Raw genomic sequence first — 144179 nt, forward strand, 5'->3', positions numbered from 1 at the left:
AAATGTACAGGCACAGTTCACTCTTCACATTCTTAGCCATACCCAACTACAGTCTCTGATAGTGTTTACCCACAAGTCTGAGTTCAGAAATTACTAAAACAATTATAACCAGGACACGAAGTACAAAAAGAATCTCCTTGATGCTTGTAAATTTAGTTTGATGCTAAAGGTATGGTGTTTGGCAAACCAGTGGACCCTCCAAGTAGCATATACTCTCCAAATCCCTACTGGGTTAGCTAGTCCAAGCTACAAGATGTGCCTCAATTTCTCACTCAGTACTCTACTCTGTTATTAGGGCTGTTTTGTTTCATAAGGATTGTGATCCTGGTTAATTATTTGAAACTGCTCATTTATGGAGACATTGAGCCCTGTCCCCTGTAGTCTCAGCTGCAATCTGGAATCTGATTTGGAATAATGTGATGATCTGGAGAATTTGTTATGATGCCTCCCTAGCTTTGCATGTCAGCATTGCCTAAATTCTCTTACTTCTATCTACCATCTTCCAGACTGGGCCACCATCGGGCCAAAGTTGACTCTGGGCATTATTGCTGATTATCCAACTTGAAGGCAAACCTTAGAGAAAAGGTTCCTATCACTATGTCCACAGAACTCTGGATAACACATGGATGAGTTTCTGACAATCCATGAACCCTCAACATTAATTTTATTACAGATAGTTTTTGATATATGCAAATGAATTTTCTTCCAAGTTTCAAAGGATCCATAGCCCAGAAGAAGCTTAAGATCCACCATCCAGAAGAGAGGTCCATTCTTCCTCTTCTGGTCCCTCATAGTTTTAGTTTCTTCCTTCTCCCTACCAATAAGCACCACTGAAATCCTGAAAAGTACAATGAATGAGCCAGACAGAATTATAACTACTTCAGAGCAGGTTTTACAGTTCAACTACGGCATTCCAAAATGTCCTCTTTACTCCAATTTTTTATTCACATTTCCCAGTTGTGATTAAGAAAAATTAGCAACTTCTATTACTTAAAGATACAATATTCTAAGACAGCTCCTTAATGGATATTTAACTGATTTTCATCCAATTAAAACATTCATTCAAATTGCACAGGATGCCAGTGGAGGGTATCAGTTTCCAAGAATATTCTCTGCCACAAGTTTTATGTTTCTTTTCCTTCGCTTTACTGTTCCTACTGTTTTGATTAAGCTATCATAGTTTAAAGGGGTAAAAATCCAAACTTAATCACAGCTGACACTGAAGAACTTAAACGCATGCTAATTAGCTTCTTTATTTGAATAGCCATTCTCATACTGAGTTTGTGATCTTCTGAAATAAAAGCTCTCCTATCAAATCACAATTCATGGCTTGTCTCATTTTTTACTGATCTCTTTTTTTTTTCTGCCACGTTTTTTATTACAGTAAAATACACATAACAAAAATTTACTATCTTGACCATTTTTCAGTTCTTACTGGTTTCTATAGGATATCATTCACAGGTACAAAAAAAACACACTATTTTCCATTAGATTTCATTTTCACCTCAAACAGTAAAGCTGTTGATTTATTTTTATCTGACATTTTTCTTCAGTCTGTGTCCAGCTCTCCCCAGTCCTCCCTGGAGATGAAGTTAACACAGCTCCCTGCTTTGTTGATTCTGCAGGGAAATTACCAAGGAAGAAGAAAAATTCTTCTTTTTAACCCCTTCTAAGTTTTTTTTTCTTTCAGTTTTTGATTCTTTATAGCCAGAGAGTCAAACTATCCACAGAATCTACCAGTAAAATCCAGCAGCAAAAAGAAAATAGACTGCATTGCTAGTAATGAGGCTGAGGTTTGAAATTCCTTACAATAATACTTTTCTGTTTCATCAAAAATTATAGGCAATGCATTAAGGTAAGACATATGTATTTGAAATCCTAATTAATAAATATTGCCTTTTCATTTAAATTAAATTTAAAACTACAACTTTCAACAAATGAATTTCTTCTCAATTGAGCAATTTTTGCTGGAGAAAAAAAATACAAAGGTCAGGGGTATGTGGTTGCATGTATCAGAATTTTGCTCTATTTTGTTATTATTGATTTTTCAAAAGAATAATAAATATATACACATACATTTATACTCCTGTAGGGAACTGTTCAGCATTTTGGCATGAACACTGTCAGTACAGAGCAAAATGGAGGCTTCTGAGGTAAACAGTGGTGGGGAATGCCAGTCTCTGGAGCTAGCTTTAGAAATGAAGCTTTAAAAAAATTAAAAACAAAACAAATAAAACACAGCGCTTCAGAGCAACCCCCTCCCCCTCTCCCCAAGATCTGGCCGTAAAAGACCTCACCCTACATAAGTCCTGGGAAGAAGTAAGAACATACCTCCCCATACTCCATTTCCAGCTATGGAATTGTAATGAGGATCATAAATGTCTTCAAGATTGGGCAACTACGTAAGTAACTGAAGCTGTTGTGTATTTAGTAACAGGGAGTGGTGGAAACAGTGGCACACTAAAGACTCCACACCTGAAAGCCTTCAAATTTAAAGAAAAAAAGTGAAACACCATGTTGGCCAATGAAAATACATCAACAGAGTAAACTCAGCTGTGGTTCCATCAGTTGGCTCCCTAAGGTTTCTCTTCACACTCCCAAATCCCAGTTTCTGATGCAGTTATCATGGCCTGGGGAGGGGCTCCAACAGAATATAGCCTGATGGGGATTTGGGGAACTGGAGTCAGGGGTTCCTGGGAGTGAGGATAAATAAGGCCACCATCTTGGCCAATGCCCAGTGAACAAAGAGTATCACCTGCCATATCAGTAAACAAAGGATGCTGCGGCCATCAAGCCATTAGTCATTGCAGCCACCCTGCCTGTGCATGCACCCTGAGGGGATTCAGGATGGAGAAAAGCAGGATACTGGCCCTAGATATCAAAGGGTACATATCAAAGGAATGAATTCAATGAGCCCAGACTCTTGCATCTTCCCATATATAGACAGAAAAGCACTAAATTCATTAACTTGAGAGGTCTCTTTTCCTTTAATTAACAGTCATCTTTTGACTTCCAACTAACTGGGTTTTTTTGCAAAAACTCCTATATATGGCTCCTCCCTTACATCTTCAGAGCAGTCCCCCAGAACTATCTGAGAGGCACAGGGCCTAAGTCCTCAGCAAGTCTCAAATGAAACATAATTCTCAACTTTTAGGTTGTGCTTTTTTTTTTTTTTTTTCCCCAGTCAACAGCCCTGTCACCACCTTCCTTACCTCCTAAAAGCCTCAAGAATCAGCCAAGCTACTTCTATTTTAGTACCACATCTTTTGTGTGTGTCTAGGGCCCTTCTCTGGACAAATGAGAAACATAGTGATCTTACAGCATTTACCCTATTCTCTTGGCCTTAAGCAAGTATGGACCTATTTTTGTGGTTTTTCTCACAGTTCTACTTTTAAAGTTAACGACAAAATGTTATTTAAAGATAAAATGTGACTTTCACAATGTATATGTATATCAAATCACCCTGAGGTACACTTTAAATGTCTTACAATTTTATCATTTATACATCAATAAAACTGAAAAAAAAAGAATGAATAAAAATGTGACTTAGAAGATTGATTACTATGTATCTAGTTTTTAAATTCATCCTTCTGCTTCAATTCTGGTAGAAAAGATAGGTACCACCTCTCACGGGTCAGAATGGCCATCATTAAAAAGTCTACAAATAACAAATGCTGGAGAGGGTGTGGCGAAAAAGGGAACCCTCCTACACTGTTGGTGGGAATGTAAATTGGTGCAGCCACTACAGAAAACAGTATGGAGGTTCCTGAAAAAACTAAAAATAGAGTTGCCACATGATCCAGCAATCCCACTCCTGGGCATATATCCAGACAAAACTCTAATTTGAAAAGATACATGCACCCCGATGTTCACTGCAGCACTATTTACAATAGCCAAGACATGGAAGCAACCTAGATGTCCCTCGACAGATGAATGGATAAAGAAGATGTGCCATATATATATGTGTGTGTATATATATTATATATATAATGGAATACTACTCAGCCATAAAAAAGAATGAAATAGTGCCATTTGCGGCAACATGGATGGACCTAGAGTTAGAGATTATCATACTAAATGAAGTAAGTCAGAAAGAGAAAGAAAATACCATATGTCACTTATATGTGGAATCAAAAATATGACACAAATGAGCTTATCTACAAAACAGAAACATATTCACAGACATAGAGAACGGACTTGTTGTTGCCAAGGGGTGGGAGGTAGGGGATGGACTGGGAGTTTAGGACTAGCAGATGCAAACTATTATATATAGAATGGATAAACAAGATCCTACTATATAGCACAGGGAACTATATTCAGTATCCTGTGATAAACCATAATGGAAAAGAATATGAAAAAGAATGTGTGTGTGTGTGTGTGTGTGTGTGTGTGTGTGTGTGTGTATCTGAATCACATTGCTGTACAGTAAAAATTAACACAACATTGTAAAGCAACTATACTTCAATAAAATACATTTTAAAAAGAAAAGATAAAGATGACATAAGTGATAGGGCAGGTTTATGTAGTAAAATTTGCCTTGTGTTCAGAAGAATCCTGAAGCATTTCATAAGAGTACATGGGGCACAGTCTCTTAGTAGGAAGCTGAACAGGGAAAGGGGTATATTGGGGGAAATTGTGGAAAATATTCAAACAATCTGAGATTAGCCCTGAGGCTGAGAGAGGAGAAGGGTAGAAAGGAGAACAGCAGCTGCTCCGTGGCTTATAGCCTTATTCTCCCCACCTCTCTTCAACCTTTACCCTCCTGTTTCTGTAGAATCTATATTAAAAGATAGTGAGAGAATGAGCAGTGGATGAGATGGTTTTGAGGAAGCAAGAGGAAAGGAAACACACAAGGGTGAGAAGATCCTAGGCTGAAGTAGATAGAAGGAAGGGTGCAGCCTGAGGCCGGGGGACCATGTCTGTGTGGCCATTCTGATGAATGGGAGATCCATCATCTGTTTGGGCCAAATGTCAGCCAAGCAAGTCTTTCATGGTCTCTCACCTGTATTCATGGTGGGTGCTCTGTAAACATCATAGCAGTGATGTGAACTAAGCATTTCCAAAGAAATATCCACGGTTAGCCACTATTTTACCGGCAGTTTCATCCTACTTCCTGCCTTAATAGCATAATTTCAGTGTCATATAATACTAAACTCAAACAACTGAGAAAAATATTTTAAATATTCACTTAGTTTCAAATACAAGGCTGTGTGTGTGTGTGATTTCTGGCTGGTTTATGTTACTGAAGTCAAGAAGAAAACTTTTCTGTATTCTTTAAAACAAAAACAATTAAATAATGAAATTAACTGAAAGGCAAAAATTCTGTTAACCAATGAACAAATGAATCCAGAAAAAAGAAGAGAAAGGGAGGGCAGAAGTTGGTCTCTAGTATTCATTTTTGTAAAACTAACCAAAACATATTAACTGGAATCTGTGACCTTCACTATTTCAATGGGGAAAAAAGAAGTCAACATCTCAAATTGACAATTTTGTTTGGAAGCCTCTCTTAGCAACTTTTAACTTGGTTGGTACAAATATTTTGTGCCGATTAAAACTGTGCAATACCCTCACAGATTAAAATATTCTCAGCAATTATATCTTCTTGGAAAAAAAATTTTTTTTTCTGTTGGGAAATGCTCCCAAGATTTCTTTCTTTTTACCTGAATCAGACTAACTTCATAAATTATGGTGGGGAAATTCCCTTAGCCACAAGTTTTTAAGAGAATAAATAAAGCATAAAATAATAAACTGTTAAGTAGTAGCCATGGTGTAGTGGAAAGAGAACTAGACCAGTCAGGAAGGTTGAACTCTGCCATTTTGAGACCTCAGGCAAGTCTCTTAACCTGGCTGAGACTCAATTTTCTCATATATAACATAATACTACTATGATTTGCTGAAATCATAATATGGGGGAAATATATCACCCCCAAATGGCTGTTTCAACTTCTGAAACAACTTTCTCCTCTCAGTTTCTATGGCAATAGAGATATGGCCTTGCAGAGGCCTCCCTTGATGTCTTCTAAGTCTAAGAAGGGGAAGACCTTCTCTGGATCAGGGCTAAAACCAGATCCTCCAGTATTCAATATTGTCATCATTGTGAGGAAGGGCTGGGAGAGAAGAGACGGTTGAGAGAGGGAAAAGGGTACGATTTTTAAAGGGGATCAAAGTTCTTTCTCTCCATTTGATCTTTACAAGGAGAAACAAAGGGATTACAAATCAAGCCAGAGAAATCAGGTCTCTCTTTACTCCTCCTGAAAGAACAAAATCAAGAGAGACAATGGGAAGCTTGGGAGTGGGAGATGGAGGAAAGCTCAGGCCTAAATCCATCCTTCACCTTAATCTACCATAAAAATAAGCCCTCAGATCTTGGATATGGGGAAACAGGAATGAAATATGAGGAGGTGCAGGGGTTGAAGATTTGCCACGACTTGTTCTTGATGTTCTAAGCATGGTCCTAAGTGATTCAAAGGGCATTTGAGATTTTTAAGTTGAAGATTTGGCTCTAATTTGCTCAGTAAAAAGGTTCAAGCTTTGAAGTCATGCAAGATCTGGAATTGGCTCCCTTCTCTCTTCCTTCCTCACTTCTTCTTCCAAAACATACACACACATAATACTATATTTCCACATATACTTCCTGTGATAATCTTGAACTCCTTCAGTCTTAATGTAAGTTAGGACTTCGGGGGCAATGCCCAGGAGCCTGGTCTTTCATTCCTTGGGGCCTCTAGATTTGGGACAACCTGATCTAACAAGAGTTTGGGACTTTAGGAACAGAGCTCTAAGGATTATTTTTACCTCCATGATGAATACCACCTCTTTGGTGCACTCAGAGTCCCCAAAAGGATACTCCCTTCTAGAACTGTTGCTTCAGTTGGGGCACTAAAAGTGTTTATAAAAAATTATTAAGTTTCTAAAGGCTTATTTCTCAAACCAAGGAGTCCTGTGAGCAACTTAAAGTGAGGGTTCCATAGAATCTCTGCATTCCCAAGCAGTGATTCTGAATAACTCTTGGAATGGTATGGGAGGTACAGGGAGTGCTCATTTGGATCATTAAAAGTGATAAATGCCCACCATTACTTGCTGTAATGGGTTGATGTAATCTGAGAAAGTAATCCCAAAATAATAAATGGTGTTATTTAAAAATTAATTAGCTAATACATAACATTTTGAAAGTTTTCTTTGGCACCCTCCAAATATCATTTACTCTGCACTCTGTCTCTTTATGAAGCCCCCTCAGCACTCAAATTCCCCTTAGTGTCTCCCGGTGGGCTGGGTACTCCCACATAGTATCCTCCTCTGACTGGCCCATCCCAAGCAGGACCTCATTAACTAGGTCCTTACTTCATACTAGCTTCTAATCAAAACTTAACTTGTCGGGCTTCCCTGGTGGCGCAGTGGTTCAGAGTCCGATGCAGGGGACACGGGTTCGTGCCCCGGTCCGGGAAGATCCCACATGCGCTAGGCCCATGAGCCATGGCCGCTGAGCCTGCGCGTCTGGAGCCTGTGCTCCGCAACGGGAGAGGCCACAGCAGTGAGAGGCCCGCGTACCGCAAAAAAAATAAAAATAAAAAAAATAAAACTTAACTTGTCATATAGTCTACTCTTACTGTATTCTCTTCCTTTTTTAGCTTTAAAAACTGTTTATTACCAAGAAGTTAAAGTCCGTTAAGCATTATTAGTCATTGCTTCTATTTACATTATTAAATGTTAATATATTAAGAATAAATTCATAAGATCCACAGTAATTTTTCCACAAAACCTTTTGCCAGAATTAGTGATGAAGCAATCTTCAGCAATATCCCCACTTCGAATGCCTCAAAGCTTCTGGCTTCATGGCACAATACCTTGGTAAGGGCACACAGTAAGGCCACCATGGAATGATGCCTTGAATTCACCCTTTTTTCCCAGTATAAGCAGATGGAACATTTTATGGATAGAATTAAATGATCACAGAAATATAATTACATTCTACATTTTTTTCTTCTCTTTCCAAAAACTTCTGGTGATCCAGACTTTTGTTTCAGGCTACCTCTGACTATGGTTATCTAAGGGGACCAGAGTTCTACTCTAAAGACAGAGAAGACTAATCTGGATGCCCAGACTTGGGTCTTGTAGTAATTTTAAAGGATTCTTATAAAAGAGATATCTATATCTAATTCATCTGGGGAGAAAAGTGGGAAAAAATTCAGGATGGAAGCCTTGCCTAGGAATAAAGGGTTCATTCAACCAGGATTGTTTTCATTATTGTATCTCTTGAGAATCTAATTACAGCAAAAGTGACTAGAAGGTATGTGGGTTTGATGGAAGCAAAAAAGGTTTTTGAGTGAAGTATCCTGTTTTCTTTTCCCCCTAACTATAAATTACATTGTTCTGTAACTGTTTCTTTCTCCTTTCTTATTTTGTTGCTTCCACACACAATACCTAAGCAAGAAATCAGTCTCTCTTTTTACCCCAGTTCACAAATTGAATTTCTCCTTGTTTTAGTTTTAGATAAGCTAAAAAAAAACCTTTCTACTTCTCTTCTTTTTGCAACCAGAATTCTGCCCCCAAACCTGTTTGACCACGGGAAATAAGATCACTGGAAATCCAGAGGTTCCAGTACCAAATAATCTTCACAAAATAAATATATAACTGTTGAAACATCCAGACCTTGTCAGTGGAGACCTTTCAGCTTGTGCCATTTCACATAATGGTAAAAGACTAGACCCGTCCCGCTAAGATCAGGAATTAGACAAAAATGGCCTCTTTCAGTACATTTGAGATTGTAGTAGAGGTTCAAACCTGGACAATTAGGCAAGAAAAGGAAATAAAAGACATCCAGATTGAAAAGGAAGAAGTAAAACTATCTCTATTCACAGATGGCTTGATACTGTATACAGGAAATCCTAAGGAATCCACTAAAAAACTATTAGAACTGAAGAATAAATTCAGCAAGATTGCAGGATACAAGGTCAATATATTAAAATCAATTGTATTTCTATACACTAGCAACAAATAGTCTGAAAATAAAAATAAGAAAACTACTCCACTCACAATAGCATTAAAAAGAATAAAATACTTAGGAATAAATTTAATAAAAGAAGTGCAAAACTTACATATTTGAAACCTACAAAACATTATTGAAAGAAATTAAAGAAGATCTAAATAAATGGAAAAAAATCCATGATCATGGATTGGAAGATTTAATATTGTTAAGAGGCAATACTCCCCAAATTGATCTACAGATTCAACACAATGCCTATAAGAATCTCAACTGACTTTATTGTGGAAATTGACAGACTGATTCTAATATTTATATGGAATTGCATGGGGCCCAGAACAGACAAAACAATCTTGAAAAAAAAAGCAAAGTAAGAGGACTTATACTTCCCTATTTTGAAACTTACTACAAAGCAGAAGTAATCAAGATTGTGTGGTACTGGCAAAAAGATAGATATGAAGGTGAAGGGAATAGCGTTGACAGCCAAGAAATAAAATCACATGTTTATGGCTAACTGCTTTTGCATAAGGGTGCCAAGATCATTTAATGGGGAGTCTTTCAACAGATGGTGCTGAAATTACTGGGTAGACAAATGCAAAAGATAGAGGCTGAACTCTTTCCTTTCTCCACACCATATTAAAAAATTAACTCAAAATAAATCAAAGGCATAATTATAAGAGCTAAAACTATAAAACTCTTAGAAGAAACCAAAGGGTAAGTCTCATGACCTTGGATTTGATAAAAAAATTCTCAGATATGATAATAAAAGCACAAGCAGCAAAAGGAAAAATAGATAAACTGAAATTCAACAGAATCAGAAACATTTGTGCTTCAAAGGATACCACTGAGAAAATAAAAAGACAAGCTACAAAATGGGGGAAAATATTTGCAAATCATATATCTGATAAGGGAATTGTATCCCAAATACAAAAAGAACTTTTACAACTCAATAATAAAAAGGAAAGTACCCAATTTTTTTAAATAGGCAAAAGATTTGAATAAATATTTCTCAAAGGAAGATATACAAATGTCCAATAAACACATAAAAAGATGCTCAACACCATTAGTCATCAGAGAAATGTAAATTAAAACCACAATGAGATACCACTTCATACCTACTAAGAGGTTAAAATCAAAAGTCAGATAATAACAAGTGTTGACAGGGATGTGGAGAAATTAGAACCCTCATACACTTCTGGTAAGGATGCAAAATGGTGCAGCCACTTTGCAAAAGAGTCTAGCAGTTCCTCAAACATTTAAGCACAGAGTTACCATATGACCCAGCAATTCCACTCCTTGTATATACCCAAAAGAATTGAAAATAGGATTCAAATAAATAGTTATACACAAATATTTAAGTAACAATGTTCACAATAGGCAAAAGGCAGAAATAATCCACATGGCCATCAATGGATGAATACAGAAAGACAAAGTTTGATATATCCATACAGTTGATGTATTTATTCAACCACAACAAATGATAAACTGCAGATACATGCTACAATATGGATGACCTTGAATACATTATGCTGAGTAACATCTAGCACTCCAACTTTTAAAACTCCCAGCTGAGGGACAAGCCCCTAAAACACCTAGCTCTGAAAGCCACTAAGGCTAGCATCCATAAGACCCACAAGACTATAGCAAACAAAGAAGCAGTTCGTAACTGGCTGTTCCCCAGGGATCAGCAGAGAGGAAGCAGGCAAAAAATGCCCGTCTCCCATTCTTTCCCTGGAAGGGGTTTATCTGCATACTTTAAAAAGCTGTTGCCTGACAGCCAGGCTTCTAATTTATCATGAATCTAGGGGCTGGCTGTGATCATCTCCAGAGACTGGGAAAGCTGGCAGATAGCTCTCCCACCTTCTCTCTCCAGTCTGCTCCAAGTCACCAGTATCTCCCTGGAAGAAGCTTGTACATATGTCTGCATTCCAGCTTTTACAGATGCCACTTGAGGGATGGGTTCCCAGATCACCTGGCACTCATAGCCAATGGGGCTTCCATTCACAAGTTCCATAGAACTGTAGCAAACAAAGAAGTTTTTAACTAGCTATCCCCCTAGAGCTCATCTAATCTCCCAGTTTTTCCCTGAAAGGGATTTACATACCTAATTTAAAAGCAGTTGCCTGAGGGTCAGGTTTCTAACTTTAGTATAGATCTTAGGCCTGGCTGATCTTAGGCCTTCCCTCAAAGACTGGGGAAGCTGGCAGACATCTCCTGCCTTCTCCCTACATCCTGCTCCAACAATAAAACCAAGTTGCTAGTATCTCCCTGGAAAGAGCTTATACACACATATGGCACCCAAGCTTTTTTATCTGCTGCCGGGAGATGGGCCTCCAGATTGTTTGGCTCTGATAGCCAATGGGGTTTGCATTCACTAGTCCCACAGTAGCAAACAAAGAAATAGTTCTTAATGGGCAGAGGACCACCCCGTCTCCTTGACTATACAACCAGGCCCAGCACAGATAGAGCAGACAAAAACACCTATTTCCCAGTTTCTCCCTGGAAGGGACATAAGTACGTACTTTCCCAGCTGCTGCCTGAAGGTCCATGTTCTAATCAGCCTACATCTAGGTGCCAACTGTGATCCTCCCCTTTGGGACATTGATGGGTCTTGGCACATTTTCAACTACGGTGAGGCAACAAGAATAAAGAAGGCAGCTTGGATAATCAAAATGGTGTGAGAGAAAAACAAGAGCTTGGCTGGACTGATTAAGGTTGATCTCCTATACAAGGCCACTACATCAAGACTGGAAGAAAAAGCTATTTTATCTAGTGTACAGAAACCAACATAGAGAGTCAAGGAAAATGAAGAAACAGAGGAATATGTTCCAAACAAAAGAACATGATAAAACTCCAGAAACAGATCTTAATAAAATGGAGATAAGTGATTAACCAGATAAAGAGTTCAAAACACTGGTCATAAAGCTGCTCCCTAAGGTCAGAAGAACAATTCAGTGAGAATTCAGTAAGTAGATTAAAAAATATAATAGAGTACCAATAAGAAATCACAGAGCTGAAGAATATAATAATTGAATTGAAAATTTCAATAGAGAAGTTCAGTGGCAGACTAGATGAAGCAGAAGAAAGGATCAGCAAAGTCAAAGACAGGGCAGTGGAATTCATCCAATTAGAGGAGCAAACAGATAAAAGAATGTAAAAAATTGACAATAGCTTAAGGGACTTACGCGACACCATCAAGTGGACCAATATTCACGTTATAGTGGTCACAGAAGGAGAAGAGGGAGAGATAAAGGGGCAGAAAGCTTATTTAAGGAAATAATGGCCAAAAACTTCCCTAATCTGGGGAAAGAAATAGACATTCAGATCCAGGAAGCTCAGAGAGTTCAAAATAAGAAGAATCCAAAGAGATCCACACTGAGACACATTAGAATTAAAATGTCAAAAGTTAAACAGAAGGAGAGAATCTTAAAAGCAGCAAGAGAAAAGTAAATTGTTACGTACAGGGGACTCCCCCCGTCCCGCACCATAAGACAATCAGCAGATTTTTCAGCAGAAACTTTGCAGGTCAGAACAGAGTGAGATGATATATTCAAAGTATTGGAAAAGAAAAAAAACTGTCAACCAAGAATACTCTACCTGGCAAAGTTGTCCTGTAGAATTGAAGGAGAGATAATGAGTTCCCCAGACTAACAAAAGGTGACAGAGTTTATCACCACTAGACCAGCCTTATAAGAAATGCTAAAGTGACTTCCTCAAGCTGAAACAAACAGATGCTAATTAGTTACACAAAAACATGAAAGATTAAACTCAATGGTAAGGATACTATTTAGTTATTACAATATTCTAATATTGTAATAGGTAGGTAAATCATTTATAACTCTAGTATGAAGGTTACAGGACAAAAGTATTTAAAAATGACTGCAACTACAATAATTTGTTAATGGATACAGAATATAAAAAGATCAAAAACATAAAATGGGTGGGTGTAAAAATGTAGAGCTTTCATATGCATTCGAAGCTAAATTGTTATCAGCTTAAAATAGACTGCTAAAAATATAATATTTTAAGGTAAGCCTTATGGTAACTACAAAGCAAAAGTCATAGTAAATACACAAAAGAGAAAGAAATCAAAGCATACCATTAGAGAAAATCATCAATCCACAAAGGAATAGAGTAAGAGAGGAAGAAAAAAAACAAAGGATTTACAAAACAACCAGAAAACAACAACAGGGCAATAGTAAGCCCATACCTGTCAACAATTACTTTAAATAAAAATGGACTAACATTCTCCAAGAAAAATATATAGAGTGGCTGAATGAACTGGAAAAAAATAAAATAAGATCCAACTATACGCTGTCTACAAGAGATTCACTTCAGGTTTAAGGACATTCAGAGCCCGAAACTGAAAGGATGGAAAAAGATATTTCAAAAGAAAGCAGGGGTAGCTATTCTCATATCAGACAAACTAGACTTTAAGCCAAAGACTGCAACAAGAGACAAAGAAGGTCATCATATACAGATAAAGGGGTCAATTCATTAGTAAGTATTTATGTACCCAACATAGAAGCATCTAAATATATTAAGCATATATTAACAGATATTAAGGGAGAAATAGACAGTAATAAAATAATAGCAAGGGACATCAATACTCCACTTTCTAAAATGGACAGATCATCCAAACAAAAAATCAACAAGCAAACATTAGAGTTAAACTACACATTAGATCAGATGAACCTAACACACATACACAGAACATTCCAACCACTAACAGTACAATATACCTTCTCTCAAGCACATTTGGAATATTACCCAGGATGGATCATAGGTTAGGCCTATCTAAAAGGTAGACTTACCAAGAAAAAAAGAAAGAGGATTCAAATACATACAATTAGAAATGAAAGAGGACAAATCACAATCAACAACCACAGAAATACAAAGTATCAGAGGAGTATCAGAAGAGACTACTATGAAAAATTATACACCAACAAATTAGACAACACATTGGAAATGGATTAACTCCAGAATTTACAACCTACCAAGACTGAATCATGAAGAAATAGAAAATCTGAATAAACTGATTACCAGGAAAAAGATTGGATCAGTAATCAAAAATCTCCCAACAAAGACAAATCCAGCACCAGGTGGCTTCACTGGGTGAATTCTACCACATATTTAAAGAACAGCAACGAAGACCCAACACAGCCAAAAATGAATGAATGAATGAATGAATGAATGAATAAATAAATAAATAAATAAATATATATATATATATATATATATATAAAGGAAACAAAAGAGACATGACAACTGAAAGCAATGTGTGATCTAGGATTTCCTTTTGCCACTGAGGACTCATAAATTGGCAAAATTTGCCTAAGGTCTGTAGATTAGGTCATAGTATTCTGTCAGTGTTAATTTCCTGATTTTAACTGTGCTGTGGTTATATAAGAGAATGTCTTTGCTTTTAGAAAATAAATGTTAAAGTATTTAAAGGTAAGGAGACATTTTTACAGCTTCCTTACAATCTCGTATGTGTGTATATGTGTGTGTTATATATATATATATAATATATATATATATATACACACACTCATGTATGAGAGTGGATATGTGGGGGGAGATTGAGGGGGAGGAAGAGAGACAGAGACAGAGAAAGCGAGAGAAAGAGAATGACAAAGCAGATGTGGTAAAATGTTAAATTCAGGAAATCTTGCTTAAGGGTATAAGAATTCATTGTGTATTCTTATAATTTTCCTGTAAGCCTGAAAGTATATTTACTTAAAATTAAAGTAAAATAAAATTTCAGAATCCATAAATAGCAGCAATAATGAAGATGTTTCTATTAAAATATTCAATTTGCTTAAAATGCATATGTCATTTTTTGGCTACTGCTTCAAGGTTTAATTATTATTTTTGGAATGCATGATTTGATATCTTATAAATATGTGCATGTAAGAAGAACATCAACTATTTAAAATACAAATGCTCTTTTTTTTCCTCAGGAAGCCAGAAAAACAGATACATAGACACAGTCCTAGAGTGTGAAAAGTGAAAATTTTGTGCTTAATTCATGAAATCTGAGGTTTTTAAAAATTCCACCCATACTTCCAGAAAATCAACTGAAAGCTTTTTAGAGATAATGTTGACAATTTTAAGAAACCAATCCATTAAAAAAAAAATTCAAATTTCCTAGGACCTAGGGCCCTGCAAATGTGCAAGAGTCTCACCCAGAGCATATTTCCTGGAGGAAATAGAAAGTATAGGGGGGAAAAAACCCAAAAAACTTGACACATCATTTCACATTCAGGAGAGAACAATCTCTTTTGTTGAAGAGAAAAAAGGAACATTTGTTTAGTAATTTTCCTGATACAGTGTCCTAATTTTGTAACTAGTTGGCCATTTTTAGTTAGCACTGGAATGGAATAGTGCCAGCTACTGTTTTAGGTGGTTGTAGTGAACACTGTTGATAACTTGACCATATCCCCTAGTCTCTGCAGAGGTTACCTGCAGTTTGATGGACACTTCCCCTAATGGCTCTCTAGCATAAGGATTCTTTGCCTGAAAACTTTCTCTGGCTGCAGGAACAAGCTTGGCTGGAATGCCAGGCTGGCCAGAAGAAGTCAACTTCCCCAGGAGCAGCTCCCAGTCAACGAAGGACCACTGTCCTGTTAGGGGCAATTCCTAGGTATGCTCTCCATGCTGTCCAATATGGCTACTAGCAAATGTAACTATTGAGCACCTGAAAGTACCTGGTCCAAACAGATACGCATCTTAAGTGAAAAATACACATTGCACATCAAAAACATAGTATGAAAAAAAGGATAAACTATCTCATTAATATTTTTATTGATTATATATTGAAATTATAATATTTTAGACATTTTGTTAAGTAAAATATAACATCAAAATTAATTTTACTTAATTTTACTTATTAGAAAGTTTAAAATTACATATGTGGCTTGCATTACATTTCTGTGGGACAACATTGTATATAGTTTATTAAAGGATCTCCAGCAGAAATGAGCTGCAATTGCCCCCAGGAACAGCCTGATCATTTTGATTCAATATTTTCCTCACTTTCCTCCATCCTAAAAACATTAATTTAGGAATTGTGAGAGAGATTCTAAAGAGGATTTTTTGGATAGAATTTGGTGAAGGTAAAATCAGATTGAAATTTGTGCCTGTTGTTCTAGGGGTGGCAGAAAATTTATATTTGGGAAAAGGCAGGTCTTTGGTAAAATACATTTTTATGGACCTTTGTGTTGTACAAAGCAAAGGAGAAAGTGGAAACGGAGATACTTGAAACAACGAGAAAGGAAGTGCTCTGTTTTCTTTGTGGGCATGTTGTTTTCTCTGCAGAGATTATGATGTGTTGGCTGGTTTTTGCTTTCTCTTGAGAAAGTTAGAGATAGAGTGGGTGTAGGCCCTGGACCCTGAGAAGAAGGGCAAGATTGAGGGGATATCCACCTGGAGAAAATGAGTCAAGCCCCAGATCATGGTAGCAAGGCAGAGTAAAGGACAGCTTGCCAAGGAGCCCCTTTGGAAGGGCATGACTAACAGATTCCAGGAGAAATGGCACTCAATGCTTTGTCTTAGGCTTTCCTTTTCTAATTGTATTATCTACCCATATATGCGTCAGTGAAGTTTTACAAAATGCCACAGCTGTGCTTTGAACAATTAAGGATTAGGAGCCATGTCTGTCTTTGGGGCATAACTAGAATGGGAAGAAAACAGCAACTAGATGAAGTGCTTATAAGATGGCAATAGCCAGTGAGCAGAAAAGCCTGAAGCAGTCATTTCATGGAGAAAAGTGAACAACCACCACCTAGTAAGAACATGCTCATGTTTATTGAGCCAGACACACTTGGACTAACACGTTCTAAGTATTTTCACAGATTATCTCATTTTGTTCTCACGATAACCATATGACATGAGTCACATTATTACTGCTTCATAGGTAGGAAAACTGAGGTACAGAGATGCTTAAGTAACTTGATTGAGATCCAACAGCTACCAAGTGGCAGAGGCAAGGTACAAATTCTGGCAGTCACCTTTGCTTCAGGGCCAGTCACCTTAACCACTATGATATCCTGTCCCTTGTGACACGTTTATGGAACAAGGACCTATTCTCTGGGGATTTCCGAAAGTCAGATGGGAAACCTGATAAAAGACACTGTATGTCAGGCCTTTTGCAGAGGTTCTCAACTAGCTTTTAAAAACTCAGCTTTGACAAAAGCTCTCAACGAGATAGAAAATTTGAAAGTAGAGAAAATATTTCACAAACTTCATATTTCTCACAGTACCTCTTACTGTAACCTGTGCTTGGTAATAATTCCTATTTATTGATCAAACATACCAGTATGAGAAATGTCCTTTATTTCTTTTTATCCCTAAATGTCTCAATATGTTGAACACTGACTTTTCAACCATCCAGTCAGCAATTTCCTTAGCACAGGTTTGATTGTATGATAGAATACTTATAGTATTCAAAAATAGTGTTAACTAATTTGCTGACTACAGATATGCAACTTTTAAAATACTGCCAAGTGGTATTAAATACTAACGCAGTCTAAACCTAAACTCCAGGCAGTGAAATCCCCATTATTGCTTTTTCAGGGTACTGTCATTTTATTTAATCCAAGGATTACAGAACACATGCTGCAGGATTCAATAAGATTGTAGAGACCTTCCCTCTGCCTAATATAGTCTGGTCATTTTCCTTCACTGAATTGCTTATTCAAATGTCCATAATTTTCACCAGATTGCTTATTCAAAGAATTAGAAAACAAAGACCTTTCCATCGATAACATGTGATGCCTGATTGAAGAAAGAGAAAGCTCAGCACTCGCTCCACTCTTCCTTCCCGGGACCTGCTCTTTCCCTAATGATTTTCCCAGTTATTTGGTCTCCATCCCAAACTTTCTGTTTCCATCAGGTTCTAGGCTTTTGGAAACCAAACTGGGAAGACCAGCAGGCCTCAGCGTCCCATGTGGCTGTATCTCCCTCTGGAGGAATGAGCAAAGGAAACCAATTACTTGCATAGGAGAAAGGAAAAGGAAATCCCTAGGAGGAAAGATGGTCACTATTTCAAAAGTAAGTGTGTAAGGCACCACATTTGGCATTTTACATACATTATCTTAGTCCATTCTCAAATAATGTAGGCCAAATATATGTTCTTTATTGTATCGTTTAATGTTGTAAATGCTATTATTCATCCTCATTTTAGAGTGAAGGAAACTGAAGGTAGGTTGGGTTACTTAGCAGTATGATAAACCAGCCTCTCAGATGACCTCCTGGTCTTCATGTCCTTGGGTCATCCCCTCCCCCTGAGTGTGGAATGATCCTAGTGACTTGATTCTAACAAAAGGAATAGACAAAATGATGAGATGTCACTTTCAAGATTAGACTGTGCCCTCTCTGATGCCTTCTCACTTGTTTGCTCTGATGGAAGCCAGGTGCCATATTGTGAGCTGCCCTATGGAGAGGTCCACATCAGTGGCAAGGAACTGACGTCTCCGGCCAATGGACAGCAAGGACATGAGGCCACCAACAGCTATGTGAGTGAGCATGGAAGTGGATCCTCTCCCAGTTGGCCTCTGAGATGACTGAAGCCCTGACCAGCACCTTGACTGAAACCTTGTGAGGGACCCTGAACCCCAGGACTAGGCTAAGCTGCCCTTGATTCCTAACTCCCAGAAAATGTGAGATAATAAGTGTACTTTTTAAGCACTAAGCTTTAGAGTAATTTGTTATGTGACAATAAATAATACATCTGGTAAATTTAAACTTGGCCGATCTGGCTCTGGACATCATATTTTAGCCAGTATGCTCTGCTGCTCCCTGGTACTTGGGATTGGTTCTCTCAGCATCCCTCTCAGAGGCCAGCATTTGCAGCCAGGCTCAGTGTGCTCCTTCCTGCTGCCCAATGGCCCCCAGGTAGTGCTGAGATTCCAGCACAAAGCACAGGCCATAATCAACTCCTTCTCTTACACTAAAGAAGAGTCTGTATCCTCTCGCTTGCACCACAAAGTCATTATTGATCAGTCCTGTTGGATTATGACTCAGAAATACCCACTCTTATTAAAGCCATTTCATGAATTTCTCTGCGTTTCTCCACTTTCTCTTTTTTCACTGCTTCTATGCTACTTTTTGTTCTTCTTTACTCTTAGAACCAATTTTCCTCTGCATCTCCACTTTCTCCTATAAACAGTTTTCTCCTGCCTCTGCTTTCACTTACAGAAAAAGGCACAATTTGCCTTCTGGAAACTTTAACATTTGTCTAAAAACGACAGCTTTCTGGAAACATCATCAGAAAGAAAAACACAGGTGGGGGGGGTGTGGGCAAGGGAACCCTCTTCTTTAGTGGATTTTTGTTCCCACCCACTTCCCATATCAAAACAACCCCTGTGGCAGTTAAAAGCTGTTGGTCACCCCAATTAAAGTGTTTTTGTAGAAACTGTCAGAAATAGTTCCAAGAGCACTTTTAAGTTATTACATGTGGGTTACATAAACACAAGAGGCTTATTAAAACTTTCAGAATATGATATGAATTGAGTCACACAACAGTGGTTCAAAGCTTCGGCTTTTTAGTGTGACTAACATGATCATCTGAGAATGAGGCACTCTGGACAAAAACATATCTTAAAGAAAATCAGTTAAAGAATATCTTTTGTTCCTTCCACGAATCTATACTCCCACCTTTTAAAAATATGCCTATAATTACTTTGCATTTGGATTAACTCTGTTTTAAGTAGAGCTGTAACAGGACCAATCATGTTACAAATATGGGAAGGAAAAGTAATTCTTTATTTGCTTCAAACTAATCCTACCTTCCTCAAGAGCTCTCCCCACTGGATTGTGTGCACAAACCAAACCAAACTGTTAAGCCACTCCTCTAAACCCAAACGGATAGTATGATTTAACCTCCCCCTCTCTGTGTTTCTCATGATAACTCAAGTGGTATGCTGGGGAGACAGTTCTTCCTAGAGTTCTGCAAACATTTAGCACCCCTGCCCCTCTTCATCCCTACTTTCTTCTTCTACAAAATGCCAAAGCAGCCTCTCCTGGCACGACGACAAACTTCACCACCCTTACACATTTCCAAACAGCCCCTTGCAGGTAAGTATGGCCCACGTCCCTAACAAAAAAAAAAAAAGAAAGAAAAAAAAAAAAGAAACCTAAGTAATGCTCGTGTATTTAGGTAAATCTTTTAGCATGCCAGATCCATCCCTCCCCCACCTCCTCTCCAAGGTGGCATCTGGTCTTTATAGGAAAAAGGATTAGTGAGGATCCTTAGATTAGTGCAATGTTCCCAGGTTCTCTGGTCTCCAAGACAATGGTCATTACTCAGCTGGCTGGCCTTCACAGCTAAAGTCAACAGCTGGTGCCATTCATGAGCTGATCTTGACATATAAAGTTAACCCTGGTTGATACACAATTAAATGAGACTTATTCTCAAATGTGACACTTCAGGTGTGACTTTTGCACCACTGATTTGTCCAATTACACCCTGGTAAAAAGGAGAAAATATTCTTATTGAAAAAAAGTTATGAAAGTAAGGAGCCTCAGTGAAAATATCTGTTTCTCAATGTTTATGTATCAGTAAGAATCAAATCCCAAAGGCAGAGTTTATTAAATTGAAGATTTGAAATAGCTTCAGAAGAAAAGGAAAAGGCTTTTTCATATATCTACAAAAAATAGAACATTAAAATAATACCAAAAATATTCTGAATAAACTACCACATTAAAATTTCCCTTAATAGTTTCTTAAGTCCACTGAAATTAATTCGTATTTCATTGGGCCTTGGATCAAGTAGTTAGTTTTGTTGAAGTATGTCTGCTTTTGGACAGAAAAGAGTCCTGGGAATCCTGACTTGGTACACTGTACAGTCTAAAAGTTTCCTAAGCAATTTTACCTTGGAAGATTGTACCCAAGACTCTGTTCTTTGAATAACCATAGTTCAGAGTACCTAGTGCAATCTTGAGGGCTCTGAGACAGTTTTTTTTGTTAATGACACAATCACTAGCCTGTTGCCTAAACTAGAGTCTCAGGCAAGCTTCAGAGAGAAGCAGAAACCTGTTTAATAATGAGACTGAATTGCTGTGGTCAATTTAGTACAGTACCAATAATATCAAAATGAAGGAAAGTAAAATTCTCTATTAGCTATTTTGTAAGGATTTAATCAATGTTTCCCATGAACTAAGAACCTACTATGGACAGTGAGGGCAAATTTCCAGGTCTTTCCCTTAAAACCTACAATCTCTGAAATGCTTACATGAACTTAACTCAGGGAAGGCTGAGATCTCTTCTGATTTGTCAGTTCCTCCAATGCAATTCTTATAATAGCAGTGAGCTAATTAAGAAATACAGAACATGCCAAACAAACCTAATTATTTCTAGTGCTAGTACCTATTGTGGCAGATACAGAAATACAACCTTCATATGTTCAGATCCTTCTTCAAGAAAGGACTTGTGGCCTCCAGCTATTAACTCCTTCAGGTCCAATTGGCCTCAGCTTCTGAGTCCAGGTCATGCTCTTCTTGAGGTGGCCTCAGCCAAAGACCAAGCAAGATGTGCTACACGGTCTAGACTTTCATCCAATGCAAGACTCTTCTAAGAGCTAATCCTCACTCTGGGCCTCTCTGTTGGGCTTTCAGGTACTTTGTCAGATCTGCATTATGGTCTGTTGACTCTTTCTGCTCAATCTTTTTTCCTGCTCTTTCCTTTCACAGGTGTTACTCCCCAACAAACCTTTATTCTCCTGTCTCCATCTCAAAGGCCACTTCTCAGAGGACCCAACTGACACAGTGGTTCCAGGAAAGACCCAAAAAAGCAAGTGATAAGTTGGGAGCTTGAAACTGGATCCCTCCCTTCTTGACTGGCAAAGAAAAGCCCATCTCAGGTGGTACATGGGGAACAATTAGTACGTGGCACAATATGGGAGTGTGATTGCTAAAACTTTTCACTGATAGACAGCACTGGCATATAATACTAGATAGGTAGAGTTTACTGACTTTGGGGCACTCTCTTGGAATATAGAATTAAACACTCTGGAAAGAATCTGAGTGGGCAGAGCGAATGTGCTGGTAGGGTGATTCCCAGACATCTGGAGAAAGTAATGGCTCATGGCGAGAGAAATGAAATGCCTGAATTGCCATAGCTGACCCTGGAGAAAAGACACAAAAAGCTCAGGAAAGTGGACATGCTGGAGTAAATATATTATGTGAGGCCAGAAAACCTACCACAAATTTATTTTGCACAGGAGGACCAGAGGACATATCATTCCTCAAGGCCAAGAGGAATGTGCTAGTAAGAGGGGCACCAGCATCACAAAGAAAGACATCCAATGCTGACTCCTCAAGGGGTGACTACAGGAGAGCCTGCCATGGAGCTTGGTTTATTAGTAGCAGTGAGGATAATGGGGCCCTGAAGCAATAGAGGATGAGCAACACTTAACCCCCAGAAGCTAGGAGGTCATAATTATAGTGACCAGAATACAGGGAGGGAGTTGTGAAGATGGCTGACAGAACAGGGTGTCACTAGGGGCAAAATATATGGGCAGCCAATGAGACTGTTGCTCACTGTACATGATTAAAAGAAGAAGGAATGGATGAGCAGGAGGCTGAAGGTGGTTGCCCCAATAAAAAGTCACCATCTCTTGCCCAGTGCCTGAACCTGTACCAGTTTTCAAACCATTGGCTGAAGACTTAGCTGGGTCTCAGGAAGAAGCACCCTGAAACACCATATCAAGTATATATTGTAGAGATTCTCCTGACCCTTTCCCAAAGGGACCCACTTGTACTTAGTTGAATGACTGTACACAGGGAAAGGGGAGTATCCACATATTTGAGCACTATTAGATGCAAGTCAGAGTTGACATTGATACCTGAAGATCTGAAGCAACATCATGGCTCTGCTATCGGAACAGGGGTATATGGAGGCCAGGTAATAAATGGAGTTATGGCCAGAGTCTGGCCCACAATGGTCTCCTGGATTCACAGATTAACTTGGTAGTCCTTTACCTAGTCTCAAGTGTATAATTGGGATTGACAGACTTCACAGTTGGAGCCATTTCCATATATTGTCCTTGTCCTGTGGAGTGAGAGGTATCATAGTGGGGGAAAGTCAAGCAGAAGTCTTTGAACCTGTCTCTCCCAGACAAGAGAGCAAATCTAAAGCATTAAATCACAATGCCTGGGGTATGGTGGAGACAAAGGATACAGGAGTAATAGTTCCCAGCATATCTCCATTTAATTTGACAGTCTGGCGCCTGCAGAAACCAGATGAATTAGCAGAATGACTGTAGACTACTGCAAGTTCAACCAAGAAGCAGCCCCAGTTGCAGCTGCCATGCCAAGCATAGTATCATGGCTAAAGCAGGATAATAGGACCTCAGGTACATGGTACGTAGCCATTGATTTGGAGTAAGCATTCTTTTCTATCCCAGTCAAGAAAGACAATTAGAAATAGTTAATGTCCACATGAAATAAACTGACAACAACATGCACTGACACTCTAGCCCCAGGGCTATGTTAACTCTCCTCTTTAATAATACAGTCCAGAGAGATCTAGATCATCAGGAAATTTTGTCGAAGGTCATATAGATCCATTATAACAATGACATCATGCTGATAAAACAGGTTGAGCAAGAGGTGGATAGCATGCTGGAGGAAATGAACCCTATGAAAGATCAGGGACCTGTCCCCTCGTTAAAGGTTTTAGAGTGCAGTGTTCTGGGAAGTGATAGAACATCCTCTTCAAAGTAAAAGACAAATTGCTGCCTCTTGCATCCCCTACAAGAAGGAAGAAAGCACAGGGCCAAGAGGATGCTTTGGGTTCTGTAAACAACGTACTCCAGACCTAGGAATATATTTCTGGCCTATAATACCAGGTGCAACCTGGCACAAGAAAGGGCTCTGCGCCAGGTATGAGCTATAGTGCAAGCAGCCTTGATACTTGGGCTAAAGGATCTGGCAGATCCTATGGTGTTAGAGTTGTCAGTTTTGGGAAAAGATGCAGTGTGGAGTTTATGGAAATCTTAGTAGGAGAATCACAGTTCAGGTTCATAGAGTTCTGGATCAAGGTTGTACAACTTTTGAAAAATAGCTCTCGGCATGCTACTGCTAAAAAGGGAATGATTGATCACGAGACACTTAGTGGTACAAAATGAAACGTGTCTTACTGAACCCACCATGTCATAAATTCTGGGGGCCCAGTCACAAGATGAAAGCATTATATTTGGGATAAAGCATGAAGAAGACCAGACATAGTGCAGACCTTGACATCACCCATCACAGTTTTATCGATACTCTTCTCTCAGCTCATATTGATGGCCATGTGGGGTAGGAGGTGGGGTCTTGAACAACAAGCTGAAGGAAGAAAAAAGGGCCAAACGTAGTTCACAGGTGGGTTGGCTAAGTATGTGGATGAAGGCTTAAACTGGACAACAGCTACATTAAAGCCTTAGTCAGGAAGAGCCCTGAAGACAGAGGAGAGGGAAAATCTTCCTAACGGGCAGAGCTTTGGGTGGTACACATGGTATGGAGGGAAAAGTGGCCTGGCTTTCGAATATTATCTAATAGGCAATGGCAAATAGCCTGGCTGGCTGGTCAGAGGTCTGAAAAGAAAGAGATTTAGAAGGTTGCAGACAAGGAGGTCTTAGAGGCTTAGAGATATGTGGACATAAATACTGGTGTGGGCAAAAAGTGTGAAGATCTTTTTGTTGCATGTCAATGTCCACCAGAAAGTATACATTATAGAAGAAGAACTAAACAGCCAAGTAGACAAAATTACTCAGCTAGTTGATGTTAGCCTGTCTTTGTTAGCGGCCACCCCAGTGCTGGCATAATGGACACATGAATGAAATGGCCACGGTGACAAGAATGGAGTCTACGAAATGGGCCTATCAGCATGGAGCCCACTTACCAGAGCTGAGCTGCCTACTGCCTCATCTGAAAATTCAACCTGCCAGCAGGAGAGACCAATGCTGAGCTCCTAATATGTCATCACTCCTACTCAAGTAGCCCTTGGCAGCAAGTTGACTACATTGAGGTCATTCCATCCTGGAAGGTGCAGCCCACCAACCTTCACCGAGCACAACCATCTGGGGACTTACACAATGCCTGATCCACAGGGACGGAATACAATACAATATAGCATCCAAACAGGGAAATCAGTTTACAGGAACTGATTTACAGTTTTCAGGTGCAGGAAGGTGCCTGTGGCCATGGGTTCCACTGGTTGCACCACATGCTGCACGTCCCAGAATCTGGTGGCCTAGTATAGCACTGGAATGGTCTGTTCAGGGTGAAGTTCAAGTACTTTCTAAAAGACAATACTCTGCAAGAATGAGGTACTGTTCCCCAGGATGCAGTAGACCTCGATATGACTCAGGATCCCAGATAGAAACAATAAGTGGGGCCATAAACAATGGCTTCAAACAGGAATAGCCCCATTTACCATCATTCCCAATGACCCACTAAGGGACATAGTACTTCCCATTCCTGCAACTCTGAACTTTGTGAATTAGAGGTTCTAGTCCCCAAAGGTCGTATATTCTTGCTAGGGGACACAGGAAGGGTCCCACTGAACTAAGCTTCATCTGCTGCCTAGGAACTTTGGAATTCTTGAGTTCAGAGACAAGTAGGCAAGGAGTCAACACCCTGTCAGGGAAGCTAACTCATCACCAGGAGGAGGCAGGCTTGATGTTATTCGACGGAGGCAAGTAGGAATACACTTGGTACTCAGGTGATCCACTTGTACACCTCTACCTTCTCCAGTAGTGACTGTAAATGGACAAGTGCAGCAACACCTGCCTGAGAAGGGGATTGTTACCAGGGGCTCAAATTTCTCAGGAATCAGGGTTTTCACACCACAAGTTTAATTATTGAGACCAGCAGAAGTGGTAGCTGAGAGAGAGAGGAAAATTTAGGATGAACAGTGGAGGAGAGAGTCAATGAGTTCAGTTGTGGCTCAAGACCAACTGCAAAGATGGGGACTGTAGTTTGTCCCACTAACTTCTGTCTTTGAAGTTTCTCTTCAGGAAGACAACAGTTCCCTGAATGTGTAGGGAGAGTGAATCTACATGGTGCAATGGGTGGACTGTGACAGACACAGAGATGTGCTGCTCAGATACCTCTTCAATAAATGGCTTTTTGCCTGGTTACAAGGAGTGTGGTTAGGTGACAGCCTTTAACTGTTACCACTTTCAAGTTCACCTCAGGTTTTGAGTTGAGGCCACACGCTTCTCGGGGAGGCTCTGGCCAATGACCAAGCAAGACAGTGTTGTAAAGGTCTCACCATTGTATCCCAGGGAGGGACTTCATCTTTGCTCTGGAGCTACCCCTACCCCATCTAGTTTTCTCCCTTTTCTTTTCATCTTTTTTACATTCTTAATTTTATCACTGTTTACTTCCTTGAGGACCCAAAAGACAAACCTAGTCTCTCCCAGTTCCACCCAGCCCCGCTAGGTTCAACTCCAACTTTCCTATTTCTGTTGACAATTGTAGAGGTGGTATTGTGCTTTTTTCAGGTGTGGATACAAATGCTTACCAGATTCATCTCCTATTATTACAACTAAAATCTATCCACTTAAATATTTTAAGACACCAAAATGCACCTTAAGCTACGGCCAAATATTTAACATATGAAAAAGGATAGATAATACTATCATATGGTAGGAATTATCACAAATGCATCAAGCGTATCAAAACTAATTCAGTCTTAAAACTATTCTGTGGGGTGGGTACTATTATCAGTCCTATCTAACGAATCAGGAAATGGGCACACAGTGTGAAGTAACCTGCCTAAGGTCAATCGTCCATGAATATATCAATAGATTCATGATTTAAACATAAGTTGTGCTCCAGTGTCTTTATCCGTAATCACTTTACTCTTCTGACTCTAGGAAGGGTTTAGCAGTACCCTAACATTGTAATAAATCAGTGTTTGAAGAAACCAGGACTGGTTTATACACTTGTTTTGAGGAACATAAAGATACAGTTGTTTTAGGAAAAGAGTTTCCAAAACAGTAACAAGCAGTTAACTTTTAGGTTTTGTTACTGTTGAAAAGTAATGTTTAAGAAAATACTTCGACGGATTACCTCTGATTTGCGTACAGATTGCTGTTTCCAAGTCGGTCAGGCAATCTCCTTCTCCTCAGCATATCTCGCCAGCTGGTACCTTAACCTAAAATAGAGGCACCATCTTCTCTACAGAATTAGTTTCTCCTCATTACTTCACTCTGTGGTCCAATATTCTCCCATTCACTTGGGCTGGAAATCTTGGAATTTAGTAGGCACTTAACATTTGGTAACATTTTTGCTTTTTTTGGTTCCTGGTTTAACTATTGTAAAAAGTCTGAAGAAGGTGTCTGCTCTCCTTAAGATTTTCACGGAAAAGTGACTACACTAAGGTCTACTTTCTTGCCGACTGCTGAGAAATAATTACAGATTAAAGTAAATTTTAAAAACTCTTAAACACGACCAGGTTTGTCGCGAGCCTCCAGCACGCTCTCTCTGGCGCTTATCCGGAAGAACCACAATTCCCGTCGTGCTTTGCTGCCTTCTCAGCCTACAATTGAGCACGTAATTTCCGTCCTCATTGGCGGTGGGTTCTGGATTTTGTAGTTTGTGTCAACTTCTCTTTTTTCGGCGTCTTGGGAAGGGAAAAATGTGGCCGGATGGACGGCTCTGTATCTGGTATTACAAGATGGTACTTTAAATAAATTAATAGGATAAGGTATCAAAGTCAGTTTAGCGTCAGGTTTTTATGTATTTCACGTTCCGCCTTCCTCTTACCGCCGGGCCGGGAAGGGGAAGTGACGTGCGTCCGGTGTAATGGCGGCGCGGTGGAGCGCCAGGTAATTACCGAACTCCGTAGACTAGCTACAGGCAGCGAACTGAAGTGGGGGTGGTGGGTTGCCAGACCGGGTGGGAAGTGAAGGGGAACCAGGAGTGGGTGCGGACTCGCTGGTACGGCCGTGGGCGACTCTGGGGTGCGCTTGGGTCTCCCGCCGCGCGCTGGCCCATGAGGTTGGGCTGTGAGTGTCGGTCGGGCCGAGGAGTCCCAGCGGGTGGGGTGGGGAGGGGGCAGCGATGAACTCCCGCCCCGCCTGCGCGGACAGAGTAGCTTCCTCGAGAGGTTCCTGGGCCTGTCTCTCCGCAGTGGTTTTATTGTGGAATCCAGCGCCAGTGCTGGTACTCTCGCCTTTCGTGTGCGTGTGTTTTGGGCGCGGATCGCTTAGAGCCTCCCGAGTCGTTTGGGCTTCCCAAGGCCCTTTTCTTAGTGCCCCGGCGTCGGGCCACGGTTGTGGGATCCATGAATGGTAGTTAATTAAAAAACAGTGGAAGTTTCACTCTCATTCCTCTTTGCGGCGTAATGTGACTGATTTTTTAAAATTTCATTAGTCGTTTCTTTTTCATTCATTTGCCGCGTAATTTTTGACGCTTACTAGTATTTATTACTGGAGACTGTGCGTTCCTCATTACATGTGTTCTTTCTCTGTCATCCTTTATCCTTCCATAACCTGAACTACCACCAATAAGGTGATAACTCCCAAACTTGGGTCTCCAGTCTCCACATCTCTATCGAGCTCCAATCCTATAGTACGTACATTTGCACGTAACGGTAATATAATATCATAGTTAATTTTACTGACTCCAACTGCAATGATCAGTTTACCGATTTTCGCTTAATTCTTAAAACAATTCTTTGAGATAAATGGAGAACGAAAAAAATGGGGAAAGCCTATTCCAGATGCAAGAATTAAGTGATTGAAAGTGTGGTAAGAGTTTGCTTTTTTAGGTTTCCACAGACTAGGAATAGCAGATAGAGAAACAAGCAAACTTGGGCTTCAGAAAACCAGTTAACTGGCCTCCTCCTTATCTGTATTTGAACTTGTTTTAGGATTGCCAGTTCACCTCAGTTAACATCCTACTGTGGAAAAGTGGATTTAGAATTGGCATTAAAAGTGTGATCTTGATTATAAGAAGCGTCTAGTATCTGTAGGAGGAGGAGGCCTACTTGAATTGGTACTGGATGAAAGACTAGTAAACCAAAGATTCCAGTCTTGTTTCAGAACTTATTAGATCTGTCACTTGGGGCAGATTACCTAACATATCTAGTCTCAGCTTCCTTGTCTAAAAATTACAGGTTGTTTTGAAGTTGAAGAAAAATAATGCATGTAAGGCACTGAGACTTCAGAGGCCAAGAACCTTTAATATCCTGCCTGACCGAGTGGTTCTGAAAATGTGTCCTGAATCAGGAGAATTAGTAGCGTCAGTATCTCCATGGAACTTGTTAGAAATGTAAATTACTGAGCTTCACCCCAATCCTGTTGAATCAGAAGCTGGGGAATGAGGGACCCTTCACTGTCTTTTTTGCCAGAGCATTCCCGAGATTCTCATGCCAGTTAGTTTGAGAGCCACTGTTCTAGCCCATCTCCTAGGTATCGGCTGTGGTTCACCCCTACTCCCAGAATCAGGTTTGCTGCCTTCTTTGCTCCAAAGTGTTTGATCTGTGGCCAGCCAGTATTTTCCTTATTATGCCACCACATCCTTCCTCATGTTGCATAGCTTAGTTCCAATCACTTCTGGAGTTCTGACACTTCCTAGATTGCTCAACTGTCTTTCCTAAACCAGTCTTCTTAGCTCTGTCCTTTTTCCCAGCTGCTGCATTGTTAGAGGTTAGGTCTCCTCCCTGATGATTGTGCATTGCCAAGAGTTCTGCAGTGGCTCCTTGTATCTGAGACCACCTAAGAGTGTACAGAGTGATGCATTGTGTATTTATAATGCCCATGCCTTAACTTGAACATTATTTTCTGTTTATGGTTCACTTGTATTTGGACTGAATCTTGTACTACCTGGTATATCCTTAACTTGATATAAGTCATGACTGGCCTAGAGCTAGTTCAAGAAAGAAGTGGCTATTGGTAATATAGCTGATCCCACTAATGACTTGGAGGGCTTCCTTGCTGCAGTTCTCTATTTCTCTGTTTAAATCTGAGAATCCTAGCGTGGGAGGATAATGGAACAAAAAGGGCTCTGGCGTATTAGCTTTAGCAAACTTCCAGACGTAATAAACCTGTAGCCTGAATATTTTATCTCAGTATATACATTTCCCAAGTGGACATTGGAAGAGACATTTCAAGGCCTACAACAGAGTACAAACTTTCAAAGCATTTTCTTCAGAAATAATATATCTGGAGAGGAAGCAATGATTAAAGCAAGCCTTTGCTATTTGTAACTAAGTTAATAAATCTTTCCCAGTGAACAGATACCAAAAAGATGGTGTGGGCTGCCTTGGCCTGAGGACATAAGGGCTCCTGGAATTATCGAATAGTTTGGCTAATGGGAGGGAGAGACCCAGTGGAGGTTCATGTTTAACTTGACTTTGATCCTAACTCATAAATGGATCAGACTAGAATTCAGTACTTCCATCTCAAAAGCTACTCTCTGAGTCCTTTCCTGAATTAGTTTACCAGGACAGCTTTCTTCTAAACCTGGGGACAGGAGCCTCTGGAGTAGAATGTAGTGCTGTGTGTCTAGGGGATAGTTCATAAACTTCTCTGTGGAGGACACGGCATCCAAGTTTTCTTTAAAACTTAGAATGTGATTTACTAAATGGCGCTTTCATTAACTCTTCAGCAAGCCCACTTATAAAGCTGTGCAGTGAGAGTTGGTGAACATATCCGGCCCATATACTTAGTTAGGCAAGCTGATGAACAGATTTGGGGTGAGGGGAGACAAAGTGGTATGAATGTTTGAAAGCATGCAGCATCCTCAATAATTAGACTTGTTTTGGTAAGTTGAAGTAACTGCACCTCCAGGATCAGATTTCCTCTTGCAGTGCCTTCAAAGGAACTGGGTTTTTTTGTTTTGTTTTTTTTTTGTTGTTCTTTTTTCTTTTTTTCATGGCAATAGGGAGGTATATTCAAGCTGCTCTCCAGGTTAATGTGGGATGAAGACAGATAAGGAATGGCACCTGATAGGACTGTCATGATGCAATTGATGACATATAGCTTGGCTGTTCCTAGAAATAGGAGTTGATATGTGGGACAAGGCTGCTGTGGTATTCCTTGGTAAAGAAGTTGTCAAAATATCATTATAGGGAGTTAAGAAATAGGAGCAATAATCAAAAGTCCACACACCTCTTTTTATATTTGATATTAGAATTGGAACCTATTAAGTAGCAGGCACTGTCCTAAGTTCTGGATATATAACAGTGACCAAGAACTTCAAGGATCCAGTGTTCTTCTACAAGGTCTTTCATCTCTGAGTCCTTACTGATGCTGTCTCATTGCTGGAATGACCTTTTCTCCCTTTCCTACTTGTCCTTCAAAATTCAGCTTCTAAACCCATTTCTTTCTATATGCCCCAGACCCACCTAGTTGCACTTCCTTTTTTCCAGTAGTATTGAGTTTATAACCTTGCTATAGCACTTCTCTGCTCTGTCTGATGATAGGAACTCTCATCTCTCAGACCTCAGTGCCTCCTGTGCAGCTTAACATATATCTCCCCTCACTATACAACAGACAATGCCTTTAACCCTCTATTCTTAATTTGTTTCCGAAGAATAGGGGGTAAGGTAAGAAAGTAGAAAAAGACCATCTGGCTTTTTCTCTTAACCTTATACTTCCTCATTTTCTCAGCAAGTGCTTTTCTGAACCACTTTTTTTTTTTTAGGAGTTTGTAAGCTTTTTGTCTTTTTTAACTTTTATTGGAGTATAGTTGATTTACAGTGTTGTGTTAGTTTCTGCTGTACAACAAAGTGAATCAGTTATACATATATCCACTCTTTTTAGATTCTGTTCCCATATAGGTCATTACAGAGTGAACCACTTTTTAATATAATTATCAATTATGGCACCAGCCTCATTATTATTATTTTTTTAGTTCTGTTTTCTCATCTGTACAAAATTTTTCAGTTTTTATGACCTCACAAAGGAGACTCCCCTGCGCAAATACAAACTTTAAGACAAAATGAGAAAGGAGCTATTCAGTGGGTGATTAGAAGCACTAGAGCTACTTCTTTGCCATAAGATATATATTAAGTAAAGTGGTGAGGGTTGTGATATAGGTTTGAAATGTAAGGTTTTGTCTCTTTCTTATCTTGAAAATGGGTATAAATTGAGCTTAATCACAGACCAGTAAAACCCATAATGGTAATATTTGTCCAGTGAATGAGGTGCTGGGGTTAATGAGGAAAGTTAAATTCTTTTGCCAGCCAGTTGAGCTGTGAACCAAGTGAAGTGTGGGGAAACTGAGGCGAGACGAGGTGGGCTTGTGGGAGGTGGGGTCAAGTACAAGTGATTGAGGGTACAGTAGCAGTAACGATGTCCCTTAGGGTTTATTTTATTCAGCAATTAGAGGGACTGCTACCCCAAGAACTCTTTTCTGTCAAAGATTAATATAAGGATATAGATTGTTGATACACTGAGACAGAATTTTCATTTTTGAAATTTAGAAGGAAATTTAGAAAGTGTGGAATGATTGAATATATCATAGTGAGATTTTTTTTTAACATTTTTTTTTTTTTTTTTTTTTTTTTTGTGGTACGCAGGCCTCTCACTGTTGTGGCCTCTCCCGTTGTGGAGCACAGGCTCCGGACGCGCAGGCTCAGCGGCCATGGCTCACAGGCCTAGCCGCTCCGCGGCATGTGGAATCTTCCCGGACCGGGGCACGAACCCGTGTCCCCTACATTGGCAGGCGGACTCTCAACCACTGCACCACTGAAGCCCTTTTTTTAACATCTTGATTAGAGTATAATTGCTTTAAAGTGTTGTGTTAGTTTCTGCTGTATAACAAAGTGAATCAGCTATATGCATACGTATATCGCCATATCCCCTCCCTCTTGCGTCTCCCTCCCACCCTCCCTATGCCACCCCGCTAGGTGGTCAAAAAGCACCAAACTGATCTCCCTGTGCTATGCAGCTGCTTCGCACTAGCTATCTATTTGACCTTTGGTAGTGTATATATGTCAGTGCTACTCTCTAACTTCATCCCAGCTTACCCTTCCCCGTCCCTGTGTCCTCAAGTCCATTCTCTACGTCTGTGTCTTTATTCCTGTCCTGCCCCAGGTTCATCAGACGCTTTTTTTTTTTTTAGATTCCATATATATGTGTTACCCTACAGTATTTGTTTTTCTCTTTCTGACTTACTTCACTCTGTATGAGAGACTCTGGGTCCATCCACCTCACTACAAATAACTCAATTTCGTTTCTTTGATGGCTGAGTAATATTCCATTGTCTGTATGTGCCACATCTTCTTTATCCATTCATCTGTTGATGGAAACTTAGGTTGCTTCCATGTCCTGGCTGTTGTAAAGAGAGCTGCAGTGAACATTGTGATACATGACTCTTTTTGCATTATGGTTTTCTTAGGGTATATGCCCAGTAGTGGGATTGCTGGGTCGTATGGTAGTTCTATTTTTAGTTTTTTAAGGACCCTCCATACTGTTCTCCATAATGGCTGTATCAATTTACATTCCCACCAACAGGGCAAGAGGGTTCCCTTTTCTCCACACCCTCTCCAGCGTTTATTGTTTGTAGATTTTTTTTGATGATGGCCATTCTGACCAGTGTGAGGTGATACCTCATTGTAGTTTTGATTTATATTTCTCTAGTGATTGGTGATGTTGAGCATCTTTTCATGTGTTTGTTGGCAATCTGTATATCTTTTTTGGAGAAATATCTATTTAGGTCTTCTGCCCATTTTTGGATTGGGTAGTTTGTTTTTCTGATATTGAGCTGTATGAGCTGCTTGTATATTTTGGAGATTAATCCCTTGTCCATTGCTTCGTTTGCAAATATTTTCTCCCAATCTGAGGGTTGTCCTTTCAACTTGTTTATGGTTTCCTTTGCTGTGCAAAAACTTTTAAGTTTCATTAGGCCCCATTTGTTTATTTTTGTTTTTACTTCCATTTCTCTAGGAGGTGGGTCAAAAAGGATCTTGCTGTGATTTATGTCATAGAGTGTTCTGCCTCTGTTTTCTTCTAAGAGTTTTATAGTGTCTGGCCTTACATTTAGGTCTTTAATCCATTTTGAGTTTATTTTTGTGTATTATGTTAGAGAGTGTTCTAATTTCATTCTTTTACATGTAGCTGTCCAGTTTTCCCAGCACCACTTTTTGAAGAGGCTGTCTTTTCTCCATTGTATACTTTTGCCTCCTTTATCAAAGATAAGGTGACCATATGTGCGTGGGTTTATCTCTGGGCTTTCTGTCCTGTTCCATTGATCTATATTTCTGTTTTTGTGCCAGTACCATACTGTCTTGATTACTGTAGCTTTGTAGTATAGTCTGACGCCTGGGAGCCTGATTCCTACAGTTCTGGTTTTCTTTCTCAAGATTGCTTTGACTATTTGGGATTTTTTTGTGTTTCCATACAAATTGTGCAATTTTTTTGTTCTAGTTCTGTGAAAAATGCCGTTGGTAGTTTGATAGGGATTGCACTGAATCTGTAGATTGCTTTGGGTAGTATAGTCATTTTCACAGTGTTGATTCTTCCAGTCCAAGAACATAGTATATCTCTCCATCTGTTTGTATCATCTTTAATTTCTTTCATCAGTGTCTTATGAGTTTCTGCATACAGGTCTTTTGTTCCCTTAGGTAGGTTTATTCCTAGGTATTTTATTCTTTTTGTTGCAGTGGTCAATGGGAGTGTTTCCTTAATTTCTCTGTCGGATTTTTCATCATTAGAGTATAGGAATGCAAGAGATTTCTGTGCATTAATTTTGTATCCTGCTACTTTACCAAATTCATTGATTAGCTCTAGTAGTTTTCTGGTAGCATCTTTAGGATTCTTTATGTATGGTATCATGTCATCTGCAAACAGTGACAGTTTTACTTCTTCTTTTCCGATTTGGATTCCTTTTATTTCTTTTTCTTCTCTGATTGCCATGGCTAAAACTTACAAAACTATGTTGAATAATAGTGGTGAGAGTGGGCAACCTTGTTCATGATCTGAGGGGAAATGGTTTCAGTTTTTCACCATTGAGAATGATGTTGGCTGTGGGTTTTTCATATTATGTTGAGGTAGGTTCCCTCTATGCCAACTTTCTGAGAGAGTTTTTATCATAAATGGGTGTTGAAGTTTGTCAAAAGCTTTTTCTGCATCTGTTGAGATTATCATATGGTTTTTCTCCTTCAGTTTGTTAACACGGTGTATCACATTGATTGATTTGCGTATATTGAAGAATCCTTGCATTCCTGGGATAAACCCCACTTCGTCATGGTGTATGATCCTTTTAATGTGCTGTTGGATTCTGTTTACTAGTATTTTGTTGAGGATTTTTGCATCTATGTTTATCAGAGATATTGGCCTATAGTTTTCTTTTTTTGTGACATCTTTGTTTCGTTTCGGTATCGAGGTGATGGTGGCCTTGTAGAATGAGTTAGGGAGTGTTCCTCCTTCTGCTATATTTTGGAAGAGTTTGAGAAGGATAGGTGTTAGCTCTTCTCTAAATGTTTGATAGTCTTTGTCTGTGAAGCCATCTGGTCCTGGGCTTTTGTTTGCTGGAAGAATTTTAATCACAGTTTCAATTTCAGTGCTTGTGATTGGTCTATTTATATTTTCTGTTTCTTCCTGGTTCAGTCTGGGAAGATTGTGCTTTTCTAAGAATTTGTCCATTTCTTCCAGGTTGTCCATTTTGTTGGCATATAGGTGCTTGTAGTAATCTCTCATGATCCTTTGTATTTCTGCAGTGTCAGTTGTTACTTCACCTTTTTCATTTCTAATTCTGTTGATTTGAGTCTTCTCCCTTTTTTTCTTGATGAGTCTGACTAATGATTTATCAATTTTGTTTATCTTCTCAAAATACCAGCTTTTAGTTTTATTGATCTTGCTATTGTTTCTTTCATATCTTTTTCTATTTCTGATCTGATCTTTATGATTTCTTTCCTTCTGCTAACTTTGGGGTCTTTTTGTTCTTCTTTCTCTAATTGCTTTAGGTGTAAGGTTAGGTTGTTTATTTGAGATGTTTCTTGTTTCTTGATGTAGGATTGTATTGCTATAAACTTACCTCTTAGAACTGCTTTTGCTACATCCCATAGGTTTTATGTTATCATATTTTCATTGTCATTTGTTTGTAGGTATTTTTTGATTTCCTCTTTGATTTCTTCAGTAAGCTCTTGGTTATTTAGTAGTGTATTGTTTAGCCCTCATGTGTTTGTATTTTTTACAGTTTTTATCATAGTGAGATGTACTTTTAATTTAAGGCCTGATTTCTCTGTGGATAGCTTTGCAGATATTTAAATGATCTTTTTACCCTGCATGGGTAGAATGCAGTGGAACCCTACAGGTCAGTAGTATGCATATATTTTTTAGAGGCAAGTTGGGCAAGTTCTTATAGCCAAGAGATGAAGACCTTGTGAGAAATCTTGTTAGGTCAAAACCGACTTGCCTTCTTCTAAAATGAAATGAGGATTATCTTATTATGGGATCTTCCCTAAATGGAGCCTTCCCCCTACTTTCTCTTGTATACAGTGGCAGAGAGAATGGGGAGATTTGATTTTATCTCCTATTAACTGAGAAAGCAAAATCAGTGGGATTTGATGACTGACTGGGAGTGAGGAAAAGGAAACTGTCACTTGGCTAGCTTTACAGGTAATATCTTAGAGGAAGTGCTGGTTTGAGGAGAGGAGGAAATGAGTTCCAGTTGGGACTCCCCTAGTTCAGAGGGCCTTTGGGACATCCACATGGAGGTTTCTATAGGCATTTGGCGATAAAGATTTGGAACACTGTAGAAAAGATTGAGCTGGAATAAAGTCATTCTTATGAATATGAGTTGAAGATGTGAGGGTGGAGATGGTCTTCCAGAAAGAATATGGAGAAAGAAAAGATAAGCACTATTCATCTGTTCATTTAACAAATATTGAGACTTCTATTTTGGGATTACAGCAATGAACAAAACAGATAAAAATCCATGAGCAAAGATTAAACTCTATGGGATAGTAAAATGTTAGAGGGGTGGACAGAAGAAGAGACAAGAGCAACACCAGATGAACTTGGCACCCCCGTAAGTTGAGAAGTGAGAACTTCAAGAAGGGGGTTAGCAGTACCAAGTGCTAGAAACAACATCATAAAATAAGGAAGTGGCCCCTTGATTTAGCAACAAGGAGGTCATTATGTAACCTTGACAAGTACTATGTAATAGTGGGAGTGGAAAACCAGATTGTGGTGCGTAAGAGGGCTTAATGGGAGATTAAGAATTAGAGGCAGCCAGTGTGGACTCATCTACCAAAAAAACCTGGTTGTGTAGAGAAAGAGACTGGAAGTAGAAAGGGGGTAGGATCCAGGGCATTTGCCCCATAAATGACATAATTTATATTTAAATGAATCAGTAAAGAACTTCAACATATAGAATTTTTCTTTAAAACCAATTCATGTGGAAATCAATACTATAAATCAAGAAATAGCTGATAGAAATTTGGAAACACAAAAATTGACAACTTCCCTGCTGTCATAGAGCCTGCATTCTGGTGAAGAGCAGCACATTACAGGATGGATCTTCCTATGTACCAACAAAAGAATGCTACTTAAAAAGTGTTTAAGTAGCATATCCAAATGATCATATCACTTTAATGTCTTTGGTAACTTAAACACAGACTAATTTGGACTGGTTTCATCGTGTAGGAAATGAATGGGGGGGTAATACCTCCTCCCAGTTTATAATGAGTAATTTTCAATATGAATATTGGTATTACTGATTCCTTAAAATGATAAGAACTTTTAGATTTTTGTCATTTTTTTAACTCATCTGAGTCTCACTGTCTTAAGATGTCCCCAAGTTGGTCCTGTCTCCCCTACATAGGGTCAGAGACCAGTCAAGGGTTTTTATATTGTTTATTCCTCATCACTTAAAAACCCAAACAATATCCAATACTATCTGCACAGTTTTTAACCCTGTACTTCAACATGGTAACCTTCAGTTATTCAAATGGTTATGCATCAGAGTGCATACCTGATGTACAATGGTGTACCAGGAAGCAAACAGGGAGGACAGGTCTGCAGTTCTTTATTTGTAATTCTGATTTGATGTTCAGAATTCTGTTCAGATTATAGGGAAGAAATACAGTGCAGATATATTTATTAAGTAGTTCCCCTTTGGGGATCCAGGGCAACATCCTGTAATCAAATACATGTAATATTTCCACAGTGCATCAAGTGAAGAATCACATTAAGTCTCAAGTTAGTGCATGTCAAATTTTGCTGCCAAATGAGTTTGGCACAAGCTAAAGAAAAATCTGAATTTCAAGGCTTTTCAGATTTCAGAATTGCAGATAAGGGATTGTCACCCTGGTGACTTTTCCTAAAAAGTTTTGGCCCTTTTATTTTCTTGAAATTGTGAACCTGTGCTGAATTCAAATTACAGTATCATTTTTTTCTTATATGGCATATCATGGGGCAAATTTCTCACTAATATGTATATATCCAAAAATACAGCAAGAAAAACTAAGGAATCACTTTTTTTAAACAATGGAGTTTTCCTTCAGTACAAATAGGGAAAAGCCATATCAATTTTGTCATTAATGCTTAAGAACTGTGGCCAGGGAACTCCCTGGTGGTCCAGTGGTTAGGACTCTGCACTTTCACTGTGGAGGGCGTGGGTTCAATCCCTGGTCGGGAAACTAATATCCCACAAGCCATGCTGTGCGGCCAAAAAAAAAAAAAAAAAACAAAGAACTGTGACCCATCTGTTACTCCTATCTGTTCCCTGAACAGGAAAATCACCATTTGGAAGGGTCAGGAGCTTGGGTCCTATTAGTAGATTTTCCCGAGGATACCATCGCCTTTTTTTATTAAGAACAGATTTAAACTAGCTTTTATTTTGAATACTATTTAATATTCTATTTTCTCCACTGGGCAACTAAAGTTTGTTTTTAACTCTGTTATAATGTTTGGAGTTTGCCACACCTGCTGTTACTATTTAGAATGCAAAAGAGCAAACTAAAGGAAATCCACTTCTTTGACTTTTTTTTTTAATTTAATTTATTTTTGGCTGCAGTAGGTCTTCCTTACTGCGCACAGGCTTTCTCTAGTTGTGGCGAGTGGGGGCTACTCTTTGTTGTGGTACATGGGCTTCTCATTGCAGTGGCTTCTCTTGTTGTGGGACACGGGCTCTAGGTGCACAGGCTTCAGTAGTTGTGGCTCACGGGCTCTAGAACGCAGGCTCAGTAGTTGTGGCACACGGGCTTAGTTGCTACGAGGCATGTGGGATCTTCCTGGACCAGGGCTCAAACCCGTGTCCCCTGCACTGGCAGGCAGATTCTTAACCACTGCACCACCAGGGAAGTCCTTCTTTGACTTCTTTTAACAATTTTAGGACAGTATGCTTCCACAAGTTCCTCCAACATAGGTTGAGGACACCTAAGGGACAATGATAGATGTGTTATACTGAAATGATTGAGAAAGCATTACATTTCAGCCATTACTTGAATATTTTCTCATTTTCTGAATATTTGAGATAACTGTGGAATTTATAATTTCAGAGTTTCCAGTTAGCAGTCTAAAGCATTTCTTACAAATCTTATTGAATATTTTGCTCTCTGATGCTTGCTGAAGCTACATCTTATTATAAAATATCCTTCTTGCTCAGGAGAGCAGGTGTGGTTTTGCTGAGTTGCTTACTTGTGGCAAGGAGAGAGAAATTTAATAATTCATCATAAAATCCACACAGTGATGCTAAGAAGAGCAGTGAGAGCTATAAATTCTAGATAAATTGCTCTCATTGCAGGAATTTCCAATTAGTCTAAGTATCAAGCATGCACATGTTGAACTCTCATTATTTCCCTACAGGCATATTCTATATAAATGTGGATGATGATAGTACTTCATGCATTTTTTGTTAGAACTGGGTAGCAGTCTGCAGTATTGTCAATTTCACACTTACCTTTTGGGAGGTAGAAATGTAACAGGTTGTACTTGATTGCCAGAAAAATGTTTGATGATGATGGTTAAACGGAAGAAAGGTGAAAGATGACACTGATCAGAAAAGTCATTAAATTTAAATGGATGAGGTAATTTGAAATAAAAGGCATTAAAAATTGCCCTGTGTCTGTGTGTAGGTAGGTTGAGAAGAGAAACCAGGTTTAAGACCCAAGAGGGATAGTCAAGGAAAATACTAGGTCTTGCACAATAGAGTCAAGTGATTTATTTTTTCATATTGTACCTACCTGGTCACAGTGAATTCTAGGTATGCAAATTAAACAAGGGAATCCTTAAAATTATTCATGTTTAAAAAGAAGTAGTGCCTCATTATATTAACATCAAAACCTTTACTATCTGGAACTTTAGAAGAATGGATCAGTTTAGAAAAGAAAAATTTTCTGGATAATAGAGATCATATCTGTTTACATTTTATAATTTACCAATTTGGCATCAATTTATTAATGTTGGCATTTTCATTGGGATGCAATATCAGATGGTTTTAGCATCAGATAAACTTTTTTGAATTTTAATGCTGTTTACTAGCTGTGATTTACTGTACACATTGCTTCAACTCTGTACCTCAATTCTCTCACTGAAAAATAAGACTTAAAAAATCACGAAAGCAGGGTAATCGTGAAGGTTGAATTAAGAATATATAAATGAAGTGCCTGGCATAGTGTCTTTGTGGCTATAATAATGTATTATTATTTGTTATTGTTGTTATTGTTATCTTACTCTAAATTACATGTTTCTGACTTCTAACACGGGAAATGTAATTAGTTCATCTCTGGATATCTCAGAAACATCATTGTAATGTGCTATAGAATCTGTTAGTGTGGATGGCAAATTAGTTTGTTGGGGGCTACTGTATACATTGGCATTTCTTCCATTGGCTGGTTTTGAACGGTGTTGGGCCGCCTGCGTACACCATTGCACTATTTCTATCAGCTTTGGGACACTGATCATCTTATTATTTTAAATATTTATTTATTTATTTATTTGGCTGCACCGGGTCTTAGTTGCAGCACGCGGGATCTTCATTGCGACATGCGAGATCTTTTTTCAATTGCGGCATGCGGGCTCTTAGTTGTGGCATGTGGGATCTAGTTCCCCAACCAGGGATTGAACCCAGGCCCTCTGCATTGGGAACATGGAGTCTTAACCGCTGGACCACCAGGGCAGTCCCATCATCGTATTATTTTAAAATGACTTGTCTCATTGGAGAACTGTAATATAGTTGAGGAAAATGCTATTTTAAAGTTTGTATATTATTGGCACTAAAGCTTAAACTATCTCCTTTATTATCAATTTGGGCACACTATATAGGTAACAGCTGATTTTGAAATGAGTCTTATTTCGGGTACATGCTAAGATAAGTTCTCTTGGGTAGAAAATATGTATCTAAGGATTTAAGTAATTCTGAGAGTCCAGATCCCACCCTTTTCTCATTCTTCTACCCAGAAAACCATGATGTGAATATAAAAATTGTCAGCAAGTTCACAGTCTTAGTGGACTAGAAAGTGTTTTCTTCCATTATTTTGTCTCCCATAAAGAGAAAAGACCTTCAGTCCATCTCCTTTTTTAGAAGAAAGGCTCCATAGAGGAGTTAGTGCTGAATTCAAGTTAGCATGAGTCCTGCTATATTATATAAAGAAATCCCATTTTAGAGTAGGGCAAATTGTTCAACTTCGGATCTAAGCAAGGTCTACATATTACATATGTTAAGTCTGTTAGGCCTCTTTTATTCTTTAACAGCTGTGCCATTCGTTTCTTTTTTTGTCCCCCATGCTATTGAATTGTTGGAGAAAGTGCTTCAGTTGTCTTGTATGTTAAAGCCCATCAATGAAAAATCCCCAGTAACGTACCTAGTAGTCATCAGATGGTCTTGGCAGGAATTTGTAGACTAGAGAAAATTTGTGAACTAAAGAGTTGCTGGAACAGTAAGTGGTCGTATCTTTAGAACGCGCGAGTCCATGCGGACACCATTTTGTGTGCGTTAGATGGGTCTGGACTAACTAGAAATAAGAATTTGACCCTAAATAATCCATGTTGTATATCATGACTTAGATTGGTTTAATTTTTCTCTTTTGCAAATGAGTGGAAATCCATTTTACAAATTGTGGTTTCTGTTGTCAATTGTCAGTTGTCAATTCTTGGCTGTCATCAAGGCAGTTTTTTTGTTTTGTTTTTTTCATTTTATTAATACCCCTTCTGGTTACTCAATCTAAGCTGAAGGATAGACTATTATCTTCTGGAGATGTAATCAATCCCTATCTGCACTGTTACTCAGTGGGTCATGATTGTATATCAAGTTTGTGATGGTAGTAGTATCTCTAGTGCCAGGTTTTTCTTGTTGTTTATGTAAAATGATCATTTGGCATCATAGTAGCTGCAGAGCAGCATTTAAGACTCTGGAGATCACACATTGATAAACAACATAGATAAACTCTAAGATGAGCATTATTATATTATCCCTTATTTTCCATAATCCCTTATTTTCCATAATCTGAATCTGCCATGGAAAATAACCAAACAACTCTTCCCGTTAATTTGGATATGAGGTTTTTTTTTTAACTTTGCCAGTATCTGAAGAATTAATTAGTATCCTATCTGGAGATTGTCAAAAAACAAGGATCTTGGGAGTACCATGACTGAAAGGCCCCAGTGTCTGCTAATCATTTAGAATTGTGTTGTTCAGTATGGTAACCAGTAGCCACATGTGGCTATTCATGTTTAAATATAAACTTAATTAAAATTAAATAAAATTAATTTTCTCAGTCCCACTAGGTACATTTGAAGTGCTCAGTAGCCACACGTGACTATTGTATTGGTATGGTGGCTACTGACAGGGCAGAATATGAACCTTTCCATCAGTGCAGAAAGTTCTGTTATACAGTGCTGATTTAGAAGTGTTAGCCAGCAGAGAGGGAAAAAAATAACCAAGAGGATCAAGGACAAAAATATGCAAAGAAGTGCATGACAGTCACTGCTGTCTAGCATCAGGGGAAGGAAGCCCTTGTTCTGTCTTCAGTGTTTTCTCCTTCAGGATCAGAAAAGTCCTGGAAATCAGTCACAGGTGATGATGGCAGCAGTATCCATCAGCATATTCCCTGAAAAAAGTAAAGAGTACTAGGTAGAGGCTTTTACTTGGATTCTTTTGAGGTTCCTTCTGGACGATTCAATTCCTGAGGCTCATTCATAGAGGAGTGAATGTAAGGAATGAGCAAAAACTATTAATTTATATAACAACATTATTAGAGGAGAGTGGAATCCTTTATTAAGGTATAATACAGTATCATCCTGGGAGTAAGAACAAATTATGGATAGTAAGGACATTGAGAGTTCTCTAGACTTTTAATTTTTACATAAAGTATGTTCCAGATCTCACCAATTAATAAGCATATTTAAGCCTACAGGCAAAATAAAATTTATAGAATTTATTTCAGTCTATGTATATGAATTTTTAACTTGAGAAGTTCATTGAAACATTTATTGTTATCAGATACATATCTCGTATATATAGGAAGACTGAACTCAATGCAGGTTTTTTTCCTCTTCTTTTCCTCTCTCAATTTTTCATGTTTTGTTTTCATTTTAAGGATAATAAAAGTGTTTTATGAACATATTTAATCACCTGGATGACTGCATTTCATTGCTTAAATTTGTGTTTGTGATTTGTGATCATGTTATAGTAGATAGTGTTACTTTAATTATCATGGCTGATTTTTTTTTTTTTTTTTTTTTTTTTTTAGGGCTGCATTAGGTCTTCGTTGCTGCGCGCCGGCTTTCTCTAGTTGTGGCGAAGCTTTCTCTAGTTGTGGCGAGCGGGGGCTACTCTTTGTTGTGGTGCACAGGCTTCTCATTGCAGTGGCTTCTCTTGTTGCGGAGCACAGGCTCTAGGCATGCAGGCTCAGTAGTTGCAGCACGTGGGCTCAGTAGTTGTGGCACACGGGCTTAGTTGCTCTGAGGCATATGGTATCTTCCCAGACCAGGGATCTAACGCATGTTCCCTGCCTTGGCAGGCAGATTCTTAACCACTGCGCCACCAGGGAAGTCCCATGACTGATATCTTAAGCTCCAGAAAACCTGCGCTGTGGTCGTCAGTGCATTATGAGTGAGAATTTTCTCCCTATAAATTGTGCCCAGAATTTCTCAGATTTAAAAAGCACTGATACTGATTTTTTTTTTACATGCATGTATGTGCTTCTTACCAGTGAGTTAAGGATTAATATTTGGAATTTATGTTTCCCTTTCCAAATGATTTATGACTAAGTTCTTCATTATAAAGTAGGTAAGCTGTGGAGTCTCTGTATTTTACCTTAAGTGGCTCATGGTTTAAGACAAATTGAGAACCAGTTTCTCATCCAGAATTGGAAAGCTGAGCAGTCTTGAGGAGGAGTTGAATGTTGGAATTACCTTGGGGATGCTTTCATAAAACCAGCGTACCTAGGTATTCCCCCCACCCCCACATACGTATCTTCTGCTATGGTAAGTCAGGTGGGCCCCAGTAGATGTACACGTAATTTTCTGATCATGCAAGTTTTCTTACTTCAAATTATTTTTAACATAGTGACTTAGGGATCTGGTTTTACAATATTAAGTAATGATCTGAAACTGGTGTGTGTGAAAAAAGCCCAACCAGCCACTTTGCTTTATTAGTAGCTTAGTGCTTTGCTTATCATTATAGATTTACTTTTTATAAGCAGAACATAAGCTCCATGTGGGCAGGGGATTTTGTTATGGTTGTTCATTGCTGTCTACCCAGTTCCTAGAAAAATGCCTGACAAAATAATACAAGTGTAATAAATATTTGTTGTTGTTGAGCAAGTATATGTATAAATAATACTAGGTGATAAGGATATGCTAGACTATAACAATTGTGCTAGTAGAAGTAAAAAACAAAAATACCATTGCCTTTGAGCAAAAGTTAGTTGAGTAAAATTTTGAGTTTTATAGCTGTATACATTTATAGCCATAAAAACAGGATCTTTGAAAAGAATCATGTGATTTGTGTATGGCACATACACATTGTGTAAGTCATCTTGAGGCAACTGGGACATAAAATCCATCCAAGACAAGGTGCCTTCAGGGTTGTATCACCTGAGGTGAGGGAGGAGTAGCTTCTGTTTTTTAATTAAAAATGTTTGTGCATTAATATTTGATATAATTAATAGAGTTAGATTTAGGTTTGCCATCTTATTTTATTTCATTTTGTGCCCTTTGTTTTTTGTTCTTCTGTTCCTTCTCTCCTGCCTTTATAAGTTAAATATTTTTTTAATTCCATTTTAATTTGTCTGTAGAGTTTTTAGCTATATTTATTTATGTTATTTTTTTGGTCATTGCTCTAGAGAACACACTATATAGCCTTAACTTTTCACAGGCCTCTTAGAGTTCATATTGTTCTGCTTCAGAAAAAAATGCAGAAACCTTGCCTCATGTAGGTCCATTTTAGTCCGTATATATCCCATCTGCATACACTATGCCCTCTCAAGACATTGTAGTTTTTGCTTTAAAACAAACCTGTGTATTTTAGATAAAGGAAAAAGTTGTCATTTATATTTCTTGAGAAAGTTACCATTTCCAGTGTTATTCATTCCTTTTTGAAAATCCAGACTTCCATCTCCTATCATTTCCAATAAGCCTGAGGAGCTTCCTTTAGCATTTCTTATAGTGCAGGTCTGCTGGTGATACATTCTCTTGGTTTCTCTTCGTTGTTTTTGTTTGCTTTGTTCAATCGGTAAGTGTTTTTATTTCATCTTCATTCTTAAGATTATTTTTGCTGGAATTCTAGGTTAATTCAGTTTCTTACTCTTTCAGCACTTTAAAAATTATTCTGCTGTCTTCTGGTCGCCTTAGTTCCTGATAAGAAGTCATCAGTAATTTGAATTATTTCCTTTTACATAATGTGTTGTTTTTTTCCTCTTGCTGCTTTCAGGATTTTCTCTTTATCTTTGATTTTCAGCAACATTGTTTCACACATATATCAAACAGGCCAAAAATAAATAAATAACAACTTCCTAGATGGGGAAAAAAGGAAAAAAAAGAAACCTTTTATCTTTGGCCTTTTTAACCGTCTCATACAAACCAACTTCTTACAGTACAGCTAAGTACATACACAAAAAGATTACTGGAATGCTCGGAATAAGATTTTTTGTTGTGGTGGTTTTTGTTTTTTTTACAAGGTTTTTTTTCTCCTTTGAGATTATAATGAACATGATCACACCACAAGTAAAGTAAGAAGTAGGACAGAGAATGCTCTGAAGGCTGGTTTGGTCATCTGAGATCATTAAAAATGGCTGACCCCCTAACAATATGTACAAAAATATAAAATGTAAATAAAAACTACAAATTTTCCTTTTTAAGTACTTTAAGAAAAAAGTCAGGGCCTTGGAAGTTTTGGTTCTTTTTTCTCCCCTGTTGCAAATTTGCATTGTGGTTAACTACTGACTACTATATATGACTATGTGTATAAGTGTGGTTTTCTTTATGTGTATCCTGCCGGGGATTCTCCAAGCTTTGTGAATCTGTAAATTTGTGCCTTTCACCAAATTTGGAGAAATTTTGGCTGTAATTTCCTGAAATATTTTTTCTATCCCATTCTTTCTCTCTTTCCTTCTTGGACTTTAACTACACATGCACTAGGCCTTTTGATAATTGTCCCACATGTCCCTGATACTGTTCATTAAATTTCTTTGTTCTTTAGATTGGATAATTTCTAATGATCTTACATCAAGCTTACTGGCTTTCCTTTGTCTCCATTTTGAATTTTTTGCTTCATATATTTTTTAGTTCTAGGATTTCAGTTTGGTTCATTTTTTGTTTTGGGTTTTTGGGTTTTTTTTTTTCTTCCTGAAATTTTCTATATTTTTATTCCTTGCAAGCATGTTTTCCTTTGCACTTTTGAGTATGCTTTAAAAACCTCGTATACTAGTTTCAGCATTTGGGTTGGTGTCTCAGTGTTGGTTTCCTTTGATTGTCTTTTTTCTTTAGATTGGGCCACAGTTTTCTGATAAGTTGAGTTATTTTTTAATTGTATCCTGGGCATTTTACTATTATGTTAAGGCTTTCGATTCTGGTGCATTCCTCTGAGGAATAGTGACCCTTCAGGCAATTAATTTGATTAGGCTTAAATTGCAAATTCTGTCTCTTACGCAGTTGTTCACATCTCAGTTCAGTCCTATGATCCTGAGTAGGACACTATTTAGTACATGTATTGGTTCAGCGGTGGTCAGAGATTTGGGAGAGTATATCTAGCCTGTGGGGCTTCCTTTCTTTGGCTCTCTCCACTTTGGGAGCCGCTGAGCAATGATGTGCTTTAGATTGCAGTTATATTTTATAGATTGACAAATTAATCTGGTGTATATTATTTTTACTAACCTAGATAGCATGCTAACCCTTGTAATGGAAATTTTTCTTGACTTAGTGATTTGTGTACATCCCCATCTGCATTAAATGATAGCAACTCTGTATCACTTTATAGTATCTAGATTATTTGTGTTTGTGGTCCAGTGAAAAGAATACTTAATTGGGTGTCCTTAAGCTAGGTTTCTAGTCCACCACTAGCTTGTTTTATAGCTTAGGACATTATTATAGCTTAGGACATTGAAATGATTTATCTGACCGTCAGTGTTCTTATCCTTAAAAAGAAGGAATTGGACCAGATAATCTGTAACATCCTTTCTCACATTCAAATTAGAAATTTTCTTAATTGTATTCGGTTATTTTGGTACTGAGCACCGTTTTTTCTCTATATTCTCTACTTCTTTTAATTTTTAAATTTTTTTATGTTTCATTTTACTTTTCTGATTTAGTTACCTTATACCATACCATAAACTATAAACTATTTAGATATGCAATTCCAGTAAAATACTTGAATGGCAGTTGTGTGCGAACATAACTATCAGTTCAGCATTTTTCAGAATTACTAAATTTTACTTAATAGATGGCTACTGAAAGACATTTTATTTAGCATCTAACATTGATGACTAGGTTTACTGTGACCAAATATTAGTTCTCATATGTGCACGTATCTGAGGCCCTGTGCCTTTAATAGATCATTATTAAGACTTGATTATTCTGGTTTAGCACCTTATATTTCCATGTGGTGTATATTTCTGAATGATCATTACTACAAGAACACTGGCTATTTCATTCTTAGTTTAAATCGAAACATTGGATGTTTTGTATTAGAATACTTTACGGTGTTTAATAAGCCTTTGTTATTATTGCTCTTTTGTTCTGAGTCTTTTCTACTAATACATGTTTTTTATACATTGTTACATGGAACTATTTAAAGAGTTTTTGAACTTACATTTAATTATTGATTATATCTTTGCATATTAAGAAAAATAAGGTAGTCAAATGTCCGTTGTGTGGAAATAATATGTTGTTATTTTACACACATTTTATAAGTGTTAACAAAGGTTTCTTTGGCATATTTTATAGGTGTCATTTGCAGACAGTAAAACTAAACTGTCAAGGAATTCATACCGTTCGGTACTTGTTATTTGGACCAGCTTAAGGAGTCTTTGACATATCAGATCAACTGGCAACAGAAAATGAAAAGTAGCGTGGCACAAATAAAGGTTAGTGTTTGAAACTTATAATAAAGAACATAAACTTGTAGTCAATTATCTACCCTTAAACCAAAATGCATTTATATAATTAGGGCATTAGAACCAGACAGTAGAATTGCATCATACGCACATTTAACTTAACACAATTTCAAATGTAGATACTTGGCCAGATGTGCAGGTGGGCAGTTGAGAGAACATACGGGGTGTGTGTGTGTGTGTTAATCAAGAAAGTGCATGTGAGTGAACACATGCAAAAGAAAAATAAACAGCGAGAAATTCCACCATTCTTCTCAAAGGCTCAGATCCTCTCTTGATATTCTGAGACCTCATCTCTAAGGTTCAGGAGGCTTTAGCTGAGGATCCCTTATTTTTCTATTGAGCCTTCCTGTAGCTTCCTTTGCCAGCTGGAAGCAAGCTCCCTAACTCTTCCAGCCCCTCCTCCCTCTGGCTCTTGAAGACTTGTTCCCTGAGCCTAATGGATGCTCAGAGCCGCTGAACATAGGCTGTCTGCTCCACTCACCTGCATGAGCATGAAATGGAAGATGAGTATCTTCTTCCTTAGTTGGTCACAGTTCCTACATGTCTGTCTACAAGTGAACCTCTTGTTGCATATTGCATATGCATAAATGAGCTCCTTATTCTGTGTTGTACTTTAGACATTAATACATTCATTTATTCAGCAGATATTCACTGAATTCTTACTATGTCCCAGTACTTTGGGTAAAATGGTGAATAAAACAAGAATCCTTGGTCTTGCGGAGTTTGCATTCTAGTGGGGGAGAAAGAAAAATCATAAACTTAATACGTAAGTGAATTATATAGTATATTAGGGTGTTAAATGCTAGACTTGCGCTATGGAGAAAAGAAGTAGGGTAAGGTTGATGAGTAGCATTGGAATGATGTAATTTTTCATAGGGAGGGCCCAGTGAAAATGGGCCTTTTTGAGCACACACTTGAAGGAGATGAGGGAGTGAGCCACATAGATGTCTGGGAGAAGAGTGTGCCAAGCAGAGGGAACAACAGAGGCAAAGGTGAAGAGTCTAGTGTGGCTGGAGCAGGTTCTGAGAAAAGTAGAATAGTAGAGGAGGTCAGAGCAGTCACAGGAACCAGTAACTCCATCTGCTTCAGAACTGTTCCTCTGCCTGTGAGCGGACTTGGCAGGAGAGCAAGCCACTCTACTTCCTTTTCTTTTCAGCTGCACAGATCTGCTAGCCAATCTGTGTAGTCCACAGATCTGTTGATACAAGCAGGCACATCACTTCCTGGGTCTTGGAGTCAGTAAAGGGAAAGGTGGATTTTTATTTGATTGTAAAGACCGGCACTTGTCCCTTGCCCTCCTCCACCACCTCTGCACCCCTAAACCTACTTTAAAGAGTGTGAGTAGATGGGAGCTCCTTAACAGCAGGCACCAGGTACCAGGCCTGGGATGTGGTAAATGCTTAATAAACTGAATTGATATGCTTACAGGCCAAGGCAGACTCTGCTGCCATCTCTTTGAACTTCTTTTGAGTGTGAGAAGACACTCTCCAGCCTCCCTCCTAGGTAGACATGCAGGCTGTGCTTGCATCGCTCCTTTGGCAGGGGGTTCACTGTCCCTGAAGCTGGCCCCATCTGTCAGTAGATACTTTCATATAGTGTTCTGAAATTTGCCTCTTTGGGACTTGTACTGATTGGTCCAATGACAGTTAATTAAACAATTAATTGTGGGCCGAGTAGGTGGCAGACTCTGTGTTAGGAGCTGGGGACATAAGGAGAAAGGAGACCTTGTGGGGAACTGGCTCTTGACTGAGCCGTGTTAGGTAAGAGCACAGAGATTTAGACTCTGTACCATTTACACAAAAGGAGAAGTGTTTGGTCTTTCTCAGAATTCTTGTCCTGCTTCTCTTAGACTGTGCTTCTCCACGTTTCCCTCTTGTGGTCCTCTGGGGCATTCCCCCAGCTTAGGAAGGGATGTCCTCAATCAGCAAGCCCTTCACACTTAGTGGCTCAGCCCTCCAGCCAGTTCTCAGTTTAGTTTGTCTCCTTCTCTCCATCTTGTTGGCTATAAGCAGGTCCACTAGCTGGTTTGGGCCCAATCTTACCTCAGGTGAAGCTCAGATCCTCTCTTGATATTCTGAGACCTCATCTCTAAGGTTCAGGAGGCTTTAGCTGAGGATCCCTTATTTTTCTATTGAGCCTTCCCGTAGCTTCCTTTGCCAGCTGGAAGCAAGCTCCCTAAGTCTTCCAGCCCCTCCTCCCTCTGGCTCTTGAAGACTTGTTCCCTGAGCCTAATGGATGCTCAGAGCCTCTGAACACAGGCTGTCTGCTCCACTCACCTCCCCATATTGCTCTCTACATCGTCAGAGACTACAGGTGACTGCACTGTGTACCATATTTGCTTCGCTGAATGAACAATTTAGAGAATTTTTAAAGGTAATTTAAACAATATGTTACTTTCAACTACTGCTCTTAGAATCTAAACTCTATGATAAGGGAAATAGGGAAATTAGGTTATTATTATTTGGATCACACTTCGAAATTGTTTTGCACTTAGTAAAACCTACCGAAGCCCAGTTCAGGTTCCCCTTTACTCACTGTCACCCTCAGTGCTCTGTACCACAGTGCTTATTCCTACCCAAGATCTCCTGTTAGCACTGACTAGTGTGCCAGTCATTTGTTAACTTGATCATATTTACAAAATCCTGATTCACGATCTCGGTATTTTTGGTTTCTCCCTCTTACCCACAACAGATATTGTGTAGACGTGTTAAAAATCATTAGCACAGAATTGAGGCCTGCTCCCTAATGTAGTCAAAATAATTGTCATACCTTGTAAAAGAAAAAGTAGACAGTGCAACTTTATTGTTCTTTCTCTCCCCTCCCTTCCCTCCTTCCCCTTCTCCCCCTTCTCTGTCTCTCTCATATATACTCTGATGTGTTTAATTGTAGAAATCTTTATAACCATCTCTCTCCCATAAGATCTCAAGTTCCTTGAAGGTTTTTCCTATCTTTTGTATCCCCCAGAGTGTCTAGACAGGAAGGGCTGTGTCTTATAATAAATAAGTAAATATAGTGTTTAGCGTTACCATGAATTGAATGAATCTTGTGCTCTATATTTGGTTTAGAATCTAGATGTCAAGTGTTATGAAAACCTATATCATATATATTGAACAGTTCTATTTAATTTAATGTTGCCCAGTGAAATAATTTTTAAAAGTTATACACATTGGAAACAGGATTTTAAGATGTTTGCATTCAGTGTGAAATACAGCCAGACTGGCTTCTTTAAATTATAAATTTGATCACATGTTTATTCACCAACATGCATTAGTCTAATTAGTGTATGCTATTCAAAAAATTCAATACTTAAGAAGATTGTATTGGCAATTTACTTGTGATAATGTTATACTCACACTGCTGGTAATTAGATAGTCATAACATAAGAGGAAGTTGGAGCTTGTTTACGTTTCTTTGCAGTATAATTTTCAATTTTTAAATGTATTTTTTGCCATTAAGTAAGTATGTGGAACAAGTTAGTCATTATTTGAATTATTTTTTCTTAGATTTCAAGATAAAGATACTTTGAAAACATACTGTTTTTCCTTTCTTACAGTTCAGTTAATTAAAATTACTTTAATTCTTAAAAATAAGCTTGTCAATATGAATGTTTTTATACCAGTGATTTAAAAATTTTACCTATTTATAGAGATAAATATGTTGGCTTCTTAACTATATTTGGACTTTTAAATTAGGATATGTTCTTAAACTGGATGGTTCATATCTCTGTCTCAGTGTGACATATCTTCAATCTCATGTTACATTGAAGTTACTTATTTGTATGTCTGTTATTTTTCAAAGGATTTGGCTTAGGAGCTATATTTTACAAGTCATATTTTTTAAATCCTTACAGCCTACCATACATGCCATATCAGACACTCAAATATTGTTTGCTGAAAACAAAAATGAATTTTCATAAATACATTGGAGTCAGTTTCTTCTAGCTATTTATTTTATCCAGAGTTAGTAACCTGGACTAATGTTGTGGTTTCTGTAAGCTAATGGAGATAAGAAAGTAAGTTCAGTGTTATAAAAGACTTGGGCATAACTACAGAAGTGAGCTCTTGCTAGAAAATCTCTGGCCCTTGGTCATGTTTTTCACCAAAGGAAAGCTTTGGTCTTGGTTTTCACCAGGAAAAGCCTTTATAAAAATGATGTTCTAGGGGCTTCCCTGGTGGCGCAGTGGTTAAGAATCCACCTGCCAATGCAGGGGACACGGGTTCAAGCCCTGGTCCACAAAGATCCCACATGCCATGGAGCAACTAAGCCCGTGTGCCACAACTACTGAGCCTGCATTCTAGAGCCTGTGAGCCACAGCTACTGAAGCCCGCGCACCTAGAGCCTGTGCTCCGCAACAAGAGAAGCCACCACAGTGAGAAGCCTGCGCACCGCAACAGAGTAGCCCCCTCTCGCCGCAACTAGAGAAAAGCCCCATGCATAGCAACGCAGACCCAACGCAGCCAAAAATAAATAAAATAAATTAATAAAAAAAAAATTATGTTCTGTAAATTTATATATTATTACATAGGAATAAAATATTAACTAAGTGGCATCAAAAATTAGAGAATTTTCTTCTACCTTGAGTTTTTTTGTTAAAAACAGTATTTGATCTATAGTGAAAACCACAAACATTTACCTTGGATGACCTGAAAATTTTGTTTTATCTTCTATACTATTTAGGTAATACAAATTATTCTTATGGTTAAAAAAATATTTTGAAATAATTTTTTAAAGCACTTCCAACTTTCCAAGACACATTTGTCATTGTCTATATGTTTTTTAACAGAATTTTTAAATGCCCCCTTCCCCTCTTTTGTTCCTTTGAAAGCATTCTTCTAGTCATGACAGAAGGGAAAACTATAATTCATATCAGAGGACCTCCTCTCCAGAAGACAGGTAAACAGTTTTATGTGTTCCAAATACCATTTAAATTTTTTATAATGAGTTTAAGAAATTATCTAGCTCTTAGATTTATAATTTTAGGGTAAGCAACTTCTTTTTGATGGTTTTACAGGCAATATTATTGAGTGAGCTTGAGAACAGATCATCCTTGAATGGCTGTTCTAGGAATTTCTAGTAAATAATTCTAGATTTTATGAAATTTTTTAGGTGACAGGGAATAATTTTAATATCTCAGATACTAAATAGAATGAAAGTTTATAAAATGGAAAGGTGAGTTGAAATCACATTATTTTGAAGTGCTTTTACTGTTAATACTATCCTTTATATTTACATAGCTCTTTATATAAGTTTTCAAAATGTTTTTATATATATCTTACCATAATTATGTTAAGATCAAAGATCCAGAAATATTACCATTAATGTTCATCATGCATTCATAGTAGGACTTTAGTTATTTCACTTAGTAAGCTATAACCATTAAAAATAACTTGTGAAAGGAAAAGCATCCTCTAACCTTTGTTTCATTTGTCTAATTTCTTATTGCCTATGTACTTTGTTCATATTCCACTCTGCTGTCTCTAAAAACCTTTGCTTTATGGGCATCACGTTAATCACTGTGGTATGCATCTACGATCACCTCCTCCCTATATATATATATTTTTAAATCTCTCTACAGACATACACACATGTACATGTGTGTGTATAAACTAATTGTAGATATGTATATAAAACATGGATTATGTTACTGTGTCTATTTATCGTGTGTGTATGTATTTAACTTCTCTTAAGGTTCTCTGATTTTATTACTTCTAAGATTCAAATAGCAGATTTATACTGTCTATCCCTGTTTGCTAATAATTTCAGTCCATTCTCACAGATATCTAATAATATAATTTCAAGAATAGCAGCTGATAAAAATAGTGTTTTGGAGTAGAGTTAAACTGGTCTTTATGGAGGCCAACCAATGACACTAATGTCATTTGTTCAGTACTTTGGTAAAATGAGCCGACTCAGCAAAAGGAATTATTTGGAGGATAGCCTTTTTCATGTTAAACTATATATGATATGCAGATATATATCTTTTACTAAGGACAGTACGAATCAGGGTGTCAAGTTTGGTTAAGTGAATTCCAGGAGTTGTTTTGTTGCACACCAGCTGAAAGCTTTTATAATCATGACTAAATGAATAGGTGTCATCAAAATAAGCTGTTTGTTAAAATCCATTGATAAGACTTTGTTCAGTCATAGAGTTATGTTGCCATTACCAATATATGACTTTCCTAAGTATAACATCATTATTTTCAACTTAAAACTTTGGTTTTCTTCTTTTATGTGTTAGATACACGGAACAAGAAAGATCCCCTCGGGATAGAGATTACTTTGATTACAGCAGGTCAGACTACGAGCATTCAAGAAGAGGACGTTCTTATGATGATAGCATGGAGTCACGGTTAGTATTGGATATTTTAACTATAGAAACATATATTTGTTTAAATTTTCTTTATGCTTAATAATAATCGTGGCTAGTATTAAATGGATGTTTTTAGGAGCTAAGCTTTCTAACAAGGACTTAATGTGAATTAACTCCTAATTGCAGTAAATATATGTCTCTTATAGATGAAGAAAATGAGACTTAGAGAAGTTAAGTCATTTGTTTGTGTTTTAGAAGTGTATCAGTGGCAAGTCCTGGTCTGTCTGACTAGAGCCCAAGCTTTTATTCATTATACTGTACTACATGAGGAATTGGCTTATGTGAGTTTTTGAGATTGTTTACTGAATGAAAGCCATTTATATTATATGACATAGAGTGATCTTAATTTACTTTCCTACATAATGGCAGAGGGACATTGAGAATGAAGTTACCAGTCTGCAGTTTTTATCTAAGTGTAAATTATTCTTACTTGAGTCTTGAAGAACTTGATTTCCCACCTTATTAGTCATCCAGTTTCAAAAACTTGCCTACCATGTTTTATTGTTCACCTAGTTCTATATCCTTTTTGATGTCTCTCTCACATTATCCACTCCATGACTACTGAGACTATAACCCACTAGAATTTTGATCAAATTTCTCCGCAGTTTGGAGTAGAGAAATAATATCTCCAGTATGGACATATTAAACACGTTATTTGATATCTGCATCCAAAATTTCCTTCTCACTACTTACTTTCTAATATGTAACCAATCCTTAAATGTCAGATTAACCTCAAAAGCCAGGTTCTTCTGCTGTTACCCTAATGACACCTTAATAAGAGCAGCTACTACCACCATAATTGGTGAGCTAGGCATTCCTATACCTTCTCAAATACTGTCAAAACTCTTACACACTAGGTACTGTATCTCACAATTTAACATGTAAGGGTTTGGGGTCTGAACTGATTAACTAACCTGAGGTTGCCATTACCCATCTAGTAGATGATGAAACTGAGATTTGAGCTCAATTCTGGCTCCAAAACCCATGTTTATTTCCATATGCCCTAACTGTATTACTTCACTCTAACTCTGTGTTTGGTCCACTGTATGTATATAAAGTCTCACTTGTTCCACACAGTCACACTGTGAAGAAAGCAGGTTGTGTATTATGCAGAATATAAAGGCTGTAGTACAAAAACACTTGAAGAGAAATAACTTCTGTTTAGACTCAGAAGAATATTACTTCTGCACTCTAAAGGAACAAACACTATAATCATGTAAGGACATGATTTTACCAGCCAGTGAGAGTCTTACCTGGCGTTTCTCAGAAGAATCATAACCAGTGTCAGTAAATCCCTTCTGTTGCTATTCTCTTGGAACATTTTACATCTACAGTAAGAAGCAACTCAATTACAAATCTCTGGCTAGATTTCAGAGGACCTGCCTTTGACTAATTGGGGTTTCTGTTTGGAACCACTTTTTTCCCCCACTGTTCATGTTGTCTTAGTAGGTACAGACTCTGTCTTCATGGGGCAGTCACTCAGGTCTCTTTATACTTCGGTTTTAAAGAGTTCCTCCACAGCTGCCTGGGTAGGTGACTGCTTCTGTCTCTCCATTTATTAAGACATATTATCTCAAATATACCCTCTAGATTTAGCTAAAATCTATTGAGTGGTTTCCTGGTAATGCAGTGATAATATGAAACTTGTTTTTATTTATTGTATTCATATAACTCATGGTTGCACAAAGCATGAGCAGAATAATCTGACTTTCCAGGCAGTATAAGTAAAAAACAGCCAAGTGGACAAACTCTTCTCTGGGGAAAGATAGCAAAAAGCAAGGCAAAGCATTATTTCTTGCTCATTCTTGATAGTTTGGGAACATTAAATACCCTAATCATTTTAAAAGTGCTAACTTAAAAAGGGATAGTCACCTGCATTAATAGGGAAAAGTTATTGTGCTAGAAAATGGTTTATTTTTTCACATTGTCTCAACCAGAAGCTTCTGATGTTTTGAGATTTATAATAAATTACGAGTTCTATCAAGAAACAATTTCAAATGTTACAGTTTATTATAACATTCTTACTCCTAAATTGCCATTATTGGAGATAAACGCTGGTTTCTCCTTTATACAACTTATCATGTACATCACAGGCCAATTTGTCATCTTAAAATACTATTTTCACATCACTCTTCCACTCAGAAACTAATATTAAAGATTCCTCATCAGTTCCAGGATAAACAACCTAAAGTCTTTGCTTGTCTTTTAAGATTTCATAGTCTGACTTGAACTTATCTTTCCAACTACTGTTATATATGATTTGTTATTGTTTCTACTTATTCTGGCCCAAATACCCTTGCTCAGCTTTTCAGTAGTTATTCTGTCTTCTACTAGTTGCAGAATGCCATCCTCCATTCCCCCTCCCACCTTCCTACCTTGCCCCCAATGTAAATCCTGTTAAGCCTTGATGACCTAGTTTGTTACATTTTCTCTGTGAGGCACTTCCTTAACCACTTTTCCTTGTCTGAATTTGTGGCCCCCAAATAGTCTCACTCATTTGGTATGCAGTTCATTTAAGAATGTAATTTGTATTGTCTTTTCTCCATTAAAAAAATATATTACAGAAGTAGAGACCGAGAAAAACGCAGAGAAAGAGATGTGGATCGGAAAAGGTCCCGGAAATCTCCATCTCCTGGGAGAAGAAGCCCAGAGCCATTGGTAACCCAGAGTTCCTCTGCTCAGGATGAACCTACTGCAAAGAAGAAGAAAGAGGAGGTGGATCCTCTTCTTACTCGCACTGGTGGAGCATATATTCCTCCTGCAAAGCTCAGGATGATGCAAGAACAGATTACAGATAAAAACAGGCATGTCAATATCACTAAGTATACAAGGAAGTGATACCCTCATTTTAAAAAATCATCTGTGCTCTAATTAACCTTGGCTGCTGAGAATTTGCATGAGTCCACAATGATAGAGACTTCAAATTAAGACTTCTTTCCTTCCTACCTTCAGAAGCTCCACTGGAGCTCTGCTTACTATTTTCCCTGACATTAGCTCATAAGCTCTTTACTTTTTGCATGAATGAATGGAAAAGTTTGAGGAAAGATTGCTTATCTTTTTTTTCTTTCCTGGTTTCAAGCTATTCCTTTTGTAGTTGCATGCATGCCTATTAGTAATGTCCATTCTTCGTCGATAATCAAGAGTAATATTGATATTTCAGAACTAAAATGGATCTTTCCAGTTGTACCAAACCAGGAGTTGGCAGACTTTTCCATAAAAGGCCAGATAATATCAATAAGTATTTTAGGCTTTGTGTATAAGGCCAGATAGTAAATATCTTAGGCTTTGTGCATTATTCTGTCTGTTATAGCTACTCCCCTTCACCATTGTAGTGAATACAGTCATAGATAAAATATGTAAACAATTGAGAATGGTTTTGTTCCAATAAAGCTTTATTTGCAAAAAACAGGCTGTAGGCTAAATTTGGCTCATGGGTGTAGTTTGCCAACCCCTGTACTAAACTCTGAAACAGTTGACAGTTTTCTCTTTTCCCTCCTTTTCTTAGACCATAACATCTTAGACTATAGTTTTTTGCTACACTAAGGCAAACAATCAAAATTCATATATGACTATTCACCCTTTAAGTACCTTTTCTTCCCTTTGCAAAATAATTGGGATGAAGAGGAACTATGTAGGAAAGTGCAGCTGAGTTTTTCAAGGTCTTTTTCTCTAGTGGAATGAGATAACCAGGAAAACTGTGGTCCAAGATTGAAGTGATCACTCAATTGCCAGGTAGTCAGGAAAAAGATTGGGATAGAAGATAGCTATGCTTTAAGAAAAACAGATTCCAGGTGAGTCAAGAAAATCTTCCCACATCTTTCTTGGGTATTTTCTTGGCAACTTGAAAGTACTTGAGAACCTTATATAAATGAAATCTAAATTTGTTGCAAGAATTAGCTTGAAGTAGAAATGTCATTTATATAAAGTATAAATATTTGAAATAAAGTTTAAAAAATTTATGAGCTAGAAGGGAGACATTTAAATGACATTAAATTTAAAACTAATAAGTAAGTTTTTCTCTATGCGTCATATTCTGGCACTTGGTAGTGATGCCTGGAGTGGTATGTTGAGAAGGGATTGGGAAATGCTTTCTGTGGTTTGTGGGAGCTTCATGATCATGTCAGAATTCTGCTCTTACTGGAGGCAGTAGTGACAGCATTAGTGAGAAGTGCAAATCCAGTCCAAATCCAGTCCAAAGCAATCCTAATTGTAAAAGACCGGGTACATTGTTGTTAATCCCCAAGTCTGGCTTCCTTATAAAGGGGGCAGAGAAGAGTCCACAGTATATGCAATTTTAAACAGATTCTTGGAAGATAATTTTATATACAGTTGAACTCTGCTTATAGGCTATAAAAGGGACAGAAGTAGAAGTGTAGTCTTTGCTTTCAGTAGATACTAAATCAGGTTAAGTGTAGGTTTCCTAATTGAGAAATACAAGTGTACTTGATTATCTTCTGTTGACCAAAGTTTAATAGGAGAGTTTGTGATTGTGTATCAGCAATATCTTATTGATCAGGCTAATTGTTAAGCCATAGATCTTATTACTCTAGACAGCAGCATACTAAACGGTTGGGGTTAGGAGGCCAGAGGAGTCTTCCACCTTGGATGCAGGCAGTAAAGGAGTCTGTAATCTATAGAGAATTCAGCAACAGTAATGAAATTAACTGCAAGTCAGTCTGCTTTTGATCTTCAGTGTCTGCTGAGGACAATGTCAGTGATAAAATACTCTTCCTCACCACCTCTCCTTGGTATACCTGGTATACCACTCCAGAACAGGGATTCTTTCTTTTTTCTCTTTTCTTTTCTTTTTTTCCATTGAAGTATGGTTGATTAAATATAAATTGTGTTAGTTTCAGGTATACAGCAAAGTGATTCAGTTATATATTCTTTTTCAGATTCTTCTCCATTATATATTACAAATTAGTGAATATAGTTCCCTGTGCTATACAGTAAATCCTTGTTATCTATTTAATATACAGTAGTATGTATCTGTTAATCCCATAATCCTAATTTATCTGTTTCCCGCCTTCCCCTTGGTAAACATAAGTGTGTTTTCTATGTCTGTGAATCTGTTTCTGTTTTGTAGATACGTTTATTTGCATTATTTTTTAGATTCCACATATAAGTGATAACATAATATTATGATACTATGATAATAATATCTTATTTGTCCTTCTCAGTCTGACTTACTTCACTTAGTATAATAATCTCTAGGTCCATCCATGTTGCTGCAAATGGCAATGTTTCATTCTTTTTTATGGCTGAGTAATATTCCATGGTATAGATATACTACATCTTTTTTATACATTCATCTGTGGATGGACACTTAGGTTGCTTCCATGTCTTGACTATTGTAAATAGTGCTGCTATGAACATTGGGGTGCATGTATCTTTTCAAATTAGAGTTTTCACCTTTTCTGTATATATGTCCAGGAGTGGGATTGCTGGATCATGTGGTAACTCCGTTTTTAGTTTTTTAAGGAACTTCCATACTGTTCTCCATAGTGGCTGTACCAGTTTACATTCCCATCAGCATGTAGGAGGGTTCAGAACAGGGATTCTTAACCTACAAACTTTCAAGAGGTCCATGGATAGAATTCAGACAGTCCATGAATGTGAATGGGAAGAAAATTGCATCTTTTAAAATTGATCTAATTTAGCATTTCTTTCTATCAGGAATGTAGGCAACAGACCATGATATTAATAGACTATTTGTTGCAAATACCTCAAAATACTGTTTATGCTACTTGCAAATTAAAGAAGTTACCATGCCTACCACCACTTCTTGTTATTAATGTGTTAAGAAGCACATAGAATGCTATATCAAACTTCTGTTCTTTTCATGCTTTGAAAACTCTTTCAATATGATTGGTATCCTTTGTAATCCTATGTATTTATATATATTATTCTAAGAAGTTCATTCCCTTCACCAGACTGCCAGAGAAGTATAAGGAAAAAGAAAAGTTAAGACTTTCTTCAGTTGAAATCATATTCCACAGAGAAATAATTATAAAAACCATAGAATTTTAGAGCTTTGAAAGACCTTAGATATTACCAAGTTCATTGTAAAGAAACTCAGTTAGACTAAATAATTTACCTAAGCTCTAAGTTAAAAAACAGTGTAGCCATCTAAGATTCAGCTGATAAACCTGTGGGTACTGCCTAAATATAGAGATGTTCTTTAAGATACTTTGAACAGTCCTGCAGCCCCATGATTTTGTATGACTCTCCCTTTTTCTGTAATTAATACTGTTTCTTTATGGTTTACAACACTTAATTTTGTTTTCTTGTCATGCTTTTGAGAAGGGACATAATAATAATTTCTTTTTCATGGCTTATATTTAGGTATTTCATATTGTAATTTAAAATAAGAAATAGTTGCTTTTATTTTAAAACATTTCCTTTGAAGACAAGTTTAAGTAAATTGTTATAATGTAAAATAAGCATGTACTGAATCTAACTAATAAATATTATAAACTACAGTATTCACGGACATAAGAACAAAATGTTATCCTTACATATCCTTGTATTACTTTATTATGTTATTAAAAGGAATTAGTCTGTACCTGAGTATCACATGTACAGAGAGTAAAATATTGTTTAGGATATAATCTGTGTATCTACATGGTCATATATTTTACTGCACTTCGGGGTCACTTTGTGAAAATGTTGAAAGTAAAGGAACACTAAGTATTTTTTATGTTATTATAATCTCTTGGTATTGTAATTGTTGAGTAAGTTTTCCTCTTTATTAAAATCAATTCTTTTTAGCTTAGCATACCAGAGGATGAGCTGGGAAGCCCTAAAGAAGTCCATCAATGGTCTGATCAACAAAGTCAACATTTCCAATATTGGTATTATTATTCAAGAACTTCTTCAAGAAAATATAGTTAGAGGAAGGTAAGCATCAGCTATTTTATTTGTAGTATTTCATAGCACTTTTTCAAAGGAACATAATATCTACATGAATAATAATCATTGATTTATTATGCTACTTCATTTCAAAGGAAGTTTCAAGGAATATTTAAAATGCAGTTCCTGTAAAAATGTAAGCTACTAACAGATAACATACTCCACTGTTAGAGATTATGTGGAATTTTTATTTTTTAAGAAGCTTTGATGTCACATAATGATTTTTACACGTATATTTGTTTACTGAATACTTCCAATAATTTTAAACTCATGAGTAATAATAAACATTTAATTTTTTTATATATACGTAAAGTGCTACCTCAGACCAGTTTAATTTCTGATGAAAGCAAAGTGGGAATGTGAACGAAATGAGAAAGATTAGTAATAAATTTTAGAAAAGCAGAAGGGAATAACAACCATTTTCTGTGTGGTTTTTAAGTAGTTGTGATATTTTAAAGGGTCAGGAAATAGACATATTCTGTATTCTATTTATTATTTTAAAATCTGAGGGCTGTTTTCCCATGTCATTTCATAGGACCTTGATTCATCATCTCAAAACATTGGGGATATAAAGTAAGGTGTAGCAGGTTGTGGGAGTTAGTAAGGTGACCAGGAGGCAGCCACTGTCCTCCGAGGTAGGGAAGAGCTCTCACATTTTACTCAGAAAGAACAGACTCAGAGAAGGGTAGATTAAGATCTTACGGTTTATAAGCTGAATTCTCTTTTCTCATTTTCTATTGTAGTGATTCAGATGTCATACCTAAACCTGATAATTATAAAGACATTGTTTTTGTGCCTTTTGACAATCCAATAATTATTTGTCATTACATTTCTAAAAATAACTCTTCATTTAGCCCACTTTGTATCTCTCCTCTTATCAAATATATGTAGAAACATGCCCATTTCAAAATGAGTTAGAAGGTAGAAGCTTTTATTTTCCTGTCCTTGATTTAGCGTTATTTTTGCAGTGCTTTGATTATGTCTTTATCTCTCTTAGGAGAATTCCATATTTCCACTTTTATTTTCAAGAACAATAGACGTACACCTATCTTTAAAGATGGAAACCGCCCAGATTTGTCTTTAATCCCAGAATTAACTTATACGAATGATGGGCCCATAGTGGAAATTTTACTTTAAGTTCAGTACTTTTGAAGCAGGTTTTTCTCCCTTTATTTTTTTGATAAAGTTAAGCAAATTAATACAAGAAGTTAAAAACTCAAATTCATGATTAGGTGTAATGAACAGGAGCTGGAAAAGAGAAATTATACTTAGAAAAATTTTTGAAAACAATATTGTATTAAATCTGTCTATTTTATATATATACAAATTGAAAATTGTTTCCTCAAAACCAGTTTTTATTTATTAGTAAGATAAACTCTTCCCCTAGATAAGAGCGGTGAAAATTTAGTCCTGATTTAGCTTTTATGATGATTTACAGAGGAGTAGTGTAGCTGGATTTTAACTGAGTTTTTTTTCCTTCTAATTAAACTGGTGATTATTATTGACTCCCTTTCTTTTCTCTTTTAATCAGAGGCCTGCTATCCAGATCTGTTTTGCAAGCACAGAGTGCTTCTCCAATCTTCACCCATGTTTATGCAGCATTAGTGGCAATTATCAACTCAAAATTTCCACAAATTGGAGAATTAATCCTCAAAAGGTTAATTCTTAATTTTCGAAAAGGCTATCGGAGAAATGATAAGGTATGTATAATGGACTTGTAAGTAGACTGCTACACATGGGAGACTAATAAACCAGTATCAACTGTAGTGAGCAATGTTGATTTCTATGTAGAAATTCTTTTTAAAATTGCATGTTTCGTGAGAACTTTTTTCTAGTAAATATTCCTGGCCTCTGATAATGAGCAGCAAAAATGATGGCTGTTAACTGTTGAATTATAACTGTTGATCCAGAAATGGCACCTTTTCATATGTATTAGTTTTTATTTTATAACTTTCTTACAAGTTAAAATTACCTTGCGTGTTACATATTTTAAGGAGAGTATGTAAGTGAACTGTAGACTCTGTAGATAAATGAAAATTGGTTTTAGTTTATAGATTAACTTTGTCCCTACTTTCTCTTTTCAGCCACTTTGTCTGACAGCTTCAAAATTTGTGGCACATCTTATTAACCAAAATGTGGTAAGTAATTAATTTCAAAATTTGGTTCCATTTAGTGGCATTAGACCACAGGCTTGATGCCACTTCAGTGACATCTTTGTTTTGATTTATAGTCCTTTGGAAAAGTATGTTGAATATTTTAATTTAGAAATATAATAAGTGCATTTTTTAATATAAAGAGGAACCCAGAACAAGTGTTTTATCAAATTTATCTAACTCTTAATACTGTACTTGGTTACTTTACTACATATTTTTCCTTCAAAGAGTGTAATGTGTTGGGTTTTTCTTTTTTCTTTTTCTTTTTTTTTTTTTTACTTATTTACTTATTTATTTTTGGCTGCATTGGGTCTTTGTTGCTGCACACGGGCTTTCTCTAGTTGCAGCAAGTGCGGGCTACTCTTCGTTGCGGTGCGTGGGCTTCTCACTGCAGTGTCTTTTCTTGTTGCGGAGCACGGGCTGTAGGTGCACGGGCTTCAGTAGTTGTGGCTCGCGGGCTCTAGAGCGCAGGCGCAGTAGTTGTGGTGCACCGGCTTAGTTGCTCCGTGGCATGTGGGATCTTCCCGGACCAGGGATTGAACCTGTGTCCCCTGCATTGGCAGGCGGATTCTTGTCCATTGTGCCACCAGGGAAGCCCGTGTAATGTGTTTTTATTTAAAAAGTTGCTATTTCTTCTTTTCCCTGTACCTAAGTGTTCATGAAAACCTAATAGCTGATATTCTTTAAAAAGAATGCTGTTTCCCACAACTGCATAGTATATGTGTATATTCATATATATAACTACATAGTATATGCATATATTCATATATTCTTAGAATCAGTTTATAAAATATTGTAGATTAAATAATTTTAATCTATTTTAAATGCAGAAATTTATCATTTTATTATTTAGTTTTTGTTTTTATTTTCTTCCACTGTTTGAGAGTTTTGATTTAGCTCCATTTTAAACGTGAAAATAGTAAAATTGCTCTTGTTCATACTCACAGTTTTCCTTCAGATATATACTGTTGTTTTTAAAATTATATCTATACATAAGGAAGAATTTTGAAGTCACACTTAATCTTATTTCTCTAACATTTAATAATATTTTAGTTTTTTCCTATATGAAATTCTTTCCACTATTCACTTTAAGAAACCTTTTAGATTTTAACCTAGTCATATTATTACAGTGATAATTTTCTACTTAAGACCATGGAAACTTAATTTCACATGTCTGTAAACCTAATTTCATAATCTGTAACAGCACAGATATTATGTTTCAGTTTTTGAATGTATATTACACTTATATTGGAGATATTTTTGGCATTGACATAAACCAGTTAAAATGATAAATATTTTAAATCTTCCAAACTGTGGTACCGGGCAATGTTTTCTTGTCCCTAACGTAAGACTTCAACCTCGCCTGCCTTTCCAAAATAAAAGCAGTATGTAATTTTGATGTTGTGCTAAATGTAAGAGGATATTTTCCTGTGTTGAGATTTGGATTTTGTTTCTCTCCATCTCAAATAAGAGTCTAGTTTTAAAAAGGCATATATATGGTCTTTTGAACATGCTTCCTAAGTCCATTTTCTTTTACAGCAAAGCTTGTCAGTAGACCTTTATTCCCTCTCTACCTGGCATTGTTTATAAAATTCTAAATTTTGACCATGGCCAGTGTAGAGTTTGATTTAATTAAAAATAGAAGTATTCAAAACTGTTGTTGTATGCTATAAATTACTGGAAAGATATTTTCTGAGAAAATCAGTATTCATGTAACTTAAGAACTATTTGCTAACAGTTGCTGAGAGAATGAATTGGGAAATGAATATAGAGTTGTGGTCATGGAGAAGGATATAAAAAGAATCATGTTACTGTTCTTCATATAGTAATTATGAAAATATCTCAGATTAAAAATTAGTAAATGACTTTTTAACTTATATTTTGAGGTTAATTATGGCATTTCCTATAGCTAATATATATTTCCTATATAGAGAGTATAAGAAGAATATTTCTTCTGGAGATAAATCATATAATTGTATTCAGTGTAGTAAATTAAGACTTTTGGAAAAATCCTCAGAAAATTCTTAACAGATGCATAATGGAAGTGAAAGAAAAACTGTATCCCATATTTGGAGTATTTTTATGTACATTATAAATCTTTGCTCATCATCATCTAGCATAAGCTAGATTTACTAATTTTTAAAATGACCGTCAGTAGTAGATTAATATATGTAAAAGCATTTTCTCTATTCTATGTGTCTTCATTCTGTTCAAGGCTCATGAAGTTTTATGCTTAGAAATGCTCACTTTGCTCCTGGAAAGACCAACAGATGATAGTGTTGAAGTAGCTATTGGTTTTCTTAAGGAATGTGGTCTCAAATTAACACAAGTGTCACCAAGAGGAATCAATGGTAAGTATTTATCCTTGGTTTGATATTGAGCTTTTATTTGAGTATTGTAATATGTATTGCTTAGTTTATTTTCTTTCGGCTTAACTTTAGCTATATTTGAACGTCTTCGAAACATTCTCCATGAGTCTGAAATTGACAAAAGAGTTCAGTATATGATTGAAGTGATGTTTGCTGTAAGGAAGGATGGATTCAAGGACCACCCTGTTGTTCTAGAAGGACTTGACTTAGTGGAAGAAGATGATCAGTTCACCCATATGCTACCTCTGGAAGATGACTATAATCCAGAAGATGTTCTTAGTAAGTCAGGGGTAGGCGTTGGGAAGTGGAGTACAAACAAATGTAAATACAGAAAATAAACACTAACTTAACTTTTAATTTTTTTTTGAGATGTTTTCAAGATGGATCCTAATTTTATGGAGAATGAAGAGAAGTACAAAGCTATTAAGAAGGGTATGTAGAATTTTACAAAATAATTTCCTTTGGATAAGTAGAAGCAATTTATGTAATTATATAGTACTGATAGAATGGTATAGATCACTGACTGCCACCTATTGAAATATTTGCTCTGTGAAGCCATTCTCTTCACTGTTTGCCCATGCATTATTTTTCTCTCTAGTGCTTATCCATGGTATTAGTTCATTCTAAATTATTTAATTTTCCCTCTCCTCTTTCTATTTAATTATTCAGCTCTTAAGCTTCATCCCTCTTAAGAAATATTCATGTATTACCAATGGCCTTTATTTAACTTAAATTGCCACCCAATTTAATATTCAATTCAGTGCTGTACTTTATTATAAAGTTCTATACTTCATTATTTGTTGAGGGCAGGTTGATATTTTTCTGATAAAATCAGTCACAGTGCTAGATATGGTATTGGTATTTAATATACTTAATAAATGGATAAATTGATTATTTTATCATTTGTACATCATTAGTATATTATAAGCACTAACTTTGTACAGATACTGGTTTGTATTTTGTTTTTGCCATTACTGGCTTAGTCACCTAGAACAAATTGCTTGTTTGATGTAATGTTACTTGTTTGTGTAAGGATAAATAAAACACAGTGTTTTATATTGCCACAGAGCATGTATTTAGACACTGGTACTGGGTGGTTTTTTTGTTTTTTTTTCATGTGTGTCATTATTTTTCTTCTAAAGCTAATATCCAGAGCTACTTATATCATTCTATTATATTCTGTTACATAATTATATATATTATTTTATATATTATAATTATATAATAATTTCATCGGTTTTTTTACCTTGAGTTGTGATTTTTACCTGACAAATACTTGCAGCTCTGAAAGCTCCTAGGAAGAGAGAGCAGAGACGTAGAACTCTTGTCATTGCTGCGTTCTATGCTTTAGTCACGCTTAGAAGTCAAATGTTGACGGGTAAAGGTGTAAGAAGCTTCCAGTTTTATACGTTATCCTAAAAATCTGGTACAGCAAATATGTTTCTCTCTTTAGTTGCTGTTTTCCTAGGGGGGGTTTCACTGCAACAGCCAGATTCCTTTTTCTCTAATAAATTTAGTTTTCAAACATGGAGAAACCCCTTAAACCCATTTTCTTCTTTTCTTATGAACTTCTTTTTCTACTGTCTCCCTAAAAGACAGCAAATGATTTTGTGGAATTCTTATTATACCTGGTATGGTTTTGTTTATTTATTTATTTTTTTTGAACTTGGAAATTCCCCATCCATTTCTCTGGGCTCTTGGCAGTTGGCCAAGAAAGTTGTACTTTTCTTTATTATAACATTTCTTAAACTCTGTGGTCTCAAGATCCCTTTACACTCTTCAAAATTGTTGAGGACTCCAAAGAGCTTTTGTTTATGTGAGTTGTATCTATTGACATTTACTTATTAGAAATTAAAACTGATAACATAAAAAATATTAGATGATTTCAAAATAATAATAAACATAGTACATATTTGCATGTTACATGTTTTTATGAAAATAACTACAAAAAGAAATTTAAGAAAAAGAATAGCATGTTTTATATATTTTGTGCAGTTTAATGTTTGGCCTAATAGGAAACAGTTGGATTCTCATATTGTTTCTGATTTCAATCTGTTGCAGTAGGTTGTTTTGATTGAAATATATGATGGAAATTTAGCCTAACCACAGATACGTTGTTGGAAAAGGAGGAGTATTTTAATAGCCTTTTCAGAATTATAATTGTGTATATTTCTGTTTAATACTATTGCAATCAATATTTAGTAGCTTCTTAATGATTTAATTGCATTGTGAAACCTGAAACAATATCCACAAATTTTCATACTTTGTTAACATTAAAATCCATTGGCCTGTCACTTTGAATGGATCTTTTACTCATGCGTGATTTCATAACATGTTGCATTGGTCATTTGGAAAATACTGATTCACTGAATTATTCACATCTTCCAAGTATTAACTTGTTAACATTTTCAAAATTAAATTGACACATTAATACAATGTCAAGAAATCACATTTATTCATATTACCACCTATCTTATCAGAAAAGTCTAAGTATTGGGAAGCTGTCAAGCTCACAGGGATGAATACAAGTTTTCCAAAATTCTAATTTCCTCTTGAAAACTCTTAATTTGATCATGGTGGCAAATACCTGAAAATACCTGTGTTCATTTTCCTTGAAATGATAGTCTCACTTTGTTTATATTTGAGAAAATGTCTGGTAAATACCTAACAACTCTAGTTTGTCTGCCATTCTTTCAAGTAAAAATGAAAAATATGGCTAATTCATCTTGCAACTCAGTCACACAAGTGCTTTTCCTTGAGATAGCCACCACCGTTGTACATTTGTCTTTAACAGAAGTGCTATATATAAACTCCATATTTTCTTACTCAGACTATTATAAATGCCAATACTCAAGGGCTAAGATTTAACAAAATTAATAATTTTATATTTTTTCTTCAAGGGCATTCTTAAATGAAACTCTGTGTGTGTGTGTGTGTGTGTGTGTGTGTGTTTGCCTCTACTACAATAGTGTGGCAGTAAAGAATACAATGACTGCTAGTGCAGTTCAATACCTTGAGTTTGCTCAAGATGCAGCAAGTTTTAACCCTTCTTGCTTTTGCATCATCATTTCAGATGTCAGCACAGTGAAAAGGCAGATAATATCTTGGTATTATTATGAAAATAGTTTGACCTCACAGACTACCTGACAAGTCTCAGTGATTCCCCCCAGGACTCACAGACCATGCTTGGAAACCACTGCTTTATTCAGTTAATAAAATCCAGTTGTCATGGCCTAAGTGATTTCAGTAAGTAGATCTTAAAGTGAAGAGATAAGGAGAGGATGATGTAAATGACTAGACAATCCATTTGACCTTAATTCTTTCAGAAAATGTTCTAGAGTTGGCATTAAAAAATGGCTGCAGCAGGAAGTGGGCACAGCTTTAGTAATTAGCACCTTAGAGTGACCCAGGTGTACTTGTGTTTTAGGTCTTACAGCATTTGGGAAAACAGCAGGAGTGCCTGTCTTCCTACTATTGAATACTAAACAGTTTCCTCTTTTAAAGGTCTGTCTAACCCACTTTATGTCATAATAAACTAGACACTTAAGATCATTTCTTGAAGTCACAATTTGTTAGAAGTATTCTCAAGGAGACTTGCGTGCCAGCTAAGGGCTGAATGACAACTCTCCATTTTTGTAAAATGATTTGTTTCTCACAGTAGGAAGTTCTCTGCTAACATTAAGTATTACATGTGGCTCCTGATGTATATTACTTGGTTAAATATAAGGAAATTCGAATTTTCCTAAAACTTAGTTGACCCCCAAACTATATTAAGTCCTGTCTGATTATAATAAAAATGCAAAAGTGAATTGTTGTCTAGGTTTGTAAAATCTTTGTCAGACAGATAGAGCACATACCATTGGGCAAAATACGATTCTGGTTTTTGTCATTTATTACTATTAACATGATGACAGGCCTTATGTAGTCTCTTATTTACATCACTGTTTTCGCCCAGTTCTTAATGTGACATGTATTTTAAGAAATGATATTCCAATGAAGTGCTCATCTTACCAGTTTTTCTTAAAGGCCTTTAAACTTCCATTTCTATTGTACATATGCAAAGTCTATGGATTGTAATGTTCTATTTAATAAGTATATATTTTAATAAAAATCTCACCACTATTTATGTAAAGTGAATGCTAAATTACACAATTTTTTCTTCTCCCTTCTTTGTCTTTCAAAAAACATTCTTAGCCTAAATTCTTGTTTTCTATAGCTAGCCTTAGCTTCTTATGATAAATTATCTTCTTTCTGATGATGAACTAATATTTTGACTCCGATATGCTAACTTCTCTTCCTAATTTATTGTTCCAGTGCTCTTGCTCTTTTGGAAAACCTTCATCTGCTTTTTTTTTGTTCTTCTCATCCCTTGCTTGTTTCATGGCCACTTTCTATCTGGCAGAAGAATTTCACATATGGCTTTCTCTAGTCAAATTAGTTACAATGCTCTGTGAACACTGAGGCAATAACATACGGCCTGTGTGATCATCTTCACTGGTTGATAAACTGTTACACCACTGTGGGTTGCAGTGAACTGAGAATTATCTTCTTGGAATGAGATGCATTTATATCCCTTGCTCATTCATATTTTCTAAACCTACTTTTTTCTTTTAGAAATTCTTGATGAAGGAGATAGTGACTCAAACACAGACCAAGATGCTGGGAGTAGTGAAGAGGAGGAGGAAGAAGAGGAGGAAGAGGGAGAAGAAGATGAAGAAGGTAAAAGTGTAGCTTATTCAAATGAAACTGTAAAATACTCCCAAGGTAATCTGCTGTACTCCTCTAAAACAGTGGCTCTTAATCTGTGGAGGGTTGCAAGCGATGCTTCTGGCATCTAATGGGTGAAGGCTGGAGATGCTGTGAAACATCCTGTGAGTCATAAGACTGCCCCCCACAGCAAAGTATCAGTATTGGCAAGGTTGGAAGACCCTGCTCGGAAAGTATTAAACAAGGAAATTCATTTTTTAATATCAACATAATTTTAACTTGACATTTTATGACTTTGATTACAAACTCTGAAAAGGGTACATTCATGTTGAGGGCATGTTATTTATGTTACCCTGACATGAATGTAACAGATGAGAGTGACTAGATATTTGCTCTTTATGTTGGAAAAATAGAGTGGAGAGGCCCAAAGCTATATTTGAACAGAAGCAGGCATGATGTTCTTCCTCTTCAGCTTTGATTATATTATTTCACAGGAAAATAAGCTCAGAACTTTACTTTGGTTAAGTCTCAGTTAAAACATCAGAACATACAGTGGTCAATATTTACTTACGTTACATATTTGAAAATATTAAAAGTATATCTTTCCCTTTTAGGGCGTAATGTTCTGTCTTAGAGTATAGTAGCTCTTCTACAACATAGTTTATAAAAATGAGTTTGATTTTTTCCGATGTCTTCCTCATTTAAAACATCTCCTAACCATGTACTACATTTATTTAACTTTAGCATTTCTTTGTTTTAATGTGAAAATACTATTCAAATAAAAACTATTAAATGTTTATAAGGAAAGTTTTCATGCATTAGGTAAGAGAAAATTTTAACAAATATTCATATTACTGTTGGACCCATTAAACCTGTCATGATGATCCAGTGTTCTCTGAAACTGAATTTCTACCCATAAGTTACAGTTCTTTCAAATTATCAAGGTAACGGTTTGTAAATATGGAAATAATGTTTTACCAAACAACAGCATGAGTGCAGCCTTTTATAATGTCTAAATGAGCAGGTAACACAGAAACAAAAATAGTTTTCCTGGCTTGGTTCTGGACTTCTTTGAGGTGAATAAACTTATTAAAATACTCTAAGATATGGCAAAAGACTAGAAATAGTTACTTTGAATTCTGTAAATACTAACTTATACTGTAGAAGAGAGTGTTATTAAACTCATAGATTCTAAATAGATTATGAAAATATTATACAGGGATACATTTTCAGTTCACATTTGTGTAGTTTTATAATTTTGTTATGTTTAATTTCAGGACAAACGGTGACTATTCATGACAAAACAGAAATTAATCTAGTCTCATTTCGTCGTACAATTTATCTTGCTATTCAGTCAAGGTAAGGTACTGTAGATCAGTTCATTCTTATTTTTGACAGGGGATGGGCAAGCAGATGGGATTTTTAGAATCTGTTAACAGAAAACTAGACACTATTGCAGGGAGTCTCAAACTACTTGCCTCTACCCCCATCCCAAGCCCCAGTTAATAGATTCCTGCTGTTGGTTCTTCACTTCAAGAGCAAATTGTCTTTACTTATCTGTTGCGTAATTAAATGTTTTTCTTTTTAAAGCTATGTCATTTCTTATGTTTAAATATCACTAATAACCTGAAAACAATTCTACATTACAGAGTTAGCACAGTGTTTAATTGTGTAGTGGAAGTTTAATGTTTTATTTTTTTTTAATTTGGTTTCTAACTCTGGCTCTAAGCAGAGAAACACTGTTATGATGACGTTTGGACACTTGACTTGTTGTGCAAATGGAAATGAATATGAACGGAAGTAGGAATTAGGAAGGTTTTAAGGACCCTTTGAAGTAATGTTAAGCAAGAACTACTATGATGTCATGAAAACAACCTATTCCCTTTGAAGGCAGTGACTTTGGTTTTAAAGAGAAATAAATGAAAATATTAAATGCTTAGTACATCTGTTGTTTCGAATGGTAATCAGCCTATTGATTTAGTGGGCACCGTGTATATTTTACAGTGGAGAAGGAATATTTTCTCTGTTTTGTTTTGTTACTAGGTTTTGTATATTTCCATTTAGTATGATGTAATAGCAAAAATGATTCATAAGTAGGAGTCGTCTTGTTTTCAGTCTGTCTGAAAACTTTTTGGCTTAGATTCGTCTTCAAAAAGAGAAATGTTAAACAGCAAAACATTGCTAAGAAATTTTTTTGCTTTACCCTTACATGTTTCTTTGCCTTTCACATGAAAGGAAAACCTATTAAATGTTTTTTTATACAAACTTAAAAGTGAGAAATTTTTGTTTTAAGTAGCTATTCTTAGAGTTTGACCTTTTATTTGTTTGTCCTTTTTTTTAGAAATTCAATAGTAATCAGTTGTAAAGAGCAGATTCACTGCTTTAATATTGCTATTAACACTAACTTTGAAGAGTCACAGTGGAGCTCTTTGAATTATTATTTAAAAGAAACTTTGTTTTTTAAGCGATCTAACCTTGATAACCTCTGAATCACACAAAAAGATTTGAAAAACTAAAACATTAGACAAGTGACAGCCACTATTATATAGTGGCACCAATTCTAGTAACAGTACAATAAGTACTGTCTTATGTGTTATTTGTTAAGAGTCTCAGCCCCTAAATGCCTAGTAAAAATAATTTTAGGAAGTAAACACAACTTTGATAAAAAGGTGTTTAAAGGACTTGGTTGGGAGACTCATGTAATGGGATTATAAAATGTAAAAACATTACGAAACAAATATTATTCTAGATGAATAAGTAATGTTGGTCATTAAAACAGCTAAAGTGGTTTACTTTATCTTTTTAAAGCAACAGTACTTAGTAGTAATGATGAGTTCAGTTAGATACACGGAAAGATTACTGGTGGAAATTTAAATTGGTGCATTCTTTATGGAAAGCCTTTTGGCAGCATGAATCAGTGGCTTAGTTTGATTGCCATTTGACCCTTCTTTTTCATTGTTTCTCAAAGAAATACATATTGACAGAGAATTATACACAGAATTGTTCAAAGCAAAAAGAGAGGGGGAGAGAGAGAGAGAGAATCTTATTGCCCAGTATGAATAATCAAAATGTTCAATTTATACCACCATTGAAAATTAGGTTAATGGAGCATTGGTACTGATGCGGGCAAGTGGTCTGATTTATTGTTAGGTGGGGATAAAAACTAATAATATAGACTATATAATACCATGCTGGTAGCATTATCTTAAGTATACAAATAGGAAGGCAGATTCTAGAAATAATACATTAACATAACACCAGTGGTTATCTTGAGAGGAGGTTGGATTATTTATATAAACTGTTCACTTTTGGAAATCTTCTGAACAAAACCAAGTTCTGGCAACTGAACTATTTGGGGATTTTATTTTTTTACTTTCTTTCCTTTTAGACTTGTTGACTGACCTCAACGGTACTCTGATCTTAATGTTCTGGCTCCTTAAGCAGTCTTCTTTTATTTGTGGAAACATAAAACAACACAACTAGCTTTGCTATTAAAAATTAGACTTTCCTGGTTGTTCTTGCTTTTAAGTGATGTTGAAGCTGTAGCATCAGAGGGAGGTGGGACTTTAATGTCCTCAACAATTTGAAGTTTCTTAAATTGGAGACATCAACAAACCATTTGTAAGCACGGCTTGAAAACTGGCATCATGTAAAGTCTTTTTTCTTTCCCCTTCCCTCAGTCACTATTAATTTGTGTTAAACCTGGAATTCATTTGGTTTAAAATATCAAGCAAATTTAATTCATTTAATATTTACATTTAGTGCAGCTTCAAAACAGTCATGGTAAGTAGTCACCAAATACTTCTAAAGTAAAACAGGAACAAGGGAAATAGACTGTCATACCTTCTCCCTTATTCTTCACTTACTAGATAAAAGGAAAGTTGTAAAAATTTCCATGACCTACTTGACTTGTTTTTCAGAAATTACAGGATTTTCTTCCTGAGTACTAATTCTTTTTTTTTTTGAATAAAAACTAGAAAATATCACATCTTTTAAAATACTTTTTGGTATTGCTATATTATTGAAATTTATCAACTCCAGTCAACTATTTTAATCTTAGAGCTAGATATTGTTTAATATTATTTGTTGTGAAAGCTCTTTCTTGATAGCTTTCTTTTTTTCTTTTTAGTTTTTTTGAAATTCCATTCTACCATCTTGAATTATTACCCCTTTTGTGTTTATGAAACCCAATCAGTAACAGAAGCTGAGGAATAGAGATGAAGTATAAAACTAAATTCATAATTATATTTCAGTGGGTGATTATTTTACACTGCTGTTATCAAAAGATATTAGCATTATTCCTGAATCAAGTTCACACTGAGTTTGATAATTCTCTTAAGTGAAGCATATTGAAGATATTTTTCATGTAATTTATATAAGTGTTGTATAAAAACATTTTTTTCTTTGTAAGTGATTTTGGTTATGTACTGTTTTTATACTTAGTTTTTATATAATGTACAATAGAAGCCCTGTGTTTGGGTATGAATCAAGATAACTTGTAAAGGTGGTGATTAAGCACTGGATGTCATGCTGGGCTCCTGGAACATCTTTTACCTCTTCCTGACTTGGATCAGGAGAAGTGGAAATATTTAGCAGTGTAATAAAAATTTGCTTGCTTTCTGTGTCTATGGATTTGCACATTCTGGACATTGTATATAAATGGAATTATACTGTATGTGGTCTTTATGTCTGACTTCTTTCACTTAGCATAAGTCAAAGTCCATCCATTTTATACTGTAGTATGTATCAGTACTTCATTCCTTGCAGAGTTAAGAACTATGTCTTTTTTATATATACAATACAGTAATATGAAATTATAGTAAAAAAATATTTAAAACAATTATTAAAGTAAGATTTTTATATATGAAAGAGTGCTACAGTTTAAATATGCTGCAGGTTTTTAACCTAATTATTGTGACCATTTTATCTCTACAGTTTAGATTTTGAAGAGTGTGCTCACAAATTGCTGAAAATGGAGTTTCCTGAGGGTCAAACAGTAAGTTAATACTTTTTTTTCTTTAGGAAATATATACTGGTTATAAAAATGGTTAAGACAGTTAATAGGTTTCATGAATTGAAACAGTAACTCAGTACTGAATACTCATTTTTTTAAATGTAGGTTTTCTAAAATTTTAAAGTAACTCAAAACTTAGGAGTTCTGAGGTGCTTCATATATGCTACTCATTCCAGTGACTTAAATTGGCTGTTTGATTTGGCTTTGGGAAAAGGAGGAAGTCTCTCTGAACCACCACACTTTACACAAATTTCTGAGTGGTTGCCTATAAATCAAATGGTGGCTTAAATACAATAGGAAGTTTGTTCTCTAATGAATTACCTGGTTCGTCTACTTTATGCACTGAAACGTTCTTTTGTCATAGAAGTTGTGAAGATCACCATACATGTTGTTACATTACTTTAATTGCATACAGAAGAATCTGTACCATTTTTTTCATGCATTAATTCATTTAACAAAATGTATTCAGCATATATTGTATGTCAGGCACTCTGCAAGGTGTCAGGGATTCAGCTGGCCATAAAGTACATTTTAGCCCCCTCTTAGCCCATTAGTCTTATAACTAGTTAGTAAACGTCAGTATTTAAAGTATCGTAGAACCCTAGTACCAAGGATAATAAAGACTAGATGGGTGTTTTTTTCTAGTTGTATTCTTATGTATATTATTCCCTGTCCATCTGGATTTTAGATCCTTGGAACCTGAGCCAAGGCTTTCAAGGTTTTGTTTTTAACACCTTCCTTTACATGTAGTAGACAGGTGCAGAGTGAATGTATCAGCTCTACTAGGCTGTTTGGTTTCTAGTTCTTCTAAAAGATCTTCTTGACTATCTGAGCTAAGTTAACGTTAAGTGGAGGTCCTTTGTCTTAAGGCTTTAAATATGTTCTGTTACAGGGATGGGCACACTGTGGCCCAGGCTCACTGCCCATTTTTGTAAATAAAGTTTTATTGGAGTGCAGCTGTGCCCATTGGTTGATGTATTGTGTATGGCTGCTTTTGCCCTATAGCAGCAGAATTGACTAGTTGCAACACAGACTATATAGCCACTAAAGCCTAAAATATTTACTGTCTGGCCTTTTTTTTTTTTTTTTTTTTTTTCGGCGGTATGTGGTCCTCTCACTGTTGTGGCCTCTCCCGTTGCGGAGCACAGGCTCTGGACATGCAGGCTCAGCGGCCATGGCTCACGGGCCTAGCCGCTCCGCGGCATGTGGGATTTTCCCGGACCGGGGCATGAACCCGTGTCACCTGCATCGGCAGGTGGACTCTCAACCACTGCACCACCAGAGAAACCCTACTCTCTGGCTTTTTACAGAAAAAGTTTCCCAGCCTTTGTTCAAGAATATAGATTAGTTCTTGAAATGCCATGGTATAGAATTTTGAAAAGAGATTATTCTTTTCAAATTTAAAAAATTATATTTTCCCTCTTAAAGTTTATTTATTGGTATATTAATAATAGTGTACCTATTTGTATTATGGTTCACTTGATGTGTTGTCATTGGAAGGGAATAAATTAGTGAATTAACCTTTAAAATTATAATTGAAACTGAAGTTATAGTATGATCTTGTCACATTATTTGAGGAATACAATTAAGTCATTATAAATTTTATTAATATTAATCCAGAGGATAGTTGTTCTAGAACTTAACTTCAACATATTTTGATAACATTTGGAAGAGTGCCTTAGTGCATCTATTTTCGTGCACTCAAAAGACTCTCGTAAAATCACTATGATATTTAATTAAAATGTTAAAGTATTTAATTATTTTATGCCACAGGGAATAACTGTTGTAATTGCACTTAGTCTAAGGAAGAAAGTAATTTGTTTTTCAGGTAGTGCTGACTTTATTAGCAATGCTATCAGCATATTACCATGTTATATTGTTTAAAACCTGATTACCTGTTAGGTTATTGTAAAATACAGTGTTGGTAGAAGAAGTTGAAAATGTATTTTAGTATATCAAATTAACATTATATGGCAGAACTCAGAAAAGCCTCATTTAAGTTTTTAGTACTATATTAAATTTTGACAAGTACATCTCTTCAGAACTTAGACATTTATAAACACTTTAATTGACGCAACTCGTGACTAATTTTTTAAAAAATTATAATAATCTAGTTATATAATTACATCTAAAAATAATCTTATATTGTGAAGGGAGGCCTTTGAGTAGATAGTTTTATAAGTGAATTATCAGCTTCTAGAACAGCACTGTCCAATAGAACTTTCTGCAGTGATGAAAATATTCATATTCTGCACTGTTTAGTACAGTGGCCACTATACTCGTCACATGTCGCTTCTGAGTACTTAAAGTGTGACTGAGAAACTAAAATTTGATGTAATGTTAAGCAATTTAAATTTAAATAGCTATGTGTTGCTAGGGCCTACCATACTGGACAGCACAGTTTTAGAGTGTCTGTTCTGTGCTTCTTCAGGGTCTCCTTGCTTCCTCTTGCACATAGATATTTGCAGTAAATGCATATTGACCTCATTTTTTAAATAATTTACAATAATTGCTTAGGTTGTATCTTAGTAATTATTATATCAAGTGACAAAATGTTATCAAGAGACAAAAGTGTCAAAATTCTTAATTGAAGATATAAAGGTAAAATTAAAGTAAAAATGAACTGAAATGTATACATTATATTTTATAAGCTTGGTTTCTGTTTATGGAAAGCAAATACATTGCAGTTACTGTATTTAAAAAAACTAATTTTAAACTTTCTGATAAGAAATGTTTTGTTGAGAAATATATTTAGTTAATTCTACAGCAGTGCTCAGGGTTAGGGGTAGGGTTATGCCTTTTTTCATTTTGTCTTCATTGATTTGTCCACATTTCCTGAGTTTCTTCACTTATGAAATTTCTGTAATCAACACATATTTCATTAAGGTTATTTCAGGAATTAGTAAATAATATTTATTTGTTATAAGTCATTTGTGATGATGGTATTTCCTGATCCTGGATTTATTCTTGCATTTCTTAGTTCAACAGAATTTTCACAAAGGAGTTTTCAAGGCCCATAAATAACTGATTGGACAGTGTGTTATTATAGCAGTTATGAAATGATTCCATCTATTTATAGAGATTCATCTATTGACAGATCTATATGTATAACATTTATTTTGAGGCTAAAAAACTTAGCCACAAAGGTCTTTTTTTGTTGTTGCTCTTTTAAATATATTTTCTTCTTTATCAGCCAGAGGGTCATTTACATTAACATTGAAGCTGTGCCCATGTATGCTTCTGTAAAGACTCACCATGTTCTGCCTTCTCCATACTAACAAAATATATTCCTTCATAATTGGGTTTAAATCTTTGGAAGATGTATAACTGAATTGTTATATGTCATATTGGTGATCTATATTTAAAAGACTTCTGTGTAGAATCTTTTTAGAATACAGTATATTCAGTCTCTTTTTGATGTATCTGTTTCCTATACTAGGTTTTCATGAAGTGGTTCATACTTATATGAATTTAGAATTTTATAATCAATCTAATTAGCATAAATGACTATGGAATTTCTGTCAGGCAAACAGAAGACTTTAAAAAAACTATAGGCTTGAATAGATTGAATTTTTTGTTTTGTCTGCACAACTAAAGTTCACAGAGTTTTGTGTTTTTAAAACCTTATTTAAAAATTCAGGCTGTCTCTATCATATTGATAAATTATCATATAGCATGGATTCACTGTGTTTTGAATCATTAATGTAATTGTTCTCCAAATAGAAAGAACTGTGCAACATGATACTTGACTGCTGTGCCCAACAAAGGACATATGAGAAATTTTTTGGCTTATTAGCTGGGGTGAGTTCCAACCTCATTTTTCTTGTTGGATTTTGATGAAATCACAAGGGTAATTCTTAACATGAGTATTGCGAATTAATGTGCCTGCTTTGTTGCCTGGTCTAGTAACATATCTTTGCTGAAAGCAAATTGTTCTTCCCTTCCACAGGTTTCCCACTCTGCAGCTTCCTCCTTTCCCACTTCATTTTTGTAGTGCCTTAATATTACGTATTACTCTTCCAGAACTTTGAGAAATTCCACATGCTTTGTAAAATTTCCCAAAGAGGACAGTTAAATGCTGTCTTTTCAAAATTTCACAGCAGTTTCTGAAGTCAAGTACATGCTCAGGCAGCACAAATAAAGCATGAGCTAAAATAATTTTTTGAGTCCAAACTCAACCCACAGAGAAGTATATTTATCTTATACAAATGTGTGTGTCTGTGGTCAGCTACATGTATAACTTTGTTTTAGCATATAAATCCCAGGTAGATAGGGGTGATATATATTAACTTCTTTTTTGAGCATCCCATTATACAGCACAAGAAGATTGAGTAATATGATATACAAATATTTATTAACTTTTGATTGAATAAAATTAGTATTTAATATGCTCATAATGGTATTGACATTTTTATTTTTAATTTATTAGCGATTTTGCATGCTAAAAAAAGAATACATGGAATCCTTTGAAAGTATATTCAAAGAACAATATGATACCATCCATCGCTTGGAAACAAACAAATTGAGAAATGTTGCTAAGATGTTTGCTCACCTCTTATACACCGATTCACTTCCATGGAGCGTAAGTAGATAGGTCAATATTTGTACTTCTTTCCCCTGTTCTTTCCTAATCCCCTGTTAAGATATTAAGTATAGCACAGCCATACTTTTCCTATGTAGGAAATGTACTTTAAAATGAAATGTTGAGGGCTTCCCTGGTGGCGCAGTGGTTGAGAGTCCGCCTGCCGATGCAGGGGATACGGGTTCGTGCCCCGGTCCAGGAAGATCCCACATGCCGCGGAGCGGCTAGGCCCATGAGCCATGGCCGCTGAGCCTGCGCGTCCGGAGCCTGTGCTCCGCAACGGGAGAGGCCACAACAGTGAGAGGCCCGCGTACCGCAAAAAAAAAAAAAAAGAAATGTGGAGCAAACTTTTACTATAATGGCAGTCTTTGAGGTTATGTTCATATAACATGGGATCAAAAAACTAAGTAGGGACTCCCCTGGTGCTGCAGTGGTTAAGAATCCGCCTGCCAATGCAGGGGACACAGGTTCGATCCCTGGTCTAGGAAGGTCCCACATGCCGCTGAGCAATCAAGCCTGTGCTCCACAGCTACTGAGCCCGCACGCCTAGAGTCCATGCTCCGCAACAAGAGAAACCACCTCAATGAGAAGCCCACGCATCGCTACGAAGAGTAGCCCCCGCTCGCCACAACTAGAGAAAGCCCGCACACAAGAACGAAGACCCAATGCAGCCAAAAATAAATCAATTGATTAATTAATTAATTATTTTAAAAAAAGAAAAGCTAAGTAAATAATGTGTGAGTGTAAGAAATACTATCCTGGATGATATTAACAGTCCAAACATTACAGTTCTTTCTGATAGTGATGGCTAGGAGTGTTTTCAGAGAAAATGTAGATTTTCATCTTCTCTGTATACACACGTGTGTGCACACTCATATTCACATACACCAATAGTCTGGTGGCATATGAGCCTCTGAGTTACTGCCTGTTTCCTGACGGAGTAACTGTCAATAGTTCCTCTGGTAAGGATATAAGAGAAATGACTGTTCTGGCAAGATGTATTTTTCTTAGCAGGCATTGAAGTTGGGTAAGTGATAGGGAGGAAGTTCTGTAGTCATAGTTAGAACAAGGAAAGATACTCTCGATGGGGAAATGTACACTGTGTTGGAATTTGAACTGCATTCATTAAGCTGGCACTTAATTGTACAATTACTATTCATTCAACAGCCATTTGTTTAGTCACCAACTCTGTGCCCAGAAAGAGACACTGGGCATCCAAAATGAATTGTATATGGTCCCTGCTTTCAAGAAGCTTAGTACCATAAAACAGAAGAGGTAAGATGCCCAAGGTAATAATGCAAAATACAAAGTAGTAGGTTAGGCTGAAGGAACTGAAAAATCGGAAAGAAATTATATCCAAGATGGAAGAAAAAAGAGAATCATATTGTAGAATACCACAACCCAGTGGTAGAGTGAAGCAGCATCATTGAGCTTATAAATGTTGGATAGAGTTTTGTAATACTTTAAGTACTAAGTGTGTCCAGCTACTTTAATAGGCATTTATAAGCTAACCCAGCAGGCTAATCATAACTTTTACTTTGTTTTTACTCCCTTCTCTGGGAAAATGAAATCAAAGTTTTAAACAATTGAAATAAGTGAGCTCCTGGAACACATCCATAAAAAACTGGAGGTTGCTTTTATTTTTATTTACCCTAAAATTTCTCTCTGTGAGCTTCAGTAAGCCCAATCTTAACTATTCAGAACAAGCCATCACTCTTCGTCTTTACTCGTCTTGTGTACTCTAGTCCTGGACAAAACTGTAGCTTGATGCTTTAAGTGGCATTTTTCCCCATACCCTCTTACACCCATGTTTTGATGAGTGAGTTTTAGGAGCTAATAATCTTAGCATTATATGCTCAAGACAATATTCCTTCCTGCAATAAAAAGCACATTACTCAGGAAAGAGAATGAACTCTATTTCTGTAGCATCTTAACATTTTGGAAATTTGTATAGAGAAGCAGTCTTAAACTTTCCCAAGTAATAATGCGTATCAGCATAAGGGAAGGTATTTAGAGATAATTCTAACTGCAGATGAGAGCAAATCGTTAATTTCAAGGGACACTATAAGTTACAGATATCGGTCACTTTGTCTCATCTTTTGAACACCAAGATAAAATTATCGTTTTCTAATTTTAATTTTCAGGTTCTTGAATGCATAAAGCTGAGTGAAGAAACTACTACATCATCCAGTAGAATTTTTGTGAAAATATTTTTCCAAGAACTGTGTGAATACATGGGTCTTCCTAAACTTAATGGAAGATTAAAGGATGAGTAAGTTTATTATTAAGCACTCTTTATTCTTACTGCCCTCGGAGGTTTTCCCCTACTTTAGCAGCCGTAAGTTCACCCTTAGTTGTAAAAATACAAGTTAAGTCCTTAGGACATTCTTTGTCCGTTACACTGTTCTGACTCCGATGCTCTGTGTGGCACAGGACAACGTGAAACTTTTAACGATCAATTAGTTCAAGTAGAGAAAATGCAGAATTAACGCCTCTTTTAGTTTAGTTAGAACATACAAAAATTTTTTTTGCATGCTCACTGGAGTTTCCCAGTAATGAGTATTTGTAGTTTTATTTTCATTTTTACCCTAATATTGAGCCAAAGAATGATAATTTTTTTATTATCAGTGGATGATTGTGAACATATACCAGTGAATATCAGTCCTGTAACTGTTGAAATTATTACACTGAACTAGGGCTTTGTTCCAGGACTATTATGGAATCCCTGTCCCAGCTTCCTTACTTCCTATGTATTCAGATTGCCCATTGCCATGCACATTGGCTTCTACTCCATTCACACTCCTGAAATCCTTTCAGATTTTTTTCAGTGACCACCTGCCGAGTCCCGCAGTCTATGTCAGTCCTCATGCCTCGTGACCTCGTGGTCTCACTTACACCGTTGACCACTTGCTCATGAGCTCACTTTCTTATTCTGCCTTGCTCCCCCCAACCTCTCTCTCCTCTTCAGCCTGCCTCTCTGGTGTTCGCCAAAGGTCTGTCCTGGATTCTGCATGCTCTGGGCGGGTCCATCCACTTCTCTTAGCTTCGTATACTTACTTATTGGACCTTACCTACTTTGCCAGGCTCACATACTCCCTCCCCAGCAAGCCGCACTGCGGCTGCACTGCACCAACGCTGCGCAGCTGGTTAAGCAAGTCCGGCTCATTCATGCCTCCTTACCTCTGTTTCCAGAGCTAGGAATTCCTTCTCTTGTTCTATCCAGCAAACTCGTATTAATCGTTCCTCTTACATTAAGTTACCTTTTTCTATGAAGAATGGTTTTTCCTAACTCTGCAGCTTAGTTCATTGAATGTAGCACTCAAAACCACATGTCCCGGGCTTCCCTGGTGGCGCAGTGGTTGGGAGTCCGCCTGCCGATGCAGGGGACGCAGGTTCGTTCCCCCGTCCGGGAAGATCCCACATGCCACGGAGCGGCTGGGCCCATGAGCCATGGCCGCTGAGCCTGCGTGTCCGGAGCCTGTGCTCTGCAACGGGAGAGGCCACAACAGTGAGAGGCCCGTGTAACGCAAAAAAAAAAAACAAAAACACATGTCCAAAACCACATTATATTGTTAATGTTTCTCTATTTTTCCCCCTGCCTAGAAACAGTGATTCCTACAGTCTTCATCCTTGATTTCTCTTTTGTTGACTGCTCTTCCCCTCCTCCAGTACCTTCCACAGTGCTGTGTATACAGGCGTGTTTGCATGTACAACAGAGGAGGCTTGTTTGGTTTTGTTTTTTTACTTTTCTGTACATACACTCACATATAATAAATATACATATGTATATGTAGGTTTATATGTGTTATATATGTATATCTATTCTGAGTGTTGTGTGTGTATATGAAAGTTTTAAAAACCTCCTCTTGTATAATTCTAGAAATCAATTTAATTTTTTTTTTATTTGACTGCTCCTCATGGCTTGTGGGATCTTAGTTCCCCAACCAGGACCCATGACAGTGAAAGCACTGAGTGCTAACCACTGGACTGCCAGGAAAATCCCTAGAAATTAATTTTAGTAAATTATGACTTGACCCTACTCATTTAGATAGCATGCAGCCTGACCAGATGAATGATTTTTAAATCACTTGCTTGTATTTCATTTACTAATTTAATATATAGAATATCTGAAAAATGACTATATAAGGATTTTGCCTTTTTATATTTAAGCAATCTGTTCTCTTTTGTTCATTTTTCTTTTTCCTTTTTAGAACTCTGCAGCCATTCTTTGAAGGATTATTACCCCGAGATAACCCAAGAAACACTCGATTTGCCATCAACTTCTTTACTTCTATAGGTCTTGGAGGTTTAACGTAAGAATTATTATCAGAATTTTATTCAATTTACAGAATTATTTCACAGTTGCCTTCAAGGCAGAATCTAACAGAGATTATGTTTCTTATTAGGGATGAATTACGTGAGCATCTCAAAAATATACCAAAGGTCATCGTGGCACAAAAACCAGATGTTGAGCCAAATAAATCCCCCGCCTCCTCTTCCTCCCCTGAGTCCTCCTCCTCTGAGTCTGACTCCTCTGCCTCTGATTCGGACAGCAGCGACAGCAGTTCAGAGTCTTCTAGTGGAGAAAGCGCTTCATCCGCCAGTAGTCAGAGCTCAGCCTCAGGTACTGAAACTGATGTATAGTTGATCGTGCTCTTTTCTAACAAGTGTATTGCTGGTGGTGTTTACAAGGGAAGAGAATAATTTGATTGCTTATTTATTTTAGAGTTCATTTGTTTAAAAGCCACAGTTAATAATATAAATGATCATCTATCACTGTTGCAGTCTATACTGAATTCAGCATTTATAATGCTAAGATTATCTTTTGGAATCCTCTTCAACGAAATGAAGATATTCCATTGGCAAATATTTATTTGAGTGCTGACTGAAATGCCATTCATAATGTCTGTAATCTACTTTACAGGAGCTTTCCTGATGGTTATATTTTAAAGAAAATTTAATTTTTTACTTTTAATAGTGAAGCTTTATATTAGTAATTGACGCATACCACACATTCAATGCACACATTTTAAGTGAACAGCTGTATAAATTTTCATAAACAGACCACATCCGTGTAGCCAGGACCCAGAACGAGAACAACCAGTACCCCAGAAATCTTCCTTTTTCCCTCTTGTACTTACTACCACTCCTCCCATCCACTGCCTCATGGCAGCTCCTGTTCTGATTTGTAATTCTATAAATTAGTTTTGCCTGCTTTAAACTTTAGAATTATATATTATGAACTTCTTTATGTTTGGTTTATCTTTCAACTTTATGTTTGTGAGATACGTCCATACTATTGCATTTAGTTATAGTTCATTCATTCTCATTGCTGTATAGTTTTTCACTATGCAGATATTCCACAGTATATTTAACATTTGTCCTTTTTACTCAGCGGAAATTTAAATTTATAAGTAGTGTTGCCATGAATGCTCTCTTACATATCTTTTGGCGACATACATATATATATATATATATATATATATGCACATTTCTGTTGGATATGTACCTAGAGGTGGAATCACTGGGCTGTAGGGTGTGTGTAGATACTCCCAAACAGCCTTCCAAGTGGTTATTCTAGTTTACACTCCCACCAGCCATGTATGAGAGTTCCCATAGCTCCCATCTTCACTAACACTTTAACTGACTGTATTTTCATTTTAGCCATTTTGGTGGGTGTGTAATGGTACTGCATTGTGGCTTTAATTTTCATTTCCTTGATCAGTAGTGAAGTTGAGCATCGTTTTCTGTATTATCTGCCATTTGGATATTTTCTTTTTGTTAAGTGGCTGTTCAGAATTTTTGCCTCCTCCCCCCCTTTTCATTAAGTTGGCTTTTCTGTTGATTTGTAAGTGCCTTTATGTATTTCAGATATGTATTTTTTGTCACATGTATGTATTGCAAGTAACTAGTCCTGTTCTTATCTCTCGAGCCCTGCAAGGCTGCCAGAGCTCTGCTGGTCTATGTCCCTCAGCAGCAGCCCTGAATCAGCAGATACTCGCAGGGAGAAAGTGACATTACCTTACGTCTCTGTGGTTCTGCCTTCCCTTGAGTCTTGGCCCTTCTAGTCCTCATTTTTTTTTGCCAGCTCTCTGGTGTCTTTATTTTTTAGTTTTTATCTTGAACTAATTTTTGACTTATAAGAAAGTTGCAAAAATAGTACAGAGAATTTCCATATAGTCTTCACCCAACTTCCCCTAATGTTAGCATCTTCCATAACTGTAGTTCACTTATCAAAACCAGGAGATTAACATCAGGAAAATACTATTCACCAAACAACAGGTCTTATTTGAATTTCACTAGTTTTCCCACTAATGTTCTTTTTCTTTTTCCAGGTCCCTCCTTGCCTTTAATTGTATTTCTCTTTAATCTTCTACAACCTGTGGTAGTTCTTCTCAGGCTTTCCTTGTTTTGAATGGCGTTGACCCTTTTTAAGTCCTCTGGTCACTTATTCTGCAGAATGTCCCGCAGTATGGAGATCTGTCTGATGTTTTCTCATGATTAGAATGAGGTTATTCATTTTTAGCCAGAATACCATAGAAACGATATGTTGTTCTTACTGTGCCTTATTGAGGAGTTGATAATACTGATATTGGTGACATTAAGTTTGACCACTTGGTTAAGGTGGTATCTATTGGGTTTTTTCATGGAAACTGTTTTTCTTTACAAATTAATATCTTGTAGGGAGATAATTCAGTACTATGCAAATCTCCTCTTTCTCCTCTAACTTTTGGTCTTCTATTTTCACATCCATCTGTGGATCTTATCTGCAACACTTACTACTGTAGTGTTTGCCAAATGGTGGTTTTCCTGTTTGTCTCTTTTTCCACATTTGGTAATTGAATTTCTCCTGTAAGAAAGAGTTGTGCCCTCCTCCATTTATTTATTAATTCAACTATATATTTATATCAGTGTGGATTCATGAATATTTATCTTATTCTATGGGTTAAAGTCCAATGCTATCATTTATTTTCTTGTTCAGATCATTTCAACTTTGTCAATTAGGAGTTCCTTCAAGTTGACTCCAGTGTTCTTTTGACATACTCCCATCCCTTTTTTTGAGCACTTCCTTATAGCATCTTAAGTTGCTCCAGATCTTTAGTGCCTTTCAAGAGAAGATGTTAAAATTTTATCTGGCATTTCTAGTTGTTTTCAGCAGCATTACTAGTCTTTCACAATTTTGTCTGTCCTCCTTGGGAAGGGGAAGTGCTATAGTAAAGGATTTTTTCAAATATGCCATTTTCTGAAAAGGTCTATGTTGTTTTCCCCAGGGCCAATTCTGCTTCTTTCATCATAGTATCTTAGTTTGAATAAGAGATACTCTGATTGTCCAAAATGCATGTCATTTCTTGTATCTTTCAATGCGTATTTCAGAGAGGCAGCACTTTTCCCCACAGCCTTATTAGTAGGTTGGAAGGCTAGTCTTTACATGCTTGTTTCACTTCAAAGTGTTTTACATACTAAGTGGCATGCAGAATTAGGGGACTTTCAGTGTTTTATATTATTAGAGCAAGATTCCATTTGCTCACAGGAAATTTTATTCTTGAATTGAAATACACTAACATTGTTCATTTACCATTCACCTCTAAAGAATTTGTTATTTCATGGTATCTGTTTTGAGAACAGATGATAACACAGCATGAACTGCTGCAATAAGGAAGCTTGCTGATTCAGAATTAATTTGCCTCATCATACTGTTTCAGTAGAGAGCTTTCAGTTTTATCAGTAAAATATTAAATAGCATAAAAGCAATATGAACTTACCCCAAATTAGAAAATTTTAAAGCAAACACCAAGGAGAGAGAAGAGTGCATATTATTATAGGGCTCAGGTTTTAGTGTCAAGAAGCACCAATAGTGGCATACACCAGGGTCAGAGGGACGTCGATTCTGCACGGAGCCAGATGGTTTCTGCTTGGGTAGCTGCAGCTCAGCTGAGCTGCTTGATAGGAACCAGAGAAATAGGTCCTTAGTGGCAAACCAACTGACTGTGCCGGGGTAGGCATTTGGCAGGAGAAACAGAGGCTGGTACACTGACGTTTGGGTGGAGGTAGGACAAGGGTAGGCAACTTACCACCATATTTCCTTCTTTTTGTATGTATTTATATGAACTTGACAGAAACTGTGGTCATCTCAGTACCCTTGATTATGTACCCAAACTAAATAACACAGATACCGTGATTGAATGTGTTTTATAGCTTAAAATGGTAAGATATTTCATTGTAATTAATATTTATATTTGTGATCATATCAATAAAATTAAAAGTTTCAAGGCCTTCTTAGAAGAGTTTTCTCAGAAATCAAGCCTTTGTGGCTCTCATAAAGCCTATGATTATATCTCAATATAGCTTCTCTTTGCTAGTACAGTTAGTACTTCTCTGATAGCAGAACTATCATTTCTGTAGGCAGAGGTTTTCATTTGAAAAATACATATTCATATCATTACACAAACCCAGTCATCCCGCTCAGCCCACCTCTTAGGAAGTGATGTTGCTGGCATGTATGATCATTGCATTTTAATTATGTACGAGATCTGACATAATATTTCATATGACATAATGCATGTGGGCTAGAGTTTATGTTTTGGATAAAATTTGTGAGTGGAAATGTACCACTTTAGTCACTTCATTAAAACTTTTACATTTGCTATAGTTTACTTAAAGTTCTTGTTTACTCTTTTGAGTTAAGGGTCAAAGCAGTACTTCAGTAAATATATTGTATATTCTTAAAAATTACACTATTTGTATAATGTTCTGTCATCAGACTTTGCATTCAATCGATTTGGCTCTGCATCCAGTTTGTCTGAATTAGTAAACCTGTAATGCATCAATAAGTGTGATTTTTCAGTTGTGAAATTAAGACTAAAATGAAAGCTAACTATATTTCATTTTACACATGCAGATAAAGATGTAAGAAAGAAGGGGCAAGGGAACCACAGAAGGAAAGAAGTAAATAAATTGATCAGGAAACAACACACGAATGATAGGAAACAAGAAGAAAGGAGACCAGAGCAACGGCACCAGGAAACGAGGACCGAGAGAGAAAGGAGGTCAGAGAAACCCAGAGACAGAGATTCAAAAGATCCCGTAACAAAGTACACTTCAGACAGAGGGCTTCCTTCTGAGCGAAACAGCTACAGCAGAGCCATGAAGGACAGAGACCAAGAAATGTACATGGATTTGGAACATAATCTTGGGGATCCCAGAAAGAAAAGAGGAGAGAGAAGAAATTCTTTCTCTGAAAATGAGCACAAATACAGAAATAAGGACAGTGAGAATTTTAGAAGAAAGGATAGGTCCAAGTCAAGAGAAAAGGATAAAAAACATTCAGCCTCTAGAAGTGAAGAAGATAGGTATCAGAATGGTGCTGAGAGACGATGGGAAAAATCTAGCCGATACTCTGAACAATCCAGAGAATCAAAGAAAAATCAGGACCAGCGAAGAGAAAAGTCTCCAACAAAGCAAAAAAAATAATTCTGCAAAATTACAGAAACTGAACATGCCTTATATTCAGTTGAAACAAATTAGTTTTTACATTGATTGACAAACTTTGTAGCTTGTATAAAGTACGGGTTTGTATTTGTACATTTAAAAAATGTTTTCATTTAAAAAAATGTTTTGTAATTGATACTTCTCAAGGCCCTCCACATAAAATTATTTGAAAAGTTTCACCAGAGAGGGATGTAATTCTTGCCCATATTTTGTTAATAAAATGATCAAATGCTCATTGAATCAGTGATTGTTTTCCATTGACAAAATTTTTTTTCTGATAATAATGTTTCCAATTGTTTATAGAATTATTATAATAAATTGTTAGTGACTTCTTATTTGTAACTGAAGACCAAAATAGATGAACCATTTCAGGTTAACATTTTTGCTTTGTTAATGAGATGCTATGAACCTTTCTTAGGAGTCACGCTTTTTTTAAAGTAGAGGAATTATTTTAATTTTCATATTATGTCTTGAAAAAAATAGGTATGTGTAGTTTTTTTCGGAAGTGTTTTGGTGAAGCTAGGTGTATGTTAGTCTTTAAACAGATACACAGCTATCTGATTTATAATTAGGACTTCTCTCGATAACATCTCTTTCTGGACTGTTAGATGAACGTTTAATTGAAATTCTTTGTGATTAGTGCTTTTTCTCAGCCTTGAAGTTATATCACTGTTGGTAAGTTACTATGTATTTAATTTTTAATTTGGATTAATAGATAACCAGAAAACATACAGTCATGAGAAGTGTGGGCAAGACTAACTGTGAAATAATTCTAGTTTTTTTTATAAGAATTTTAAGGGTTTCTATCATTGTAACTCTCACCAGTTAATATGTGACCGTATTATTTTTACTTTTGAAATAAAATATTGCCTCTGAAATTTTAGATCTGCTGACAGACATTTAACCTTATTTACTAAATAGACTACTTGTACTTGTTCACCTTAAAAGTACATAAAATCCATTTTAGCCAGTATCCAGGTTCAAGAGTAATGGGACCACCATTTTAATGTTTCTCTTTGAGACGTACTCTGATTCAAAATGTCTTCTATTTTTGTTATTTAAAAACTTGAGTATACGTAACAATAAAGTCCATGTCAGTAAAGAAATATTATGCTCTCCTCCTCCTCTTCCTGTGTCCCCCAAAGTATTAAATCGAATATGGCAGCTTGGAAAAATTCTTTTCAACACTTTCTCCATCTGTGGTGGTTGGAAGATGGTGAGTTGTGATTACAATGGACCGACACAGACATAGTACATTTCACAGAACTGTGAAGCTCAGCAAATTGGATTTAAGGAACACATAGGCTGTAAGCCCTAAAGGAAATAAATAAGCATTAATTTTTTTTTTAACTAAACATTGATCTTTAGAGGTGGTATCAAGGAAAAAACAGTGGACTAGAAATTTTATTTTCTTCACTTTAACCTTAGTTCATAATTTCTTTTCTAAATGTAAAAATGGGAAGCCATTCTTTTTATTGAGTACTTAAGACCTTAAAGAGTTATTAAAGTAGTTTTTTTTTTAATGTATGTAACTTTTACAAGCTTCTATGTGCCCAAGTCTGTTCTAGGAATTAGAGGTAAAACAATGAAAGAAAGAAAGTCTCAACTCTTATAGTTGGGAGAGAGAATGGTGAAAGACAATGAACAAGAAATGTAAGTGTACCCAGTGGTAATAAATGATGTGAAGAAGAGAGTGTGATAATGGAGGGGGGCGGGGGATGATGATTTTACGTAGGAAGGACAGAGAAGATATCTCACAAGGTGGTGTTTGCTGTGGGAAGAACCAAGGCAGAAGGAACTGCTGAGGCATAGATATTTATTTATAATAAATATTGCCTGGAAAGTTTTGTTAACATTTCCTGTTGTACTTTTATTTTTAATTGTTAAAATTACTTATATTTTTTCTCTATAAGTATATATAGTTAAGTCTCTTTAATTGGAATCCCAGTAACCTGATAACATAATCATTATCAACAGATGATAATAGATATCATTCAACATGGATTGGATATGTTCCTGTATTTTAAAACAGGAAAGGAACTGCTAAGTGAATTAATAATATAAATAAAGTTGTAAGGAGGATGTTTAATATTCTTAAAATAACATACCATTGTTGCATACTGTTAACTGTTTCCTGTTGTACTTAATTCAGCTTTTTTTACTCTTCACGATTTTATTTACTCTTAGAAAAGCAGTTAACGGAACACTTAAGTACCTTCAAGCAGAAGTATTTAAAGTGTAAGGGAGTCATATCAGGACATAATACATAAGAGCCTGGGTGGGGAATTGCACTATTTGCCTTCTTGATGCATTTCTATAGCGTCAAATATGTGTTCCCGTCCACTGCCTGCCACTCAGGCAGGTTTCTCACTTTCATCCTTTTTAATATGCAGACAAGAAATATGTTTGATATGTCTAATTTTTTACTTTTCAGGATTAGCATTTTGTAAGGATCACCTGAGTTCTAGATACTTTGCATGTGTTGCTCATTGTTTTTCAGTTTCGCAACTTCCTTGCCTCCAAGGTTCTCTTCCCCCATCCCTACCTTTCACATCCCTAGCCACCCCCTCCTGTGGTCATCTCCTTCATGTTGACATCAAAATCCATACAAGCTCTAAAAACTCTCCTTTAAGCACTATACTTTGACCCCTGCCCATCCAGCTCATCTGCTTTAATGCTGCTATTCTAGCAACCTTTTTTTACTTCCATCACAACTTTAGAGCTATTGACTTTGTTCTAATGTTACCCCCTCCCTCATTTCTTCACTTCCTTGTTCTGTGGTCCATCATTTGATAGATGAACAAATGAATAAACTAATTTCCACAAAATAACCCTTTGAGAAGTGGTTTTGTCTTCCTGTATTGCAGAAGAAAAGAGTGAAATCCAGAGGTTAATTAGGTCAGGCCACAAAACTGGTATGTAGCAGGACCAGATTTTAACCCAGATAAGCTTTATTCCAGCTTGAGAGGAGTAATATTTGAGTACCAGCTCTGCCACCTACCAGCTATGTGGACTTGGGCAAATTATTTCATCTCTCCAACCTTCACATTCATCTTTAAAATTTAAAATGTTTACTGTGCCCACAGGGAACTATATTCAATATCCTGGGATAAACCATAATGAAAAAGAATATAAAAAAGAATGTATATATGTGTAAAACAGTCACTTTGCTGTACAGCAGAGATAACACAACACTGTAAATCAACTATACCTCAAAATTTTTTTTAAGTTTATGGTGCCCACCTTACACAGTTATAGTGGTGATTAAATGAAATAAAGCAGTCAAAGGCCTGTAGTAATTCACAGCACAAAGTGGGCATTTAACAAATACCGGTTTTCTTTTTCCCCAGCATCTAGCAAAGACTTAGGAGAAAATTGAGGTTCATTGACTGACTTATGATTGTTCTAAGTCATCTGTGATAGAGTGTTAAAAAAGGATGGTGTTAAAATAGCTACATAGAAAATTAATGGATTTTTCTAGAGTCAATGTGTGACAAAGAGTAATTCTCTATCATTTCTCTCCTATTATAGTACTTCTTTTCCAGATGTATGTATTCTTTTAATTTAAGTGGCCAGCTTCTTATACCCCTGATTTCACATTTCCCAAATGTGTTGTCAGAAAGGGGAAAAAAAGTTTTTGTTATCTCTGATAGTTATGAGTGATTTTTTTTTTATGAGGGAATTTTTTGTTCTTGATTTTAATATTTTGTTTATTCTACTGTCATTTTGACTCTACTGGTGTGGGTTTTTTTCCCCCTAATTCATGTCTATAATTATATGTTTTCATTCATCAAGATCTTTTAGAACCCTGATCCTTTTTTCCTAATCCTTTTCTCACTTTTTCCAATGTAGTCAGATGTCCTTTCTGACCTTTCACATTCTTTCATTCTGTTCCATGTTTATTCCACTGGATGTTTCTTCAGTCAAGCAAACTTTAATGCCCGCTGATATTTTAGGAGGGAACCCAGAGTGCCTGGTGTTCCCTTCCTGTGGACATCTCCGTGTGCACACTTCCAAACCCTAACTGAAACACTTCCACGTGGTTTTCCCGGCTCTCCTTATTCTGATCTCTTGTGTCCCCTCAGCCTTTCGGCCTTGGATATGTTCCACAACTTCTATTTATACCCACCCACATGTTTCTTTTTAAATGTCCTTAAAAACTTTTGAGCACATTACATATCTCCAGCTAGAACATATGTTTCTTGAAGTTAGTCCTATCTATGCATTGTATGTTTTCTAGAGATAAATGTGTGGACATCTTACCACTATGACTCACCCTCCTCACTGCGCAAGACCATGCTTTGTGGGGAGGGATGAAACTGTTGAGTTCACCTTAGGCCAACTTTGCACAGGTAGAAGAAGAACGGAGATACTCAGCTAGCCAAAGTCACATAGGGTGTGTATGTCTGTGTGTACGTACAGAAAAGCACAGGCTTTCTTTTAGAAAAAGACTCAGGTTCATATAGAGTAATTTATGACCATTTAAATTGAATACTATTTGGCTAACTGCACATGTAAGTCTAACTTTTTACCACTTGCTGGTTGTTGACCTTCATTCAGGCAGTCCTTTTTTTTTTTTAACTTTTCAGACAGGTCCTATAACCTCTATGTCTCAGTTTTCTCATCTGTAATATGGTTTAATAATTGTAACTCCCTCAAATAGTAAATGATCTCTGTGGCATGCTTAAAACAGTGCCTGGCACTAAGTGCTCATCGTTACAGTTTGTACTATCAGTGTACTGACATGGTACCACTAGACCAAGAACTGCAAACTCAAATACCTACAGGGGCCAGGTGGATCACACAGCTGAAACAATCAAATGCAGCGGTAAACTGGAGTCATTTAAAGGCAGCAATAGGTGCCCAGCTCCACCCAATTGTGCCGTAGGCTGAGGTTGACAAATCTGCCTGGTTTTCAAGAGGATTAAAAAATAAGAATTTGTATGTAGCTTTTGATTGTTCAATGTTGACAATGACTTTGAGTAAGTTTAAAACAGCCCAAAGTTTATTGAAGGTCCAAAGAAAGCAGTCTCTACAGGTAAATTAGCTTTCGAGTAGCTGGTTTGTGATTCCACTCTAAACCCTCAAAAATGATCTTTCACTTATTTTGAAATAACACTTTTATTATACAAAGAAGATCTTAGCTTTAGTTTCTGCTCTCATAATAGTGGGAGAATAGGCCCTTCATCTTTCTTGAGAAACCTCATTTACTTTGCTAATCTCAGCAATCCCCTCTAGCTAAGTTACTCCAAAATTTGTGTCAAGTTTCAGTTCTGCATTGCACTGGCCTATTCCCCACAATGTCATGGATCCAAAATACAATTCATTTTTCCTCAGATCTGCATCTTTTCCAACTTAACTGTGAGATGATTCCACCAATCTCCTGTCACTTTTGCATGTTCAGAGCTGTTCCCCTATCCACAAATTGCCAAATTCTATCAATATTGCTTTTGGAAGTCTGCAAATATCCCTATCTTCCCACTCTGACACCACCATAGTCTTGGCCCTTTTTACATATGGCTGGACTTGGACAATAGCTTATTGGTCATCTACTGTGTGCCAGGTACTGTTCTGAGGATATAGCAAAGAGGACACACAAACAGGGGACCTGTTTTCAGTTGAGCCTAAATTTTTGTGGGAAAACAAGATCAATTTAAAAAAATAAAAACTTATACTTTGAAAAATGTTAGCTATCCAGAAAAATTAGTGCAGTGACCACTTATATACCATCTACCTAGATTCAGGTTAATCTAAAGCATTATTTTCGTCCTTATCCACTGAAGTCCAGTGACTCCTCTAGCATTTTTTTTTTTTTACATCTTTATTGGAGTGTAATTGCTTTACAATGGTGTGTTAGTTTCTGCTTTATAACAAAGTCAATCAGTTATACATATACATATGTCCCATATCTCTTCCCTCTTGCGTCTCCCTCCCTCCCACCCTCCCTATCCCACCCCTCCAGGCGGTCACAAAGCACCGAGCTGATATCCCTCTGCTATGCACCTGCTTCCCACTAGCTATCTACCTTACGTTTGGTAGTGTATATATGTACATGCCTCTCTCTCGCTTTGTCACATCTTACCCTTCCCCCTCCCCATATCCTCAAGTCCATTCTCTAGTAGGTCTGTGTCTTTATTCCTGTCTTACCCCTAGGTTCTTCATGACATTTTTTTTTCTTAAATTCCATATATATGTGTTAGCATACGGTATTTGTCTTTCTCTTTCTGACTTCACTCTGTATGACAGACTCTAGATCTATACACCTCATTACAAATAGCTCAATTTCGTTTCTTTTTATGGCTGAGTAATATTCCATTGTATATATGTGCCACATCTTCTTTACCATTCATCCGATGATGGACACTTGGGTTGTTTCCATCTGCGGGCTATTGTAAATAGAGCTGCAATGAATATTTTGGTACATGACTCTTTTTGAATTATGGTTTTCTCAGGGTATATGCCCAGTAGTGGGATTGCTGGGTCATATGGTAGTTCTATTGGTAGTTTTTTAAGGAACCTCCACACTGTTCTCCACAGTGGCTGTATCAATTTACATTCCCACCAACAGTGCAATAGGGTTCCCTTTTCTCCACACCCTCTCCAGCATTTACTGTTTCTAGATTTTTTGATGATGGCCATTCTGACTGGTGTGAGATGATATCTCATTGTAGTTTTTATCTGCATTTCTCTAATGATTAATGATGTTGAGCATTCTTTCAAATGTTTGTTGGCAGTCTGTATATCTTCTTTGGAGAAATGTCTATTTAGGTCTTCTGCCCATTTTTGCATTGGGTTGTTTGTTTTTTTGTTATTGAGCTGCATAAGCTGCTTATAAATTTTGGAGATTAATCCTTTGTCAGTTGCTTCATTTACAAATATTTTCTCCCATTCTGAGGGTTGTCTTTTGGTCTTGTTTATGGATTCCTTTGCTGTGCAAAAGCTTTGAAGTTTCATTAGGTCCCATTTGTTTATTTTTGTTTTTATTTCCATTTCTCTAGGAGGTGGGTCAAAAAGGATCTTGGTGTGACTTATGCCCTAGAGTGTTCTGCCAATGTTTTCCTCTAAGAGTTTGATAGTTTCTGGCCTTACATTTAGGTCTTTAATCCATTTTGAGCTTATTTTTGTGTATGGTGTTAGGGAGTGATCTAATCTCATACTTTTACATGTACCTGCCCAGTTTTCCCAGCACCACTTATTGAAGAGGCTGTCCTTTCTCCACTGTACATTCCTGCCTCCTTTATCAAAGATAAGGTGACCATATATGCGTGGGTTTATCTCTGGGCTTTCTCTCCTGTTCCATTGATCTATCTTTCTATTTTTGTGCCAGTACCATACTGTCTTGAATACTGTATCTTTCTAGTATAGTCTGAAGTCAGGAAGCCTGATTCCTCCAGCTCCGTTTTTCTTTCTCGAGATTGCTTTGGCTATTCAGGGTCTTTTGTGTTTCCATACAAATTGTGAAATTTTTTCTTCTAGTTCTGTGAAAAATACCAGTGGTAGTTTGATAAGGATTGCATTGAATGTGTAGATTGCTTTGGGTAGTAGAGTCATTTTCAGAATGTTGATTCTTCCAATCCAAGAACATGGTATATCTCTCCATCTATTTGTATCATCTTTAATTTCTTTCATCAGTGTCTTATAATTTTCTGCATACAGGTCTTTTGTCTCCGTAGGTAGGTTTATTCCTAGATATTTTATTCTTTTTGTTGCAATGGTAAATGGGAGTGTTTTCTTGATTTCACTTTCAGATTTTTCATCATTAGTGTATAGGAATGCCAGAGATTTCTGTGCATTAATTTTGTATCCTGCTACTTTACCAAATTCATTGATTAGCTCTAGTAGTTTTCTGGTATCATCTTTAGGATTCTCTATGTATAGTATCATGTCATCTGCAAACAGTGACAGCTTTACTTCTTCTTTTCCAATTTGGATTCCTTTTATTTCCTTTTCTTCCCTGATTGCTGTGGCTAAAACTTCCAAAGCTGTGTTGAACAAGAGTGGTGAGAGTGGGCAACCTTGTCTTGTTCCTGATCTTAGTGGAAATGCTTTCAGCTTTTCACCATTGAGGATGATGTTGTCTGTGGCTTTGTCATATATGGCCTTTATTATGTTGAGGAAAGTTCCCTCTATGCCTACTTTCTGCAGGGTTTTTATCATAAATGGGTGTTGAATTTTGTCGAAATCTTTCTCTGCATCTATTGAGATGATCGTATGGTTTTTCTCCTTCAATTTGTTAATATGGTGTATCACATTGTTTTGCGTATATGGAAGAATCCTTGCATTCCTGGGATAAACCCCACTTGATCATGGTGTATGATCCTTTTAATGTGCTGTTGGATTCTGTTTGCCAGTATTTTGTTGTGGATTTTTGCATCTATGTTCATCAGTGATATTGGCCTGTAGTTTTCTTTCTTTGTGACATCCTTGTCTGGTTTTGGTATCAGGGCGATGGTGGCCTCGTAGAATGAGTTTGGGAGTGTTCCTCCCTCTGCTATATTTTGGAAGAGTTTGAGAAGGATAGGCGTTAGCTCTTCTCTAAATGTTTGATAGAATTCACCTGTGAAGCCATCTGGTCCTGGGCTTTTGTTTGTTGGAAGATTTTTAATCACAGTTTCAATTTCAGTGCTTGTAATTGGTCTGTTCATATTTCCTATTTCTTCCTGATTCAGTCTTGGCAGGTTGTGCATTACTAAGAATTTGTCCATTTCTTCCAGGTTGTCCATTTTATTGGCATAGAGTTGCTTGTAGTAATCTCTCATGATCCTTTGTATTTCTGCAGTGTCCGTTGTTACTTCTCCTTTTTCATTTCTAATTCTATTGATTTGAGTCTTCTCCCTTTTTTTCTTGATGAGTCTGGCTAATGGTTTATCAATTTTGTTTACCTTCTCAAAGAACCAGCTTTTAGTTTTATTGATCTATGCTATTGTTTCCTTCATTTCTTTTTCATTTATTTCTGATCTGATTTTTATGATTTCTTGCCTTCTGCTAACTTTGGGGTCTCTTTGTTCTTCTATCTCTAATTGCTTTAGGTATAAGGTTAGGTTGTTCATTTGAAATGTTTCTTGTTTCTTGAGGTAAGACTGTATTGCTATAAACTTCCCTCTTTGAACTGCTTTTGCTGCATCCCATAGGTTTTGAGTCATCGTGTTTTCATTGTCATTTGTTTCTATGTATTTTTTGATTTCCTCTTTGATTTCTTCAGTGATCTCTTGGTTATTTAGTAGTGTATTGTTTAGCCTCCATGTGTTTGTATGTTTTACAGGTTTTTTCCTGTAATTGATATCTAGACTCATAACATTGTGGTTGGAAAAGGTACTTGATACGTATTCAATTTTCTTAAATTTACCAAGGCTTGATTTGTGACCCAAGATATGATTGTCCTGGAGAATATTTCATGAGTGCCTGAGAAGAAAGTGTATTCTGTTGTTTTTGGATGGAGTGTCCTATAAATATCAATTAAGTCCATCTTGTTTAATGTATCATTTAAAGCTTGTGTTTCCTTATTTATTTTCATTTTGGATGATCTGTCCATTGGTGAAAGTGGGGTGTTAAAGTCCCCTACTATGATTGTGTTACTGTCGATTTCCCCTTTTATGGCTGTTAGTATTTGCCTTATGTATTGAGGTGCTCCTGTGTTGGGTGCATAAATATTTACAATTGTTATATCTTCTTGGATCGATCGCTTGATCATTATGTAGTGTCCTTCTTTGTCTCTTCTAATAGTCTTTATTTTAAAGTCTATTTTGTCTGATATGAGAATTGCTACTGCAGCTTTCTTTTGTTTTCCATTTGCATGAAATATCTTTTTCCATCCCCTTACTTTCAGTCTGTATGTGTCTCTCGGTCTGAAGTGGGTCTCTTGTAGACAGCATATATATGGGTCTTGTTTTTGTATTCATTCAGCCAATCTGTGTCTTTTGGTGGGAGCATTTAGTCCATTTACATTTAAGGTAATTATCGATATGTATGTTCCTATTCCCATTTTCTTAATTGTTTTGGGTTCGTTATTGTAGGTCTTTTCCTTCTATTGTGCTTCTTGCCTAGGGAAGTTCCTTTAGCAGTTGTTGTAAAGCTGGTTTGGTGGTGCTGAACTCTCTCAGGTTTTGCTTGTCTGTAAAGGTTTTAATTTCTCCATCAAATCTGAATGAGATCCTTGCTGGGTAGAGTAATCTTGGTTGTAGGTTTTTCTCCTTCATCACTTTAAATATGTCCTGCCAGTCCCTTCTGGCTTGCAGAGTTTCTGCTGAAAGATCAGCTGTTAACCTTATGGGGATTCCCTTGTGTGTTATTTGTTGTTATTCCCTTGCTGCTTTTAATATGTTTTCTTTGTATTTAATTTTGGACAGTTTGATTAATATGTGTCTTGGCATATTTCTCCTTGGATTTATCCTGTATGGGACTCTCTGTGCTTCCTGGACTTGATTAACTATTTCCTTTCCCATATTAGGGAAGTTTTCAACTATAATCTCTTCAAATACTTTCTCAATCCCTTTCTTTTTCTCTTCTTCTTCTGGAACCCCTATAATTCGAATGTTGGTGCATTTAATGTTGTCCCAGAGGTCTCTGAGACTGTCCTCAGTTATTTTCATTCTTTTTTTCTTTATTCTGCTCTGCAGTAGTTATTTCCACTATTTTATCTTCCAGGTCACTTATCCGTTCTTCTGCCTCAGTTATGCTGCTATTGATCCCTTCTAGAGTATTTTTCATTTCATTCATTGTGTTGTTCATCGTTGTTTGTTTCATCTTTAGTTCTTCTAGGCCCTTTTTAAATGTTTCTTGCATTTTGTCCATTCTATTTCCAAGATTTTGGATCATCTTTACTATAATTATTCTGAATTCTTTTTCAGGTAGACTGCCTACTTCCTCTTCATTTGTTAGGTCTGGTGGGTTTTTATCTTGCTCCTTCATCTGCTGTGTGTTTTTCTGTCTTCCCATTTTGCTTATCTTACTGTGTTTGGGGTCTCCTTTTTGCAGGCTGCAGGCTCGTAGTTCCCATTGTTTTTGGTGTCTGTCTCCAGTGGCTAAGGTTAGTTCAGTGGGTTGTGTAGGCTTCCTGGTGGAGGGGACTAGTGCCTGTGTTCTGGTGGATGAGGCTGGATCTTGTCTTTCTGGTGGGCAGGTCCACGTCTGGTGGTGTGTTTTGGGGTGTCTGTGGACTTATTATGATTTTAGGCAGACTCTCTGCTAATGGGTGGGGTTGTGCTCCTGTGTTGCTAGTTGTTTGGCATAGGATGCCCAGCACTGTAGCTTGCTGGTCGTTGAGTGAAGCTGGGTGCTGGTGTTGAGATGGAGATCTCTGGGAGATTTTCGCCGTTTGATATTACGTGGAGCTGGGAGGTCTCCTGTGGACCAGTGTCCTGAAGTTGGCTCTCCCACCTCAGAGGCACAGCACTGACTTCCGGCTGCAGCACCAAGAGCCTTTCGTCCACACGGCTCAGAATAAGAGGGAGAAAAAGTAGAAAGAAAGAATTAGTAGAAGAAGAAAGAAAGAAAGAAAGAAAGAAAGGAGGGAGGTAGGGAAGGAGGAAGGAAGGAAGGAAGGAGGGAAGGAAGGAAAAAAGAAAGAAAGAAAGAAGATAAAGTAAAATAAAATAAAGTAAGATAAAATATAAAGTTATTAAAATAAAAAAATAATTATTAAGAAAAAAATTGAAAAACAAAAAACGGACGGATAGAACCCGAGGACAAATGGTGGAAGCAAACGTATACAGCATAAATCTTACTCTCAAAGCCCACCTCCTCAATTTGGGATGATTGGTTGTCTATTCATGTATTCCACAGACATCAAGTTGATTGTGGAGCTTGAATCCGCTGCTTCTGAGGCTGCTGGGAGAGATTTCCCTTTCTCTTCTTTGTTCTCACAGGTCCCAGCGGTTCAGCTTTGGATTTGGCCCCGCCTCTGCGTGTAGGTCGCCGGAGGGCGTCTGTTCTTCGCTCAGACAGGACGCGGTTAAAGGAACCGCTGATTCCGGGGCTCTGGCTCACTCAGGCCGGGGAGAGGGCCCGGCACGGAGTACGGGGCGAGCCTGCGGCGGCAGAGGCCGGCGTGACGTTGCACCAGCCCGAAGCGCGCCGTGCGTTCTCCTGGGTAAGTTGTCCCTGGATCCTGGGACCCTGGCAGTGGCGGGATGGACAGGCTCCCCGGAAGGGGGTTATGGATGGTAACCTGTGCTCGCACACAGGCTTCTTTGGTGGCGGCAGCAGCAGCCTTAGTGTCTCGTGCCCGTCTCTGGGGTCCGTGCTTTTAGCCGCGGCTCGCGCCTGTCTCTGGAGCTCCTTTAAGCAGTGCTCTTAATCCCCTATCCTCGGGCACCAGGAAACAAAGAGGGAAGGAAAAGTCTCTTGCCTCTTCGGCAGCTCCAGACTTTTCCCCGGACTCCCTCCCGGCCAGCCGTGGCGCACTAACCCCCTGCAGACTGTGTTCACGCCGTCAACCCCAGTCCTCTCCCGGCGCTCTGATGGAAGCCCGAGCCTCAGCTCGCAGCCCCGCCCGCCCCGGCGGGTGAGCAGACAAGCCTCTTGGGCTGGTGAGTGCCGGTCGGCCCTGATCCTCTGTGCGAGAATCTCTCCGCTTTGCCCCCCGCACCCCTGTGGCTGCGCTCTCCTCCGCAGCTCCGAAGCTTTCCCCCTCTGCCACCCGCAGTCTCCTCGCGCGAAGGGGCTTCCTAATGTGTGGAAAGCTTTTCTCCTTCACAGCTCCCTCCCACTGGTGCAGGCCCCGTCCCTATCCTTTTGTCTCTGTTTTTTCTTTTTTCTTTTGCCCTACCCAGGTACGTGGGGGGTTTCTTGCCTTTTGGGAGGTCTGAGGTCTTCTGCCAGGGTTCAGTAGGTGCTCTGTAGGAGTTGTCCCACGTGTAGATGTATTTCTGGTGTATCTGCTAGTGTTGGAGGGCCTCCTGCAGAGGCGTGGTGTGGCTGTGGCTCACCGTGGGGACAAGAACACTCTCTAGCATTTTTTTAAAGTTCAAGTTCCATTTGTCTTTCTTAATGTTGGTTCTAGCAGCTGACCATCCTCTGAGCACTACTATGTGGCACATTTTATAGTACCTAATTTTTACAACGACAACTAAAAGGTAAGAGCTATCCCAGTTTTACAGCTCACACGCTCATGTCTGCCCAGCTAAGACATGGCAAAGCCAGAACTCTATCCCCCACGTGATCACACATGACAGGTGAAATCAGTTTTTTCTTAAGGTTACCCTGTCGCACAAACACTGCTATAGCTGAGCTGGTTATTTACTGCCCTGGAAAGATACTACCCTTTCTCCTCTCTGGATTTCTGCCTCCCTCCTACCCTCCTCCTAAAATATCCTTTTCTGTTTGCCCATCCAAATCTTTCAAGATTCAACACACATCCACCTTGCTACTAACTTGAAGGTTGCTCTGCTGTAGAACCCAACAATGGCTTTTCCTTCTATAGCGCTTGATGCATTTCAAGGCACACATAGTAAACACCTTGTAATTAGCACTTGTATATCATACAATGAGATCGTTTTTATTTTTTGTCTTAACCCACCTAAGTAGATTATACATTTGTCAGTGGCAGGAGTTTTGTCTTAAACATTGCCTTTCTGTCTGTACCTTGCTATTGACCAGGGTTTCTCAACCTCAGCACTAGTGATATTTTGGATTAGTTAATTCTTTGGTTTGGGGGCCTGTCCTGTACATCGTAGAATGTTTAGCAGCATCCCTGGCCTTACCTATTAGATGCCAGTAGTACCAGCCTCCCAGTCCTGAAAATGAAAAATGTCTCCAGACATTACCAAATAGGCCCTTGGAGGCAAAATCATCTCTAGTTGATGACCACGGCCATAGATGTAGCACTTAGGAAATACCCTTCAGTGGATCACAATGATAGTGTTTATTGTGGGAACTTCACTGTCTTCCACTCATATAAAGCTGTGTCTACTTATACAGCCCTCTTGTTTTTGTGAGGGCGAGATTTGTTTTAAATGAGGAACTCACCATTTAATAGAGAACAGAACACATTCTGGTTGACATTTTAAAAGGTAGATTTTCTGCAAATGGAAGCATGATTAGCCTGTTCAAATGATTGTCTCATATAGGTTCTGGTTTCTTGTCATAGCTGTTTATTATAACCAACACATTTTAGGAATGGAAAACAACCAGCTGTGAGTATTGTATTATTTTTAATCCCATATTAGAGAATTAGATTATCCAATATCCAAATACCTTAATTTTTGATCATACACTTCAGTGACAGTCAAATGGTTGTTAAAGTGAATTAACTAGTCATTTAATCAGTAATTTTGTGCATTACAAGACCTAAATGATTGGGCAAATGGGATTGAATCTCCTGTGAGTCGGTTTCCCTCCTAGAAAAAATCCTGGAACAGTACCTGGTATGAATTAGGAGTCCTTATGAGTCCCATACTTTATATAGCACCCGTTTTGCTTAACCAGAGAGCTACCCTTCTCTAACACTTTTTTTAAAATATAAATTTAATTTAATTTATTTTATTTTTGGCTGTGTTGGGTCTTCATTGCTGCGTGCGGGCTTTCTCTAGTTGTGGTGAGCGGGGGCTACTCTTCGTTGCGGTGCGCAGGCTTCTCATTGCAGTGGCTTCTCTTATTGTGGAGCACGGGCTCTAGGCACACAGGCTTCAGTAGTTGTGGCACGTGGGCTCAGTAGTTGTGGCTCAGGGGCTCTAGAGTGCAGGCTCAGTAGATGTGGCGCACGGGCTTAGTTGCTCTGCGGCATGTGGGATCTTCCCAGACCAGGGCTCGAACCCATGTCCCCTGCATTGGCAGGCAGATTAGTAACCACTGTGCCACCAGGGAAGGACCTCTAACACTGTTTTTACGACCGATATATAGTCATAAAAGCCTTATGAGGGCTGTACTGAACATTCGCTGTTTTTGTATGAGGATTATTCCTTCTCTCTGATCAGATAATTCTGGTAAACCTGCCAAAGAAAGAACTCCCTGGCCTAGCCATACAAAGTACCTGATCCCCCTGGGCAATGCCATTGGTTCACGAGTGAGCATGTGACCTAAGCTGGGCCACTCAGAGCTTCTCCAGTAGTTTTTCAGTTTAGAACATGAAACACAGGGCCATATCTAAGGGCACACGGAGCAAGGAAGGTGTTTATTGAAGCTAGAGCATCCACGGCCACATGGAAAAAGCCAATCTGCAGTACAGAGGATGAGTACAACTCAAAAGCAAGCAGTGCCCAGATAGAGGAGGAGTCCTAACAATTTTGAGTTCCTAAATAAATTTAAGTGTGGCTGGCGCTAGACTTCCAAGTTATATGAGCCAATGAATTCGCTTTTCTATTTAAGCTACTTTGATTTGGATTTGTACCACTTGCACTAAAAGCATCTGTATTAATTCAGGGTGATTCCTGTTGTTCGGCAGTTTTGGGTGACAAGGACAGCTCTTCCCACCACACTATACTTTTGCTTACATACTTCTGCATGTAGCCTTTCCTTTTGAGTATAGAAGAAAATAAATATATACTCCATAAAGATAACCTGTGAAAAATATAAAAAAAGACCTTTGGGTGGCTCTTAATACTTCACGGAAATATCTAAATGAGTGATTTTAAATGAGGTTAATTTTATTACTAGTGCTCTATTTTTATAACAGAACCTCACTTTTCCTACAGCACTCTTCCTGGGCTTTGAAATGTATTGCACAGATGTAACAATTCAGTTCACAAACAAAAATTGGTTTCATATTACCAGTGAAAAAGACTAACTGCAGCTATTTTGGGAGCTGTAATGCCGCCTTTAAACCACAAAGATACTTGAGCTCATTACCTTTACAACTAATGTATTCTCCTGATCATTTTACACTATGAAATACTGAACAGTAAGAAGACTTCGAACATTTGCAATCTTCTTACAGAATATAAATGCAGCCTGAAAACCCCATGATACACAGAGATGCTTCCTCAAAATATAGAAAAAACGCAGAAAGTAAATATTGCCATTCCTCAAGTTTGGAGAACAATTTTCCTTATGTCCTTAATATTATTTTCTGTCCAAAAAGGAAGAAACAAAATTCTTAATTATAGTTGTCTAAAGAGGGAAAAGAGAGAGGAGGAAAAGTTGTGTTTGTGGTTAATGAAAGACGCTGCATTTCTCGCCTAGGCTGGAGGCAAGTATTGGAGAATCGATAGGAGAGACGGGAGGCACTGGAGAGGAACAAGCAGTACTAATGAAAAAGAGTCTTCTACTACTGTAGACACTCCTTGGAGGTCAGACATTCAATTTTACATTCCTTTGTGTCCCCAGGTTCAAATCTATCTCTTATAGGTAGTCAATAAGCATTTGATGGGCAAACAGATTATTTTGGTTTATTGCTAGGCAGAATGATTTGATACACTTTGGGATCCTCTGGGTTTTATGAAATTTTAAATGCAGGATCAATTATTGTTAACCTAATTGGAGTCCAAATGTAAGTATTTTGTAGTAGAGCAAGAGAAAATAGAAGGTAAGAATGCATTAGCTTCAAACCTAGGACACCAAAATGAAGATAGGGCTTCCCTGGTGGCGCAGTGGTTGAGAGTCCGCCTGTCGATGCAGGGGACGCGAGTTCGTGCTCCGGTCCGAGAAGATCCCACATGCTGCAGAGCAGCTGGGCCCGTGAGCCATGGCCGCTGAGCCTGCGTGTCCAGAGCCTGTGCTCCGCAACGGGAGAGGCCGCAACAGTGAGAGGCCCACGTACCGCAAAAAAAAAAAAAGAAAGATAAAGATGTATGCATAAAAGTGTGTTAAAGGAAAAAAAAGTACAGAAGTGATGGGAGTGTAAATGAGTAAAGTCAGTTTTTGAAAATTGTTTGACAGTATCAGCTAAATTTGAGCATAGGTGCTCCCTATGAGCCAGTAATTTCACTCCTAATTGCTCAACAGGGCAGTGGAATACTGCATGTTGAATAGGGGGAGGGTGGTAAAAGGGTACAAACTTCAATTATGAGATGAATAAGGTCTAAGAACCTAATGTACAACATGGTGACTATAGTTGATAACATTGTATTATATAAATAAAATTTGCTAAGAGAACAGAACTTAAATGTTCTCACCAAAAAAAACCAACCAACCAAACAAACAAAAATGATAAATATGTGAGGTAAGAGATAACTCCATGGGGGGATATTCTTACACAGTGTAAATGTATATCAAATCATCACTTTGTACACTTTAAATGTCTTACAATTTTGTCAATTATACCTCAGTAAAGCTGTTAAAAAAAACCCAAAACACCACATGTTACATACTTAGGTACTTGAACAGTTAAGAGCACTACAAACATTTCAATCTCCTTTCTTCTCAACAGAACTGTGTACAGATATGCACCAAAAGACGAGTACAAGAATATTCATAATATCATTATTCATAATAGCCCCAAATTGGAAACAACCCAACATTCATCAACAGTAGAATGGATAAATAAACTTGTGTTGTATTCATGCAGTGGAATGCTATACAGAAATGAAAATGATAAAACCACAGCTGTGTTCAACAACATGGATAAATGTAAAGAACATAAGTGTTGACGAAAGAACTCAGAGGAACACATGCTATATGATCCCAATTATATGAAATAGGAAAACAGTAAAACTGACCTAATCAGGATAGTGGTTACCTTTGGGGAGGAGAGTGGGACGATGTTGGGAGAAGAGACAAATGGGACTATTGGGGTACTGGTATTGTTCTATTTCCAGACATTAGTTATTATTACAAAACTAATTTTGTAACTAATTACTAAAACTAGTTACTAAAATTAACACATCCCGGGTATTAGTTACATAATTGTCTTCATTTTGAGCTAATGCATTGACTTTGGATTTGTACACTTTCTGTTCAGTAGCAAAGCCAAAAAACGATACAGATGTGTAAAATCTATAGGTGCTTTTGACCTTCTTTCCAACTCAGATACAGCTGGAATTATTGCCTCATGATAACTATAAAAAAAGATGCACGATGAAGGAGATTCAGGGCCACAAATTTATCTAATCTCTCTCTGCACACCCCTTATCACTGAGTTATACTCTATCACTCCACTGTTGGGACCCAAAGAGATACCCAATACTGAATCTGAGTATTTATCTGAACCCTAGTTAGAATTTCAGCCTTTTTACAACAAGAATATATAATTTACGCCTCTGTGAGAGGTTTAAATCTAGGTATGTGACTGGCTTTGGCCAATGGACTATTAGCAAACATGCACAGGGAGGCTTGAGTAGTCTTGTCACTGGGGCATGGCATATCGTGATGCTGGAAATCCTTTTCCCACCAAGTGCATGAGCCCAGGCTAGCTTGCTGAGTGATGAGAGGCTGGGGCCACCCCCCTAGCCTGCATTGAGACAACTGCCACACATATAACTGAGGCCCCCAGACCAACCAGACTACCAAGCACCAAACATGAGTGAGCCGTGACCTGGCTGTCACAGACCAGAAGAACCACCCAGTCAACCCTCAGGACTTTATGAACTAATAAATGTTTGCTCTTTTAAATCACTGATTTAAGAGTATTTTGCTATACAACAAAACCTAACAGATACATACAACAATGATCTCTGAACATTTTGCACAGCAACTAGTATAATACCTTACACATATTATTACACAGTTAACAAATGTTTTAATAATGATGGAGATTTCTCCTTGTTCTTCTAGTCTTTTCTCCTTAGTGGTCAGTTTTACAACATAAACCTCCAATATTTAGCTTTACAAATATTAAACTATTTAAAATATCTATTGCACTGTTTTTATCATTATTTTACTATACCAGCCTCTTTGAAAACTCCAGGAATGACCTACAGATATAGTAAGGTTTTTCCCACAAACCATGCTGATCACTGTTTCCTATCTGTCTAGAAAATAATAGTCAAAACTGTTCTTTAGCAACTACATGATTTTTTTTAAAGGAATATGTTTCCTGTCAGAGAAATGTTGAACAAATTTACCATGGAGGGTTGTGGAATCTACTTTAAGCTTTCGAAAGAAAGACTTCTCTCCGTTTTGGACATATCTAAGAGTAATCTTTTGATCCCTACCAAACCCATGATTTTAGTTTATGCCACAAATGCAACATAAAGAAGCAAGCTCAGGAAAAGTTGGCATTCATCTCTTTGCAGTGTAGTAGGACAGCCAGTAATTTTTATAATTTTCCTCACTCTGAGAGACTTTTGGCTTGTAATTTGAGTTTTTAGGAGACTTCTATATAATGAATCAGTTCTCTTAGCTGTGCATGGTAGTCCCTATCTCCTAGCCACTGTCTTTCTGATGTGTATTACTAATCAGAGGTGCAGGATGAGGGAGACTGGTGAATAATTAACACAACTGTGTGGCCACAATAAGAAAACCTCCCCAAGTATATGCTCTATTGATAGAGGCTCAATAACACCATCATTAAGACTGTTCAGGAGTATTGCAGAGAATGATATCTCTATTCTTGCTATTTCTACTTTCTATTACCCTTTTCAGCATTTAAATCATTAGGCAGGTGACTTATTGTCCTCAATGGGAGTTGCCCCAGTAGAATCAGAGAACAAAGATGTCTTCGCTTTTGAGTTTCAAAAGAGTAAGGCAGAGATATTTGGAAGAATATGTGATTAGGAGGACTTCGTTTTTTACCACTCCCATCTAAGATAAAGATTCTCTGAATCCTAAGGGAGAGCAGATGACCGGTATAAATTTGAAATTCTCAGAGTTAAAGAATCCTGTAATCTGCTGCCCTTTTGGGTTTCCTGGGAAGGTGACAAGACCTGAAGAATTCTTTATATCATCATAGCACTGGAGAATACATTAGAAATGTCTAAATACAATAAATAGACAAAAGAATCTTAGGAAGACTTATAGATTCCTCAAAAAACTCAGCTAGGAGAGGGAACTAGCCAAAAGACTTTCTTGTGAATATGACACTGAGAACCTGTGGATTTGTGGTTTGGGGCATCAAAAGAGGGAGAAGGCACAGCAGCAGATACACTGTGAAACCCACAACTGTTTCACACTGTGGGTTCATGAGCACTCAGACATCACAGGATTTGCCAGTGTAGAAGAGTGGTGATAACTACAGTGTTCCAAGATGGACCCAAACACTAAAGAATGAGAGGCCCAATCTAGGGGAGAAAAGAGGGAACAAGAAAACCATGGCTTCACTGGATTTACCCCAGATTGGCTAGATTAACTTTACTGTCACTAAATAGAGTTCAAAACAGAGGGTTTTTGGATGAAACTAAAACCACATATCTTGTGATCTAAAATGAAGAGGCTGTAGATTTGATGCAGGGCCAGATCATAAGAAGCATTGTAATCTGTGCTGTGGGGAACCATTGAAGGGCTTCAAAACTGGCTACAGGACCACTTCTGTGTTTTAGGAATTATCTCTCAGCACTGTACAGAGTGCACATGAGAACAAGCAAGATTAGAGGAGGGAGCCTTGGTGACAAAGAAGGATGGTGGAGAGGCACCAATGAGAGGAGACTCCATAGTTGAGGGATTTGCTGAGGGTAAAATTCACTTATATTAGATATAATCTCTGTGATGGTACATGAAACTTCTATTATATTGAAAGTAACATCATCAAGAAAAGATTGAGGACCCCTGCTATCAAGTCTAGGTTAATGTAATCATGGTCCTGCTTGGGGAAAGGAGAAGTAACAAACTAATCTGAAGAACTTAATATTGTATAGGATTTAAGAGAGAGAGTCTTATGTTATTTAAATGCTTATGTTGGCCCTTTTGCATCCAGTTATGGTGTAGGCTATAGAAAGTCACAAGAAAGCATTATTCCTACCTAAACAACAAGAACAATCTAGATAATGTACAAGTTCATAGTTTTGTTTTGTTTTGGGGGAGCACAGAAGAGAGCTGAGGATGCAAAGAAACCTAATAAACTACAATTCAGAAAGTGAGAGAGGAAATCCACAGATGCTCCGTTCTTGGTGGAACAGCTGGAGGAAGAGGAAGATGCCACAAAAGTGAGTAAGAAGAAAATGGCTGGGCTTTTTTAACACATTTTGAAAATCTGAGTAAAGCCTAGCGTGATGTTTCAGAAATCCTAAGATTCTCATACTCAAAGACAATTTGCTCTCACGCATCAGAGTGAGACTCTTTAAAATATGACTCTTCAAGACAAAGAATATTCATAGATGGAAGAGGGACATTTCATAATAATAAAACAGAAAACAATATGTGTGCATCTAATAAAGCTCTTAAATGCTTGAAGTCATTAGTATGAAATAGACAAACCTACTGGGAGTTTTTAGCACCTCTGTAAATGATAGAGCAAGTAGACAATAAAAATCGGTAAAGATATAGAAGACTGGAAAAACTGGATCAACTAACCTGATCTAATTGTCCCTTTCAAAACAGTACCGCCCAAAACAAGAGAATATAAATTCTTCTCAATTACACATGGCAAATTTATCAAGGTAGACTGTATATTGGGCCATAAAACAAGTCTCAGTAAATTCCAAAGGTTGAAATCTTTGGATTATGTTTTCTGACCACAATAGTATTTTTCTTAATTGAAGTATAGTTGATTTACAATATTGTATTAGTTTCAGGTGTACAATATAGTGGTTCAATATTTTTATAGATTATACTCCATTTAAAGTTATTACAAAATAATAACTATATTTCCCTGTACTGTATCATATATCGTTTTTGCTCATTTATTTTACACATAGTAGTCTGCATCTCTTAATGTCCAACCCTATCTTGCCCTTCTCCCTGTCCCTCTCCCCACTGGTAACCACTAGTTTGTTTGCTATATCTGTAAATTTGTTTACCTTTTGTTATATTCATTTGTTTGTTCATTTTTTAGATTCCACATATTAGTGATAAGGTACAGTATTTGACTTTCTCTTTCTGACTTATTTCACTTAGCATAACACCCTCTAGATCCATCCATGTTGTTTCAAATGGCCAAATATAACTTTTTATGGCTGGGTAATATTCCATTGTGTATATATACCACATATGCTTTATCCATTCATCTGTTGTTGGATACTTAGTTGCTTCCATAATTTGGCTATTGTAAATAATGCTTCTATGAACATTGGGGTGCATGTATCTTTTTGAATTAGTGTTTTCATTTTTTTCAGATATATACCCAGGAGTGGAATTGGCTGGATTATATGGTAGTTCTAGTGTTAGTTTTTTGAGGAACCTCCATATTAATTTCCATAGTGGCTACACCAATTTATATTTCCATCAACATTTCAAGGGTTCCCTTTTCTCCATATCCTCACCAACATTTGTTATTTCACACTAGAATTAAATTAGAAATTAATAACATTAAGATGTCTAGAAAATCCCTAAATATTTGGAAAATAAACAACACATTTCTAAACAACTCATGGACCAAGGAAGAAAGCACAAGAGAAATTAAAAATATTTAGGCCCTAATAACAATTAAAACACAGCATTTCAAAATGTGTGGCATGCAGCTAAAGCTGTGCCTAGAGGTAAATTTATATTTCAAATATAAATGCTTATACTAGAAAAAAATATAAACTTGTAAAATATATTTTTTATATTATAAGCTTACATTTTTTTCTTAATTTTTTATATTTTATTTTTATATTTTTATAATATAAGTTTCAATATAAGCTTATATTAGGAAAAAAAGATATAGATTAAATGACCTAGGTTTCTAACTTATGAACCTTGAAAAATCAGAGCAAATTAAGCCAAATATAAGTAAAAGGAATGATCTAATAAAACAGGAGTTAAAATCAGTGAAATGGAAAATGGACAAAAACCAAAAAATGAATGATGTCAAAATTTTGTTCTTTGAAAAGATTAATAAAATTGTTAAATATCTAACAGAACTGATCAAGAAAGAGATAAAGCACAAATAGCCAATACTAGGAATGATAGATGGGATATCATTACAAATTGTACAGATACTAAAGGGATATTATAAACAATCTTACGCCAATAAGTTAAAACTTAGATGAAATAGGCAAATTCAATGTAGATACAAATTACAAAAATTAACATGACAATTTGAAGAAAATCTTGATAGACTTATATCTGGTAAAGAACTCAAAATCATCATATAAAGCTTTCCAAAGTTTCAGAAAATACAGAAAGAGGAAATGCTTCCCAGCTTGTTTTATGAGGCCAGATTTCCCTGATATCAATCAAGATCAGACAAGAATATTCAAGAAGAGAACATTATAGTCCACTACGCACCCACTAGAATGGCTAAAATGAAGGTGGCTGACCATACGAAAGTTGGCAAGGAGTGAATCAACCAAAACTCTCATACATTCATGGTGGGAGTGTAACGTGGAATAACTACTTTGGAGAATGCTTTGGCAGTTAAAGAAAAAAGCAACATATATTTACTTTATAATCCAGCAGTCCCATACCTAAGTATTTAATCCAAAAGAATTTAAAACATATTGTTCACCAATGCCTTATACAAAAATATTCATAGCAGCTTTATTTGTAATAGCTAAAATCTGGAAACAACCCAGGTGGCCATCAACAGGAAAATGGATAAACAGATTGTGGTATACAATAGAACAAAAAGCATGAAACAATTTTTAAAACATCATGCTGAACAAAAGAAGCCAGACAGGGCTTCCCTGGTGGTGCAGTGGTTGAGAGTCTGCCTGCCGATGCAGGGGACTCGGGTTCGTGCCCTGGTCCGGGAAGATCCCACATGCCGTGGAGTGGCTAGGCCCGTGAGCCATGGCTGCTGAGCCTGTGCGTCCAGAGCCTGTGCTCGGCAACCTGAGAGGCCACTGCTGAGTGAGAGGCCCGCGTACCGCAAAAAAAAAAAAAAAAAAAAAAAAAAAAGCCAGACACAAAAGAGTGAATACTACATAGTTCTTGAAAAATCAAATCCAGTCAGTGGTAATAGGTATCAGGGAAGTGGTTGCATGGGGTTATAAGTTGATAGGGTGTAGGCACAAGGGAAAGTTCTGGGGTGATGGTAGTAGTCTATATCTTTATAGGTGTTTGGGTTACTCAGGTGTATTCATTTGTTAAATTGGATTGAAGTATACGTTTAATATCTGTGCATTTCACTGTATATGATTATACCTCAATAAATATGGCTGGAAATTAAAAGAGAACTAAAAACAGTTTAGACCACTTAAAATAAAAATTGCAGGCAAAGCTATACTTTTCAAATAGGAAACAGTATTCACCCTTAAGCATAAGTTAGCTTTCTTTTTTATGTTAGAAAAACTGAAGCAGCTTCCAATGAGATTTTTAAAATCTCATTGTCTCCCTTACATGATTTTGCAAACTGTAATTGCTATAGTAAGTTGAATTCAGCATTAAAAAAAGTCTTTTTCTCTTTAGGATTTGATTATTCAACTAGTTATTAAAAATGCTTTGAAGCGTAAGCAAATTCTCTATCTAAAAGTCTACCAGTGTCAGTGCTTCTCTTACCAATGGGCCTATTCTAACATTTTCTTTCTATAAACATATTAAGTCAAAATTAATCAATCTCATCTTTGTCACAGACTGTTTGAAACAAGTTTAATTCTCAGCAGTCATAATTTTATCAGTCCCAGATCTCTAATTAATTTGTCATTAAATATAATCAAGAAACTGAAGTAATTCAGTTTAAAAACCTTCATAAGTTCCAAAGAGTAATAAAGCTTCCTTAATTCATTGGAAACTTGATATTATGTTTTTACTCAGAAAAAACAGAACACAAAGGAGCCTTCCCACTCTATAGTATTTTAGAAATTTGTCTATTTACAAATAAAAGACAAGATTCTAGATAATAGGATTATCTGAGCTTGGTATTGTATGCAAAGAGATTTATCATGTTGTGAAACCATATGCTTCTTTTTCTGTATTAAGTGTGTTCATCATTATATTTTTATTATAAATTTAATACAGTTTCAGGAAAAAAAACTAAAGTATCAGAAAAGGTGGGAAAATAAAAATGCCCATAGTTGCATTATTCAAATGCAATTATAGTTAACAACATGGGGTATTTCCTTTTAGGCTATTTAAAAATAGCTTAATAAAATATTTGGACTAAATATTGAAAACATAAAAAAGAGCACTTATAATGTATTTTAAGGCATAAAGAATAACAATAAAAAGGAACACCTGTGTATCCACTGCTAATCTTAAGAACTAGAATGTTGCTAGTACAATTAACCCTTGAACAATATGGATTTGAACTGTATGGGGTCCACTTAATACAAAAATAGTTTTCAGTAGTAAATACTACAGTACTACACAGTCGGTGGTTGGTTGACCCTAGGTGTAGAGGAACCCTGGATATGGAGTGTAGACTATAATTTATATGTGAATTAACCCCCTGTTGTTCAAGGGTCAATTGTATTTTTAAAGCCCTATGTGCCCCACACGAGCCAGTGCTTCACTCCATCCCACAGGTAACTGTTATCCTGAATTTAATATTTATTATTCCCCTGCCTTTATTTATGGATTTACCACATGTGTGTCTCCCTGTCCCCATCATTCTACCACATTGCTTAACCTCTCTTACATATTTGTCACTTCTTTGACACTTCTTGCTGCATTCTGGATACTTTCTTTAGATCTACCTTTTGATTTTTCTAATGTTTTCTTCAGCTCTAACATTCTGTTTAAGTTGTTCACTGGGTTTTTGATTTCCATTACTTGATTTTTTTTTTCTAGAAGTTCTATTTGTTTCTTTCTTCTATTTTAATAGACTTTTTCTTTCTTCTATTTTAATAGACTCAAGCCTGTTTCTTTCTTCTATTTTAATAGAATCTCACTCTGTTCTCATATTTTTACAATTCTCTGTTTAATTTCTTTAAAATGTTCAACTTGTTTTCTATTTTGTGCCTAGCTTACATATTTTAAATTTTTGCAGATCTGATTTTGCCCTCTGTTGTTTCTTACTGCCTTATTTTCTTGGGTGTTTAAAAGTGTGGGCTGATATTTTTTTCTTGTGCTAATTTTTGAGACTTAGTTTTAAGTGTATTCCTACAGAAAGGGTTTGTATTTGTATCAACCAGAAGCCTGGGTATACTACCAACTGGGACCACTTTTGAATTTTGGTTCAAAATAGGTAGTATGAGTTTCAGGCCCTAACATTTTTGTAAGGGTAAGCTTGTGGTTAAATTTTCAGGGAAGATATTTTATCCTCCGCCTAGCATCAAGTTTGTTTTCTTGATGATCCCGTCTGTGGAATAGGCTTATTTCTACTTCTCTTTTATGCTAAATATGCTGTTCTTTGGGATCCCAGCTTTACATGGGGTCTACAATTGGATTCCCTAAGTTCTATAGACCCTAGGATTTGTCTCCTGAACTTCATGCTCAGTGATGTGTTGGTAAATGCTTAAGGACTGGCTTTCTGGAAAAAGTTCCCTGATTTGTAGCATTTGCTAGTTTCTGTGTTATAAATACTCACATGGCCGATTTCAAGATACCAAAGTGGTATCACTGAATTGAAGTTGGGAAGAGGTGTATACAGTCAGCTCTCGGCTGGTGGTAGGTAGCTATGTCACACCACTGCTACATGGCTCTGAAAACAAGCTCAATTCACCAGAGTTTGGCATATCCTTCAAAGTGAAAGACGTTTGAGTAATTGCTTACCTCCTTGGAGTTCCTCTTTGACTTTGTTTTAGGCTTCTGTGTATCTCTACCAGCTTAGCAATATGTTTTAAAAGGGATTTTATTTGTTTGTTTTATTTTTATTTGAGCCCAGAATTTCTTGTTTTCAATAAAAGTGCTATTTAGGGTACCTTGTCAGCTTTATTGCCAAAAAGAGAATTCCTTCTCTTTGTTTACTTCCTTTTAAAAAATACAATGTATTATTTTTATCCTGGAATTGTAAAGACATGTAACATTGTAACACATGTTAATTATAGAGAATTTGAAAAGTATACAAAAGTACCGAGAAAAATATTAAAACCATCCACAAGTTCATGACCCAGAGCTAAGTCCTGATAACATTTTGGTGCTTATCTTTCCCGTCTTTATATTATTTATGAGCATGTGTATATCTGTGTGTTTCTATCTAATTTCCATCGTGCTGTACCTACCATTTTGTAATCTGGTATTTATTTGTTTATAATATTTAATGAATTTTTCTCATGTCATTAAATATACCTCTGCAATCTATTTTTATGGCTGCATAGTGTTCTCTCACATGAGAGTGAGCCACAATGGTGGATTATTTATGTTGTTTCTAAGTCTTCACCATTATAAATAATGCTGAAGTGAACATAGAGGTGTGCTTCTGGTTAGTTCTCCTGGGCAATGCATTTGTTTTTCCCATCTTGGAATTGAGACAATCTCCCTCTCAATGTTGGTGATGTTAAGCCATTTTTCTCTTTTTTAAATTTCTGCCTTCCTCAGGTGTACCTCATTCTGCAGTAACTCACTTTCTCCTAGTGTATCTCTAATTCTTCATCATTAATAATTCTTTAAAGATCTATATTTTTCCTTGGTCAGCCAACATATTAACCATTAAAAAATAATACCATGAAGGGGTATATAGTTAAATGCAGTTTTTAAGAAGGCTGAAGGAAAGCTCTGCTAAATCTTTTTTCTATTTCTGTATTCACTAAAATCAAGTTTGCTCCTGGATATTGATGATGCTGTTAACTATTGATACGGCTACTTTATCAACTATCAAAAGTATTACTTTCCAGCAAATAAAGATATTGCCAGTCTGTTATGGCCATCTTTGGCAAAGGTATAGAGACAACAGAGCAGAAGCGATCAGTGAAGCCAGTGTTTGCAAAAGAGATGAGTCATCACTTTATGAGAAATTACAATGGAGGTCAGTGCTTGCTTGCTGAACACAATTTGTGAAAGGACAAAAGCAAGAGGAAGTGAAGGAACGACTCCAGACTGACCCCTGCTAAGAAAATAAAATATTTAACATAACACAGACTTGAAGTAGGAAAAGCAGGTGATGTTTCCCAAGAGATTTGTGGTGAAAGGAGAATATTCGAGATTGTTTTCTTTAATAATGCAATAACAATGGACTATGGGATATCTCTTATATTAAAGCTAGTTCATCTCAAAAAGTCAAGTTGTCGAAATAAAATAAAAGTAGATTTACTTCTCTGATAGAAATAGTTGGCAATCTCATATGAAATCAGAAGCTATTTAAATGTCAGGCTTTAGTTCTAGAAGGATTACAGATAATATTTTTGGCTAAATTCAATTTTCTGTCCCCCAAGTGAGTGAGATATCTAGAAATGCTCTCTTTCTACCCACCTCCTTCTCCCCTATTCCATAGTAAGTATTAAATTATCAGTCATATCGCTGATATTCAGTCCCATGTACTCAGACACATAATATGTAAAAATGATGTATATTGTCTATTTGATCAATTCTTGTTCACCCTGTACCCAGAAGCAAAAATAATTTTGTTAATAACACTTTCCCTAGCCAAGTCCTAATGTAACAGTGTAGTAGATGATAAGAATATCGATTTTTTTTTTTAGGTGCTTGGATTTGAATCCCACACTGCCACTAGTTATCTTTGTGACCGTGGCCAAATTATTTAATATTTCTTCCATTTCTTTATTTGTAAAATGGACATGATGAAGCCTACTTTCCAGGTTACCTCCAGGATCCAATGAGATAATATATGTAAAGTACCTAGTACAATACTAAGATAAGTGTGCTAAATACCTTATTAACCATCGACACCTACTTTAAATAGTCACCCTCAATTAAATTCATCTAGTACTTATTTAGTGCTTATTTGGTAAATTGGAAGAGTATAGGGCACATTTTTAATATATTTTTAATAAAAGTTGTATACATTTAAGGTGTACAACATGATGTTAAACATATATATAGTGAAATGATTACCACAGTCAAGCTAATTAACATATCCCCTCACATAGTTACTCTTTGTGTGTGTGTTGAGAGTGCCTGAAATCTACTGTCTTAGAAATTTCTATTTTCAATACATTATTATTAACTATACTCATCATTCTGTACATTATCCATCCTAAATAATTGCAACTTTGTACTCGCTGACTAGCATCCCCCTGTTTCTCCATCCCACGGTCCCTGGTAAACACCATCCTATTCGCTGCTTCTATGTATTTGACTTTTTTTTTTTTTTTTTTTTTTGCGGTATGTGGGTCTCTCACTGTTGTGACCTCTCCCATTGCGGAGCACAGGCTCCAGACGCGCAGGCTCAGCCGCCATGGCTCACGGGCCTAGCTGCTCCGCGGCATGTAGGATCTTCCCGGACCGGGGCACGAACCCGTGTCCCCTGCATCGGCAGGCTGACTCTCAACCACTGCGCCACCAGGGAAGCCCTGTATATGACTTTTTAAGTTTGCATATGAGTAAATGCCTGGCTTACTTCACTTAGTATAACATTTTCCAGGTTCATTACAAATGGCAGGCTTTCTTTTTTTAAAGCTGAATAATATTCATTAGGTAGGCAGGATAGATAATCTCAATTTCTTTATTCATTCATTCATCGACACTTAGGTTGTTTCCATATCTTGCCTATTGTGAATTATGCTGCAGTGAACATGGGAGTGCAGATATCTCTTTGAGGTGTCAATTTCATTTCCTTTGGGTGTATACCCAAAGGAGGGATTGCTGGATCATATGACAGTTCTAATTTTAGTTTCTTAAGGAACTACCATACTGTGCCTTAATAGCTTTACCCATTTACATACCCACCAACAGTGTACAAGGTTTCTCTTCTCTCCATACCCTCATCAACACTTGTTGTCTTTTGTTTTCTGATAGTAGTATGGCACATACTAGACATAAGCCTACCTTCATGAAGTTTACAGTCTAGTTGAAGAACAAATTTTACACACTTTAAACATGTACATAACAATATAAAGCAGTATATACTCAAAATATGGAAAAAAGTTTGACTTAGAAAAGGGAGTGAAATTTGTGTGGGCTGGAGAAGCAGCAGGTCTTTTGAAGGAGATTTAACTTTCTTAATCACTCTCATAGTGGAATGATAAGAGCTCAGGCTTTGGAGTCAAAGAGGTACGATTTGAATTCTGGCTCTACCACCTCTAACTGTGTGAACTAGGACAAATTACTTAACTTCTTTGTGCCTCAGTTTCCCCTTCTGTGCCATGTTGAGTAATTAGCCATAGGATTGTCTGGAATGGTAAGGGAGATTGTGCATTAGAGTGATGGGTGCAGTACTTGACCTGTGGTGGGTACCTAATAAATGTTGTGGTGGTATAGAAAATGCTGTAAATAAAAACAGGAGAATGAACGTAGAAGCTGCACGAAGATCAATTTTTAATGAGCCCCTATTTTGTTATTTATGTACTGGATATGATTTTAAAGGAAGAAGATGGGAGCTTAATAAATACCACTTGAAGATTGTGATGATCATACTTTATTTGTTATTCTTTATTGAACTTTAAAATAAAATACCAAGGGTTTTTCAGACTAAATTATTAAATTTAAATAAGGTTCAGAGCCAAAAGCCATCCATGAATCATCTTAATTCTTTGTAGGGTATACAGATTTTTAAAAACCTTCTGTACCATAATGTTAATTTTAAAATCAATTTATTTCCTATAGCTCTGTTTCTATTAATTTTTACTTTATTCCATTCCCTTTAGATACCATTCTACTTTATATAATTTTGTGTCTTTTCTAAAATTATTGTTCTCATAATAACAAATATACAGTTGAATACAGAACACAAAAGCCATCAACAGTACAGTTATTAATATACTTAAAAGATAAACATGATTGAATTAGAGGCATTTACATCTCTGATGGATAATCCAGAGGCAGATATGTTGAATAATAAAAACCTGCTTTGGTGTTCCATTAAATTATTGAAAATCCAAATGGTAAATGTTAGTGTATTAAAAGACTTGAATATTCATTATATGCCTTCCACTTTTGTATTTTCCTCTCACTTGACAAAAATGTTATCATTTCCATAACACTGGATATATCAAATATCATAAAGAAGTAGTTTTGAAGAATAATTTCATCATCAGAATTTTGGCTCCTTTCTTTTAAAAAGAACAGTGGTAGGTAAAGCTACATTTATCTCAAAAAAAAAAAAAAAATCAGTGAATTCCTCTTTTGAACGTGTGGGTAATATCAGCATTTACTTTTCTATTAGTAAAACTCCTACTCTGGAAACTGAGAAGGAATTAATTAATCACAAGTTCATTAGTGATACTTAAATGGATGAAAGGAAATTCATCCAGGAGACATAAACCAGTCAGTCAGGTTAAGACACAGCATGGGTAAAGGAAAATGAAGAGAATTAAGCCAGTCATGGGCAGGGCTGGAGCTAAGAGGCTTGTATCCCAGAGGGTAAAGGTGACTCTTCACGTCAGTGTGCAGACTGGGAGCATCATGAGCAAGATGCATGGAGCCGTCTTGGGGAGAAGAGTCGGCACTGGCCACCAAGCAGACTGTAGCTGGACCTTGTAGCTGTTGTTTCGACAGGAATTCACAGTGGAGATCTCCCCTTTCACTGTGGCAGTCCAGATATTTTTTAGATAGCCTCATCATTTTTTTTAAACATCCTTATTGGAGTATAATTGCTTTACAATGGTATGTTAGTTTCTCCTGTATAACAGAGTGAATCAGCTGTACATAGACATATATCTCCATATCTTCTCCCTCCTGCATCTCCTTCCCACCCTCCCTATCCCACCCCTCTAGGTGGTCACAAAGCACTGAGCTGATCTCCCTGTGCTATGTGGCTGCTTCCCACTAGCTATCTATTTTACATTTGGTAGTGTATGTATGTCCATACCATCCTCTCACTTCATCCCAGCTTACCCTTACCCTTCCCTGTGTCCTCAAGTCCATTCTCTACATCTGCGTTTTTATTTCTGCCCTGCCCTTAGGTTCTTCAGAACCATTTTGTTTGCCTATATATATGTGTTAGCATACGGTATTTGTTTTTCTCTTTCTCACTTACTTCACTCTGTATGACAGTCTCTAGGTCCATCCACCTCACTACAAATAACTGAATTTCATTTTTTTTGATGGCTGAGTAATATTACATTGTATATATGTGCCAAATCTTCTTTATTCATTCATCTGTCAATGGACACTTAGGTTGCTTCCATGTCCTGGCTACTGTACATAGAGCTGCAATGAACATTGTGGTACATGACTCTTTTTGAATTACGGTTTTCTCAGGGTATATGCCCAGTAATGGGATTGCTGGGTCGTATGGTAGTTCTATTTTTAGTTTTTTAAGGAACCTCCATACTGTTCTCCATAGCGGCTGTATCAATTTATATTCCCACCAGCAGTGCAAGAGGGTTCCCCTTTCTCCACACCCTCTCCAGCATTTATTGTTTCTAGATTTTTTGATGATGGCCATTCTGACCAGTGTGAGGTGATACCTCATTGCAGTTTTGATTTCCATTTCTCTAATGATTAGTGATGTTGAGCGTCCTTTCATGTGTTTGTTGGTAATCTGTATATCTTTTTTGGAGAAATATCTATTTAGGTCTTCTGCCCATTTGGGGATTGGGTTGTTTGTTTTTTTGATATTGAGCTGCGTGAGCTGCTTGTATATTTTTGAGATTAATCCTTTGTCGGTTGCTTCATTGGCAAATATTTTCTCCCATTCTGAGGGTTGTGTTTTCATCTTGTTTATGGTTTCCCTTGTTGTGCAAAAGCTTTTAAGTTTCATTAGGTCTCATTTGTTTATTTTTGTTTTTCTTTCCATTACTCTAGGAGGTGGGTCAAAAAGGACCTTGCTGTGATTTATGTCATAGAGTGTTCTGCCTATGTTTTCCTCTAAGAGTTTTATAGTGTCTGGCCTTACATTTAGGTCTTTAATCCATTTTGAGTTTATTTTTGTGTATGGTGTTAGGGAGTGTTCTAATTTCATTGTTTTACATGTAGCTGTCCCGTTTTCCCAGCACCACTTATTGAAGAGGCTGTCTTTTCTCCATTGTATATCCTTGCCTCCTTTATCAAAAATAAGGTGACCATATGTGCGTGGGTTTATCTCTAGGCTTTCTATCCTGTTCCATTGATCTATATTTCTGTTTTTGTGCCAGTACCATACTGTCATGATTACTGTATCTTTGTACTATAGTCTGAAGTCCAGGAGCCTGATTCCTCCACCTCCGTTTTTCTTTCTCAGGATTGCTTTGGCTATTCAGGGTCTTTTGTGTTTCCATACAACTTGCGAAATTTTTTGTTTTAGTTCTGTGAAAAATGCCATTGGTAGTTTGATAGGGATTGCATTGAATCAGTAGATTGCTTTGGGTAGTATAGTCATTTTCACAATGTTGATTCTTCCAATCCAAGAACATGGTATATCTCTCTATCTGTTTGTACCACCTTTAATTTCTTTCATCAGTGTCTTATAGTTTTCTGCATATAGCTCTTTTGTCTCCTTAGGTAGGTTTATTCCTAGGTATTTTATTCTTTGTTGTAATGGTAAATGGGAGTGATTCCTTAATTTCTCTTTCAGATTTTTCATCATTAATGTATACGAATGGAAGATATTTCTGTGCCTTAATTTTATATCTTGCTACTTACCAAATTCATTGATTAGCTCTAGTAGTTTTCTGGTATCATCTTTGGGATTCTCTATATATACTATCATGTCATCTGCAAACAGTGACAGTTTTACTTCTTGTTTTCCGATTTGGATTCCTTTTATTTCTTTTTCTTCTCTGATTGCTGTGGCTAAAACTTCCAAATCTATGTTGAAAAATAGTGGTGAGAGTGGGCAACCTTGTCTTGTTCCTGATTTTAGAGGAAATGGTTTCAGTTTTTCACCACTGAGAACCAAGTTGGCTGTGGGTTTGTCATATATGGCATCCATTATTTTGAGGTAAGTTCCCTCTATGCCTACTCTCTGGAGAGTTTTTATCAAAAATGGGTGTTGAATTTTGTCAAAAGTTTTTCTGCATCTATTGAGATGTTCGTATGGTTTTTCTCCTTCAATTTTTAAAAATGGTGTATCACATTGACTGATTTGCATATATTGAAGGATCCTTGCATTCCTGGGATAAAGCCCACTTGATCATGGTGTATGATCCTTTTAATGTGCTGTTGGATTCTGTTTGCTAGTATTTTGTTGAGGATTTTTGCATCTATGTTCATCAGTGATATTGACATGTAGTTTTCTTTTATTGTGACATCTTTGTCTGCTTTTGGTATCAGGGTGATGGTGGCCTCGTTTGGGAATGTTCCTCCTTCTGCTATATTTTGGAAGAGTTTGAGAAGGTTAGGGGTTAACTCTTCCCTAAATGTTTGATAGAATTTGCCTGTGAAGCTATCTGGGACTGGGCTTTTGTTTGATGGAAGATTTTTAATCCAGTTTCAATTTCAGTGAATGTTTATATTTTCTGTTTCTCCTGGTTCAGCCTCGGGAGGTTGTGCTTTTCTAAGAATTTGTCCATTTCTTCCAGGTTGTCCATTTTATTGGCATAGAGTTGCTTGTAGTAATCTCTCATGATCCTTTGTATTTGTGCAGTGTCAGTTGTTACTTCTCCTTTTTATTTCTAATTCTGTTGATTTGAGTCTTCTCTCTTTTTTTCTTGATGAGGCTGGCTAGTGGCTTATCAATTTAGTTTATCTTCTCAAAGAACCATCTTTTAGTTTCATTGATCTCTGCTCTTGTTTCCTTCATTTCTTTTTCATTTATTTCTGATCTGATCTTTATGATTTCTTTCCTTCTGCTAACTTTGGGGGTTTTTTTGTTCTTCTTTCTCTAATTGCTTTAGGTGTAAGGTTAGGTTGTTCATTTGAAATGTTTCTTGTTTCTTGAGGTAAGACTGTATTGCTATAAACTTCCCTCTTTGAACTGCTTTTGCTGCATCCCATAGGTTTTGAGTCATCATGTTTTCATTGTCATTTGTTTCTAGGTATTTTTTGATTTCCTCTTTGATTTCTTCAGTGATCACTTGGTTATTTAGTAGTGTATTGTTTAGCCTCCATGTGTTTGTATGTTTTACAGGTTTTTTCCTGTAATTGATATCTAGACTCATAGCATTGTGGTTGGAAAAGATACTTGATACGTATTCAATTTTCTTAAATTTACCAAGGCTTGATTTGTGACCCAAGATACGATCTATCCTGGAGAATATTTCATGAGTGCTTGAGAAGAAAGTGTATTCTGTTGTTTTTGGATGGAGTGTCCTATAAATATCAATTAAGTCCATCTTGTTTAATGTATCATTTAAAACTTGTGTTTCCTTATTTATTTTCATTTTGGATGATCTGTCCATGGGTGAAAGTGGGGTGTTAAAGTCCCCTACTATGATTGTGTTACTGTCGATTTCCCCTTTTATGGCTGTTAGTATTTGCCTTATGTATTGAGGTGCCCCTGTGTTGGGTGCATAAATATTTACAGTTGTTATACCTTCTTCTTGGTTTGATCCCTTGATCATTATGTAGTGTTCTTGTTTGTCTCCTGTAATAGTCTTTATTTTAAAGTCTATTTTGTCTGATATGAGAATTGCTACTCCAGCTTTCGTTTGATTTCCATTTGCATGGAATATCTTTTTCCATCCCCTGACTTTCAGTCTGTATGTGTCCCTAGGTCTGAAGTGGGTCTCTTGTAAACAGCATGGGTTTTGTTTTTGTATCCAGTCAGTCAGTCTATGTCTTTTGGTTGGAGCATTTGGTCATTATCAATATGTATGTTCCTATTACCATTTTCTTAGTTGTTTTGGGTTTGTTACTGTAGATCTTTTCCTTCTCTTGTGTTTCTTGCCTAGAGTAGTTCCTTTAGCATTTGTTGTAGAGCTGGTTTGGTGGTGCTGAACTCTCTTAGCTTTTGCTTGTCTGTAAAGGTTTTAATTTCTCCATCAAATCTGAATGAGATCCTTGCTGGGTAGAGTAATCTTGGTTGTTGGTTTTTCTCTTTCATCACTTTAAATATGTCCTGCTACTCCCTTCTGGCTTGCAGAGTTTCTGCTGAAAGATCAGCTGTTAACCTTATGGGGACTCCCTTGTATGTTATTTGTTGTTTTTCCCTTGCTGCTTTCAATATTTTTTCTTTGTATTTAATTTTTGATAGTTTGATTAATACGTGTCTTGGTGTGTTTCTCCTTGCATTTATTCTGTATGGGACTCTCTGTTCTTCCTGGACTTGATTGATTATTTCCGCTGACATATTAAGGAATTTTTCACCTATAATCTCTTCAAATATTTTCTCAGTCCCTTTCTTCTCCTCTTTGTCTTCTGGGACCCCTGTAATTTGAATGTTGGTGCGTTTAATGTTGTCACAGAGGTCTTTGAGACTGTCCTCAATTCTTTTCTTTCTTTTTTCTTTATTCTGCTCTGCAGTAGTTGTTTCCACTCTTTTACCTTCCAGGTCACTTATCCGTTCTTCTGCCTCAGTAATTGTGCTATTTATTCCTTCTAGAGAATTTTTTATTTCATTTACTGTGCTGTTCATCATTGTTTGTTTGCTCTTTAGTTCTTCTAGGTCCTTGTTAAACATTTCTTGTATTTTCTCCATTCTGTTTCCAAGATTTTGGATCATCTTGACTGTCATTACTCTGAATCCTTTTTCAGGTATACTGCCTATTTCCTCTTCATTTGTTTGGTTTGGTGGGTTTTTACCTTGCTCCTTCATCTGCTGTGTTTCTCTGTGTCTCATTTTGCTTAAATTACTGTGTTTGTGGTCTCCTTTTCACAGGCTGCAGGTTCGTAGTTCCTGTTGTTTTTGGTGTCTGACCCCAGTGGTTAAGGTTGGTTCAGTGGGTTGTGTAGACTTCCTGGTAGAGTGGACTGGTGCCTGTGTTTGGTGGATGAGGCTGGATCTTGTCTTTCTGGTGGGCAGGACCGCATCCAGTGGTGTGTTTTGGGGTGTCTGTGAAGTTATTATGATTTTAGGCAGCCTCTCTGCTAATGGGTGCGGTTGTGTTCCTGTCTTGCTAGTTGTTTGGCATAGGGTTTCCAGCACTGTAGGTTGCTGGTCGTTGAATGGAGCTGGGTCTTCGTGTTGAGGTGGAGATCTCTGAGGTAGCTTTTGCTGTTTGATATTACATGGGGCCAGGAGGTCTCTGGTGGACAATGTCCTGAACTCTGCTTTCCCATCTCAGAGGCTCAGGCCTGACACTCGGCTGGAGCTCCCAGACCCTGTCAGCCACACAGCTCAGAAGAAAAGGGAGACAATAAAAGAAAGAGAAAAATAAATATAAAATAAAATGAAGTTATTAAAATTAAAATATATTATTAAAAATAAAAAAGTAATAAGAAAAAAGATAGAAAGAAAGAAGAGAGCAACCAAACCAAAAAACAAATCCACCAATGATAACAAGCGCTAAAAACTGTACTAGAAAACAACAACAACAACAAAAATGGACCAACAGAACCCTAGGACAAATGGTAAAAGCAAAGCTATACAGACAGAATCACACAAAGAAGCATACACATACACACTCACAAAAGGAGAAAAAGGAAAAAAATATATATATATATATAAAAAAAGGAAGAGAGCAACCAAATCAATAAACAAATCTACCAATGATAGTAAGCTCTAAATACTAAACTAAGATAAACATAAAACTAGAAACAAATTAGATGCAGAAAGCAAACCCCAAGTCTACGGTTGCTCCCAAGGCCACTGCCTCAATTTTGGGATGATTCATTGTCTATTCAGTTATTCCACAGATGCAGGATACATCAAGTTGACTGTGGAGATTTAATCCTCTGCTCCTGAGGCTGCAGAGATTTCCCTTTCTCTTCTTTGTTTGCACAGCTCCTGAGGTTCAGCTTTGGATTTGGCCCCACCTCTGCGTGTAGGTCGCCTGAGAGTGTCTTTTAGGAAGACTGAAGTCTTCTGCCAGCATTCAGTAGGTGTTCTGTAGGAGCTGTTCCTCACGTAGATGTATTTTTGATGTATTCGTGGGGAGGAAGTTGATCTCCACGTCTTACTCCTCCACCATCTTGAAGCTCAAAAACCCTCATCATTAATGTTGACTTCTAGGCTGACCTAGGATGGGATATTAACTCTCCTCAAAGGAAATCTTTGATTTCTGCGTGGGTGTATAGGTCAGAGGAAGTCTTTTTTCTTTTTTTTGAGAAAAGCAAATAGCGTATATTAATGCATATATGTGGAATCTAGAAAAATGGTACAGATGAACCTATTTGCAGGGCAGGAATAGAGACACAGACAGAGAATGGACAGTGGACATGGGGCAGGGGAAGGGAGGGTGGGACAAAGTGGGAGACTAGGATTGACATATATACACTACCATGCATAAAATAGCTAGCTAGCAGGAATTTGCTGTAAAGCACAGGAAGCTCAGCTCAGTGCTCTGTGATGACCTCGATGGGTAGGATGGGGGTGCGTTGGGAGGGAGCTCCAAGAGGGAGGAGACATAGGTATACATATAGCTGATTCACTTCATTGTATGGCAGAAACATACAATGTTTCTTTACTTGACGTCTTTTCCAATATGCATAATCTCCTGTTTGCAGGTCATGGGCATCTGATGCATTTCAGCAGTATGACCTGAAAGCTATCAGAGACCTGTACTTGTCAAAAAGTCCTTTCTATGAATCTTCTTGAAGATGAAGCATTTTCGCAAAAGTATCAGAGTAAAACAACTGTCGGAACATCTGAGGAGTACCGAGAAGCCAGTGGGGCTCAAACGGCCCATGCTGGTACCAAACACTGGTTCAGGGTAGAATACAGGTGTCCTCTGGTGGGTATCTCTGATATCCTGCCAACTCTGTTATGCAAATGTTGATGAAACAATAATCAATAAGCAATCTGTTTTGTTGTAGTTCCTTCCTTATATGTTTAGTTGTGGAATATCTTTTCTGCTAGTCTTCAGGTCGTTCTCATCAATAGTTCCTCAAAATTAAAAATATACACATCTAATTTCTTAATTTCAAGATATATAAAGCAAAGTTCTGGTCCAAGATGGCAACATAGGAGGCTCCGGAATTCACCTCCTTCAGTGGACACACTGAATGTACAGCTACACACAGAACACTTCCCTAGAAAGCTTGACCTCTCTGTATACCGGTGCCAAATTAAATCCCAGAGACAGAGTTTTGGGTGAAGTAGAAAAGGATGGCTCTATTGCTTTGTCAGGCAAGAGACACGCTGGGCTTCTGCCTCGGAAAACTATGTGTCTCCCAGAGGGAGTCTTTTACATCTAAGGAATCTAAGTTTTTATGGACCAAGTACAGGCTGATTTCTTAAGCTCTTTATTATTCTTTGGGAATTATCTTTCTCTGAGGCAGGCCCTTTCTGGTGATAGTTGTGTCCTTGAGTTTGGCATTGACAATTGTTTCTAAAATCCTAGTTCTAAGATACTCCTTGGTAATCCATTAGACACACAAGGAGAAACATCACTCTTTCAGGTCACTGGTACTACATTTATTGAATTTCTGTTTTAAGGTATTAAATGCTTAGTCAACCTTTATTGAGCACACATTGTGTATCCAGCACTATATTAGATACTGTAGGCAGGCAGAAAAGATATCATAGATGAGGTTCATTCTCTGGTCTAATTTCAATACAGGAAATGTAAAAGACAAAAGAGCTCTTGAAATGAAACATTAAAATGTAAAAATTAATTTAGCACATTTTATGTATGTACCACACTCTATCATTCATTTAACAAATATTTATTGTACACATATGATGTATAAGACCCTAGGCTAGTGCTATGATATTGTAATTGCTCATAATCTAGGAATAATTGTGACAAATAGGCAAGTAATTGTAATACTTGAAATGTACCAAGTAATTGGAACAGATCTGAGATTGATATAACTAAGAAAAGCATTAGAATAGGTGATATTTGTGCTGTGCCTTAAAATGTAAGGGAGCTGCAATGGGAGAACATATACAGAGGGAGTCTGTCTACACAGAAGGAAAGCTCATAACAAAAGAGAAAAGTATAGCCTATCTGTATTAGTTATCTAATGCTGTGTAACAAATTTCCCCCAAACTTACTTGCTTATATGTCTCATGGTATTTATGGGTGAGGAATTTGGGACTGGCTTGGCTGGCTGGTTCTGGTTTGGGGTCTCTCATGAGGTTGTAGTCACATCCTGACCAGGGTTCCACTCACCTGCAGGTTCTACTAGGGCTAGCTAAAGTATGTTTGCTTGCAATGTGGTCAAATCATGTGACTGGTAGGTTGATGCTAGCTATGGCCAGGATTCTTAATTCCTCTTTGAGTAGTCTTTCCATGGGCCACTTTATATGTGGCTGTCTAGTGAGCAATCCAAGAGACCAAGGTGGAAGCAATAATACCTTTTATAACCTCAGAAGTCACTTCTGATATATTTTATTGGTCACACAGACTGGCACTGATTTAATGTGGGAAGTGACCTTATAAGAGGATAAAGATCAGGTGAGGACACTGGAAGTCATCTTGGAGATTGATACAACACTACCCAAAATGAGGATGATTCTAAATATATAACAATTTGCAAAATCGGGTTTTACACAGGTATGTGATTCAAAACATAATTTAAAAAATAATATACAATATAGTTGGGTTTGGACGCATTTGCAGATGTCTATCAAGGATTTCTCTGTATACCTTCCCAACTGAAATGTGGATACCTTTAAGGTAAAAATGGTGTCTTTTTTCTCTGTTGTCTGCCTCAGTGCCTAGAACACTGCTTGGTAAATTATAACCATTTCATACACGTTCTTGAAGAAGTGAATTAATAAATATATGAATGAATATGATCCAAGAGATAAATTTTAAATATCAAAAACACAGGGTGAAGTCTTGATTCAGGAGAATGTGAGAAGCTACATAAATGAGCCAGGGTCTGCATGGGATCTAGAAAAGAAGATAAGACAGATAATTAGAATTGGGTGTCATCCACGACTAGCCAAGGCTCCCTCTGGCATACATTATTATTCCAAAAGTCCCTCAAAAAGCCTACTTTGTAATGTAGATGAGGGAGTGGTTGGATCAAATAGTCTTCAGAAAAACCAGAGAGTTTAGATTATCAAGACAGATCTCTGAATTCCATCTCTGAATTAGCCATCAAATAAACCTTGCCTCTAAATGTTTTCACAGGGGACACTGAACCGAGGTTTTTACTGAACAGATTGCTCCTCTTCACCTTAGAATGTCTTTGGTGGAAATGCTAAAGAATTTGGAGTCAGTTATTTATCATATTATTTGTTCTTCATAATCACGATAGGCCATGGCCAGGCCAGTTGCACTGAAGTCCCAAGTAACCCTATGGCTCAACAAGGAGTAAAGGAGCGCATAGGTGATAATGCGGTGGCAATGCATCCAGAAACCCTGAACCTGGAGGCTGGACATGAGGCCTGGGTGATGTAGGCTGCTAGGCCCTGCAGCCGCCACGCATCCCATCCCCTTTTATTGAAAGTATGAAGGCAGTGAGCTCACCTATGGGAAATTCTGACCTGGAGTGTTCCTCACTCTGCACGGCTCTCAGGACTCCAGATTTTGGGAACACGTCCTAAAGAACAAAGGAGCCCTGGGAGCCAAATCTACTCACACCATCATGTGTCTTTCATCTTGCCCAGCCTGTTTGCTTGTTCCTAAAACAAGGGGAAGACAGCCTTAATGGAGCTGAGTCAGCATTTGCCCAGCCTTCAAACCTGGACCAGCTGTTGTGGTCTGCCCTCACTCCACCCCTGAGCACAGGACTAACTAAATTAAACCCATTTATGAACAAACAGAACTGTAAAGGTATCGGAAACACAGACGGCTACATATCATCCTTTTGTTTCCTCTTAGTTTATCTGAAGGAAGTGCTTATCGTTCTAAATAACTCCATTAAAGTACGAGAGGTGAAATACTTTCCTTCTATACACGAGCTGCTATTGGGAAGCTGGCAGGATGGCATTTGACAGGTGAAACCCCCCTTCCCACTCATATGTTTCCTTCCTGAGGTGTGCTAAGGAACTACATCCTCTCAGATGCAGCATAACTGAGCAGAGGCAAGGCAGAGACCACAAATACAGCCGTTGTGCTGGGGAGGAACGGGTCTAGGTTAGAGTAAATGGGTACAATAGCTAAAACTAAAGCTGTGTTTTCTTTTATTGCTAACAAGATTACTGAAAACTTTTCAAATGAAAGGGCTGAAATTTGGTTTTGACAGTATTATTATCACTTTTTGAAAGAAGCGTGTCCAAAAACAGTGCTAAGTGAGTGCGTGCTCAGACTCCGGGACCAGGTCAGAAACGGCTGCCTCTGAGACTGAAATGAACAGAATCAGCGTCTATTCATATACGCCCTCACCCCACACCCACACACCCTTGCTCAACTCTTCCTTGCAGCCCACTCTGCGCTGGAAATAGATCAATAGACTGCTCTGTCAGGCTTATGCAAGGCTCACAGGCTCTCAGACCACTCTCAGACTGATGGGCAGAGTGGGAGTTTACCCAAGGGGTTAAGAGTTGAGGTTTCACAGGGTTTCTCTGTACAGAAGAAAATCTATGAAGTTGAGATGTTAAAAAACAAAGCAGATCTGGTACTGTAACAGTCTTTGGGTTTTCTATTTCCTGTGTCCCCTGTCAGGTGTGTTCCCTTACTGCCTCCCCCCACAAACTTTGTCCCACAGGTGGGACCCATTTTGTCCTATACAGAATGTTGGGAAGGAACCCCATTTAAATAATGCTGACTCAGCACCACATCAGTGATGCTATTCGTCCTTATCTGAGTTTGATGACCCAGCCTTGCAGTGACTGAGGTCCCACCACAGAGTCTCAGCATCTCAGTCCTAGGTGTGAGTCTCTGTCCTGGGTCTCCCAGAGTTTCCTGCCCAGCCACTGACAAGTTGGTCTCTTCCATGACTTGCCTGACCTGCCTTAGCCTCTTGAACTTGGGCATTGCTTATCCTGTTTCTCAAATCTGTTGCTTATCGGCATTGCCCAGGAAGGGTTTTTGTTTTTGTTCTTTTTGTATTTTTCCCCCTGTTTTATTGAGAAATAATTGACATATATCACTGTATAAATTTAAGGTGTACAGCATGATGGCTTGGCTTACATATATTGTGAAATGATTTACCACAATAAGTGTAATTAACATCCTTTTTTTGTGTGTGATGGCAATGTATATAATGTAAGATTTACCATTTTAGCCACTTTTAAGTGTACAATTCAGGGACATCAAATATGTTGTTGTGCAACCAGCACCAGCACCTATATCCAGAGCTTTTTCATCTTCCCAGACTGAAATTCTGTGCCCATTAAACACTAACTCTTCTTTTACTCCTCTCCCCAGCCCCTGAAAACCACCATTTTACTTTCTGTCTCTATGAATTTGACTATTGTAGGTACCTCATATAAGCGGAATCATACAATATTTGTCCTTTTGTGTCTGGTGTTTTTCCACTTAGCATAATGTCTTCAAGGTCCATCCATGTTGTAGCACGTGTCAGAATTTCCTTTTTTAAGGTTGAGTAATATTCCATTCTATGTATCTACCACACTTTATTTATCCACTGATGGACATTTGTATTGTTTCCCCTTTTTGGCTATTGTGAGTAATGCTGCTATGAACATAGTTGTACAGATATCTATTTGAGTTCCAGCTTTCAGTTCTTTTGTGTATGTAACTAGAAGTGGAATCACTGGATCATGTGGTAATTCTGTGTTGTAGTTTTAAGAAGTGCCATACTGGGCTTCCCTGGTGGCGCAGTGGTTGAGAATCTGCCTGCCAATGCAGGGGACACAGGTTCAAGCCCTGGTCTGGGAAGGTCCCACATGCCACGGAGCAACTAGGCCCGTGAGCCACACTACTGAGCCTGCGCATCTGGAGCCTGTGCTCCGCAACAAGAGAGGCCGTGACAGTGAGAGGCCCATGCACCGCAATGAAGAGTGGCCCCCACTCACTGCAACTAGAGAAAGCCCTCGCATAGAAACAAAGACCCAACACAGCCAAAAATAAAATAAATAAATAAAATAAATAAATAAATAAGTAAAATTAAAAAAAAAAAAAAGAAATGCCATACTGTTTTGCACAGCAGCTTCATCATTTTACATTCCCACCAGCAGTGCACAAGGTTTCCAGTTTCTCCACATCCTTGCCAACACTTATTATTTTCTGGGTTTTTTTTTTTTTTGATAATAGTTATGCTAGTGGGTGTAAAATGGTGCCCAGGGAGTTTAAAAAATTACCATTGCCCATGGCTCAGTCCCAGAGATTCTGATTTAATTGAGGTGAGGCCTAGTAAACAATATTTTTTAGAACTTCCCCAGGTGATATTAACACGCAGCCAGGGTCGATAACCTCTAATACATTCTTGGCTTATGCTACGTGACTTCTGTCTCATATCCTCAGGCTGCCTTCCTGATCTCACACAAAGAGACAAAAGCCTAGAGGGACTTGCCAAGTACACACAGCAGTAATTAACAAAGGTCTGTCCAACTCCAAACACTGTGTTCTGTCCACTGTTCCCCAACTGTGCCCTAAAGAGTGATTTTCACAGGATTCCCAATGCAATCTGCCAGAACAGATCACACTGACTCATTGGATCTGGGTTGTGGGGTATATTAGTTTTCTAGGGCTGCCATATTCCTATGGTAATAACAAATTACCATAAACTGGATGTTTATGGTAATAAACATAACAAATAAAAAATTTGTTATGGTAATAACAAATTACCATAAACTGGATGGCTTAAAACAATAGAAATTTAGTTTCTCACATTTCTAGAGGACAGAAGTCTACAATCAAGGCATTTGCAGGGTTGGCTCCTCCTGGATGCCCTGAGAATCCCTTCCATGCCCCTCTCTTAGCTCCTGGTGGCAGCTGGCAACCCTTGGCCTTCCCTGGCTTGTAGATGCATCACTCCAGTCTCTGCCTCCATCTTCACATGACCTTTCCCTCTGTGTCTTCTCTCCTTCTGTCTCCTATAAGGACAATGGTCATTTGATTTAGGACCTACCCTGAATCCAGGATGATTTCATCTTGAGAATCTTAACTTTATTATATCTGCAAAGACCCCTTTTTCAAATAAAGTCACATTCACAGGTACCTAGGGTTAGGGGTTGGACATATTTGGCAGGAGGTGGGGAGGCAGCCGGGGGCACACACATCCCATTACAGGGAGTTTTCTGTTGGACTTCCAAATTGTAATCAGTTCCTCTGTGAGTTAAGAGTTCAGCATATACCAAAACTCAATTTGTTAGGATCAAGGCTAGAACTGGACTTGCACTGGAATCAGATTACCAAAGTGGCCACATAAATTCTTGCCTCAGGCCAAAAAGATTATCTGACTTTTTAGTCCATCTGTAATGGAGTCTGGAGCAAAGTCTAGTCCCTAAGATGGATTTGAGGCTGACTTAGAGCTCATGAAGTAGTGCCAAGGCCCTCCAAGATGCCACAGAGATGCCCAGAGTAGAGCACATGCATGTTTTCTCTCCCATGATAAAAGGACCTTCCAGAGCACAGGGCATTGAGGTTGCTCTAGGATGGAAGTGTCTGGGGTAAAAAGCTCCAATCATTGGAAGTAGTAACTCTACTGACAGTGCCTACTGCATCCCGGGTAGAGCTCCAAACTGACCATGCTTCCATGATGTCCTCTCTCCCTGTCTCCTTGCTTAAACTTACCTCATCTAATCTTTGGTCCACACTGCCCCATGGTGATTTCAAGTCTTCTTGGAAAGGAAACAACAACAACAACATAAGCCTCCTTGTCATGGAAGAGGTCGTGGCTGCCTATGGTAAGATGAGAGGGCTCCTTACCAGGCTGTCTCACTCTTCAGCTAATTTACTGTCCTGTTTGGATCAAAAAGGTCCATCCCTAATGGTCAATCTCTCCAGACCCTGTATAATCTTTGGGCAGTTTGAGAGGAAGAAAGTTGCTTTTTGTCTCATAAACACCTCCACTACGTGCCAGAATCAGGACAGCCCCACTTTTCCAACTGCACAGGCATCTGGGATGTTGAGTGTAAAATCCTGAGCTGAATTATTTTCAGTTTTGGCGCATTTAATAAGGTGTCTAAAGTGAAAGCATTATGTTTCTCGGCTTTGCAGAGAATTGCACTCATGGTTCTCACTCTCATTTTCTTTTAATATTTGGAATGATTTTATTACAAGCTATGACTTCTTTATGAGTGAATACATCTGAGAAACCGAACGCAGTCTCCCAGTGGAAGCAGCCATTTGTAAAACCGTCAGAGATTCTATAAGCAGAGGTATTAAGAAGTGAGAGAGGTGATTCATCAACTCTTCATGCATATTCTCCTGACTGCCAAGGAAATTAAATTTGTTTTCACCTCCTGAAACCTCAGCACATTTTTATTATATAAATCTGTGTTTAATGCTAACGTGCAATCAATTTACCCATGATGGTGAAAACCTCATCCTTTTTCTTCATTAGCAGTTTTGCCTTAACATATCCATTGATGATCTAATTTGTGGGTCTCTATCCTAAAGGTTTTTTTTATATGGAGTCACCAAACTGGTCATTTTTATGTGTTAATTTCTCCTGTTAGGATACTTAGTTAATTGTATAGAAACAGTACAAGTTCAGGGGCAGAATCATATTCATCTTTGCCTCACTGGAGTGCTTAGAGGAGTGCCTGCTTCATAATAAGTATCTCGTAAATGTTTATTGAAATTCACATATGCAAAGTGGGTTCGTGCCTTAGATAAAACACAGAAGTTTGATCTCCCCCAACATTTCATTTTATCCATTTTTAATAGTTCTATATGTGTTTTATTATAAGCCTTCTCAAATCTTAGTAGGGTATTTTTGTTATACATACACAAAACAACACAAATATAAAAGTTGCAGAGTACAAATGACCAATGAATAAATGTAAAGATGTTCTATCTCATTGATAATGAAATAAATACAAATTAAAACTGCAAGATAATTTTGTCTGGCACGCACGTAAAAGTCTGATAACATTTTGAGCATTTTGAGCTGATGAGAGCAATGCCATACATTGTTGATGAGAATTGAAATAGGTACATGAATTCAGGAATGAAAATGTTCATTTCACTTAAGAAAGTCATCTCAATATTGGGAATCTAGCCTACAAAAATAATTGCACAAGTCTGTAAATACACATGTACAAAGGACTTTGTATTAATGAATAATTTTAAACAATCTCAATGCTCTCTGTAGAAGCACGAATAAGGAAACTGTGGTTCAGACAATGGAATATAATTCAACCTTTAAAGAACAAGGTAGATCTACGTGGTCCAGAAAGAATGGTCAGGGTATACTTCTATGTGAGAAAATTAATTATGAAGCAATATGTGTATAGAACAATCCTGTTTTTTATTAGAAAAAAGAGGGTGTTCATGTATATGTATAAGTGTGTGTATGTGTGTGTGTAAGTGTATAGGTATAACGGTGAAAAGTAGTGGAAGATTGGGATAGTACAACTCCTTTCAGTTTTTATTTTGTTAGAGTACTATATTTACACTTTTCACTTTCAATGTTAGAGAAATAGAAATAATTCAGAGCACATGGCTAATTTGATATAGTGATTATCAGAAGATCATATGTTTTCTTATACTTTTTCTTTTCTTTTTTTGTCTTTGTCAGGTCTTAGTTGCAGCACACGGGCTCTTTGTTGTGGCACACGGGCTTCTCTCTAGTTGTGGCTTGCGGGTTTTGTTCTCGCTCTAGTTGTGGCGCACGGGCTCCAGGGTGTGTGGGCTCTGTAGTTTGTGGCATGCAGGCTCTCTAGTTGTGGCGCGCAGGCTCAGTTGCCCTGTGACATGTGGGATCTTAGTTCCCTGGCAAGGGATCTTACCCCCATCCCCTGCATTGGAAGGTGGATTCTTTACCAGTGGACCACCAGGGAAGTCTGTGTTTTCCTATACACTTTTAATGTAAGTTTCTAGTCACTTACTCTTTAAATCATCTTTAGAATCATTGAGATCTGGAAGGCTGGAAGTTATACAGTCATTAAGAAAGAGAGGAAAAAATGAGTATTTTAGGGAGGGAAGGACTTCTTGGGAAGTAGCTAGCCCTGAGAAGATAGGAGAGAAGAGCATTCTAGGCAGAAGGAAAAATGTAAGAGACCTGAAATTGTTGTAGTTGGATGACATGGGCTGAATTGTGCCCCCTCCCTCCCCCAAATTCATATTTGAAGCCCTAACCCTCAATGTGACTGAATTTGAAGACAAAGCCTAGAAGGAGGTAATTACAGTTAAGTGAAGTCATAAGGGTGAGGCCCTGATAGGCTGGGGTTAGTGTCCTTATTAATGCTTTCTGTCTCTTTCCCAGCTCTGTGAGAAGGTGGTTTCCTGTAAGCCAGGAAGAGAACTCTCACTAGAAACCAAAGTGGCCAGCACCTTGATCTTGGACTTCCCAGCCTCCAGGACTATGAAAAAATAAATTTCTGTCATTCAGTCAACTTAGTATATGGTATTTTGTTATGGCAGCCCAAGCTAAGACATCATGTTTAGGATAACTTTAAATTGGAGCTTACAGGACTTCCTGACAAGTTGAATGCACAGAATAGGGAAAAAAAGATCAAAGATAATTTTGGGTCTCTTTGCCTGAGGGACTGGGGGAATGGTGATGCAATAGTTAAGATGAGAATTTGGAGTAGGGCCAGGCGATTATGTGAAGGAGAGGAAGCAGGACCAGGAGTTTCATTGTACACTTATTAATTTTAAGATCTCTGCCTGTTAGACATTGCGATGGAGTTGGACATACAAGTTGGGGCTCAGGGATGGGAGCACCAAGTTGGGCATCACCAGCATTTAGACTGGATTTAATGCTGTGGAACTGAGTGAGATGACCTAGCAAAATGTGTTAATAGGGAGCCCGGAGGCATTGCAACAGTTTGAGGGGATTTGGAGACAGAGAAACCAGTGAAATTAGTCTTCTAATTTCATGTGAGACAGGGAGAGCACCAGAAACCAAGGATGGTCGCATTACTGTCAAGGAGGTCAAGTGAGATGAGAACAGAGGTTGAAGGTTCAATTGGCAGATGGAGGCCATAGGGCATCTGGATGATAGGAGTTTTAGTGGAGTAGTGGGAAGCAAAGAGTTAAAAGGCTGAAAGAAGAGCATGGGAGGGAAAGAAGTAGAGGTGAGTCTTATGTGGAATTTTGCTCCTTGGGGAGCAGAGGAATGAGAATGTACCTAAAAAGAGATGCACGTTCAAGAGACAATTTTTAAAAATATTTTTATGATGGAAAATTTTAAACATATAAAAAGGTAGACCCACTAGTGCGATAGACCTCCTATACCTATCAACAGCTTTAAGAATTAACAATCTTGTTAATTTGTACTGCTGTGTACTTACCTACCCCTGTATTATTTGTAAGCAAATCCTAGATATCATTATTTCATCTATAATATTTGAGAGTGCATCTCTAAAAGATGAGGACTCTTTGCAAAAAAATGTAATCAGAATAGCTTTATGAGACCTAAAAACAACTGATGATTATCCCTTAATATCAGATATCAAATATCCAGTGTTCCAAGTTCTAATTATGTCATGAATGTCATATTTTTGTATGATTTGTTTGAATTAGTTTCCAAACAAGATTCACACTTTACAATTTCTTTTGGTTCAGCATTGTTATGTTTTTTAAATTTCTTTTAGTCTAAAGATTCTCTCTCCATCTTTTATCCCTCTTGCAACTTATTTTCAAAGAAACCGGGTTGTTTGTCCTGTAGAGTTTCCTACAGTTTGATTGAACTTCTGTGGCTTTGTTTAACATATTCTTCTTTTGTATTTTACAAAAATGGATAGATCCAAAAGTTTTATCAGATTCAGGTTTAAATTTTTTGGCAAGATTATTTCATAGTATGCTTATCCATCAAGAAGAATATAATGCCTGGTTGTCTCTTTTTGTGATGTTAGCAGCCATTGATGCTCTGTGCCTAGATTTGTTAATTCATTAGGGATTGCAAAACGGTGACATTCTAATTCTATCCTTGCTTCTGTATTTATTGGCTGGAATACTTCCCTCATCCCTTATTTGGTTACCTACTGTTACAGTTTGTATAGGAAAGATAGAATAAATGTTTGATTCTTTCTCTGTAACAGTTTTAAAAATAATAAGTTGTTTAGTATCCCTAACAATGAATAATTTTTAAAATACTATGAACTCATGGATTTAAATATATTTAATGTGTTTTAATACATTGTAGTTATTATCCTTATTGATGCTCAAATTGTTCCTATTTGTATCCAAGGGGAGGTTCTTCACTTGGCCCCAGAATTCTTTTGCCATGCCCTGGTAGTTTTGTTTTTTTTAATAGTTTCCTTGCTATCTGGTATAACATGGTATTCTAGACTCATCTTGCACAATACATTGAAGCGTATTCATACATGAATGAGGATAACCTGGATGAGAGGAGATAACTGCAGGAACACAATCTTTGATTAGGTAAGAAGGTATGGGATAGGTGGAAAGCTTCGTCTTAGACTGGAACAGTTAATTCATTGTAATGGTACATTGGGCAAAGCAAAATGCTGTGGAAGTATAGGAGCCATATGGATGATTAGGAAATAAAACTTTGCCTTTAGATTCTGGGTTAAGTGCCACATTTCCCACTTGTAAATTCTACACTTATAGGCATAAAATTCAGCTAGTAATTTCCTCAGTCAGCAAATAGGTTGAACACTTTTGTTTTTCTATAAATAACTTCCACAATCAAGAAATGACAACATATATGACTAGCAAAACTCTAAACTTTGGGGATCTTCCATAGATTGTTAAGAAAAGTACTCAACCTCATTATTTTTCTTTTAGTTTCCAAGCTGGGTATTTATTTACTCCTAATGTATTTGAAAAAGTGAAAAATATTGATCTTGTGGTTTATTTGCTTTTGCTGCCAATAGGAGGGTCTCTTAAAAGGCACAAAGTTTCCAACTAATGAATGTCCCTGACATACAAATGGCTCTCCTGTCTTGTCTGACTTGACTAAAGATTCCCCCCCACCTACCACCACCTTTTCCTTTATACTCATTGCTGCTGGTAGATCTATGCCATTCCTGTCTTTGCAGGGGCTGTAACATCATCTCTTCTCCCCATTTCCTTCTCATGCTTGTTTCACTATGTTATTAATGCTGTCAAGGAATGTCCAGATACTGTTTTAAAAAATGTGAACTCAATTCTGTCACCTTTAGGCCTGTTTTAGATGGGCTGCATGAGACTGGCACTCTCTCTCTTCTCCCCGTCAGAGTCCCTGCTCCCTACATTCTTGGTCCACCTGGATGGGGAGAACTTTGGATGAGATAAGATGGGTTTAAGTCATTTTGAAGCCTGAAATATACATTTTAATGCCATTCAAGCAAGAGGCTACAAAAAGAAAACCTTAGAGCAAGACCCTGAGGATAGAAATAGATAGGAAAGACAAAGAAAATTAGAAGTGAAAGAATACCAATAACAGAGCTTGCAGGTTTGAAATAGTGCTTTGAACAACCAGGACTGAAAGAGGAAACTCTTCTCCATTCTCTTCTTTCTTCCTGTGACATCAAATGCTCTCTGGTCCCAGAATCCTGAAATTGAACTACTTATGAATGGTGCTAATGTGCTACAGGTCACCAGCATTAGAGTTAAAACGTATCGTTTTGGGGAATTTAACTAAAATGATTTCTTAAATAAATTTAAGATAAAATTTTATTCCAATGTTTCATTAATCAATTTTCACACTGTCTTTGAAACTATCAAACTGTCTTATGAGCTGTTGATGCAAAGTTGAATTTTCAAAGTACAAATTAGAATCCAATCACTCAGTTTTCAGAAGCATTCACCCTAGGATTCCTTTAAAATAGGAATTTCTTTACTGTTTGTTTCCAGACCATTAACTACTTGACAGAGAATCTATGGGTGGGTTAAGCAGCCCAATGTACCAAAGTTGGGAATTGTTAGACAAAGATGGATGAGAAATGAGTGTTAAATAAATTATAGGGAGATAGGAAAATAGAACTGATTTATTGATCTATACATCTTAGGAATAAATCTATTTTTGAAAGTGAGGTAGAGCCTTAATTGCTGCTTACCAGGCACATAGTATAATTTTGTTGTAGTTGTTACAAGGAGTAATCAAGTATGTCCTTCTTACAACATGAAATATTTACCATTATTTCCTTGTCCCATCCTATTGATTTATCTGCATACTATTTGACACACTTAATTGAAATGTTTATATATCTGCATGTTGCTTGTGAAAGTGCGGTGTCACTGTCACATATATCCCAGAGAGTTATTAAAATTTAATGAGCATCAGTTAGTGATAAATCTTAGAGCGATAACGTAAAACAAGATGGTGAAGTAAGGCAATTATCTAGGTAAACTGGGAAAATGCAGACTTGCTTTGCTTGATATTTCTAGATATTTTAAAAATATCCCTCCATAATTTAATATTTACACCACTGAGTGATTTGAGTGGGGCAGAATTTTAGCATCTCTGTCCATGAGAGCCTTTGTTCTAAGCTGGCCATTGAATCACACGTATTGAAGGAAACCTGTCTCATTTTACATGACTCTTTGGCTAAAGATTGAAAGCCAGTAACTACTTCATAATGCTTATTCAATTCAACTCAAAAGTACTGAGTTCTTAGCAACTATGCTAGATGCTGAGATTACCGAGTCTCTAATCTCATGGGGTTTATGATCTAGTGAGGAACACTAAATAATAACATATTAAAACTTATAATGTGATATGCTCTGAAAGCCATGTCTAAACAAAATTCCATGGGTATAAAGCAAGTGGAGTGATTTTTCTAACTGGGAAGTCTTTGTGGAAAGTGTAGCTTTTAAGGCTGGCCTTAAAGGATGAGGAAGTTTTTGATAGGCAAAAATGATGGAGGTTAATTTCCTGAAGGAAGAGTACAGAGGCAGGAAAACACAAGACATCTTTAGAGAATTGTGAAATGTCCTGTGGGACTAAAACCTAAGCTATGGGAATTTGCTGTGGTATTTGGAAATATGGTTTGAGACCAGGATTATAGGATTTGGCAAAATAAGACAAGACTGAACTTGCCTAACTGGCAGTAGGTAGCTGGGGAAAGGTTTTGAGCATAGACTGTTCTGTTTAAGGAAGATAAGTCTTACACCGGTTTGTAGGATAGGAAGGGGCAGAAATTGGAGTGTTGGAGATCAAACAGAAGACGTTTGCATTTGCCTAATGAGGAGCAAAGGAGGCTCTGAATTGTGTAGGAGAAATGGGAATGGAAAGAGGGGGTGGTTTCTAGATTTTACTAGGGTAGGATTGTGATAACCTAGTGACAGACTGGGTGGCATGGGAGTAAGGGTGATGCAGAAGCCTCCTACATTTATGCAGAGGAAGAGAAAGAAAAATATTAAGAAGGAGGAAGTTTGGAGGAGAGCTCCACAATGTCTCAGAAACCAGATGGGGAGAGGATTTCAAGAAGGAGGTCAACAGAAACAAAAGATTCAGAGAAATACAGTAAGATGAGGACAAAGAAGAAATATGTAGATTTAACAATTAGAACGTTGCTGCTAGTTTTTAATAAGGTGATGAGATTGGAAGCCAGATTGCAGTGGGTTGAGGAGTAATGAAGAGGTGTTACTTTGGAGGAAATAAGAGTAGAGAATTATTATTTGAAAAGTGGTGATGAAGTGTAAAGGAGAGAGGATTATAACTCTTTGAGGAGAATAAAGTTGGAAAGAAAATTATATTAGGATAAGGAAAGCTGATTCTAGGGAGAATCGGTGAGCCCCAATGAGCTATGTCTCTCAGTATTCATGTCCTTGTGTAGTCCCTTCTCCTCGAATCTGGGAGGGTCCTGTGACCAACTGAACATGATATCCTTGGACAGGCTTACAAGTCAAGGCATTAAGAAGACCTGGCAGCTTCTGCTTTTATACTCTGGAGGAGCCAGCCTGCCATGTAAGAGGTCTGAATCTGACACCATCCTGCTGTGGGGGAAACCCACGGTACCCACGCGGAAATGTCACGGGAGACAGAGAGAGAGAGATGTCCAGCCAGTTCCCGGCTGGTCTAGGCATCTCAGCTGAGGCACCAAACATGAGTATAGAAACCATTTTGGGCTTTCCTGCCCCAGAATATGCCACTTGGATCACTGAGGAGCCCTGTTCTACCCAAACTGCAGACTTGTGAGTGAGTAAATGACTTATTTTAAGCCGCTAAAGTTTTTTGGTGCTTATTATGCAGCAATAGATGACTGGAACAGGTGCGGGTTTTTTTTGTTTTGTTTTGTTTTTGGTTTTGCTTTTTTAATGTTAGACAGAGAGGTCTGAGGGATGGAGTAAGGCCCTAAAGAAGATGAGGGGAGATGGGATCCAGTGGAAGAATTG

The 144179-nt window shown here is 37.2% G+C and overlaps 1 protein-coding gene across 1 annotated transcript; it reads left to right on the forward strand.

Annotated features, from left to right (window-relative positions):
- Window positions 1–27775: 27775 nt before the first annotated feature.
- On the forward strand, window positions 27776–91097 carry CWC22 (CWC22 spliceosome associated protein homolog). The gene is made up of 20 exons (XM_082657927.1): window positions 27776–27801; window positions 48313–48452; window positions 53308–53375; window positions 54721–54831; window positions 57417–57656; window positions 61624–61752; window positions 63296–63464; window positions 63849–63902; window positions 66133–66268; window positions 66359–66565; window positions 66656–66718; window positions 70901–71005; window positions 72271–72352; window positions 75929–75989; window positions 79731–79808; window positions 80437–80589; window positions 82734–82861; window positions 84801–84902; window positions 84996–85213; window positions 89489–91097. Exons 2-20 carry the CDS (start codon window positions 48426–48428, stop codon window positions 90058–90060), a joined length of 2703 nt encoding a protein of 900 aa, XP_082514053.1. The 5' UTR covers window positions 27776–27801; window positions 48313–48425; the 3' UTR covers window positions 90061–91097.
- Window positions 91098–144179: the final 53082 nt, after the last annotated feature.

The sequence above is a fragment of the Grampus griseus genome (genome assembly GCF_964374135.1).
Source record: "Grampus griseus genome assembly, chromosome: 7".
Taxonomy (NCBI): domain Eukaryota; kingdom Metazoa; phylum Chordata; class Mammalia; order Artiodactyla; family Delphinidae; genus Grampus; species Grampus griseus.

Excerpts from the sequence above, each read along its gene's own strand:
- CWC22 (XM_082657927.1), top strand. The coding sequence starts at position 48,426 with ATGAAAAGTAGCGTGGCACAAATAAAG. Across the intron at positions 53,376-54,720 it reads ACCTCCTCTCCAGAAGACAG|ATACACGGAACAAGAAAGAT; the intron begins GTAAACAGTTTT and ends TTTATGTGTTAG. Across the intron at positions 71,006-72,270 it reads GGGAGAAGAAGATGAAGAAG|GACAAACGGTGACTATTCAT; the intron begins GTAAAAGTGTAG and ends GTTTAATTTCAG.